The sequence below is a fragment of the Vigna angularis genome, chromosome 4, assembly GCF_016808095.1.
Source record: "Vigna angularis cultivar LongXiaoDou No.4 chromosome 4, ASM1680809v1, whole genome shotgun sequence".
Lineage (NCBI taxonomy): Eukaryota > Viridiplantae > Streptophyta > Magnoliopsida > Fabales > Fabaceae > Vigna > Vigna angularis.
The window spans coordinates 425,876-564,868 of NC_068973.1; the positions used below are offsets into that span (position 1 = coordinate 425,876).

At 32.5% G+C, this 138,993-nt stretch overlaps 23 protein-coding genes and 1 non-coding gene across 32 annotated transcripts; 9 read left to right on the forward strand and 15 right to left on the reverse strand.

Moving 5' to 3' along the window:
- The first annotated feature begins 1,727 nt into the window (after positions 1-1,727).
- Positions 1,728-3,449, forward strand: LOC108322322 (anthranilate N-methyltransferase). The gene is made up of 4 exons (XM_017554378.2): positions 1,728-2,385; positions 2,496-2,806; positions 2,882-2,946; positions 3,034-3,449. The coding sequence occupies exons 1-4, from the start codon at positions 1,952-1,954 to the stop codon at positions 3,325-3,327; spliced, it is 1,104 nt and encodes a 367-aa protein (XP_017409867.1). The 5' UTR covers positions 1,728-1,951; the 3' UTR covers positions 3,328-3,449.
- A 3,645-nt stretch (positions 3,450-7,094) lies between these two features.
- LOC108322270 (protein CURVATURE THYLAKOID 1B, chloroplastic) lies at positions 7,095-8,491 on the reverse strand. Its single transcript, XM_017554295.2, has 6 exons — positions 8,245-8,491; positions 7,930-8,054; positions 7,729-7,815; positions 7,545-7,607; positions 7,432-7,469; positions 7,095-7,335 (listed from the first exon to the last, which is right to left on the reverse strand). Exons 1-6 carry the CDS (start codon positions 8,411-8,413, stop codon positions 7,278-7,280), a joined length of 540 nt encoding a protein of 179 aa, XP_017409784.1. The 5' UTR covers positions 8,414-8,491; the 3' UTR covers positions 7,095-7,277.
- A 3,384-nt stretch (positions 8,492-11,875) lies between these two features.
- LOC108322258 (NDR1/HIN1-like protein 12) lies at positions 11,876-12,945 on the reverse strand. The gene has a single exon (XM_017554281.2). The coding sequence runs from the start codon at positions 12,683-12,685 to the stop codon at positions 12,092-12,094; it is 594 nt and encodes a 197-aa protein (XP_017409770.1). The 5' UTR covers positions 12,686-12,945; the 3' UTR covers positions 11,876-12,091.
- A 1,663-nt stretch (positions 12,946-14,608) lies between these two features.
- On the reverse strand, positions 14,609-18,902 carry LOC108322287 (two-component response regulator-like APRR5). 2 transcript variants are annotated; one of them, XM_017554312.2, is made up of 8 exons: positions 18,450-18,902; positions 17,760-17,921; positions 17,548-17,678; positions 17,275-17,385; positions 16,784-16,895; positions 16,296-16,698; positions 15,414-16,180; positions 14,609-15,099 (listed from the first exon to the last, which is right to left on the reverse strand). In XM_017554312.2, the coding sequence occupies exons 1-7, from the start codon at positions 18,628-18,630 to the stop codon at positions 15,421-15,423; spliced, it is 1,860 nt and encodes a 619-aa protein (XP_017409801.1). In that variant the 5' UTR covers positions 18,631-18,902; the 3' UTR covers positions 14,609-15,099; positions 15,414-15,420. The 2 variants fall into 2 exon arrangements, with proteins under 2 accessions (XP_017409801.1, XP_052732823.1); XM_052876863.1 differs by lacking the exon at positions 14,609-15,099 and having other exon boundaries at positions 15,581-15,938; positions 16,111-16,180; positions 18,450-18,833.
- Positions 18,903-19,014: 112 nt separating this feature from the next.
- LOC108322288 (pentatricopeptide repeat-containing protein At4g01400, mitochondrial) lies at positions 19,015-21,120 on the forward strand. The gene has a single exon (XM_017554313.2). The coding sequence runs from the start codon at positions 19,143-19,145 to the stop codon at positions 20,514-20,516; it is 1,374 nt and encodes a 457-aa protein (XP_017409802.1). The 5' UTR covers positions 19,015-19,142; the 3' UTR covers positions 20,517-21,120.
- A 489-nt stretch (positions 21,121-21,609) lies between these two features.
- On the reverse strand, positions 21,610-25,307 carry LOC108322289 (ribosome biogenesis regulatory protein homolog). 2 transcript variants are annotated; one of them, XM_052876864.1, is made up of 8 exons: positions 25,084-25,307; positions 24,861-24,952; positions 24,527-24,578; positions 24,268-24,396; positions 23,471-23,588; positions 22,329-22,512; positions 22,100-22,213; positions 21,610-22,007 (listed from the first exon to the last, which is right to left on the reverse strand). In XM_052876864.1, exons 1-8 carry the CDS (start codon positions 25,202-25,204, stop codon positions 21,846-21,848), a joined length of 972 nt encoding a protein of 323 aa, XP_052732824.1. In that variant the 5' UTR covers positions 25,205-25,307; the 3' UTR covers positions 21,610-21,845. The 2 variants fall into 2 exon arrangements, with proteins under 2 accessions (XP_052732824.1, XP_017409803.1); XM_017554314.2 differs by having other exon boundaries at positions 24,861-25,011; positions 25,092-25,306.
- A 632-nt stretch (positions 25,308-25,939) lies between these two features.
- Positions 25,940-27,641, reverse strand: LOC108322290 (RNA-binding protein CP33, chloroplastic). The gene is made up of 4 exons (XM_017554315.2): positions 27,172-27,641; positions 26,809-26,910; positions 26,399-26,707; positions 25,940-26,306 (listed from the first exon to the last, which is right to left on the reverse strand). The coding sequence occupies exons 1-4, from the start codon at positions 27,490-27,492 to the stop codon at positions 26,253-26,255; spliced, it is 786 nt and encodes a 261-aa protein (XP_017409804.1). The 5' UTR covers positions 27,493-27,641; the 3' UTR covers positions 25,940-26,252.
- Positions 27,642-27,704: 63 nt separating this feature from the next.
- LOC108322286 (conserved oligomeric Golgi complex subunit 4) lies at positions 27,705-31,525 on the forward strand. The gene is made up of 3 exons (XM_017554310.2): positions 27,705-28,502; positions 28,867-29,833; positions 30,766-31,525. Exons 1-3 carry the CDS (start codon positions 27,874-27,876, stop codon positions 31,393-31,395), a joined length of 2,226 nt encoding a protein of 741 aa, XP_017409799.1. The 5' UTR covers positions 27,705-27,873; the 3' UTR covers positions 31,396-31,525.
- Positions 31,526-35,837: 4,312 nt separating this feature from the next.
- Positions 35,838-38,896, reverse strand: LOC108322250 (pyruvate dehydrogenase E1 component subunit alpha-3, chloroplastic). Its single transcript, XM_017554274.2, has 3 exons — positions 38,304-38,896; positions 37,000-37,780; positions 35,838-36,393 (listed from the first exon to the last, which is right to left on the reverse strand). The coding sequence occupies exons 1-3, from the start codon at positions 38,517-38,519 to the stop codon at positions 36,116-36,118; spliced, it is 1,275 nt and encodes a 424-aa protein (XP_017409763.1). The 5' UTR covers positions 38,520-38,896; the 3' UTR covers positions 35,838-36,115.
- A 171-nt stretch (positions 38,897-39,067) lies between these two features.
- On the forward strand, positions 39,068-39,139 carry TRNAC-GCA (transfer RNA cysteine (anticodon GCA)). The gene has a single exon. It is a non-coding gene; the product is annotated as a tRNA-Cys (tRNA).
- A 3,924-nt stretch (positions 39,140-43,063) lies between these two features.
- Positions 43,064-44,481, reverse strand: LOC108322259 (60S acidic ribosomal protein P1-3). Its single transcript, XM_017554282.2, has 4 exons — positions 44,356-44,481; positions 44,169-44,244; positions 43,408-43,623; positions 43,064-43,320 (listed from the first exon to the last, which is right to left on the reverse strand). Exons 2-4 carry the CDS (start codon positions 44,235-44,237, stop codon positions 43,267-43,269), a joined length of 339 nt encoding a protein of 112 aa, XP_017409771.1. The 5' UTR covers positions 44,238-44,244; positions 44,356-44,481; the 3' UTR covers positions 43,064-43,266.
- Positions 44,482-46,109: 1,628 nt separating this feature from the next.
- On the forward strand, positions 46,110-46,916 carry LOC108322285 (uncharacterized). Its single transcript, XM_017554309.2, has one exon. It carries the CDS (start codon positions 46,156-46,158, stop codon positions 46,717-46,719), a length of 564 nt encoding a protein of 187 aa, XP_017409798.1. The 5' UTR covers positions 46,110-46,155; the 3' UTR covers positions 46,720-46,916.
- Positions 46,917-49,072: 2,156 nt separating this feature from the next.
- Positions 49,073-52,733, forward strand: LOC108322273 (L-gulonolactone oxidase 2). Its single transcript, XM_017554299.2, has 4 exons — positions 49,073-49,845; positions 51,032-51,287; positions 51,567-51,668; positions 51,766-52,733. The coding sequence occupies exons 1-4, from the start codon at positions 49,159-49,161 to the stop codon at positions 52,479-52,481; spliced, it is 1,761 nt and encodes a 586-aa protein (XP_017409788.1). The 5' UTR covers positions 49,073-49,158; the 3' UTR covers positions 52,482-52,733.
- Positions 52,734-62,153: 9,420 nt separating this feature from the next.
- On the forward strand, positions 62,154-65,621 carry LOC108322237 (probable L-gulonolactone oxidase 6). Its single transcript, XM_017554261.2, has 4 exons — positions 62,154-62,887; positions 63,935-64,190; positions 64,517-64,618; positions 64,706-65,621. The coding sequence occupies exons 1-4, from the start codon at positions 62,225-62,227 to the stop codon at positions 65,449-65,451; spliced, it is 1,767 nt and encodes a 588-aa protein (XP_017409750.1). The 5' UTR covers positions 62,154-62,224; the 3' UTR covers positions 65,452-65,621.
- A 3,913-nt stretch (positions 65,622-69,534) lies between these two features.
- LOC108322329 (protein LEO1 homolog) lies at positions 69,535-74,548 on the reverse strand. The gene is made up of 12 exons (XM_017554389.2): positions 74,281-74,548; positions 73,852-74,189; positions 73,280-73,424; positions 72,984-73,169; positions 72,348-72,524; positions 71,619-71,750; positions 71,364-71,543; positions 71,155-71,286; positions 70,937-71,041; positions 70,596-70,844; positions 69,879-70,037; positions 69,535-69,773 (listed from the first exon to the last, which is right to left on the reverse strand). Exons 1-11 carry the CDS (start codon positions 74,401-74,403, stop codon positions 69,903-69,905), a joined length of 1,902 nt encoding a protein of 633 aa, XP_017409878.1. The 5' UTR covers positions 74,404-74,548; the 3' UTR covers positions 69,535-69,773; positions 69,879-69,902.
- A 4,589-nt stretch (positions 74,549-79,137) lies between these two features.
- On the forward strand, positions 79,138-85,443 carry LOC108322307 (heterogeneous nuclear ribonucleoprotein Q). 3 transcript variants are annotated; one of them, XM_052875966.1, is made up of 10 exons: positions 79,138-79,302; positions 80,518-80,955; positions 81,060-81,176; positions 81,288-81,428; positions 81,517-81,693; positions 83,156-83,360; positions 83,570-83,748; positions 83,856-83,941; positions 84,373-84,492; positions 85,052-85,443. In XM_052875966.1, the coding sequence occupies exons 2-10, from the start codon at positions 80,554-80,556 to the stop codon at positions 85,056-85,058; spliced, it is 1,434 nt and encodes a 477-aa protein (XP_052731926.1). In that variant the 5' UTR covers positions 79,138-79,302; positions 80,518-80,553; the 3' UTR covers positions 85,059-85,443. The 3 variants fall into 3 exon arrangements, with proteins under 3 accessions (XP_052731926.1, XP_017409846.1, XP_052731925.1); XM_017554357.2 differs by lacking the exon at positions 85,052-85,443 and having other exon boundaries at positions 79,139-79,302; positions 84,373-84,788; XM_052875965.1 differs by lacking the exons at positions 79,138-79,302; positions 85,052-85,443 and adding an exon at positions 79,311-79,450 and having other exon boundaries at positions 84,373-84,788.
- Positions 85,444-86,052: 609 nt separating this feature from the next.
- LOC108322308 (uncharacterized) lies at positions 86,053-86,808 on the reverse strand. Its single transcript, XM_017554358.2, has one exon. It carries the CDS (start codon positions 86,735-86,737, stop codon positions 86,315-86,317), a length of 423 nt encoding a protein of 140 aa, XP_017409847.1. The 5' UTR covers positions 86,738-86,808; the 3' UTR covers positions 86,053-86,314.
- Positions 86,809-89,813: 3,005 nt separating this feature from the next.
- On the reverse strand, positions 89,814-91,656 carry LOC108322330 (3-ketoacyl-CoA synthase 1). The gene has a single exon (XM_017554390.2). It carries the CDS (start codon positions 91,448-91,450, stop codon positions 89,879-89,881), a length of 1,572 nt encoding a protein of 523 aa, XP_017409879.1. The 5' UTR covers positions 91,451-91,656; the 3' UTR covers positions 89,814-89,878.
- Positions 91,657-95,323: 3,667 nt separating this feature from the next.
- Positions 95,324-99,577, reverse strand: LOC108322331 (CBL-interacting serine/threonine-protein kinase 9). Of its 5 annotated transcripts, XM_017554393.2 has the most exons (13): positions 99,223-99,577; positions 98,356-98,427; positions 98,150-98,257; positions 97,963-98,037; positions 97,817-97,870; positions 97,603-97,728; positions 97,402-97,491; positions 97,167-97,289; positions 96,973-97,080; positions 96,571-96,687; positions 96,426-96,482; positions 96,004-96,078; positions 95,324-95,743 (listed from the first exon to the last, which is right to left on the reverse strand). In XM_017554393.2, the coding sequence occupies exons 1-13, from the start codon at positions 99,460-99,462 to the stop codon at positions 95,681-95,683; spliced, it is 1,308 nt and encodes a 435-aa protein (XP_017409882.1). In that variant the 5' UTR covers positions 99,463-99,577; the 3' UTR covers positions 95,324-95,680. The 5 variants fall into 5 exon arrangements, with proteins under 5 accessions (XP_017409882.1, XP_052732643.1, XP_017409881.1 ...); XM_052876683.1 differs by lacking the exon at positions 95,324-95,743 and having other exon boundaries at positions 95,758-96,078; positions 97,194-97,289; XM_017554392.2 differs by lacking the exon at positions 95,324-95,743 and having other exon boundaries at positions 95,758-96,078.
- A 5,929-nt stretch (positions 99,578-105,506) lies between these two features.
- LOC108322279 (uncharacterized) lies at positions 105,507-106,042 on the reverse strand. Its single transcript, XM_017554303.2, has one exon. It carries the CDS (start codon positions 105,931-105,933, stop codon positions 105,634-105,636), a length of 300 nt encoding a protein of 99 aa, XP_017409792.1. The 5' UTR covers positions 105,934-106,042; the 3' UTR covers positions 105,507-105,633.
- An 11,714-nt stretch (positions 106,043-117,756) lies between these two features.
- Positions 117,757-118,745, forward strand: LOC108322282 (uncharacterized). Its single transcript, XM_017554307.2, has one exon. It carries the CDS (start codon positions 117,757-117,759, stop codon positions 118,645-118,647), a length of 891 nt encoding a protein of 296 aa, XP_017409796.1. The 3' UTR covers positions 118,648-118,745.
- Positions 118,746-122,634: 3,889 nt separating this feature from the next.
- LOC108322239 (glucan endo-1,3-beta-glucosidase, basic isoform) lies at positions 122,635-124,336 on the reverse strand. The gene is made up of 2 exons (XM_017554263.1): positions 124,249-124,336; positions 122,635-123,602 (listed from the first exon to the last, which is right to left on the reverse strand). Exons 1-2 carry the CDS (start codon positions 124,334-124,336, stop codon positions 122,635-122,637), a joined length of 1,056 nt encoding a protein of 351 aa, XP_017409752.1.
- Positions 124,337-128,650: 4,314 nt separating this feature from the next.
- Positions 128,651-130,145, reverse strand: LOC108322241 (glucan endo-1,3-beta-glucosidase, basic isoform). The gene is made up of 2 exons (XM_017554265.1): positions 130,058-130,145; positions 128,651-129,615 (listed from the first exon to the last, which is right to left on the reverse strand). Exons 1-2 carry the CDS (start codon positions 130,143-130,145, stop codon positions 128,651-128,653), a joined length of 1,053 nt encoding a protein of 350 aa, XP_017409754.1.
- A 2,411-nt stretch (positions 130,146-132,556) lies between these two features.
- LOC108322261 (glucan endo-1,3-beta-glucosidase, basic isoform) lies at positions 132,557-135,050 on the reverse strand. The gene is made up of 2 exons (XM_017554287.2): positions 134,896-135,050; positions 132,557-133,645 (listed from the first exon to the last, which is right to left on the reverse strand). Exons 1-2 carry the CDS (start codon positions 134,984-134,986, stop codon positions 132,624-132,626), a joined length of 1,113 nt encoding a protein of 370 aa, XP_017409776.1. The 5' UTR covers positions 134,987-135,050; the 3' UTR covers positions 132,557-132,623.
- Between the last annotated feature and the right edge of the window lie 3,943 nt (positions 135,051-138,993).

The following is a 138,993-nucleotide window of genomic DNA, read 5'->3' on the forward strand; positions in this document are numbered from 1 at the left end:
TTAAAAGGTACATTTAATTCAATATTTTTCTCAGATTAAGAAATAGAATAGTTTCTTAATTCAAAAAATTCTACAAGGTTTTTTAATTAGAATTAAAATTTTAATTGTCAATCTATGTTAACATTTAATTAAACATTTATTATAAAAGTTATTAAAGCTATCTCATCAAAAACTAGCTTTTTATTGTTATTAATTAGTAAGTTTGAATCAACATTTATTACCTTTTGCAAATTTTGACAATATTTTATTAGTCTTTAACTTATATATAAAATGAAAACAGTAATTAATTCTAATTAAATATGTACCTAAAAGTCAACATAAAATATAATAAATTAAATTTCATAAACTATATAAAACATAAATTAAAATATATGTTTTAATGAATTATAAAAAAAAGGAATTAACTTTTTTAAATTGTCCAACAAAATAATTCAAGATTTAATATAATAATTATTAGCGTTTCTTTATGATTTTTGTATAAAAATGATTTTTATAAATATTTTTCATTAGGAAATCTTACATTAGATAAAAAAATTGTAATATTTTTTATAGTCTAAAGATGGAAAAAATATTTATACCATTTAAATTAAAATTAGTGAATATAATATATTTTTTTTAATTTAGTCTCATTAAGATCAATTTCAATAAAGCATTAACTTCTTTTAAAATAATTAAAATTTTAAATTTTAAAAAATATGATCATAAACTTGAATTTAATATTTCAATATAATTATTTGAAGTTTGAAAGACGTTTATAATACTTTTTAAATCTTAATAAAATATATAAATTTAAATTTAATTGTGTAGTCCAAACTACACACAGTTTAAATAAATTTATTTGAATATTTTTGTAAGTTTAAAGTTAAGTTTAAAATTGATAATCCAAATTCAAGAAAGAATTTATCGCATTTTTTACATATTTAAAATTAAAATAAATATAATCTTATTTAATTAAATTACAGTAGTAAAATTAATTAATCAATATCATTTGCAAAAAGAAATAAACTATTTTCTTTTAATTAAATTGTTTGATATCAATCACTCACAATTTTTAGGAATGAAAATATAATTTTTCAATTAACTCAAAATATTAAATTCAAAATTACTAATGTATCGTCAACTATCACAATTTTATAATAACTTAAAAGTTTACATTATATAATGGAATCTATCCAGAATGCTTTGTGGAAAAATGATGCAGTGAGAACAGGTGCTATTATGTTTTTTTCAAGGATCATTACATTCAGACTCAGACTCACTAAAATACAAGTTTTGATTAATTTTAAAATGATATTATTTTTTTATTAAAGTGATTCCATCGCTTTCTTTTATGTACTGACTCCATGTTTAAGTTAAATTATAATGAGTTATTTAAAAAAAAATCAAATGAAACTGAAAACAAAATAAATATTAACTAATATGATAATTTTTTAGCACACAACTAGCTTGTCAAAAATAATAATAATAATAATAATAATAATAAAATACTGAATACGGTAACGTCATTATCATTAACTTTAAAATATTTTCTTAAGATAAAGTAAATTGTTTATTCATTTAATGAGAGTAATTCAAATATCTTCTAGCGACTGCTTTGAACAATCTAAGTATGACCAAAGAACTTTCCGTTTCAACAATTAATATTCCATTCATTTCCGCTGAAAGATAGAATAGCGGTCTAATTAGGAAACTTAAAAGAGAATTTTTTTTGTACTCTTCTCTGTTGACTTAATGCACACTCTTTCCAACTCGAATTCATTCAAAATTCTAAGTAAAGTTTCATTCTGTGAAGAGTAAAACTTAACTAACGTAGTAACTTTTGACTAACAACAGAAATATGTTGTCGGCATGAGTTGGTGTCTATAAAAAGGTGAATCGCCAGGTGAACTGAAACCTGCATTGCAGAAATCAATATTACTATAACTGTTGTGTGTCAGGTTTTTGAACTGCCATGGCTGAAATGTTAGAATCAAGTAGAAAAGCTGTGAATGGGAGAGAGGGGTATCTTAAAAGGGAAGAAGAAGAAGAAGATGAGTTGGCGTTTTGCATGGAAAAGACGGTTGCTTTTGTGGTTCCAATGGCTTTGAAAACATTGTCTGAGCTGAGGGTGTTTGATATCTTAGCCAAAGGTGGCAAACTCTGTGCGAAGGAGATCGCAGTTGAGATAGGAAGCAAGAACCCTGAAGCTCCTGCAATGTTGGATCGTCTTCTTAGCCTTTTGGTGAGTCACTCTCTGCTATCTTGTTCTATCTCTCAACAAGAACAACACCCTCAGAAGTTCTACACCCTCTCTCCTGCTTCCAAATATTTTGTCACTGATCCTCAAGGTGCATCATTGGGATCCTCCGTCAAATTACTTCTGGATGACATCTTCTTGAAAAGCTGGTAACTTTTTCTTACCCTTATTCATGGAACATAAATCTTTTCTTAATTTTCAGTTGTTTTTGGTTTTCTTTTGAGGCAACAAATTATTGAGTTGTGGGGTGTTGACTCAGGGGCGAACTGAAAGGAGCAATCCTAGAAGGGGGTGTGGCATTCGACAGGGCCCATGGCATGCATGCCTTCGAATATCCACGTGTGGATCCCAGGTTTAACGAGGTTTTCAACAACGGTATGATAGGCCTCACCACTATAATTATGAAGAGGATTCTTGAGTTATACAACGGTTTTGAGCATGTCACCAGGCTCGTCGACGTTGGTGGAGGTTATGGAGTCAACCTCAAATTGATCAAATCCAAATACCCTCACATTCAGGCTATTAATTTTGACTTGCCTCATGTGGTGGAAAATGCCCCTCTCCATTCAGGTATGATCTCTAATTCTTCATCTACGATGAACTCTGACATACAAGTAATAAACTCACGGTGGTTCTAATCTGCAGGTGTGGAGCATGTGGGAGGAGACATGTTTGAAAGCGTTCCTTCAGGAGATGCCATTTTTATGAAGGTAATTAATATTGTCAAGCAACGATTTTTGATGTGTTTATGACACGATTGATTGACATCATAACTTGGTGTGGATAAAAAAATTCAGTGGGTACTTCATGATTGGAGTGATGAACATTGCGTGAAGCTGTTGAAGAATTGCTACAAAGGGATTCCTGATGATGGAAAGGTTATTGTGGTGGACTCAATTGTGTCGATGGTGCCGGAGACAAGTGTTACTGCTAAGGGTGCTTTGGGATCTGATCTCATAATGATGACTCAAAACCCAGGAGGGAAAGAGCGAACACGTCAACAAATCATAGAATTGGCAGAAGCATCTGGGTTTAGTGGGATCAGATTCATATGCTCTGTATGTGGCAACTGGGTTATGGAATTCTACTAGTAATGAATATTATTATGCAGAATGTGAAATTCTACCATAGAATGGGAAACTAGTGCTTATGAGATGATCTCCATGAATAATATATTATCATAAAGAAGGTCTTCATTATTCTTTTTAATAAAGACGACATGTTGCAGCTCCTATTTGATACAAAGTAGCGGCACCTTACGCTGTTTGAATTTGAAAAATATTTTTTTAACAACTTTTTTTTATAAGTGATTCATCGTTTTAAATATACAAACTAATCAAACAGTGAGTGAAAAAGTTATTAATATATCATAATCTATTTGAATTTGATGTTCAAATTACAAACTCACATGCTCACGTAGAGTGAGTAGAGAGAGAATTTTATTAAGGGTAATAAGGGAAGAGGAAAATTGAAAAGATCATGTGGAATAGAAGAAAGTTGAAAGGGTTACGTAGTATAGAAGTCTATTGAATAATGACACATGCAATGAGGTCGAAGCATTAAAACTCTTATCAACTTTTCCATCTTTTCCTTCTAAGCGAAGATGGGAAAGACTTGATTGAAGAAGACTCACATTATTAGTATTACACGAACAGTGGAAAAGATAGAAGACGAAGTTATTGAAATTTTATTTCATCTTCGATTGAAATTTTATTTCGTCTTCAATGCTTCCCTATCCTTCAATCTAATTGCAAATCATGAATCCATCAAACTCAATCTTAAATAGCTTTTAATGTGTTTTAAATAACCTCGTAAGACTCACAACATAATGAAAGAATGTCTATAAGTACTTTTATGTTTTAAGAATTTAATGTCTAATATCATGGTTTAATAATATTGGTGTATGTAGAAAGTGATGATATTTAATTTCTATTCAATTGATATATTTAATATCTTTAAAATTAAATAATGTTGTTAATCCAAAAGTATTACACTTCGGATATCACTAGAACTAAAATCTAGTATTTTTTTGGTTTTAGTTTTGATTATAACCAAAACTTAAGTGTATGTTTTTAATAATTTTTTTGTTTTTATTTTTTCTTACCTATTAAATTAGCACAAAATATCACAAAACTAATGTAGAACAGTATATCATATTTATCACATCTAAAATTATCAAAAATATTTTTCTACAATAATATATTATCCTTACAACAAATAAATGTGTTAAATACTAGTGTATATTTATATTACATATTTTACACTAAATGCACATAACTAATAATGCATATAATTAATTGCAATCACAATACCACGTGTGATTTGATTTGAATGTAACATTCAAATATCGTGTCAAAATATTATTTTCCTGTGATATATTATTAGTGTTTCCTCTTATTAAAACTCATAAAAAAATCGCAATGCAGGTAAAAGATACAAAGGCAACCCACTTCTAAATTTTTTAAGCTTATCTATTTCTTAAAAACTTGGAATAATTCAACCCTAAAACATGGGACATAGATATAACAAAAAAACACTTAAAATATGTCGGTTTTTTTTTTTGTTTAGTTATGAGTACTATTAATATTATTTCATTTTACTTAACTTTCACATAAAGAATCACATCAAATATGTAACCTTTTGGTTTGAGAACTCCTTTCATGAAAATGGTTTTATAGAAAGATCTATTTCTAACAGTAATAATACCATATTATTTATGGATTTTGGAAAGCATTATTATTATTTTTTTCCCATAAGTTGCTTGGAAAATTTTTTCCCTCTTCCAATCTTTAAATTAAATAAGGTGTGGTCAAGTTATGTTTTTAATTAGGCCAACTTATAGATATAAAAGGATTTATAAATTTGAACGTGTAGAAGTTAAAAAAAGGGCTTACTTTATGTGTTAGCTTAAAACGTTGTCAAAATTAGCTAGTGATATTAAAAATTTTGTAACATAAATTTAATTGTATATTTTTTATTTAGTAAGTTATATGATGTGACATATATAATACTAACCTATTTCTAATTGTTCCCTTTCTGCTTATGCCTTGTCTTATGCTCCATTTGCTTGAAGTGACTTAAGATTAGATCTGTCAATTTGGTCCTCCTTACATGGTTTGGCCCTAACCCACGTGGGTTGGGGCCAGAAAAATCCACAGGGCCAAAAAACTCCTCGTAGAAAAAGCCCATGGGGCCAAAATATCTTCAAAAGCCCTGTGGGTCAGGGCCAGTCCATGGGCCTTTTTTTTAGAAAAAATGTTTATTTTGAATACAAGAAAAAATATAATTAACTCCTAATTTGTTACAAAAATAGTTACTATAGAAAATAAATTAAAATTTTTATAAGAGAAGAGTTCTAAAATCAAGAAGCAAAAGCAAAATGACAATATTTATTGAGTTAGATTCTCTAAGTATATAATTAAAGGATCATTTTATAAATTTGAAATTTAAATATTTAATTTCACTTTTTTTTAAGTTATAGGTAAGAAATTAACATTTTATCTAAAATTATCCTAATTGAAATTTAAGAGAAGATTTTCTCTAATTGAAACTCTTAATTTAAAAAAAAATGAGGCTTCTTTATTTTCTTAGAAAGTTATTGAAAAAGAAATTAAATATAAATGATTTTCTTTTTCATTTTATACTCAACAAATCATGTTCATAACAAAAATAATAAATAAAAAGAAAAAACTCATAAACCTTGTACAGACTAAAGTTGTATTCGCCCATAGAATTCAATCTCGTCGTACTACTCACTCAAAATGTTTACATTTTAAATGTCATAAACATAAATATAAACATAAACATAAACATACATTTATGTTATGTGTTCTAATTGAAAGTTAAAAATAAATTATTTAATGTGTTAGTTAAATAATTGAAACACTATAACATTTGTCATTCTTTAGTACTTTAGGTCTATTTAAAATTCATTTTTTATAAATTTTTAAGAAATTAACTTTCTTTTTATAATATATCTTATGGTGATTTTGAGAAAAGATTATTAGAGAGAAAAAAACAAAATAAAACATAAGTTTAATTTACACATAAAATATTAATACTATTTTTGATCCAAAAATTTTAGATAATAAATTTTTGAATTATTTTTAATTTTAAATAATTAAAAACAGATTGAGTGATATTTTAGAAGTTGAGGAAACAAAACAGTGATTCTTTTTAAGAATTGTAAAAGCAGTGCAAATATTAAATCAAATTAATATGTTATTATCTCTCTTTGTGGTTATTTTGATATTACTAATTATATATAATTTTCTAATAATTGGTGTCTGCAGTATAAGACATAATTTTATTAAAATTGACAACAAAATAAAGCATTTTTATAATATTTCATTAAAATAAATTTGTAATACTATTTAGTTATATAAAATTAAGTGTGTGGTTTGCAATTGTTTTTAATTATTTAAAAAAGTGGTTATTTTTAATATTAAATATTCTATTATACTATAATTAATTAGTTTTATTTAATAATTTGAAATAAGAAATCAATTACATGAATATAAAATTTAGTACTTTTAATAGTTACTATTAAGAATGTTGAAGTTTAGTTTCCAAAAAAATTTAGTGGGCTAAACCCACCTTAACCCTGACCCTAACCCCCTTGAGAGGGGGCTTTGGGGGTTGAGGCTTTTTTTTGGCCCCCATTTGAGGGGCTTCTTAAGAGGGGACTTTTTCAAGAGTGGGTTAAGACTAGCCCCAGGGTCATGGATCAAATTGACACCTCTACTTAAGATTAATAGTGTTGATGCTCTCTTTTACAAGTTATTTTAGCAAGTATGCTAAACATAGAAAATGAAATGGAATAAATGATAAGGTGTCCTTAAAATTCATGCACATTAACTGAACTAAAATGTTTATCATGTTGAAGTAGATTTGATATATTAAAAATATTACATTTATTTTGAGGCTAGATTACATTACATGGGATGAAGTATGGTCAGAAGCTTATTGGGACAAATTGCATCTTCAACAAAATGCTGCAAGACAGATCTCTATTGCATCTAAGCACCAATTCCTCACTGCTTTAGCTGCTCCCAAGTATTTCATTATATGTTTCTTTTACCTTTCTTAGAAAAGCTTCCCTGTAACACCAACCAGATTATGGAAATAAAACATTCATCATCCAGTTAATTCATGCAACAAAATCATACTAAATTATCAACAGAATCTGGCTCTACCTGTCTGGCTTGAAAGCTAAGTTCTTGTAAGCAAACCACTGCAAAGAAAGACAAATTGAAGATGAACTACTATTGATGATCATTTTCAATTGAAAACAGTTCAATGAACTTACCCCAGTGTAGCCAATGCCTACAACCTCAAGAACCCCAGGAATTAAAGGAAGCCTATCAATTGCCTGTTTTACAAGTGACAATCATTGCTTATGTTACCACAGCTTGATAATTTACATCAGAAACAACTTGATAATGCATTCGATGGCAACACAGTACAAAATTCAGTATTAAAAAGTAACCTACTGAGATCATTCCCGCTGAGCCCCACAATGCAACCACACCAGCTACGGCCAGTGAACTCACTGCATATTTATCTTCGACTTTCTCCCACTACGTAGCCAACATTAATTAGTAAAGTCAGAAACACAATACCAACTTCACATGCATCACCCTTTTATAATTAGCACAAGTACGTTACTTGATCAGATAATTTGAGATCCTTACAGCTTCTTGAATAGTCTTCACAATCTCTGGCGTCTCAGCAATAGCAAGCTCAGTCGTGGCAACTTCTGCTGCCGGTGCCTCTCTTGTGGTAGCCATTCCCATAACATTTCGAGCAATCCTGCGACCTGAAAGAATCAACCTTGAAAAGTTGATAACACTGAAGAAGAAAAGCTAGAACTACCCATGATTTGGGCATGACAAAAGTGGTAGAGAGAAGCAGAAAGTTATAATCTTCACGACTCAGACTGACGTTATAAGAGAAATTGATTAAGTTGTTTATGAAATCTGAGGAAGGTTTTGAGGTAATTGACTTACAGAAAGCAGCAGTTTTCCCAGGACGAGTCTGAGACTGAACAGGCGGTGGAGGAAGAGTGGGAAGGGTGACACATTGTGGGGAAGAAGATGGCGATTGCCTTGGAGCCTTGGCGTCAGCAAGGGTGGAGGAAGAGGATAAAGAGAGGGTGGAGGAGGAGGTTGAAGCCATTGCAAGTAGTGGTATGAGGGATTCTGAGGACAACAGGGAAAGAATATAGATTATGTTGTTGAGATATTTATTTGGTGTGTTTGTAATTTTGTTGGCATAGATATGAATGTGGAAGTGCTTCTGCCACAGTTTGAAGTGCTGAACCACTCATTTGTTCTGATTATGGATAGTGTGATGACATGGCTTGAAGGTTGTAGGATAGGGCTTTTATGGTTTTTCCTTGGATAGGAGGTTCCTGGTTGCCTGCCCTTTTCCAAATCAAACTCTTTTTTTAGGATCATGCAAAAATATCTTGCATCTAAAATGTCTGCACAAGATATCTCATTCATGTCAATCTGTTATGTTATGGTGAAATAAAGAACAACCTGACATAATTGGTAGGATAAAAGGAAAGAAATGGATAATGGCCCATGGATTCTACTGGAGTATATATGCACTCCTAGTTTTTCTTTCTGTACTCCCAAAATTTTTTAAATACTTTAAATGACTTCTTTTGACTTTTACTAAAAACATAATTCTTCTCTTTCTCTTCTTATTTATTTTCTCAACAACCCTCACCCCTCACATTTATCCTAGTGTCTCTCCCCAACTTACAACCTTCTTTCTTCGAATTTCGACAAGCACAATCTTTCCTTTCTACATTTTCTCTACGCATACTCTTCTTTGCACAACACTCCTCTAAAGGTAAGTTTTATTTAATTTTACTTTTGTATTGCTTATTTATTTGGAAATAACTTGAGGGTGAATGAAATTTGACATTCTAGAGTTTAGATGGTTAATTTTGGTAAATAGTTAATTTTGGTAAATAGGTGAAACGAATTTAGAAATCCATAGTAAATGAGATCTATTAAGAAAAGCACTGAATTTTAAGAGTAAATACCATATTTCAAAACTGGATTTTAGAAAACTTTTGGAAACGACACAATAAATGATAACATTTATGAAATACAATACTAATCGCATTTATCAAAGCTAGGTATATGCTACTAAAAATGACTTTAGGACCATTCTTAGATGTAAGAACTAATCCTCTTAGTCTTTTAAGAGCTCACTTCCTTTAATAAAATTACAAAGATAGCTGAGAAAGTTAGCCATATTAATGTCACACCAACAAGCTCAAGTAATGACGACTATATTTGTTGGTTTTGTATGTGTTATCAATCAAGATTACAATGTTAAATGCATTCAAGAATTTTACTGCATTTTAGGATGTATCCAAAAGAGGTCACTTATCATCTTAAATTCGTCAACACAATTATTTCAATAAATATATTTATCACGTTTTAACAACATCATTAGTTGTTATAGTTTAGTTGTAGAACATCTCAATTATGAAATTTTGTAAATGTATCATCTAAATCGGATTTCAAAATCCGATATAGTCCTAAATTGGATTTCAAAATTCGGTACACTCCTACACCAAATTTTAAAATATAATACACTTCTAAATTAGATTTTAAAATTTGGTATATTCAAAATTCAAGACACTCATTAACCGAATTTCAAAATCTAGTACACTTTTAAACTGAATTTTAAAATTTAGTACATTCCTAGATCAAATTTCGAAATTTGAAACATTCATATACTAGATTTTAAAATCCGATATTTACTCTAAACTAAATTTTCCATTATACAAATTAAATTAAAAATGATAAATAATTATAAATAATTCTCGTTGGAAAACTTGACAAAAACAGTGTAAATGAAGAAAAAGTAAGTACATATCTCTAAGCTTCAACCAAAATAAATATGAAATAAGAATTTCGTTGAAGAAAAAGAAGGTTGTTGAAGAAGAAGAACTCGTTATAAGGAAGAAGAAGAACCGAAGAAGACAAAAACACTGTTAAATATTTCATGAAAATAACTTAAGAGTACCGAAAGAAGTAAATATAGCAGTGCCGATAGTAAATAGAAGTGGGTGTAGGAAAATATTAGGCCTACAACTCCAAACAAACTTACAAAGAAAGGAACGGCCTATTACTTTCACCCCACAATTGCTAACTATACACATAATTACTAAACTGTACAAAACAGAAAAATATTCAAACATCACCACTTTTACTACCGCTGTTGTCACTATTGCCACTATCGTTGCTACACCACTATTGTAGAGAAAGAAGAACAGAAAAAAATGCAGAAAATAACTCGTTTTGGAAAACTCTTTCCAAAACACTGTAAGAATATTTCAAAAATATTGTTTTAGAAGGTATTATTATATGCATTTTGGAAAGCTTATTCTAAAAATCTCATTCTAAAAAGCTTGTTTCAGAATGCATTTCACACTTCCTAAATTTTATTCTGAAAATTCTGAAATATATAATCTGGAAATCACTTTTACAAAATGTAAAATCATCATTTTGAAAATTTGAGTCCACGAAGAAATTATGGAGTACAGGAAGCAAAATCCAGATCATGTTTTAATATAGAACTTAAAAAAAACAAAGATAATTGATATGAGAAGAAATTTGAATGTTACATTTCCTACTTAACTTTTAAAATTTGATTCAAAATCCAACTTTTAAAATTTTGCAGGAAGAAGGCTTAGACAGAAGATGGAAGATTATGAAAAAGTTATAATCTTGGACCCTTTGAATAAAACATACATTAAAAAAGTGATTCCTTTACCTACTAAGTTGTGGTTCTTCATTCCACTATGCACTAAATCAATCACATAAAAGGGAATCCAATACCTTCACAACAAAACTTCACTCTCAAAATCAAACTCCAATGGAGGAAGCTTCATAGATGCTATGCTCACCATTCACTACCTCAGAATTTATACCATTGTTCTTTTATCACCTATATATCTTTTATTCATTTCAGATTAAATTACTTATTATATTTTTAATTATACTTTCATCTTCATCTATTATTTCTATTTATTTTCATTCCTAACTTTTGGAGGAAACCTTATTGATTTTGAAATTCTAGGACAATATTAAATATTATTTTCTTAATCATAGCTTATAAGTTCTAAAAATATTAAAACAATATTTTATTTTGAAATAAATAAATAAATAATTTTTAATTTAGAAATCAAGTTTTTTTGAAGCATTAATGTTATTAGTTATTGATTTTTATTTAAGATTATGAACTATGATAAATAGATAGGTCAATAATAACACCGCTTCTAGATTAACTGTCTCAATTATTGAATTTATGTTCATACATCTACAACAAAACTTCACTTCATATCAACAAATTTCACCAGTTTTAGAGTCTACAAATCCAAATGTTCCATTCCCATAGCCTGCAAATTTTAGCATCGTTTTCCACCTTTCTAACCAGAGACAAGTTACGGTGTAAAAATATCAATGCTATGTAACCAATTACGCTTACTTTTGGCTTTACAAAAGCATAGAACTTTGTAAATCACTTTGGCTAATGCCTTACTTTGCTGCACAAGTGCCATAACCATTGCAGCACAGTTGAAAAAGCTCCATTCACAAATAATTTGAGGAGTAAGAGAAGAAACACGCATACCTTGGTTCCTCTAAATTAATAAAAACATAACCTTGTACACTGCAACTTGGAAATTCTTTCATTTTTACCTTTTCTAACACACTGAATTTGCAAAAAACTAACCCCTTTACATAATTTTTCTGGTTTGGAAGGGAATGGAAAAAATAGAGTTGCACATTATTACACTGAATTGAAGACAGAAAAAAAAAAAAACCATCATACGTCGACATCGCAGGGTGTAACTCCGAGGAGAGGAACCGGACCCACCAAACCTTTCTTCAAACCCATCAACACATCGCACTTCACATACAGTCCATAGTGCGCAGTTTTGATGGCACCAGCTTTCCACCTCACCTTTCCTTGAAATATGAGCCTCAGACCCACCACCCCATAAGCCTCGTCCACCACCAACCCGTTTGACACCTCCACCGACACCGGAACCGCCGTTCCTCCGATCACCGGCGACACCGACACCGCGGTGTGTTTGCCCTGGTGCAGCGGCGGCAGCAGGACCTGAGGCGTTATGGCCTGGTTCCTGTACGAGACGAAGGCGGATAACCTGTCGTAGTAAATGGAGACGCGCCTGTTGGGGTTCTTTATGAGGACGGAAAATTGCATGGTGGTGGACATGAGCGGTGGGGTGGTGGCGTTGAGGCCGTAGATGGCGGCTCCGATCACCGTGAAGCGGGGCTTGTGGGGACGGTAGACCAGCCAGAGCACGAGAAGAGTAACACCTGCTAAGAGGAGGAAGATGGTGATGGCCGTGCATGCTGCGCGTCTCGGATCATTGGAATGTTTGTCCTTCGACATTTTTCCTTTGTTGCAGTGTATGACTATGGAGTTTGGCAGTGAAGAAGAGGAAAAAGATGGAGAAATGAGAGGTCAATATAGGAGAGGAATCTAAGAGCAAATTGTTTAGTGCTTTTACTTCACATTTTTTTCATATATACACGTGTCTCTGTCTCTTTTTATTTTGTTTTTTTGCTTATGATAAGCAACTCTCATTCTTGACACACTTTAATCGTGTTTTGTAAATCATTATCCAACAATTGCATATTTTTAACTAAGTCTGTACAAAAGAAAGATGCTGTAATAATGTTATATAGATCGCAAAAGTCACAAAGGAGAGTTGGAATTGGTTCACTTGGTATTGAAGTGCTTTTACATCTCTTTCAATCCATTTTTTTTTCTTTTTTCCTTGTTATCCCTTTCACTTTTCTTTTCCTATATCTTGCAAATAATATATCTCTGTCAGTGTACATTTTGATTCTGATTACTCATCACTTCTTTTGCAGACCCAGACTCCTAACTATTTATGTGTGTTTTTCTCTCTCATTACACTTGCTTTAACTGTCAAGCGAAGATGAGTGAATACAAACAATATGAATTAACTAATTAATTACTTTATAAATTAATCCCATGAGAATTGGGAATATTCTAAGTTTTTTGGTAGAAATTAGTTAGTGAAAAAAACAGTAAGCCTGTAGATCTTCATTTTATTTAATTTAACATCACAGTGATCAAATGTGACAACTACATATGGAGCGTCTGTATTCTTGTTCTGTTGACACGTGATTACACTGTGATATTATACTAAAGAAGTCTAGTAAGTTGATTTAGCAGAATGAATGAATAGCTTAAATTTTCTAATTGAGTAAAAGGAAAACTGTGTTACTCCTGTTTTTTCTTTGATGATGGATTGAAAAGATTTAATTATACTCTCCTTTTTTGGTATCCAAACCAAACAAATTTATTAAATATACTTTAAATCCCTTCAATTTCTCTTGAACTATATAACACTCAAGTACTGTAAATCTTATGTTTAATTAAATCAAGAGCCTCATTTAATCTCTTCGTAGGTAAGCTACACAATTAGCTCTCATGCTGCTTATGTCAGTGTACACTAATAGTCAAACCTATATTGAAAATCAAATGTGGAACCAACAAAGTTCACTGCTTTCTTATGCAACCTTATGTTAAAAAACAAAAAGAATAGCTTCCTTTTCATGGGGTCTGGTTTTTGCTCTGGAAAATAAATGAAGCACCAAAAGAAAACAAAAGTAGAGGAGAGGGAACCGAAAGAAGAGCTAAAGGAGATGTGCCTCGATTTGACTCCTTTCGCCGACATATGGATAAACTTGGACTTAAAAAATGAACAGTTTCTGCATGCAATGAAAGAGAGATGAGATAACAAGCACTTATGTGTTTTCTATTCAGTTATACACACGTTTGGTTCCGTTTGGACCTTACCTCGCAACATCCTACAGCAAACTCAACATAATGTGATGTGTTTCCCATATCTGGTATGCACGCGTCCCATATCTGGTATGCACGCGTCCCATACAATTTATACACATCACACATGTTAACACTATTTATGTTTTCGTTGCCCTAATTAAGACTTCAAAACTGACTTATCCAAATTATTATAGATAACATTAAAATCTATCACTAACTCTATTTAAAAAATTGATCGCTATATTTTTTTAACTAAGAATGAAGTCTAGTAGTATTAGACATTAAATTTCACATTAATTAAAAACATAAAAATAGAATCTGAAAATAATATATTAGCAGGAATTAGGAAAAGAAAAGTGAAATACATGAACAGTGGGGTCCAAGTGCTTTTCCCAATGTTCAGTGATTACAGAAATTTCAAGCAAAATACCAATGTTGACTAGCTTAACTTGATTGTGCAACCAAGACTCTAGTACTCTTAAAGGGGGCCCAAATGATCAGTGGAAATATTAAAGAAAGATTACAATCCATATAAAATATAACTCCATTTTACATCATATTTCAACCCTTTAAGATGAAAGCATACCACTGCCTATATAAGGATAACCCTATACTAGCATTCAATTGAGAAACATACACACGAGATAAAATCAAAATTTCAAACCAATCCTACTAAATAATTACAATCCTACATTCTAAAAGACAACCAAGATGACCAGTCATAAGAAAATACTAGCAACGCTAAAAGGTACATATTTCACCAGACACACTATACCTATAGTTAATCCTTGTCGAGAGAGGCAAATCAGTTCTGGAAGTCAAATTTTAATTCAGTGATGAAGGTAATTTCAATAAGCCATAAGAAAATAATTTCAGGAATCACCACCCAGATCTGATACCGGATGACTACTGTCTACTTGGCGAACAAATTGCCCTTTCACCCGAGGGCGCTGCTCTGCCAATCTCTTCCGGCTTTGATATCGTACCTATGCAAAAAAATTCAACAATAAGCAGCTGCTTATTCAACAATAACCAAATATGTTTGTCTAAGCAACATAGATAAGAAAGTAATCACAATTTAAATTGTGAGATTTTTAGTTAAAATATGATATAGGAATTTCAAAATTGACTACACCCGCTAATAACATAAATGCTAAACTAATGAAGTTTCAAATCCTAAAGTCTGGCAATTTCAGAAATACATGGCAGCAAGCAATCGCATGACGCCCCGATAATGCCTTTACCATAAATATTTCAGAAGTAGCTCTTTTCAGAAGCAGTAATAGCACGGTAGCAATACCTTTTTCTCATAGCATGTCTTTCCGCTTAAGTCGAAACTTTGTTAGAGCTGCTTCTCGTTGGCTGGTGCGATGAGAATCTGTCCCTATGTATCCATCATGACTAAGGTGACCAATATCAGTGAAACTTTCGTGGTTGTCCTTGGCTACCTTGGCTGAAGTAGTATTTCCATCACTTGTGCAGCCTATGCTTCTGTATACACCACTACAATTATGATTTGTTGTATCATGGTAAAGGGCAGTATCAGCAGTCTCACTAGCAGCAGGAGAGTCCTGTGTCTCAAAATCCAAATGGCTTTGGTGATTTACATTTTGAATTGAATTATGGGTTGCATCGTCAGAGCAGTGATGATGTTTTGAGTTGAGACTTTGAGGATTAGACTGGGAGGAAGTACTAGTGGGAAACGGAGAACTCTCTTTCTGGAACAATGATTTTGGAGTCCATATGGTATGGACATCTGATTGAGAATAAAGCATAGAAGGGAAGACATTTCCATTTCCAGTTGACTTGTGATCATAAGTAACCCCTGCAGCAGGAAAGAATCCAACTTGACTGTTCGGTAATTTTGGATCAACTTGTCCAGATTGACCAATATCTGGAGTGGTGATTTTATCCTTAATTTGATCTTTTGCACCACATTGATGAGAAGTAGTAGCGTTTTCAAATAACTTAGGAGATTTCTGAGAATCATGACTAACGTTTGTTAATTTTGCAGAGATAGTTGATGGTGTTGGACAAAGGGGCTGCAACAATTTACTACTACCATACCTGCAAATTTTTTTTATAACAAATTATTAAAAAATATCTATTTTTTGGAAGTTCAAAGCAAGAATTGGTACTTATTTCTTGACCTACAACAATAGCAGGCAAGTAGAGAACTCACCTAGAAAAGGCAGAAGCATTTGAATGGTTCAATATTTGCCTTTCCTCAAATACAGCTTTGTACGAGCCTCCAGGAAAATATCTTCTTATAGAAAGTTCCAGTTGTGTATCAAAGTCAAACTTGGAAACGTTACCACTACTGAAACTACATTTTTCATCAGTGCTCTCTGGAAGTGTCTTGAATGTACCAATCAAGTCAATGGCCCCAGTAGACGGACCTTCCAATTCATCACTGCTTCCACGAATATCAACACTAATTGCAGGATTGGCTTTGCTCAACTCTATTCTTAGAACTTCATCCTGATTTCTCATTTCACCAAAATCATATCCTTGACCTGGCCTTAAGCCTGTTGGTTTAAAAGTTTTGTTGGACCCTTCATCTTCTGATATAAATATTGATTTGGCTGCAATACATGCTAATTGTAACTGAGTAACAAAATAAGGGCCAAAGATTTGAACACAAGTACAAAATAAAGGAAACTTGCGCACCTCCAGCTTTGTCATTATGCTTATCTGATTCCCTTTCACATTTTGTAGAGTTGTCATGCTTAATTGTGCCAATATCGCTCAAATTTGAAGAACTCTTCAGCTGTGAAATATCCTGAATATTTTCCATGCATGTACTTTCAGCTTCAAAAAATGGAGGTGCACAAGTTCTCTCTACATAGGAGTTGGCAAAACATGCAGTTTCTATATAAAGTCATGAAACCAGCCTAACCTATAAAGGAAAATTTCCAAGTTGGGAGAAGAGTGGCTTCATATAAATGCAATGGAAAATGGATTCAAGGTTTATGTCTTTGTAACTTACTCATGCCAAGCAATGAAAATGTAGAAAATACTTCAGAAATTGAATTAGCACAATAAAAAATTAGTTGCTGTTTCACACATAACACTGAAATCTGAGAAACTGACATATGTAACAGTCATATTACAGCATGTTATTTCAGTGGAAGTTAAGAGACTGGAAGAGAAAAACTTACTTGAATCTCACTTGTTTTCTCGCTGCATTCATTATTTTTTGGTGTAGAAGCCACAGAACCGCTAGAATCATTGCTAGCAGCATGATTTTCTGCAGCAAAACCAAGTTCCATCTGTGGCAATGTTAAATTTTGAGGAGGCCCGCTTATATGTATAGAAAACATGAATTGAATCAAGAAAAGGAAAGTAAATATAAGTCAAAGTAGTAAGTTCACACTAGTAGACAAAAGAAATATCAAAACATTGCCAGAAAAACAATGAAGAATATGACGTACGACATGCCTTCTCCACACATGCTGCCACAAGTTTCTTAACTCATTCTTGCGAACAGGTTTTATAAGAAAATCAGCTGCACCTTTTAACATGCATCTGAACACCATGCTAACTGAATCGTGAGAAGACATCACTGCAAAACCATAAGAAGGTTAGAACAAATTTGAGACCATTAGCCATATCTAACTACTAACAGCACCGAGTCAACTCATACTTATGACGGGAATGTTTTTGCAAACGTCATGCTCCATGATTAAACTAAGAAGTGAAAATCCAGATATTGATGGCAAATCCACTTCAGTTAATATGAGATCTATGTCAGATGCTTTGTTCTTCAATGTCTCCCATGCCTTTAGGCCATCACAAGCTGTGGCAACTGCATGTAAATATTGCAATTAAGAAGTTCATAAGCATCTTGAGCTTGAGGGTAAACTCAATTTTCAAACACTACCTTGGAAGGAAATAACTCAGAGTGCCATCACAAAATACACATTTGCATGAAACAATACCCTTTATATTTAATTAAAAGAAAAAAAACAATTATTCAGTTCAAGTACGTTGTTATTAGCTGAACTGTTAACATAAATTAAACTCCTAGGTCGATTGCTATCTACTGAGTATTTTAAAAATTGATTTTCCCGCAGCAGAGTGAAGGTGAATTATGTTCTTCGCGATGCTAATTCATGCCTGGATTACGTGGCTAAGCGGGACCTCCAGGAAAAAGACCACATGAAGTCGTAGGTGAAACAAACCAGATTGAAAGCCAGTTATTGAAAAATCTACCTGTGTTCGTTTGTTTACATTAAACACGTTTAGAGAGTAAAGAGAGGTAGTTTTCATTTTCTCCAGAAACATAATTTAAACAATATTTTTTTAAGAAAAAGAAAAGACAAAAAAAAGGGACCTTTGTAACTGCATTTACGGAGAAGCGCAGCAATGATCTGTCGAGTCGAATCATCAGCTTCCACAAGCAACACCCGAAGCACCATCCGAGGCAGAAAACGTTCCCACCGAACCATGGAGCCATTGTTGCTCTGTTCCTCCTGAGTCTGCATCACACCCTTCTCACCCGCCACTTCACCCATTCTCAATCAATTTGCTTCTGCTGCATTAATCCAAAACCCTAATTGAACGCTAGAAAAGTAAGAAGAAGAGGAAGACCTCATGCTGAGTCTTAAGTTGTGCAGTGAAAATATCTTAAAAGTCTGCTAAATTGAGTGGAGGAAGACAGAGAGAGAAAGAGAATTTCAGAATTTTCAAACCGCCTTCTATACTTTGCTTCACAACCGCGAAAATCCTACAAAATATCTTCTCACCATATGCCACATACATGCATAGATACATGCGAACGTGAATCTCATCACTCTCTCAGATCTCAACTTCCACTGCATCTAAACGTGCCATGTTTCCCCTTCTGACGTGTCCCATTCTCCACCATTGGTTATTATACACGTGCCTCATTCATATTCCGAAAAATGCCACGTCGTCTATGCGCCAACACATTTTCGAGGTCTTGGTGGCCACTGTGACACGTGGAGTTAATTATGTATAATCGTTTCTGCTTCCGTCACCCATCAGAAGCGAAGAAGAAGACGAGATGCAGAGGGTCTTTGTTCGGTCCAAAACCCTAATTTCGGTTACTTCCAATTGCATCTTCTTCCCTCCATCACTACCCTTTTACTTGCAAAATCAACAAGCTTTCCACAGCAACAGCAACAGGAACACCCCTTTCGGATCACCAACTCGAGTTCAGAAGCTGATAGCTTCGCAATCAGACCCTCTTTTGGCCAAGGAAATCTTCGATGTGGCCTCTCGCCAACCCAACTTCCGCCACACTTACTCAACCTATCTCATTCTCATCCTCAAGTTGGGTCGCTCCAAACACTTCTCTCTCATCGACCATCTCCTCCGCTGCATCAAATCCGATTCCCACCCCATCACCCCCACCCTCTTCACTTACTTGATCAGAGTCTACGCGGAAGCCGATTTGCCCGACAAAGCCCTCAAAACCTTCTACAACATTCTCCACTTCAATTGCAAGCCTTTGCCCAAACACCTTAACCGCATTCTCGAGATCCTCGTTTCCCACCGTAATTACATTCGTCCCGCCTTCATTCTCTTCAAGGATGCTCACAGGTATGGGGTGGAACCCAACACCAAGTCCTACAACATTCTCATGCGCGCGTTCTGTCTCAATCGGGACATTAGCATTGCCTACTCACTGTTCAACAAAATGTTCAAACGAGATGTTGTGCCGGATATCGAGTCTTACCGGATTTTGATGCAGGCCTTGTGTCGGAAGAGTCAAGTGAATGGTGCTGTTGATCTTTTGGAGGATATGCTCAACAAAGGGTTTGTTCCGGATTCTTTGACTTACACCACTTTGTTGAATAGTTTGTGTAGGAAGAAGAAGCTCAGGGAGGCTTACAAGCTTCTCTGTAGGATGAAGGTCAAAGGGTGCAATCCTGATATTGTTCATTATAATACTGTTATACTAGGGTTCTGTAGAGAAGGGCGCGCTCACGATGCTTGCAAGGTTATTACTGACATGCGGGCCAATGGGTGCTTGCCTAATCTTGTGTCCTATCGTACTTTGGTGAGTGGCTTGTGTGACATGGGAATGCTTGATGAGGCTAGTCAGTATGTCGAGGAGATGTTCTGCAAAGGTTTTTCTCCTCATTTTTCTGTTGTTCACGCCTTGGTGAAGGGGTTTTGTAATGTTGGTAGGATTGAGGATGCTTGTGGAGTTCTTACTAAGTCTCTTGAACATGGGGAAGCTCCTCATGTGGATACTTGGATGGTCTTAATGCCTGTAATATGTGAAGTGGATGATGGTGGGAAAATCAGTGGTGCTTTGGAGGAAGTTCTTATGATTGAAATAAAAGGACATACTAGAATTGTCGATGCTGGCATTGGTTTGGAGAACTACTTGATTAGGAAGATACGAGCCAACTCCACCAGAGTATTCTAAAACTTATGTAGGACGTACAACTTCCAACCCATGGGTTCAGAGACTTCTCCATACTGTTGAGACAAATGTGGCATGGCTGCGACCACTAATGACTGCTAACACTTATGACACTTTGTTCATATGAGTATTAACCTCATTGTGTAAAAGGCTAAAAGTCATTATGATGCAGAAAAGATTTAGCTAGGCGGTCTTCAGTATAACCCAGATGCTAGAGCTTTGGTAAGTCACTTCAGTGTCATGCCTCAGAACTGTTAAGGGACGAGTTCGCACGCCTTACCCAAATGGAAACGATTCTAAATTTAGAAAAGGTTTGTGGGATTCTAGATTTCTTGGGTGAGAACCCTTGACCTATATGACCTGGAGTTAACTCCAGGAGAGGTTAGGGGTGTGTTGGGTCTGCGGGTTGGTTTTAAACTAGAAGCAGTAGCTGCTGTGAAGTTGTATCATCCGTTTATATGGCCTCTTCACATTTTTTTTCTTTAAATTTTCATCGGATAAGTATTACACCTTCATTCTTACTACATTTGTTGTTTGGTTAGTTAACACACAATTTGTTGTGAGTTGCATTGTTAGCTTCAAATAAAGAGTTAGCAAGAGTTTCAAGTTTGCCACCGGAGAGGCTGAGATATTAAGCATATATACGGACCATCCTGCGTAAAATGGTTTTCTTTTTTGTAAATCCATTTGGAACACTCGTATTTTTTTAATTCTGCAAATCAATTGAGACTTAGTTCTTGATTGTTCAGTAAAGTTACGTTGCACGTGTTTTGGATAATTAATTTGTATTTAAACAATTATACTGGCATAGTCCGAAGTACTTTACAAATTAATGTGATTTAAAATCATTTAAAATGATTCAATAAATTACATTTTCACTGAAGTTTTCTTTTGTATATTTCGTTAGTTACACTAAATATTGAATTTTGTTTTATAAAATTAAAAGGTTTAACTATACATACCGTACAAATTAGGTAAAATAATACATGTTCTATTTTATCCATAATATTTGTCATCCATTCGATAAATTAAAAAGCCTTGCCAAATAAAAGATGTAATTAATATATAGATGGTAAATAAAGAGGATAGCAACAGATAGATGAAATTAGTCTACAAAACTTGAAACCAATAAACAGTTTCCAAGAACTCTACAATACTCGTTTTAATAAAATCCAAACTATTCCCCTTTTCGCCTTGCCTTCCTTGAAATTTCCCTTTCTAAGAGACTCTTTTTCAGGTTACAAATCGTAATATGAAATTAGACTACAAAACTTGAAACTAGTAAATAGAGCTTCCGATAACTCTTCAAAACTTGTTTTAATAAAATCTAAATTATTTTCCTTTCCCTTTTCCTTTCTTGAAATCTCCCTTTTTCTTGAAAATTCCCTTTTTAAAGGACTTTTTCTCAGGTTTCAATTTGTTGTCAGCTGGTGAAGCCTTCCCTTTCTCGCTCCTTCGTTTCTTCTCTTTCTTCACATTGTGCATTGTGACGGCCTAGAATTCAGAGAGCACATTTTTGACAAAATAAAAAAGTTAACAAAACTGGGCAAATTTGAAATCCATGTCACTAAATGATTTTACTGTACCTTTTCAACATTTAGTATGTTATGAGAATTCTTGGAGATGATTTTGTTCAATATTTTTTCAGTTTGCTCCCTCTCTAGTGATCCTATCCCGGTTCCTTCCACCACTGGCAGGAACTAAATGAAAACAAAACAATGGAAGTTGATAAGTCAATTTAGTTAAAAATGGGTGCTTCTATAACAATTTACATGGCTAAGAGAAACAGTTATCTGTGAGTTTACAGTGCACAACCTTTCGATATTTTCCTTTATGTTTTGCAGGCTTTTCACCCGGCAATTTCTTGTCAAATTTCCCACCACTGGCTGTTGCAGTTGCTGCGATTCCTGCTACATTACCTAGTTCATCCTTTGTAACTTTCTTGGGCGCTGCCTGAGTTCCTGTTATAGGCAAAGCTGTAGCTGCCAACTGAACATGGCTGCATCATAATGTGTTCAGACATCATTACAATAACGAACATATGATGAGTAGCAGGGAGAAAAACAATAAAGAGTATATTAAAGAAAACAAGAAACACCAGGTCAACACCCTACAACAATCTTAGTCAAAAGATAGGACTTTGGGGGGACAACAATAGCCTCTAGATTACTCAATTGCTTCCAAAGTTCGGGAAATTACCACATGCAAGAAAGTCAGACTTTAAATAAAGTTGAGATGCCACCAATAGAAAAGGTAAGATTTTCCATCTAGAATATCATATACCCACAACAGTAAAAGTAATTCCACCATTGCAGCATGTAAGGCCGTCATCTCCAACCCAGTATCAATTCCTATGATTCCTAAATGGGATCCACTTCTACATATTAATCACTTTCACTTGTTTTTATCATTGCACCCATATTCTCTAATTCAGTAGCTCTGAAAAAAATTTAAATAGATCCCACTGATAATCTCATTTTACCAATAGAAATACCCAAACACATTATAAAATGAAAAGTAAAAATAAAATTAAAATTTCACACTTTCTTAAAATAAAAACATGGTCCACTTGAAAAATTAAGTACAACGTAGGGGCTTATGAGGTAATGGTAAGGGAAAAGAAGGAGTTAAGCACCTCCCAATGCAGATGCCTTAACAAATAAAAGAAAAATATCACTAACTGAAACTGCATATATCATTTGGCTTATGCAAAGTTTAGCATAAGAAAACTCAGTAAAGACTTCCTGAATGAGAAAAGAAAGTAGGCGATAGCCCAACTCTCCAAGGTGAGATATAACTGACTCCAATGGCCAAAATAAAACGCAAAGGTCCATGATCCATGAAATAAAGTGTGCACACAACTATAAGTCAATAATGTATACTATAATGAACATTAACAAATAGAATTCCCTGCTACAAAATCTTCAAGGTAAATTGGAAAACATTATGTTACAAACCTTGGTAAAGCACCAAATTTAGCAGCTTCTTTCAAGTTCTGTAGTCGATTTTTATCCTGCTTTTCAATTCTTTTCTTCTTATTTTCTTTTCTTTTTGCAAAAGGATCCTCTGCTGGATCTACAAAATGTTACAATACCATTACTAATATGACATAAATATAGCTTTGATCAGTGTACTAAAAACAAAGCCAAAAAATGTTAATTACAAGTTTATATTCATGAAAAGATATGTTGACGTCAAAAGAATAATAACATTAAGCATAAATGGTGTAAACGAATATCTATATGGTTTGAAATATAGACATATAAACACTATCTAACTTCCACATTATCACATACAATAAATTTCATAACCAAAAATAACAACGTGCCCCAAAATGGTAGGAAAATAAAATCCTCAAGATTTGAAATCTTGACCGAAGGGTATTCAATTAAACAGATTCCGGGTTTAATGCTCTGGTAACCCACAATGCCAACCATATGTCCGACTAGGCATTGAGCATGCCCTGATATATATAAATATTTCCATTGTACAATCTGGGTCTTCTAAAGAGCCAATGCTGTCCTGATTCATAATTTTTCTCATTAGAACTGTTTTTTAGTACACAGACCTTATAAAGGTCTGCCATGAAGTATCCTATGTTAAAATTTTATCATATGCTGAACACATTGTAGTGGTTCTGTTGGTTCCCGAAAGTGACAACTTAAAGTAGAGTGTCGGCAGTCTACACCTAATTCCTGACCATTAAGAGAAACATGGTAGCAGTTCATGTGGAAGAGGATGTTCGATCATTTACCATCAGTTTCTTTTGCCTCAATGATAGGTACAGCGTCTTCATCATTTGCACGATCATACCCAAATCTCCGTTTCCAGGTTCCACATTGTTCATCATACACAATCTTGTCTTTTTTCCGATTCTGTATGCCTGAAAAAATAACACAGGATGATATACATCAGTTCAACTAATAAAAGTAGGGAGCACTAAGCCCAACACGGACTGCATGAACAGCATTAAGATTATTTGAGAGTCACAAGTGCATTATGAATAGACAAACCTTTCTTTTTGGCAAAAACTTCCCATTTAGTAGGAGGCTTAGGTTTTGGAAGCTGAAAGCATCACAAAAATTGATGAGCAAGTGATTTAACTAATTAGACATGAAGCAAAAAATACTACAAGCAAAGAACGACGATAGAATCACAGAACCAATACAATTGCATAGCTAATTGCAATGCAAACACATATAGGAAGAGGCTTTTATTTAGTCGTTTGAAAGTTGCAATACAATAGAATAAGGATCAGGAATACGAGCATTAAAGTGAAAAGTCACAATTAATAGATTGCATAACCTTTGAAATTAAAGAATAATAAATATTTGAGTGTGGGATTACATGTTTTTCTCTTGGCAATTTAGTTAGTGGCGTAGGCAAGGTGACAAGGGGACCATCTACATCTTCGGTTGATGGTAAGGTGAAGAGAGCATCTGCGATCGCTTGAATCAAGTGAGTGCCTTTCAGCAAACACTGCTTGACGATTTCCTCCCTTTGTTCAATTAAAGTAAGCAAGGACAGTGTCAAAAACCAAAAACCCTAAAGAAGAGGAAGAAGACGGTACCTGGGTACCTGGAAAGAGGTGGTTGAGAGGGGAAAGTGTGATTGGAGTCGAAAGCCATGAGGTGCCCGAGGTCCACATCGAACTTGTGCTGTTTCTCACCCTCAATCTCCATCTCCGTCATTTTCAGTTTCAACAAATGAAACCAATATCAAACCTCTGCGCCGTCGAAGGTGGTTAACGGCTTAAGGGTTTGTTTATGTTGTGCTCTGATGTTTTGCAGCGCGAGAATGAAAGAAGAAGTGAAATCGAGGCCCAAGACAAAGGCCCAATAAAAACAACAATCAAAGTTTAAAAAAAGGCTTTTCATTCCTACAGCCCCACAATTACTAACTGCACCGCATAATTGTAGAAAAAGATTAAAACACTCCCCAAAATTGAACCACACCACCTCCCGCGCCGCTTCCACCATTGTTACTGCTGCAGACAAAGAAAACGAGAAAGAAAGAAGAGAGAAAACACGGGAAAAAAAAATCATTTTGCAAAGTTTTTTCCTAAAGGGCATTTAATGTGTTTCGGAAAGTTCTTTCCAAAACACATATAGTGTTAGGAAAACTCTTTCCAAAAAGACATTATAGGCATTTTTAAAAAAATTGTTCTAAAAATTTTATTCTGAAAAGTTTATTTCAAACTTTTAGTTTAGAAAATTTTGTTCTAAAAATATTACTTCAGAAATTCCCAAAACTTATGCTGAAAATTTGATTATATTTTCTGAAGAATCATTTAATATTACTTTGAACTGCACGGCAGTGGTAAAGAGTTGCCTCAGTGATATTTCTCATTTTGATTTTTGCTTGCTCTACAAGTGAGCATAATCCTGCACCTAATTAGTCGCTGCTAATTTAAAGAATTACAGATATGTGAAAATAAACTGAAGTTTCCTATCAGGTCTGCCATTCTATTTCTTGATCTTAAGTTGAATACTTTTTCACTCAAAAAATCATGTTTTGAACTATCAAATATACAGAGATATTGCTGATTGGAATTTTGAATACAAGGAATAAATCCAGATTTTGATGGACTTTTCACAGTAGATCTACCCCCACTTGCTGACATATTCTAGCTCTCAAGTTCTCCCATCAATCTCAGTTATGGATACCAGACCAGAGCTTCCTCCCAAACAATCAAAATTGCAACTATCACTACGCAAAATCTGAATATCCTGTCAGATCTTATTCCTCTCTCTTTAAACGCTCTCTAATCACTAGTGTTCGACCACAAAGCACCTGCAAGAAAGACCAGACCAGGTATCAGACATTAGCTCATGAATAAGAAGCACAACAATGAAAAGCGGCAGAGATAGAATGCATATATATACCGTTCCATTGAGAGATAGTGCAGCATTTCGTTCTCTCTCTGAAAGATAGGAGACAAACGCATAAACCCTTTGTTTTCCTTGTCTCGTATCTTGCAACACCCTTACACTGGTCACATTACCAAATCTACCAAAAAGCTGCCTCAGGTCTTCAGGCATGGTAAACTTGGAAAGATTCCCAACATACAACTTATGAGGACCTTCATAGTATATAGTTCTCATGGGTAACGAATTCATCGTGTCAAGATTCCTCCTCCTCTTGGGATTCATCTCAGCTGAAAATCTAACCAGCACTTCGCGCCCACCAACATCCTTCAGTTGTGAAAAAGGAACCAAAAACACATTTTCAGAACAAACGAACAGCCAGAACACATTAACGAAATAATGCATCATCGAGTTTCACACTCACGAACCGATGCATCCAATGCCTCAATTGCCTTTTTTGCGGAGTCAATAGATGCCATTGTGACATAAGCACTCCCTCTACTCTCACCAGTCTCCTCACTGCGGCAAACCTGCAAAAGTGCAGTCACCCATCAACACAGTACCTTGTCATCATTACCACCATTGCTGATTCAGATCATAACTATGAAAGGGGGAAACATTTGTGCTGCTGAACTAGCTAGTCAATAATGAAAACGAAGATGATAAATAGAGCAAAGAAGATTTCAAGCTCTGTTTTTTAAAAAAAAAAATTGAATAATTTAGTGAGAAGAGAAGAGAGGGTATAGTAAAATGAATGTTAAATAAGGAAAAGGTGAAAGAAGCCATAAAACCTGAGCAGAGAGTACGGTTCCATGAGGGTTGAACATATGAAGTAGATGTTGTACGTCACAGCTTCTTGGAAGGTTGCAGATGTAGACTTCGGTTGGTCTTGGTTGCTTGAACGTTTCTTCCTCCGCGTTTTGTCCTCCGTGAACGACCCTTCCTTTATCCACCGTGGCCGCCGAGGCGGTGAAGGAGAAAGTCGTAGCCTTGGAAAAGGAAACGAATGGTTTGCGGGAAGATCTGAATTGGGTGTGGAGATGGTGGTTGAATAAGGGTGTGGGTAAGGAGGAAGATGTGAAGGAGAGCAAGAAAATGGTATTAGGAGCCATGTTTAGCCTCAGTGTGTGCTATGCTGTGCTGTGTTTTCTTTTACACCCAATCCATTTAACCCCAAATACACTTTTTTTTCTTTTCTAAAACATTACTTTTATTAAAATAACATTGAAAAAATTACTAATAAATAAAGAATAGTTTATAAATGATGAATTTTAAAGGAAAAAATTATAAAATAAATATTTTTACAACAAGCATAAAGTTAAATATTTCGTGAGAAAATAAGTTCTTACAAAAACCATGGGTACCATAATTAAGAAAAGAGTGTAATAATAATTAAGAGTTAGATAATAAACTCCCTTTGTTGTTGTAGTTACTTCAGATCTGATCTGAAGGGGAATGTGATTGTAGGTTGGGCAATTCATGGTGTGAGAAAGATGGGGACTACGCCTGAGGTCAACGGGAATAATGTACCGGACGAAGAAACACTCGGCGGCTCAATTCATTTCGGCACGGCGGAGGCCGTCGAATACGTCCGTTCGCTCACCGACGTCGGCGCCATGACGCGCCTCCTCCATGAGTGCATCGCTCACCAGAGAGCCGTCGACGTCGAACTCGACGAGCTTCTCTCGCAGCGCACTGACCTCGACCGTCACCTCCTCCAGCTCCAGCGCTCCTCCGATGTCCTTGACATCGTCAACTCCGACGCAGACTACATGCTCTCTAACGTGGCTTCCACCTCCGACCTCGCTGACCAGGTCAGCAGCAAGGTCCGCGAGCTTGACCTGGCGCAGTCGCGCGTCCGCAACGCGCTCCTCCGCATCGACGCCATTGTGGAGCGCGCCAACTCCCTCGAAGGCGTCCACCGTGCCCTCGAGGCAGAGGACTATGAGTCTGCCTCCCGCTACGTCCAGACCTTCCTCCAAATTGACGCGCAGTACAAAGATTCCGGCTCCGATCAGCTTCAGAGGGATCGCTTGTTGGCAGCGAAGAAGCAGTTGGAGGGAATTGTAAGGAAGAAGCTCTCTGCCGCAGTGGATCAGCGCGACCACCCCGCCATTCTCAGGTTCAGTCACGGATCTATAAATTTTAAGTTGCGGGAACAACAGTATAGTAGATTGACTTTTTTTCCCACTATATCTTAAATTATGGGAGTAATGCATATACATATATATTACAGATATGAGCAAACTGTATATGCACAATTTTTTCGCTGTAATCCTGTCATCCAATTGCAAATTGTTATATTTGATGAGTTTGTCCACTTTCTCATTTGTTAATTTAATACTCATTCATACCATGACTTTTCTGTTTGTATAATAATGTGTACATATAGTTTTTGCAATGAGTGCATAGAAATTGAACTTGATATTATGTTAAGAAAAAAAACTTGTGCCACAATGCCTGAACCCTGATCCATCATTGCTCAGGTTCATTCGACTCTTCACCCCGTTGGGTGTGGAGGAGGAGGGATTGCAGTTGTATGTTGGGTACTTGAAGAAAGTGATTGCAATGAGATCAAGAATGGAGTTTGAGCAATTGGTGGAGACAATGGATCAGCGTAATGTCAATTTTGTTGGTTGTTTGACCAATTTGTTCAAGGACATTGTGTTGGCGATTGAGGAGAATAGTGAGATCTTGAGTGGTCTTTGTGGGGAGGATGGTATTGTATATGCCATCTGTGAGCTTCAGGAGGAGTGTGATTCTCGCGGTTCTGTGATTTTGAACAAGTATATGGAGTATAGGAAGTTGGCTAAGTTGTCCTCTGAGATAAATGCTCACAACACCAATTTGCTTGCTGTTGGAGGAGGTCCTGAGGGTCCTGACCCACGAGAGGTTGAGTTATATTTGGAGGAGATTCTCTCCCTTATGCAGCTTGGTGAAGATTACACTGAATTCATGATTTCAAAGATCAAAGGGCTTACTTCTGTTGACCCTGAGTTGCTTCCCCGTGCCACCAGAGCTTTTCGGAGTGGCAGTTTCAGCAAGGTTGCACAAGATTTAACTGGGTTTTATGTGATTTTGGAGGGATTTTTCATGTTGGAGAACGTCAGGAAAGCAATAAGGATTGATGAACACGTGCCTGACAGCCTTACCACTTCTATGGTGGATGATGTATTTTATGTATTGCAGAGTTGCCTGCGGAGGGCAATATCCACTTCCAATATCAGTTCTGTTGTTGCCGTTTTGAGTGGTGCCAGCAGTTTACTCGGTAATGAATATAATGAAGCCTTGCAGCAAAAAATAAGAGAGCCAAACCTTGGTGCAAAGTTGTTCTTTGGTGGCGTTGGTGTGCAAAAGACAGGGACAGAAATTGCAACAGCTTTGAATAATATGGATGTTAGCAGTGAGTATGTTCTGAAGCTAAAACATGAAATTGAAGAACAGTGTGCTGAGGTGAGTGTTGTATATTTTTAGTGCCTTACAATTGTATATCACTAATGAAATTCATTAAATTTTGAATTATGAGCAGTAAGTGTAGTTGGCACACCCTTGCCTTATGCATTGTTTGCCTGGGGTCCCATTATGAGGTAATTTTAGGTTCCTAGGTTAGGGATTATTCTTAAAATGTGTTTGTGCAGGATGTAGTTCTGAATTCCTATAACATGATTTAGAGTTTTATGTGATATTTACAAATCTTGGATAAAGTTATAAAGACGGTATAGGATAAACCAATTTCAAGATTGACATTTTTGCAACTTCAAAACCACAGATTGAGGATGTTTCTGTCCTTAGTGTTGATGAATACACAGTCTAATTTGTAGTAATCCTCTCAGTAACATAAATATTGAGACGATTGATTAAAAGAATGCACTTGAAGCATGATTTAGAAATTCAGAAATTGTAGCAGTGATTTTGCCCAATGAACTATGTACATCGGTTTCCCCTGAATGTTGTGATGAATACATGTTCAAATTTATAGCAACCCTTCTGTTAACATTAATACGGAGATGATTGATTAGAAAAGTGCAATCAAAGTATTGTTTAGAAATTCAAAAAAATTTGTATTGATGATTCACTTTATGAACTATTTTCCATTTTAAACTAGATGTTTCATCAGACGTGCGAGTTTGCTAATTGAATATTTCATATTTGTCTTTAGCTTTGTCAACTGTTCCTCCATTTTTAAACGAAAAGAATGTAGCTGGACCAGACTTACAGACTATTTATTTTTAAGAACTGTTTCTCAATTTATACAGCGCTATGTCAATTTGTCCTTTGTTGGTTTATAATGTATAGGACTTTCTTTATTTTATGTATATTTGCTTTGCCTATATAGCATACAAGTTTAAAGTTGCAGAACTAACGGACTGAATAACTTCATGCAGGTGTTTCCTGCACTAGCTGATCGAGAAAAGGTAAAATCTTGTTTGACTGAGTTGGCAGATAGCAGCAATGCTTTCAAGCAAGCTTTAACTGCTGGCATAGAACAACTTGTGTCAACCATTACACCTCGAATAAGACCAATATTAGACAGCGTTGGAACAATTAGCTATGAGCTTTCGGAGGCTGAGTATGCAAATAATGAGGTGAATGATCCATGGGTTCAGAGACTTCTCCATGCTGTTGAGACGAATGTGGCATGGTTGCAGCCACTTATGACAGCTAACAATTATGACACGTTTGTTCATTTGATTATTGACTTCATTGTGAAAAGGCTAGAAGTTATTATGATGCAAAAAAGATTTAGTCAGCTAGGCGGTCTTCAACTTGACCGAGATGCTAGAGCTTTGGTAAGTCACTTCAGTGTCATGACACAGAGAACTGTCAGAGACAAGTTTGCACGTCTTACTCAAATGGCAACAATTCTAAATTTAGAAAAGGTTTCTGAGATTCTAGATTTCTGGGGTGAGAACTCTGGACCTATGACCTGGAGATTAACTCCAGCAGAAGTTAGGCGTGTATTGGGTCTGCGGATTGATTTTAAACCAGAAGCAATAGCTGCTGTGAAGTTGTAATATCGGTTTATATGGTCTCTTCACATTCTTTTCTTTTTTTTCTACTTTAATTTTTCATCTGATAAGTATTACAGATTCATTCTTACTACTTTTGGAGTTTGGTAAGTTAACTTACAGTTTCGTTATACGACTCACATTGTTAGCTTCAATGGCAAAATAATAGGCACAGAGTATTCAGATTTGCCGCCCGAGAGGCCAAGATATTACTCGTATAGTGTAAAATGGTCTTTGTTCCTGAATATCCACTTTCCAATTTTGAATTTTTGAATATTTTTCTGTAAATCAATTTGAGACATAGTTCATGCGTGTTTAGTAAAGTTCATTAAATATTTAACTTCCAAATAACTTTTTCTTGCGTTTCGTTGCGGAATATACGAATGTTGCATTTATCTGAATAATTAATTGTTATTTAAATAATGATGCTGACAAAGTCCAAAGTATCATTTTACGCACTTCTGTAATCACATCATATATGCTACATATGTTAGACACCCCTGCAGATATCACAAATTAATACTCTAGTTTGGAATGTCATTACTTGTCAATCTATATTTTTATTTTTATTTTGAATTTATTATCCAAGTTTCCGATAAGGATAGTTTTCTAGCTTCTTTTTTTCCTGTCATATATATATATGAGTTAATTAATAATACTATGGTTAAATAATCACTACAAAACAGAGTCCACGACATAAACTACTTAAATATTAGTCATAGAATCCGTTCACATTATTCATGAAAGTTTTCAGCTAACCTTCAAAGTCAATGCAGCTAGCTCACCAGCTGGCATGAGTAAACAATCATAAGTGAAAAACAATGCTATCAACACTCACTTCAGTAGCTATAACCTAACACAAGAAACCAGATAAATGGTGGAAGAGGCAAACACTCAACTGAAGAAGTTTAATTTACAAATTGTAAAAAAATAAGTTTAATTTACAAATCTTATACTACTGAAAAACACATAATTCGTGTGTATCTTTGTTAACAATTATATCTTGTGTCTATATAACTCCTGGTAAATTATCTCATTGCATTAGGAAAGAACTTTAATAGTGAGAATCTTATTTTTTTAAAAATATAGTTAAATATGTTTTTAATCTTAAATTTTTTATACGATATTGAAATTTGTAACATCCCAAAAATACAGTCCAGAACTATATAATAGAATAATCACATTAATTAATAATTCAGATCAGTCTTTACACTAAGAAACGTACGATTATGGCCGAACGGCCTTACATAAAAGAGTTACACAATTTACTACACAGCTTAAGGAAATTTTAACCGAACGGTTTACAAAACTTATACCGAACGGTCAAAGTAATCAAAAGGGAAGGTGATCGAACGACCACCTTACTATACTAAAACTAAACTACTGACCGAACGTCCTATTGTTCGGCCTTCACTTCTACCTCTATCAAATTTTCTTCTTCCAGCACTTCTTCCAGCAGCTCGTCTCCTTCTGCTCACATCCACAAGGATGATCATTGCAATGACAAGGACGGACGTACAAAACAAGACAACACAGAAAAATACAGGGTAAGCTTATGTAATTTAATTCAAGTATAAACATACATTTTTCACATTCAAAACACATAAGATACATTTCAAGATATGTTTCAATCAAGTCCTATTACTAGACTGACTGTTTGGACTGTATGAAATCTATGTAGCTACGACGTTCGTGCACCCGAGTGATGTCGTAACTGGAATACTCTCATCAGCTGCCACCCGAGGTTAGTCCTATCTGTCCAAAGTACTCCTAAGGACTAGGACCTCCTGCCGTTCCCACACATGACCTACCCTCCTCTACGTGAGGACGAGTACTCACGGAACATCAGGATGAATCGCCAGCTAAGCATTACCACATTCATACTTTACAAATTTCAATATCGTCCATGAGTCGTTCCTCCCCGGAACGCTCGTTCACAATTCACAACATTTCAATCATATCATATCCTCTTCATCTTTCATTATCCATAATTTTAATTTCATCTTTGTCAGCAATTCGAAGAACATCAAATACCGAACGTTCAGTCCTCACTCAGAACGAGGATGAACACTAGGAAAGAGACAGAGAAGTCTTCCGTTTCAGAATAGAATAAAACCGAGAGGGTTACTGTCAGATTGAGAAAGAAACCGATTACCATTAGACATATCCCAAGAATGAACGTTACTTACAACATGAATCAGTTAAATGAACTGACTCTCTTGAGCTCAAATCAACACTTCAAAGAAGAGGTCAAGTACTAAGGCTTTAGGCAGGAACCAAATGAAGGTAGACACGTCAAGACGTTTACAGAACCATACTTAGAATAAGTCACATACGGAAATCAAATGTCAGTCAATGACCGAACATGATATAGGGAAATTCTACTGAGGTTGGACGGACGTCATTTTCATCAGAATAGATCATACTATATACGAGTACGAGCGCTTGGTATAAGACCGAGCACTACCCATTACGAGCGCTTGGTGTAAGACCGAGCACTACTAATTGATAATAGAAAGCTCGATAAATATAATAAGATATTATTGGAATAGTGTTTAAGAATAACTAATATATACAAATATATATATATATATATATATATATATATATATATATATATATGTTTACAACATTTGGTTTATCACCAAATACTCATATGCAACTACGCTTGTCCGAACGCTCAAGCACAGTATTATCACAAGAAGACGCTCGTCCTCAACTAGGATTCTTTCCAAATGAAGGAATTCAATTTTAAACAAGTTTACTAGAAGCACTGAACGGTCAAGGACCGTTCAATGACGAACGTACATTATCATAGAAAATTTCATATTCCGAATTCATTTATATTCAAACTCATTTCTCAACATATAACTTCATAATCGCATACATTCATATCATAGCACATTTCATATTCCTCATACATCAGAAACATAATAATCACCCTATATCATATAGACAAATATCACAACCATCATGCTTCACTACAACTCAACGAACATTCATGCAGCACAGAAAATAGACAAATTAAATTAAATAAGCTTCCCTTACCTTGGAGTGTGAACGAACGTTCTACAGACTGAAACTCAGTTCACCGAAATACGATTCCTTCTACCCTCAACGCTCAACGACTCTTCGAACCAAAATCAAACAATAGACCAAAATCGTTCAGAACAACACTCGGAACATCATGCAACCAGAACTTGGTTTGCATGTTCACAAAAACGAACAGCTAGGGACAAGAAACTTACCGGTTTCAGAACCCAGAATTGTTCAGTTTAAATTGAAGCTTGGGACGTCGGGAGTGCTCCTACGGGACCTGAACGGTGATCTGAAAAGAGGAAGGGTGAATTTCGGTAGAGAGAAGGGAGGACTTCTAGAGAGAAGGAGGAGAAAATGAGAATATCGGAGTATGGGAAGAAGGTTGCATGCAGAAGAGAGTGGGACGGAAGTTTTCAGAAAAAATCAGTTTTCTTCCCACGTCAAAACGAGCGTCTGCTCTTCTGCTGACACCTGCATCCCACTATCTGATTTCTGGATTTCTGATCCTCGTTGTTTGACACCTGGCGTCCGTGCAGAGGGATTTTGGGTGCGTTTTTAATGAGGTCTGACAAAATTCATCTTTATTTCAAATTTTAATATAATATCATCTCAAACTTTATAATTGAATAAATACAATTTTTCTAAGTTAACAATGTGAAATTTTTTTAATGTGTTAGACTGTATTTAACATTAACATTTGAACTAGTTACATAATACTATGTTTATACATAAAAAGAAGTTCACATTATTAGGTTAAAAGGATTTTACATTGAAAAAAATGTATCAAAATTTAGAACAACAATGAATTTAAATTTTACTTTGAAGTTTAAATTTGAAGTTAAAAAAATATTAAGATGTCACTAGAAAGTCACAAAAAGGTGACAATAATGAAGGAATGCATATTTATCCGTTCTAGCATTAGCCACACTTTTGAAATGCTTTACAAAGTTTAAAGTGTATAGGTTGCATAAAAACTAAAAGAAAAACACACAAGAAAGGTGATTGGCACTGCTAGCCTCTCTTTAAAGAATCATGACGAAGTTTATATGTGAAGAATTTGTTGTAATTCAAATTTTAAAATCCTAAATACAAATTGAAAATTTTTTAAAATTGAGATCGTAGTTAAGTTTAAAGGATATAAAATCACAAGTATTTTAGTAAATTTAAATTTTAGTGAACCATATTACTTATTTAGGTAATTTCATGTCATAAAATTTAAAAATAATTTACTACAGTGCAAAAATCTCTAATAAAAATTCAATCCAATATCCAACATTAGAGTAAATTAGATTATATCAACCATCAACCAAACTCAATCATATGAAACTGAGTTCAGGATAAATCATGAGTATACCAAGAGGAGGACACCGCGTGGATATGGAATTCATGCTCCACTAGAAGATACTCATTGAAAAAATTATAGGAATCCATTAGAATAGTAGATGGCTGGTATAATTGCAACAACTGACAAATAAAAAATGATTGGAAAATGTCATTGTTGACACTAGTTCTGAGAATACTAACAAATATAAGGAAAGAAAAAACAAAACTTCAACCAAAAGAATAATCCTCTATATTTTATGGAGGGCATTTTGCCGGTAATGTTTGATTTCTAGAAACTATTAGAATAAGAACATGAATCTAAAACTGAAAACTCCAAGCAGATACATGTCAGACTTGAAAAACATTAGACATGAGCAGTGCCTTCAGTGAATTTTGGGTCCTCGCATCTGTACTTGCCATCAGGTCCAATTCCAAAACCTTTGGGATCAGCAAAGACATTCTCCAGAAGCTGGCTGCGTTGTGGAAGAGGGCTCTCATCTGCAAACTCAACTGCATCCTCAAGAACCTCATCAATCTTCTTCTCTATGGCCTTCAACTCTTGTTCATTGGCTAATTTGTTCTCGAACATGTATTTCTTCAACGCAGAGATGGGATCCCTATCAGCATAATGTGCCTTCTCAGCTGACAAAGCACATACAGATGATGGTGAACAATTACCGTGAACTTGGCAGACACAACACAAATAGAAGACAGAAAACTACGGAAAGATGTGACTCATTTTGATCATGGCATGAATATCCTGACTTGTTGAAATTAGTAAAACGGTAATATTATTACCCTCAAGAATGAAAACAACAATAAAACCTTATCCCACTAGTTAGGTTGGTTACATGGATCACGTGACACTATTGCTGTAACAAAAACATAGTTAACCCTATTTCAAATTCAATCTATCAAGTGTTTCATCTTTACACCATTAACACATTTAGAGTGCACAACGAAAAGTTCAATTTCTTTAACATAGAAGTTTCACAGTGATCCAAATCCATGATCTTAATCTTAATATCAATTGCATGCCCCACATCTAACATCAAGAGAAAATTGCTCCTAAAACTAAACTACAGAGATAATGTACAGAAACCATACGGCAGAATAAATGTACAAGTAGTATGCAATACCACTGAAGATACCAACAAAAGTGCAAAGGAAATGCTACATAACTCACTAAAAAATTAACAGCATATTTGAAGTAAATTCTAAGAGAAGAAAGCATAACATAAACCTCACCAGGGTCACGAAGTTCATCAGGATCGGCCAATGAATGTCCTCTAAATCTATAGGTCTCACATTCTACTAAAGTTGGTCCCTCTCCTCGTCTGGCTCTTTCAATAGCTTCCTTTGCCACCTCCCTGACCTTCAAAACGTCCATCCCATCAACATGAACCCCAGGCATTCCAAATGCCGGCCCTTTCTTCCATATTTGAGGATCTGAAGTTGACCTGAGATGTGACATCCCAATAGCCCACAGATTATTTTCCACCACAAACACAATAGGCAATTTCCATAAAGCTGCCATGTTTAGGCATTCGTAGAACTGTCCATTGTTACATGTTCCATCTCCAAAAAATGCCAATGTCACGTGATCACAATCTGCCTCTTTCAGAACCTCCCTTCTATACTTGCTGGAAAATGCTGCCCCAGTGGCAATAGGGATTCCTTCAGCAATGAAAGCAAACCCCCCAATCACATTATGTTCCTTTGAGAACATATGCATAGATCCACCTTGACCACGGGAGCATCCCGTGGCCTTCCCAAAGAGCTCACTCATTACAGCACGTGCCGGGACCCCCTTACTCAATGAATGAACATGGTCCCGGTACGTACTCACCACCGAGTCTTCTTTCTTGAGAAGCTTGATGAAGCCAGTTGACACAGCTTCTTGGCCATTGTACAAGTGAACAAAGCCAAACATTTTGCCTCTATAATACATCTGGGCACACATGTCTTCAAAGAACCTGCCTAATATCATGTCTTCGTAGAGCAACAAGCCCTCCTCTTTCGTAATAAGCTGCACACACAAATACAAACAAGAAAAATAATCTCAAACACTCGTTTCCAAATAACAAAAAACATATTTTCCAGAATCTGAAGCTAATAGGATATAGCTGGCAAAAAAAGATCTCTTCTTTCCTTACAGTTAATACAAAACCTATACCATCAAATTGGGAAATATCTACAATATTTTAAATAAAATATTGAACCACGAAACTTATAAAACAAGAGTTTAATCTCTACGTACCATAAGTGTAACACTCTTTATACATGTCATCAAATCAAAACTCTTCCATAACTTTCAAGGTAAGTATTGTAACAATTTCCAATTGATAGACAGAGCAAAAACTCTCTATACGGTTCGTGATTACACTATTTACACAAACAAATTGGGTAGGTTGAAATAAGTGGCAAGATGATTTTTTTATTTAATTTTCAGAAACCCATTATGCAGGATGCAGAACAAATTAAAATCTCTTCTACCCAAAGGAGTGGATTATTGATATTTGATACGAAAAACAAAACGGTAAAAGGGTTACCAGATTTGTGGCTGATTTGAGGTTCTTGTTCTTGACAGCATCGGAGACAGAGACAACAGTGGAATTAGAGCGAGCATTGAGCTTAATGGGGGCGATGAAACGAAGCTTCTGAGTGGATCCAAGGAAGGGAGTGGACGTGTTGAAAGACATGGGGCTGCCATTGGATCTGTGATGGAGAGGAAGAGGGTGCGCAAACTTGGGAGCGGAGAGAGACATTGTTAATATTATGGTATGGCGAGATGCGAATGAGAAAAAGAAAGAGGTTAATGTGTTTGAGGAAATGCAAAAGAGAGAAGAGAAAAATGCATGAAAGCCGAAATAATCAAAACACAAATTCAGAACACATTACACATTCAATCACACATCACGGAGAGGAGACAAAGAAGCCACCAAAACGCAACCAACTTTTCCTACTAATACTTATTCTTCTTCTTTTCTCTTATTCAAATTATCGTTCAACTAATTCAATTGACACATCATTTTTTTCTCAGTTTGCTCCTACAAAATCGCCCCTAATAAACCATTCATTATCAACGTTATGTGTATGGTGGAGACAAGAATTTTCTCTTCAACACATAACCAAGGTTCAATTTTCACCTGAGTTTGAATATTTTCTCACCTAGGCAAATAAATCGTAATCATGAGGTCATAATTAAAAGGCTTTCAAAATTATATCTCATGTTAAGCAATAACCTAATATTGAATTATGGTGAACTTTAAAGTTAAAATATCATAATAATAAGTTTCTCCCAGTATAACAAGAAGGGTCCATAGCTCAGTGGTAGAGCATTTGACTGCAGATCAAGAGGTCACCGGTTCGAATCCAGTTGGGCCCTATATGTTTTTCTTTTGTTTTTAACTTTACTATATATATAAAATTAATGTCCGATGTCAGAAATAAGATAAAATAGGGAAATCAAATCAAATCAAATTGCAATGTGTCCAAAGAAAAAATATACAAATAATTATCTTCTATGTATCATTTATAATTTTGTAAATAATTATAAAATCTTAATTGAAATTTTAATCAATAAAATGGTTAAATAATATGAAAAAAATAATAATAATTAAACCACACAAAAAAGTGAAAAGAGGGCTATTAGTGTAAAAAAAGTTACTCATTTAGAAAGATTGGAAGTGGGTAGGTCACTTAGAAACATCTAAACATATTGATAGCATACTTTTAGCATATAATAGGTTTCTGAAAAAGAAAATTTGGAGTCTAAATCGTATTATCTTTTTTTTTAGCTCAGTGAAGGACCCTTGTAAAGTGCAAATTTTAAATGAAACATTAAACATCAAATTAGTTCCTTAATCTTAGAAGATATTTCCCTAATCAGAAAACATTGTTGAAGTTGTATATATTGGACCTATTTAAAGCATACTCAAAATATATGATCACTTAGCTATCTCATGTCTGATTTTTAATTTCGACAAAGTTGTAATCTTTTGAGAAAATAAGCATAGTACAAATATTTAGTAGTAAAACAATATGGGCTAAGGAAAATTTTGTAATTTAAAAATTGGACAAAATATTAAATGTAACTTATTTATACACATTTCCGTATAAAAAAACACTAAAGTTCAAAAGACACTGATATAAGATTGTTTATACCAATTAACTTAAGTATAAATTTATTTTAACTTTAAAAATTTGTTTATCTCAACTTACTCTCTATAAATATTTATTATAATGTTTATCCAAATAAAATTAAACCAATATATTTTATAAAATTTAAACTTATGAAACTTAAATAAAATTAAATTAAATTTTTCTTATTTTACATACAAGACATTATCGCTAAGTGTCATCAATCTTGCACTCATAGATACACATACTGGTATAAATTATTACATAAAATTAATGATAACTTGAATGATCATGAGCAAAATAAAGACTTCCATATGTCTAATTATTTTTAAAATTAGTTATTAAGAAATAAAGAAATTAGTATATATTTTTTTAATAACTATTTTACATCCTTTTTGTTTGGTAATTGTTTATGAACGAATGGATAGAATATTTATTTAAAGTATTTTTTCTTATATTTTTTTTTTATATTTCAATCAAAGTGTATGCGGTTAAACATACTTTGAAGTTTAAGTTAATTTAGGTTTGATTAGTCACATAATCAATGTTGTAATAAATGTATCATAAAAGTTTCAATAATCATACCTTTGATTTGTATTTATAGGTTTTTTCATGAACTTTTGATTAGGGTCAGTCTAATCACAATCCAATTATGTTAAATCTGATTACTTATATGTTTAGATTAGTTGATTCTGATCAGTTTCCTCTCAGCTCGATGTCCTAAGCGGTCAATATGAATTCAAGGAACTTTCCTGCCCAAACGTCGAACACACACTTCATTGGATTAAGGTGCATGTTGTATCTTTGAATATGATAAAAAAAAAATTATACCAGTTCCTTTACATGGTCATTGATCATTGGGATTTTACCATTATGTCGTCAATGTACACCTCCATACCTTTTCTACTTATCTGGTCTTCGAAGACCTTGTCCATGACACGTTGGTAAGTGACCCCTGCATTCTTCAGACAAAACGACATCACCTCATAGTAGTAATTGGCCCGCTCGATGATGAACGTCGTTTTCTCTTTGTTCGGATTGAATATTGGGATTTGGTTGTATCCCGAATAAACGTCCAAAAAGTTTAACACTCAGTGACCTAAGACTCCATCCACTAGTTGATTGATACTAGGTAAATAGTATGCGTCCTTAGGACATGCTTTGTTCAAGTTAGTGAAATCGACGTACACCTGTTATTGATCGTTTGATTTCTTCACAAGGACCACATTGGAAAGCCATATAGTGTACTTTACCTCCTGGATGAATCTAACCTCATGCAACTTCTCGACCTCGGCCTATGCAACTTCTTGATTCATGAAGATCCGAATGGGCTCGTCTAGGCACATAGAACCCATATTGACATTCCCAATTTATTGAGCAAAATAATATATATAATCCCTGCAACAAAGGCAAAAGGTCAGTTGTGTTAAACATCACAACAAAGTAGTGATGGTCCTTGCTCGCGATAAAGCTACTGGCTTGGATTGTGGAGTCCAATCCTCTTGAGGTTGCTTAGCTAGTCTTTGGAGAGTCGTAATCAATGGCACAAGATTGTTACCACCCTTCTCTTGTTGAATGATGTCATTCTCATCTCTTAATACTCTTATTTCCTCTTCATATTTCCTCTGCGTCTCATCTATCTGCCTTTGCATCCTCATCACAATCTCCATCGGGTCTTTCTCTTGCGTTTGGTTGCTTGTCATAATTCTTGTAGTCATCATGTAGACTTAAAAATTTTTACTTGATCCTACCATAAGGTTTCAGACATACCTATAGGATCAATGTTCACAAGTGATCTTCACTTTAATACTTAAGTTAATTTATATTCAATCAATCAAATAATTAATATTAAAACAAATGTTGTAAAAACTTTAATAATCATATCTTTAACTTATATCATTCGAAGATGTGGAGTAATTTGATCTCTAGTCACGATTAAAATATCCAACCATTAAGTTATAAAAAGAATTGAGTGAAAACTGTCTTGAACCTACGTCACCATTAAAACCAACAAACCTTGATGTTTTTTTTACAACAAGAAAACACTGCTATCGACTTCAAAATCTTTTTCTTGCTTATAAAGTACTGAAAGTTATTTTGAATAAATATATATTGTGATAATGACAAATATTAAAAAAAAACTATATACAAATATTATCAAACATTGAGTCTAAAAAGTATTTCAACAAAAGATTTGTTTTAAAATAATCATTTTACGTTCAAAAAACAACTCAAACCAAATAGATTTACTTGTGTCGCATGGTTTGAATTACATTTATTGTTTTCTTTACCGAAGAAGAACCAACATTACACATTTAATATACCTTAATTCTAGTAGGAGAGTGGTTTTAATATTCCTAATTATCGTAAACAGAAAATTACGTACTTATAATTATCAGAAGATTATAAATATAAACCAGTTTATTTAAATAAATAAATTACCAAAGAAAATATGTTTCGCGATATAAAAATATCTGCTTATATTAATAAAATACAAATTAACAACATGAAATTACTTTAATAAATCCATCAATTTCTTTAATATAAGAAGACATTTTTATATCACGAAACATATTTCCTTTGGTAATTTATTTATTTAAATAAACTGGTTTATATTTATAATCAATTTCTTTAATGTACTTCCATCGTAATTAATATTCCCAATAACTAATATAAGAGTGAGATAATCAGAAAAGAAAAAACAGCTACGAAAACTTCCTTAATTAAGGTAAACATGGGACTTATGAATTTCATTGTAGAATCAAGCATCTTACTTCCATCCTCATTTGATCATCCTTTAAAATTTGAAAGCTGTGAAAATTTTTTCATTTCCAATAAACCTAGACATTCTTGTTCGCTCCCGATTTTAGCGATTGTATCTTTCTAAACTTTGGTGCAAACATAAAAAACCCAAAAGCTGAATCTCATGCTAAAGCCTTTGTAACAGGCAATCAAGTAGTTTAATAAAAAAAAATTCTTCCGCAGATCTTCACTAAAACAGATCCAATACACGATCCAAGACAAAGATCGTTGGTTTAATATGGTGCTGTTTGGGACATCAGAACTACATTTTAGTTCAACAAACTTGAACCAAAACAACAGAAAACAAATCCAATATGGAAAATATGGGGTCAGAGACAAAAACAAAGTGGGACAAGACAACAGTGGAGGCAGAAAAAAAAACGTCACGGTAAACATTTCTCCGATCAGAATTCTCAAATGAACATAAAACTCCATTCCTTAGTTCGTAGTACTACAAAATCAAGTCGTATACATAAATAATTAGCACAAAAAAGAAAACCAAAAATATATGTAACATCAACTACCAGTTAAAGAACCACAAAAATTGACACGATGATAGTGAAAAAGTCCCTAATCGAACAAGCCGAATCCCATATCATCGTCACTCTCTTCTTCAGGTTCTTCCTGTAAAAATGTAAAAGATACAAATTAGACGATAAAAAAAAGGAGATCAAACAAAAATTGCGGCATGAACCGGTTCAAGAGAGTTACCTTCTTTTTCTCCTCAGCGGCAGGGGCGGCCGCAGCTGCACCTCCACCTGCGGCAGCAACTGGGGCAGCTGCAACAGCGGCTGGTGCCCCACCGCCTGCAGCATTTGCAATCAAATCGCCAAGATTTTTCTTCTCGGCAAGTTTAGCAAACAAGGTAGGCCAGTAAGATTCGACTTGAACCTTGGCAGTTTTCAACAAAGTGGTGATTTTGTCGGCCTATTTACGATTTAAGGAACAACATCACATCCAAGCAAATTCATTTGCTATTAAACGAAAAAACCCACTATTTATCTCTAAACAAAAGTACGAAATAGATTAAACCCAGTTATCCAAATAATCACCATTATTAAATTAAAACAAAATAACGTTAACATGTTCCCCTTAACCCCTTTCCTCCTTCAAAAAACTTTTGTTCACGATTGCCCAAGTACTTAAATTGATTCGATATCCAAGCCAACAAGAGAGAAAAATTATTCTGCAACATAACATATTCCATCGCCACTTCCCTCCGTGTTTAAATTGTTTCTACATGAATTCCTACTGTAAAACACGGCTTAAATTAAATCTACAGTACTCAACAAAAGTACGTTAACAGAATCATGATAGGAACCCTAAACCTTCTTCCGAAAAATAACTTCTGTTTTGTTTTAATCCCAATTACTCAATCCATCAATAAAAAATAAGTACAATAAGTAAAATAAATAGCTTCATATTTACTAACAATTCATCAACGGTAAACCTATGAGAACACAAAAGGATACAGTGACGGCGATTCCTTCATCGTGAAGGATGATAGATGCGTATGAGCAAGCAGTTTCGCCGACAGACATTTTCACACTGCAACACAGACAATTGTACAAAAGAAAACAAATCAAAACAACATAGTCACATATGACAAAGGCGAAACATTGAAACAAAATCGTCAAAAGTAAAACTGCAAACTTGTACCTTCAAAGATAACAGATCAGAAACAACAAGTTTGCTTCCCTGCTGCAGCCGCTATTGAAATACGATTGCAGATTCTAGGTTTAAAAGTTCATAAACCAGTTCATGGGCCTATTGATTTCTAGCCCATTTATTAACCATTGGCCCAATTTCATTTTCTTCGTTACGTTATTGCTCCCTCCACCACCATTCCTTGTTGTCTCCACCTCCCCAATTATTTATCTTATTTTTAAAACTATCCTTTTATTTTAACTTTTTAAACTTTTACCTTTTGAGATTTTTAACATATTTTAAAACCCTAATTTACCTCTTACTTTCACTCTCACGGGGTGCACCTCACCCACTCATCTTCGTTCAAGATTTTATTCTTCCTTTTCTTTCTTTTTCTTTCAACCTTCTCTTCCTCATTTCCCTTTTTCTTTGCTTTCTTCCATCATTGGTGTCAATTCCTGTGTGGAGAAGCATAGAGGAGAAGCGTAGATCTAGTAGTGGATTTGGTTTTTCACCTCCATTGCAGGTTAGTTTAAATTTGTATATCTGTTTATCATCTGCTCAGAGCCGCGAAGGCCAAAATGGATGTGGGATATTCGGTTGACCTTAAACGGATGTTGACATCCGCTAAAGGATGACATCCGTTTAAAGTTTAAATCTTTATTTTAGGATTTATTTGATTACGCACCTGGATGAAGCACCACTGCAACCTTTGAGCACCACCACACCACCAAGAAGAGATTGTGTGTTTGCCACTGCAAGTACGATACCAGGTATATGTCAGTGGATAAAAATTTAAAATATTAATCCTAAAAATAAAATTTTACTGAAAGACAAAACAGTAATGGAGAGGTAGAAGAAGTAAGGGGTGGTGGTGTAGGGAGCAACACCCTTCATTTTTTTATTCTTTTCTGTTTTGGCTCATTTTTTGGTGCAACGTATGATGTCTAATCTAAGGATTATAATTTGTGGTAGTCATATATACACCATCTCAAATTATAAATTTACATCTCACTATCATTGTTACATATTACTTTTGAATTAATAAACGTACATATAATTAATGAACTTTTGTCACAATAGAGGGCTTCTTATCATTATTAATTTTACCTTACCTTATATAAAAAAAATCACTACTATATTGTAGTAAATAAAATAATATAAATAAGATTATATTTTTTATCTACGCCTTATAAATTTATTTACATAATCTATATGTTTATTAATATTTTTGGAAAAGAATAGCACGTCATCTAAATATACTATCTATATAAAAATTAATGTAAGAAGCTTAATTTACAATCCTCAGTTCAGTGTGCATGTGTTCACCAAAAAAAAACAAAGATAAAACAGTGGGAGAGGCACTCTTTCCATGAAGCCATCATGGTGTCCATTGACGATCATCTGCTAAACCTGGACGCCATGCCTCTTATCCTCCTTCCTACCATTCTCCATCATAGTCTTCCACCTCCTTTTCAGACATTGTTCCCTCTTTAAACGCTTTCGTTTTCACTCATTCTTTACATTACTAATTATCAATTTTCTTTCCAAACATCACTGCTTAAATGCCTTTCTTCTTAATTTATATTCTTAATCCAGTGTTACTGTACTGATGATTAACTAAAATTACAATAATGATCCAATCTTGCTTTGCTCATGATACAAACTAAGTGGGTCCGCGCATGTTAGAAAGATACCCCGAAAGGTTCGGAAAGAAAGAAGAAAAGAATTAGATGCTTTATGTGTCGGGTAGTTAATAGTTATCTTCCCATAAAAACATAATCAAGAAAAACCTCGTCAGTTAATCCATCAATGGGGAACTGTGCGTTCAGAGGAATCACCAAAGCTGAAGGTGCTTGGGAAAAGGATAAGATGGTGAAGGTCATCACCCCAAACGGAGGCATCATGGAGCTCTACACCCCCATAACCGCCGACTGCATAACCAACGAGTTTTCCGGCCACGGAATATTCCAAAGCCGCCGCGAATTGTTCTCGGAGCCGCTCCACCGTGATGATGAGCTTCATGCCGGGGAGCTCTACTACCTTCTCCCTCTCGACCCTTCTTGCAGGTTGTCATCCACCAAGAACATCGCCAGACAACTTTCCAACAACGCCGCCGCCAGTGCGACCTTAACGCCATACAGAATGTGTACCTATGATAACAACAGCAGTAGGATGTGGTCGGAAACCGGTGAAGTGTTTCCGAGGAAAGGAGTGTGGAAGGTGAAATTGGCAATAAGCCCGGAACAGCTAGCGGAGATATTGTCGCAGGAGTCACAGACGGAGGCGTTCGTGGAGAGCTTGAGGACCGTGGCAAAGTGCGGCAATGGGGTGCTGTCGGCGCCGAATTCTGATCACTCAACTGCCTGTGACTGAAAATCAAGGTTTAGAGATGCTTAAAAGTGTGCTCTTTTGTTGTTTATTTGATTTTCACAATTAATTAATAGGGTTAATCTTCAGTCTTTCACATGTTTCTTTTTTATTAAGATCATGATTACACACTATTATTCAGATTAATGAGCATGTAATATAAAGTTTAAGTCTGATGGCCATATATAGAATAATTTTGAAGATCATGGTTTTTAGGATTTTTAAAATAATTACTGTAAATCTAAAAGACTATTAGAGGCATATCGATAGAAGGAAAATATTTGAAAGATGAAATTATATACCAATACATTGGTTTTAGGCTTATCAACAAAAGGATATTTATTATGTTTATACATGGAAAAATAATGAGAAAAAGGATATTTCAAAGCGATTTCGATGGGATTGTGAAACCTAAAGAAGAAAGGAGTTAGAGAGGGAGAAGAGAGTTTGAACTCGTACGTGGTTGCTTGTGTTAACCTTGATTTATATCACATTGTCTCTATTTAAAAAATAAAGGAACTTAATTGAGTCCAAAAAATAATATGTGGACCAAATTAATAATTAAACCTTCTATTATACTTATATATGTGGTCACTTTCACACGACATTATTCAATTTAAAAGAATGGACCATATTTAATCAATTTAACATGTAATGGAATTTGATTAAACATTTGTGGTGGAACGTTTGAGCTGGAGATCGAGTTTTATGATGAAAAGGCTAAGATGGTGTTGGATCCGTGGTGGAAGGATTGAGTTGGAGTTAGAAATCCATGGTGAAAGGATCGAACTAAAGTTTGAGATTTGTGGTGAAAATATCAAGTTGGAATTGGAGATCTGTAGTCGAAAGATTAAGCTGGAGCTGGAGATCTGTAATGAAAAAGTTGAACTGAAGCGACAAATTTGGGTTTTTGCACGAAAGTAGGCAAATATGCCCTATTTATTACTAAAATGGGCAAATTTTGACCCAAAGTGAAGTCGTGGGGGGCCAAAACGACTTCAATTGAAGAAGTCGTGCCCCCCCTGCACGACTTCACACTGTTCATATGTACAGTGTTGAAGTCGTACACCCCAAAAACGACTTTTGGGTCCTGTAATCGATTACATTGATTTGGTAATCGATTACAGAGTGTTGAAATCGTGACCCCTGCAGGACTTGAAATGAGTAGGCAGAAAACGTACTGGTAATCGATTACGACATTTCGATAATCGATTACCAGGTTTGTTGTGTTGCAAGAAGCGTTCGGTCTTGATGATGTTTATTCTCAGTTAGTGATCGTTCATAGGGAACGTTCGTTCTCGATGATGTTTATCCTCAGGAAGTACTCGTCAAAGGTAGTGTTCGGACTTGATGAGGCTTGATCTTTGAGCGTTCACCCAAACAGTAGTCGATTCAATATGATGTTCGGTTTTAGCGTTCGGCCTAATAGTATTTAATCCAAGATGGTGTTCGGTTTTGGCGTTCGGCCTAATAGTGTTGAATTCAATATGGTGCTCAGTTTTAGCGTTCGGCCTAATAGCGTTGAATCTAATATAGTGCTCGGTTATAGCGTTCGGCAAATAGTGTTCGACCGAATAGTGTTCGGCCAAGTAGTGATCGCCCAAATAGTGTGTTGAGTCTCTGCGGATACTGAGGTTCGAGTGTGATGGTAATCGATTACACAAGTCTGGTAATCGATTACCAGTGCGATTTTGGCATACTGATTTGAAGTCGTGCAGGGGGTCACGATTTCAACACTCTGTAATCGATTATCATTACATTGTAATCGATTACGGTCATCAAAAGTCGTTTTTGGGGTGCACGACTTCACCACTGTAGATATGAATAGTGTGAAGTCGTGCAGGGGGCACGACTTCTTCAATTGAAGTCGTTTGGGCCCTACGACTTTTCCATTTTCGTAATTTTGGTTGAATTTGTCCATTTTGATAATATTAAAGGCAAATATGCTGGTGCAAAAACCACAAATTTGTGGTGGAAAAGTTGAGGTGGAGCTGCAAATTCATGATGGAAAGATCGAACTAGAACTAGATATACGGTGGAAAGACCAAACTGAAGCTAAAGATCCATAATAGAAAGCCAGGCTGAAGTTGGAAATGTATAATAGAAGGACTTATAGTTGTGAATTTGTGTTCGTGTAGTGGTGTTGATACAGTGGTAGATCATCTCTTCTCATGTTTTACTACAATCTCCTTTCTCAACATTTTCACCTTGTGATTGGGACCACACATGTCACGTAAAAATTAATCTAAAGCGACACGTAGCGAGTACGAACCCAGATGTTTGAACATGCATAGGTTCCTTCTCAGCTCATGATTATAAACGCATGTTACCCTCAAACGTCAACCTTCCTCTGCTCTGTACTCGACTTTATTTATAGCAACCACAAACATAAAGAGTTCTGAAAAACATAACAAAAACTCGCTCTCACAAAAGCAACTCTGCTGCATGATGTGCTTGAAGAGGATGTCGCAGTTATCCTTCAAACCAACTGCTTTTCTTCTGTTCATCCTAGGTTTCTACGTCGCATTCTCTACTCCGGAGGATCCCATCAACTGCTCCTCACACAACACAAACTGCACCGTCACTAACTCCTATGGTACATTCCCTGATCGAAGCATCTGTGAAGCACAAAAGGTGTTTTACCCCACACAGGAAGAAGATCTTCTCAGAGTGGTTGCATCAGCCTCTCGAAACGGAAAGAAGATGAAAGTTGCGACCCGTTTCTCCCACAGCATCCCCAAGTGGGTGTGCCCTGAAGGTCAGAATGGGTGGCTAATAAGCACCAAATATCTGAACCGGGTAATGGAAATTGACGCCGAGCAAAGGACGGCGAGGGTGCAGAGTGGCGTGACGTTGAAGCAGCTGGTGGAGGAGGCAGCGAAGGCGGGCTTGGCCTTGCCATACACGCCGTACTGGTGGGGTTTGACGATGGGGGGCATTTTGGGGACAGGAGCTCATGGAAGCAGTTTGTGGGGGAAAGGAAGTGCGGTTCATGAACAGGTGATGGAGATTAGAATTGTTACGCCTGCACCTCCTGAACATGGATATGCCAAGCTTCATATTCTTACAGAAGAAGATCAGCATCTCAATGCAGCAAAAGTCTCACTCGGCTTGCTTGGGGTCATTTCACAGGTACGTATGATACCATGCATGCACCATTTCCTCCTTCAACTTCCTTTTCCTCTTTATCTTTTTGTTTCTTTTAATCTAATCAACTTTTACTTTCAAGTTTTGAACCTTCTGATCATCACATTCTTTTTACTCAATCACTTTTTAATGTGTGTTTCTCACGGTGATGTGATTCATATATAATGTTTTGTTTTTAAGTTAATATACATTACCAAGAACATACTATCTTTTATTACGGATTATCTGTCACTGTGTAGCACCTTCCTAGAATACAGCCAAAACATGTGAACAAGAAATTGGTACGTTAACGTGTCAGAAAAACTAGGGGATTTACACAATAAATAAAAGAAAATAGTAAAAAATTGTTCTACTGTGAAAAAGATTCGTACAAGGCATACACGAGACTAATTAGTCTAACAACAAATAAAATATAGGTAATCAAGTCATAATTAGTTTACGTGATAATTGTATGGATCCAAGCCTTGTAACGAAACAGAGTTTGTTCAAATGAGAAATAATGAATTACTTCTTGTTTGAAGCCATCAATTATGATGACATCATCAGCATTGATGAAATAATAAACAGAGACTTATCACTTTTGTGAATATTTGCGATATTATGTTGGACAAATGCTGCATTGCAATCTGTAATCTGTAATAATATACAAAGGAGAAGAAGCATTACTATTATTAGAAAAATAAATGAGTACCATACAAAGGAGAAATAGAAGCATTACTTTAATTAAGATTTTTTTTGTTTGACAATATTAAATATTGTCTGTTTAATTTAATTTATCCTCCTGTCTATTCAATAAACTTTTTATTTTATTTATTAACTTTTAATTGAATAAATTATACTTCTATCTTTGTGTAAAATTCTGCTGTTTTAATTCCTCAAAAAAATATTCTATCCTCGCAAACCGTCTTCTTTATAAGTTGCTATTTAAATGATTTGGAGAACCAAAAGTAATACATTTTAAAATTAAGGAAACTAAAAATAGATTTTTTTGTGTGGAGAATTTAAAATTGAACTTTACATATTTTAAAAAACAATTTTATCTATAATTAAATGGTGTATATTTGGATGTACACGGAAATTTCTTTTCAACGTACGTCTTAATTGTGACACTACATTTTTGTTGGGAAAATGATTATGATACAAAATGCTGATTTGTATATGAATTTTGCAGATTACTTTCAAACTTGAACCTCTGTTCAAGCGATCCATTACATATGTTACCGAAAACGATTCAAATTTGGAGAATCAAGTCATAACATTTGGACAAGAACATGAGTTTGCAGATATAATTTGGTACCCAAATCAACACAAGGCTGTATACCGTGTTGATGATCGTGTTCCAATTCATACATCAGGCAATGCTGTTTACGATTTCATCCCTTTCCGTTCCACTCCTGCAACTCAATTACAACTCCTCAGAACCACAGGCGAGTTTTTCTTAATTCACTACACAATGCATGTAAACTACTACTCAGTGTTACATACTAACATCGTGCTTGATTCAGTATTTGGAAAGCATAAATGTGAAAACTTAGTTGATAGATATTGATTTTGGACTTTCACCCAAAAGCGATGAATCTCCTTTTTAGGTTGATATGATTAACTTATTGATTGCTTTTGTGAGTCCATGCAATAGTTTTATACTAACATCTCTTAAAATTTTCTGATGAAAATAATAGTTTCCCTTTTATGTTTTTTGACTACAGAGGAAGCTGTGGAGTTTACTGGTGATGCAGAGGGGAAATGCTTAGTTGCAAAGACTGCAACCAATGCCCTTATAGCCACTGCTTATGGACTAACTAACAACGGTGCTGAATTCATCTAATCTATTTCATTCAAATGAGCACTAAGAATTGTCTGTATAATATGAATAAAATCACATAACTCTACAATTGGAAGTTGCAGGTTTAGTCTTCTCCGGATTCCCTGCAGTTGGATTTCATAACCAGATTCAGGCTTCTGGGTCATGCCTGGGCAGTGATAGGAATACAAAGACAGCAACATTATGTCCCTGGGACTCTAGAATCAAAGGAGAGTTCTTTCACCAAACAGCATTTAGCATTGGGTTGTCTGTGGTAAATAACTTTATTGAAGATTTGAAAAAGCTGGTTGAATTGGAACCAAAGGCATTTTGTGGCATAGAGATGTACAACGGGATTCTGATGCGTTATGTGAAGGGTTCAAGTGCATACCTAGGGAAACAGGAAGATGGCGTAGACTTTGATATCACATACTACCGTAGCAAAGACCCAATGGCTCCTAGGCTGTACGAAGACATTATTGAAGAGGTTGAGCAGATAGGGATTTTCAAATATGGAGGTTTACCCCATTGGGGTAAGAACAGGAATGTGGCATTTGAAGGAGTGATGAACAAGTACAAAAATGCAGACAAGTTTCTGAAGGTGAAAGATGAGTATGATCCAGAAAGGCTATTCTCCAGCGAGTGGACAGACCAAGTTCTTGGTCTGAAAGAAGGGTTGATGGTATCAAAGGATGGGTGTGCATTAGAAGGTCTATGCATATGCTCCAATCACAATCATTGTGCACCAACCAAAGGCTACTTTTGCAGACCAGGCAAAGTCTACAAGGAAGCAAAAGTTTGTGCTGGTTCAGGCTCTTAAGATGCAACAAGTTTCAAATGACTTTCAACAAACAACATATCTGCATAGTTGAAGAGAAATAAATAAAAGAAGATATATAATAATAAACGTGGAGTGGCTAATCTCTCAGCACACCACATTACGTAAAGAAACCTTATATGATTATCAACTGAATAGTTGGCCATCAACCTTGAACAGTTCAAAACAGATCATTTGCTTACTTGTCACTATGACATGTTGTTATATATTATATATGCACAACCAAAAAAACAATTATTATCGACGGCCAAAATCCTTCGGAAACGGCCAAAAGCCTTCGGTAATGCGATTTTTCCGACGGACAAATGACCGTCGGTAATATCGTTGTCGGTAACATTTACCGACGGCTTTTGGCCGTCGGTATTTACCGAAGGCCAAAAGCCTTCGGTAAATACGTCGATCTGGTTCATCTTCTTCCTCTTTCCCCTTCTCCTGTATCCTTCGTTTTTCAGTTTTTTTTACCCAAATTTCTTCATTCCTAAACCAAAACAACAATTTTATTCATTCCAAAACCAAAATCAGAGGCTACACTTCGGTTCTTTAATTGTTTTAGAAACCCTAAAATTGAAAAAATCCCAAATGGCAGTGAAGCTTGCACGGTGGTGTTCTCCCATGGCAACGGTGGTGCTCTCCAGCGACGGCAGTGGCGCTTCACCCACGGCAGCGGCGCTTCTCCCACGGCAGCGGCGCTTCTCCCACGGCAGCGGCGCTTCTCCCACGGCAGCAGTGGCGTCCTCCCACGGCAGCGGCGCTTCTCCCACGGCAGCAGCGCTTCTCCCACGGCAGCGGCACTTCTCCCACGGTAGCGGCGCTTCTGCCACAACAGCGGTGGCGTCCTCCCACGGCAGCGGTCGCGTCCTCCCAAAGGCAGCGGTGGCGTTCTCCCAGCGGCACCGGTGACAGTGTGGGAAGATGGTTGCACAGCTGAGAAAAATGGGGGCAGAGAAGGTGAGAAAAGGTGAGAAATATAGCAGAGAAAGCGATTTGTGAGTGATAAAAATGTATAAACTTTGCGCAGAGAGAGTGAAAAAATGGGCGGGAATTTTGCCACTCTTTTTACCGAAGGCTTTACCGAAGGCTTTTGGCCGTCGATAATTACCGACGGCTTTACCAAAGGATTTTGGCCGTCGGTAATTACCGAAGGCCCATATCCGTCGGTAAAATATATTTTTTTTCATCCGTCGATAAAAAGCCGTCGGTAATTCCATGTTTTATTGTAGTGATGGGGAATTAAAGAAGAGCAAGTAGATTAATATTTAAGCGACATTAAGATAAATAATCAGAACTTTTGAGGGATGAAAACATTAAGAAGTGTACCACTTTGAGTTCTCTTCTAATTTCATATATGAATGCCGATAATTATACACAGCAGAAATATTTGAAGTCTTATTAATGACTTACTATAGTAGATATTTGTAGAACTGACATTAATCAAACTCAGTACAAGTCTATAAATATTATAGTAAGTCTCATGTACTCCTAAATCTAACATATGGTAAGTGAGTATTTTTTTTTTCAGTTTTTCTCCACTCATAATATATAATATTACATGCACATAACAACTTAATTACCATTTTCAAACAAAATAATTTCATTAACTTTATCTCACAAACATTATCCAAAAAAATCCTTCTGTATCATATTATGTTTAAACAAAAAAATTCTATCATTTAAGGATTTCTACATACCCTATAAAAAAAATTCTACAACTTGATTTCTACATACAAATTATTATTATTTTTTAATTTTTATCATATAAGCAATAAATCATATTTTTTAATTAGTATTAATTTCACTGTATAATCAACATAAAGTACTAAACCATAATTTTTTTAATTAGTATTATTAACAAAATTCACTATATCAACCTTTTAAAAAAAACTCTAAACCTTTAAATGGCATCGTAGCAATTCTCTTCGGTTTTTTCATTGAAACGGAATTTATGGCATAATTTAATTCAAATTTCTATTTACCAACTTTAATATAAGAATGTAGTATTTCTTGTAGAAATATATAGCATCATTTGTATTCATTTCCTAAATGCAAGTGTGTGATTTCCATTAATATACAGTGCGAACTTGCGTTGGAGATAACACCAAAAATATTAAAGGATATAATTATTTTTGTTGAACAGACCAAATTGTCAAAAATGACAGCAATTCAATTAATAATATTGCTAAATGCACTATTGAATTCCACGATATCTAATCCAAGTCATGGGACTTCTTCTAATAATTAAATATTATACATGTTCACATCTATATCGTGTGATTTACGAAAATAACTCTTGTATACTAAATAAACTTTGCTTTCCGCATAAAAACTTCATTTCATTTAAGCATGGTTAGCTCTAATAAAAGATGGAGTGGCAATTGATGAATGAAAAAAATGCACATAGTATTGTATATTTATTTTTTATATAGACATTAAATATTTGAAATCATTAAATAACAATAGAATAAAGATAATATTAAACTTTTTAAATTTGTTAGGAGAATGAAGATAAACATGTACATATATACCTTTTATTTCTTCATAATTATTTATATTTTTAATTGTTAAAGACATATCAATTTATTTGGAATTTGTATAACTACTTATTTTGATAAAATAATGTGTTTTGATATTAAACTTTTTACAATATTATCATTACTTTTATTTTTATTATTATAAAAAATGGTTAATTAATAAATATTAGGATTGACACAAGTACAAAAACGGACATACACTACAAAAATAATATATTTTAGCAGAGGTTATTTTTCGGCGGTTTTGAAAATTCCCAAAACTTTCCGACGATTTATAACTAAAATCGCCGCTAAAGTTTTTTTTTAATTTTTAAAATAAGTTTTAATCCCTAAATATCTATTCACCCTCTCCGTGCCTTCATCATTTCTCTTATTTTCCTAATTTTTCTCCAAACCCTATTTCCTCGCACATAGTCATTTTCCCCAACCCCTTCCCTGCACCATCTTCGTATTGTTCTTCTCTTACTTGGGCTGAGCATTGTGTTCGTCGTCGAGGCATCGTGGTGTTCTGGCGTGTTCTCCCTGGGAAATTAAACTATAGATTCGTTCATGCGGCTTAGAATCCTGGCGAGAAATCTTTCTGATTCGTTTGTCTCCTATATCTTATTCTCGAAATTTTAATTTTGCTTTCTTCCTTCTTCCATCTATTGTTGTTTACTACTTTCATATTTGTTTGGTCTCTTTAAAAGTGTGTGTTATTTACTTGTATAATTTTACCTACCTCAACCGCATGTCTTTCCTGCCTTGGCTTTCCCTTGGAACCCCACCCTCCCTCGCGCACTTCTCTTAGAGATTGGTAGACCATTAAATCCAACGATTCCTTGCTTGGACTCATGTGTAGACAGTTGGAATGGCAGTGGCGAGGGATACGAAGGAAGGAGAGGAATCCGATGGTCTGAGAGGCGTTCTACTTTTTCGAGGAACAGATCCTCTAAGACACGAAAAGCGCCATAGAAGAAAACGGAGGTGATGCCAAAGTTGTTCTGATTTAGGGTTTATCTTCTCGCATAATCCAAAGTTGCGCTCACCACCACTGGTTTAAATTCTACACCTTCTCGAAAAGCCCTTGAAGCATTGGCGACGTCTTCGTCGTGGTCTCTCTTGCTCACACTAGAGTAACTCTTTGTTCTCTATCGCTCGTACCGCGTTGTGTGTCAAAAGAGATTGGATTTGGTCGTTGACTTCTGAACGCGGTGAGAAATCGAAGGTTGGAGTGAGTTTTAATTAATGTCGGTTTTTGTTTGTTGTTATATTGACCCAACTTTGCTCTTTGTTCTTTAAAGTTTAAAATTTGCAATTTCAGAAACCCTAGGTTGGTTTGTTCGAATCAGTTCGAGGTCCAATCGCCCTCTGCACCAGGTAATTATGAATTGGTTAGAATTGGGTTAGTTTTAATTGGATGTATAATATTACGAGAGCACATGTTGTTAATCCCATCAATATTTTTCAAATGGAGCGCCCCTTTGGACTCGTGACATTGAGGAGGAGATAGTTCCTCTCTGCAGGTAAGTTCAACTTCTTCTCCAGTTCTGGAATTTACACACCAGCTAATTACATGAAAAGTGATAAAAAAAATGTATTTGATACAGAGAGCTTTATTTATTTGTGTTCCTCTAAAAATCAGGTTTTGTGCTTCGCCCTGGATAACAACTCTTTAAATATTTTGACAATAGATGTAAGCTTTATAGTGATGTAACTCCTTAGTATTTCGTTCAACATAGTAAAAACTGAAATAAAATATTATAATACTCACATTTTGAATTCCCACCTGATCCATGTATGGCCGTTTACAGGATATGTGATGGATGCACAAGGAAGTCGTTGCCATGCAAAACTTTGACCAGCTTTGCATCCTAATCTGGGGCTACAAATATCATAATTAGCTCCTAATCTGGGGTCTACAAATTCTTTGACCAGCTTTGCATCCATAAGTGGTTTGGCCTGATCAAAGCACAACTTGGTTAGTATCTGTCTTTCTAAAGTTATTAGCATATGCAACATATACTTTTGTAATCCGGTCTTCCCTAATTAAGAATCTTAGTTGAAAGTAGTGCAGAAGATTGTTGAGAAGGTGAAGAAGCCAAGGATTTGAGTAGAGAAAGTGAAATATTGGAGGAAAAGGAGGTTGCTAAAAAGCCTGCCAAGATAAAAGAGAGTAAGCTTTCTTAAGAGCATGGTGACAGTAATTTCTGGTCCATGAAACATTTCCCATAACTAAAATATTGATGGAAGCTGTTCTGGACTTTTTTTAATTCAAGTAAAATTGTCTTGCTATTTGGGAAACTTAGAAACTAGGCATGTTGCTATATAGTAGAACAATGGTTGAAAATTATGAGAACTTGTCACATACAGGGGCTTTTTCTTATCTCTAGATTTTACTTCATTGCTGAAATTGTTGGAAACTGTAACTGAATGACGTTGTATAGGTGGCAAGTCTTCTGTCCTACTCGATGTCAAGCCTTGGGATGATGAGAGCGACATGAAGAAGCTGGGAGAGGTTGTCCGCAGTATTGAGATGCCTGGTTTATTGTGGAGCACTTATGTTCAAAGTTTCATAAACTTTTCTCTCATTCATTCTCAAAATTAACTATCCTTTTGCTACTTTCTTTACTTTTTTCCTATAAATTTGTCAAACTCTGCATAACCAGAAGAAGGTCAGAACATAGAACTTCACCAATTTTCTGGTTTAATATGTACTGCATTTGGATTTGCCTTCGAAGTTTTCATTTTCCAACAAAGTGTTGTCATGCCTTTTATACTTTGAGAATGTGTATTCAGAATTTTCAAACATGTCAAGTTCTAACTTATATTTTAGTGTAACTGTTACTCAGACACAAGACTATTCAACTTTTATATAAACTTTATGCTGATTTTACTATTTTTGAGCTCACAAGAAATTTGTTTTGTGTGGTTTTCCATGTGCTAATACAAGTTCAATTTGCTATAGCGCAAGTTGATGCTGGTCTTTCCTTGATTATGAATTGCAAGTTAGGAAGTATGTTGAGAAGATTGGTTTGTGTTTACATGACAAAGAAAAGAGGATTCTACAGTGCAAAGAGAAGCATTGGGCGGATGCAAACAATCTTTTATTATTATTATTGCTGTTTTGTTATTATTATTATTATTATTATTTTTGGTTGAATGTAGGGTATCCTTTAGCGAAGAGTCAACAACTAATTCTTTGAGGTACTAAGATTTATTTAAGAGCCGACAACCGGCATCTCCCATCAGTAGTATTCCTTACATCCATTTATTATTTTTATGTTATCTATGATAAAAATTATGCTTATCTGTTCTTATTCAAATTACATTAGGAAAGACGTATGATTTTGGGATTTTGATCATCAACAAGAATATCCTATTCAAATTACATTATACTTATTTATTTTTGTTTGACCATTCTAATATCTGACATGAGTAAAACTTGTAGCAAATCTTGACTGAATATCCTATTCATTTAGTTCTTTTGTTGGACCAGATTTGCTGAGATTTCGTCCAGTGATGATTCTGGTGAAAACAGCCCTGACATTTCTGATCACAAAGAGAAAGTGGAAGAAGTTGATACTGTTGTAAATGATCATAATAGCTCAAATATCCTTATTGAGTCAGGTATACCCTTAAAATTGTGGGTGAAAAATCTTATGTGTTTTTTCAAGCAATTATATAAACCTCGTCCCTGTATTTTGCATATCATTTCTAAGGCTATACCAAACTAGCCCAGATGCTTTAATAGTTGGTTGGTTGGATAGTTGTGTTCAACTTTAGTTTTCCTTTTGATCACCTGGCCACCTGGAATTGATAAGTTGCTTGCTCTTATATATTTTTATATTATCATTGAGTTTGTATTTTATATTCCTTAATTCACATATACAGAAAGAAACTGTAGTTTTTGACCTTGATAAGGAGGATGATGCACCGGGACATCCACTCAACCAGGAAAATAATGAGTATGTGTCTCAATCTACTTCAGTCAGTGCATCTACTAAAGTTAAGTCCAGTAATCGTGGTTCCCTTGTCCAGGCTACTATATCCACATTATTCAAGAAAGTGAATGAAAAGGTAAGCTTTTGAAACTACTAGCTTCGAAGAACAATGTTAAATTTTTTGTTCATCCCTTATTCATTTTATAAGTATATAACATTTGAATGCGTGCATTAGTCCCCCAGTTAATAAAATGGAAGAAAGTTAGGGCGTGGAAAAGGATAAAATGGAAGAACATTAGAAATTTTAGTCATTTCTTCTGGGTTGTACTGTTACCTGTGTTTTTTTTTATATACCAGTGCACACATTTTCTCTGCATTGTTTGGCATGTTTTACGTGATTCATCCTAGGTCTTTTTTGATTAATATATCCTAGGCATTGTTTGGCATGGTTTTAGTCATTTGATTAATGTTCCCAGGTGTGAACCTTTGTCAACATATCCTCACATCTATGATCTGATCCATGCAACAAACATCGAATCACTTATAAAGGATGCCTCTGCCAAAAACAGGTATTTTCATTCTAAAGTGCTAATTTGAATTCATAGACTTGGCTTTCTTCTACATTTTTTGGGGTCATGATGATGTGATTGAATTTTTGTTTATGAATTTTAAATTTCAATTGATGCTTTCAAATATCTGTTAACATGAATAATTGGATAAAGCGTTAGCAAAAACTTGCTACTACCTTAATTGACGTGTAGCTTGTTAGTTTCATCATAGTTTTGTACCAAAGTCAAGAATGCATGTGTATACAGTCATGGTTTTACTACTTAATAAACAAAAGATTATAGTCAAATGTAGTTCTAAGTTGCAGATACTAACAAAAAAAGTGAGAACATTTGTCATATTGTATCATCCTTGCAAACACAACTGTTCACATAAGTTATGAACTCACTCTGATTGCTTCATGATTTCATTGCAGATGTAACCTTATTGATGGTGGAATTGGATCGAATTTTACTCCCAGAAGGAACTGTGGTGGTGAGGGATACCCCTGAAGTAATTGAAAGAGTAACTCGTGTTGCACATGAAATAAAGTGGAAGCCCTCTATATAATAAAGAACTCAAATCACACGACAGGGAAAACATTCTAAATGCAACCAAGACCCTTGGAGGCTCTAATGCTCATCCCACTAACATAGTTGCGTAGTTTAGGTAAAATTTCATTCTCACCGTTTCGGTGGATGAGGATTTTAAGGTTACATACTCATTTTGTTTCCAACTACTATTGCATTTTTTAAGATATATAGTTTTATGTACAAATAATGTATTAAATCTTATTATACAAATTTAATGTATGAAATGAATTTTTTGTTTGTTCAATTGAATCTGTTTGTTATGAGAGTATAATGATTATAGATTGATTGAATGTCATAATATAGAAAAATAGATTGAATGAATATAAATATATAGATTTTTTTTTAAAAATGATTTTTCGGCGGTTCTGGAAAACCCCAGGTAAATATCGGTGTTTCGTGAAAACCCCTGCAAGTACAGGCGGTTTTGAAAACCTCAATAATTATCGACGATTTTTGTGAAAACCCCTACTAGTACCGGCGGTTTTGAAAACCGTCGGTAATTGTGACGCTGTTTTTTCCGGTGGTTTTTTTAACCGCGGGAAACAGATTTAGGGGGGGTTAAAACCCCTGATAACGTAAAAAATAACCCCTGGTAAAATTAGACATTTTTATAGTGATACATGAAACACACAAATTTTATATTCATTAGATATGAAAATGTGTTTTTAAATTATATGTAAATATATTTAAAAAATATATGAAATGATCATATTATATTTTTGAGAAGTATCTTGTTAGTGAAGTAATTGAATTTAGTATCCTTACAAAAAAGTCAATTCTCATAAAAACTACAACTCGTATATCGAATGGTGAAGCTCCAACGCCTCCAACGCAACAACCGTTTGGTACTACGATCTTATTTTCTTATTAGCAAAATAAAACCACATTTAAAAGACATTGGGCCACAATTGGGTCAATCCTAATCAAAGGTCCATTTCGAAATCTATAAATACAGAGGTAGGAGGTGGTATTTATTTAACATTTAAGACTTCATTGTTATAACCGATTGGTAACCTAAGACTAAATTGAACGTCGAAGTACCTTTAGCATGAATTCACCACTCAAATCTAGACTGTGGAGAGAGGAAGACGATAAACTCAAAAGAGAGTAAAATGACTAAGTAAAAATTACATGAAACACACAAATTTTATATCCATTAAATATGAAAATGTATGTCTCGATCTTATGTTCTGAAACAAGAAGTATAAGTTTAGATGTTTCAAAGTCTCAACATGTGAAACAAGATATATAAAGATAAATTTATAAGAAATGTTTGAATAATTTCAAATGTTTGAATAATTTCAAATGATTGAGAGCAATTCCTTTAAACAGATTTGTATATATATTTGTACATATTGAATAACATTGATAAAGTTTTTTCTTATGTAACTAATCAAAAGACAATAAATTTGTAAATGAAAAATGGTTGTTGAATAAGTATAATAAAACTTTTTCCAAGTGATTTAAAGACAAATTTGTTATATGTGGTGCCAAGAAATTAAAATAATTAGCACGGGAACCTCATAATTTGATGATACACTTGAGGAGGAGTCCAAACATTTTACTAGTTCCATAGATAACAATTTTTTTATGTCAATTTTTTTTATATAACCAACATTAAAAAATTATTCATAAAAATGCCAATTAAACGTAGATGGTACCATATAAATTGAATTTCTTGGTTAATTTGGAATCATTAAAATATCTTTAGAAGTTGATTACCTCCAAATTAAAATACTTACTCCAAATCTGAAATAAAGTTTGCAACAACACTATAGTGCGTATTATTATGAGGGGAAATTTACATTGTTTGATCTAACAAGAAATGTGGTATATAAAGATAATAATTTTATCTCGACTTTTATCAAACAAAACAATTAATTACTTAAAAAGATTTTTTAATTATGAGTAAACTAATCACACTAAACCTATAAACCTGAATTTAAATTACAAGTAGACTGAGTTTACTTGTATTACTCAATATGGGATGCAGACTGAGATAACGTGCGGTACATTGAAATTTGAAAAACAGTATCAAATTGTAAAGTTGTAGGTAATAGTCAAGCATTGACCTTAGCAAATGGTTGTATAAATAGTCAGCACAAACAGGGTGAGTAGATGAAAACATCAAAAAGATGAAGGAACAAGTTTTAAGGTTTGTGTTCTTACTGATATGTGTCGGTGGAGTGATTGCAACTCCTCCAGAAGATCCGATCCGGTGTGCTTCAAAAAACACAAACTGCACCATCACCAACACCTATGGCATCTTCCCCGACAGAACCACTTGCCGCGCGGCCGAGGTTGTCTACCCCACCTCGGAGGAGGAGCTGGTATCCGCGGTGGCCTCAGCTTCTAAAAACAAAAGAAAAGTGAAAGCCGCAACGCGCTTTTCCCACAGCATAACCAAGCTGGCTTGTCCTGATGGCGAAAACGGGTTGCTGATAAGCACTAAGAATCTGAACAAGATACTGAACGTCGACCCGAAGGGAAGGACAATGACAGTGCAGAGTGGCGTGTCGTTGAGACAGATCATCACGGCGGCCGGAGAGAATGGTTTGGCCTTGCCTTATGCGCCGTACTGGTGGGGTTTAACCATTGGTGGAATGATGGGAACAGGTGCTCATGGAAGCACGTTGTGGGGCAAAGGAAGCGCCGTTCATGAGTATGTGGTAGAGTTGAGAATCGTTACTCCTGCTGGACGTGAAGATGGCTATGCTAAGGTTCGAACCCTTAACCAATCTCACCCCTCTCTCGATGCAGCCAGAGTTTCCCTCGGGGTTCTTGGAGTTCTTTCTCAGGTATACATATGTCATTCTTTCGTAAGGTTATAATACTAATCAAAATAATTCATTAATTTTATATATTTAAAGATAGAAGGATAATGATTCACACACCTAAATCTTTTACGTTCACCTAAATTTGTTACATTCACTTGACACTATCTTTACTTATTTTTTACTATTTTCTTTCTTAAAAAAATATAAAACTTTACACTTTTACGAACATTTTACTCTTGTATCATGTGTTAAATGAATGTAAAAGTGTGTTATGGTACCATTTCTCAATATCAAATAACTCATTTATCCAAAATATAGTGTTAAAGGAGTGAGAAGAGATAAGGTAAATTTAGAATATATATAAAAATTGTTTTTGTGTTGAAAGTTTCAGATTAATTAAAGATAAAGTTAATTTAAAGTATATAAGCGCCTACATAACTCATAAGCTGATTTTGTGGTTTTACGAAAAAAAATATTCTTGATCTTATTTGCTATTGAGGAATTGATCTTCTGTGAGTGATTTATAATGTCAAAAAATCTATTTTAATTTTATTTACTTTTTTTATGGAAAACATCTCTTTCAATTTACATTGACTCTGGTTCTTGTCATTTTAAAATGGCAACAAGATTGATGTGTAATTTTAATTTGAATTAGTCAATAATTTCGGCAAAATTTCAAATCTTAAAAGATCTAACTAATAGTATACTTTTTAATAACCAATTGTATGCCAAGTCAAATCTTTCTAATTATGCACCAATATTTTTTCACCTCTATAAAAGTCATAAAGCCTTTCCTATCTTGAATCAATGCAGCTAAGATAAAACCAAGAATTTCACCCTCCTCCTTCAAAATATGATAATTATTTACATTTTACTGTATATTCTATTTCATCTCAGTACTGAATATACTTCCCTTAAGAACATACTATTGAATTAAAAAAAAAAAAACTTAAAAATCTAATGATTGAAAAATATAACTAAATCAAATTTTACCTTTTTCAAATATATATGAATGGTATAACTATGCTTCCACAATCACCAGTTTGATTTACAGTTTTATATATACAGGTTACCCTAAAATTGGAGCCTCTCTTCAAGCGATCCGTTACATATATCACCAAAGATGATACAGATTTAGGAGATGAACTTGTTACTTTTGGAAGAAAACATGAGTTTGGTGATGTAATATGGTACCCAAGTCAGAAAAAGGCTGTCTATAGAATTGATGACCGTGTATCTGTTAATGAATCTGGAAATGGCTTATACAATTTCTTTCCATTTCGTTCCACAGCCTCAGCAGCATTAGCTGTTGTTAGATCAACAGGTTCCAGATAGATATATCTGTTCATAATTTTTCTATTCTTCCATGATCTATATCAGTGCATGCATTTTATATTTCTTTCATCTTGAACGTACTTTTGGAAAGATCAATCCAAACACAGTTATATATTATTTAACTTCAAGTGTGTTCTTCTTTAATCAAGTGCATGCATGTTTACAAGAATAAAAAAATAAAGAAAAGGACAATCATTAATAGATATCGTTATTTAACTTCAATAGTCTTCTTCTTAACAAATCCGATCACTTGTTTTTCGAGATTGGCAAATTTTCTGCTTATAATAGTTGTTTCTTCACATCTTCATTTAACAGAGGAACTTCAAGAAGCAACACGCGATGATAATGGGAAGTGTGTCGGTGCGAAGTTGATAACTGCACTACTGTCAGGCATTGCTTATGGGTTGACTAACAATGGTACTGATTTGAGTAAAAAATAAATAAATTTCAGATTAAAATAAAAGAATATAAATCTATTTTAAACATATGATTATGATGATGCAGGTATCTTTGTTGGGTATCCTGTTGTTGGATTTAGCAACAGGATGCAAGCATCAGGAACATGTTTAGATAGTTTGAACGATGGATTGATTACGGCATGTCCATGGGATTCAAGAATAAAAGGGGAGTTCTTTCATCAAACTGCGTTTAGCATTTCCCTGTCTGTAGTAAAAAACTTCGTGGAAGATGTGCAGAAACTTGTTGAGTTGGAGCCAAAGTCATTGTGTGGGTTAGAAACAGCGAATGGAATCCTTATGCGCTATGTTACAGTTTCCAGCGCTTACCTTGGAAAATCAGAAGACGCTGTGGATTTCGACATCACCTACTATCGCAGTAAAGATCCAATGGCTCCTAGGCTTTTCCAAGATATACTTGAAGAAATAGAACAGATTGGATTGTTCAAATACGGAGGATTACCCCACTGGGGCAAAAATAGAAACTTAGCGTTTCTTGGAATAATCAAAAAGTATAATAATGCAGAGAAATTTTTGAAGGTTAAAGAAGAGTATGACCCAGATGGGATCTTCTCGAGCGAGTGGACAGATCAAATGCTTGGACTTAGAGAAGGAGTGACAGTATTTAAGGATGGGTGTGCAATGGAAGGGATGTGCATTTGCTCAGAAGATAGACACTGTGCACCAAAGAAGGATTACTTATGCAGACCAGGGAAAATTTATAAGGAAGCTAGGGTTTGCACTCGTGTTTCTAAGAAAACCAAAAAAGCAGAAGATTTTAAGGACGAGTTATAAAGCACTGTAGTTTTGCTTCAGCAGTTATCAGTTCCCATGAAACAATCTTATTACTTCCTCCATCTCAATAAAACTTATGTCTGTCATTTAATTTGTTAGCAGTTATTGTTTATTCCGATTACGCTATAATGTTATCACAGTCCGCAGATCAATGAATTGATGACTCAATCTACACAGGTTCTTTTAGGCTGTGTTCTTTTTAATTGATTTAAGGGAGATGATTTGGGGGAGATGATTTGAGTGGATTTGAGTGGATTTGAGGGTAATTTTTTTGTTGTTTTTTTGAGTGGATTTGAGGTTAATTGTGAGTGGATTTGGAAGGAAAGTTTTTGAGAATTAGTATAGGATTTGATTGATGTGATTGATTTTAAAAATTAGTTTAATTGGTAGAAAATATAGATTACCAAATTGCCCTTCTTATAAAAGTATTATAAAATATTATTTTGTAATGTTATATTTAATTGTAAAAAAGTTTATAAAGAGAAAAAAAATTATTAATAATTGTTAAAAATATTGTTTAAAAATTATAAAAATTATAATGTAGTAAAATAAATATATTTTAAAATGTTTAGGGAAATTGTAACATAATTTAAGATTTGAAAGTCACATACAAACCAAAATAACAACCATTACAGTCATGGAATATATTATCGGAAATAAAATGAACTTAATCATCTAAATGGTGAAGAATGGAGTTCACATTTTGATTTAGGTTAGCAAATTGACGGTTCATGTCTAGGGAAAGGTTTGCCAAGTTATCTTCAATACGTTGTACCCGCACCTGCATTTGTTCCATACCCTGCATCCTATGTCTCAAGTCTTGTACTCCTTCCCACATTTGATTTATCATGTTAGCATTTGATAGAGGTGGAGGAGGCTGCACAGGGTTTTGATGAGGGTGTGGTTGGTCTTCTTCTTCATCATCATCCAGATCGTGTTGCCAAATAATTAAAACATACTGCAATAATGTAAAATACTTACCTGTTCAACACGTATATGGACACTTGAACTTGAAGATGCTTTCACCAATGAACCACACAGGAACCTCTTTCCTATAAAAGCAAGTGAAAAAAAATTGGGTCAATAACTCATACTACACTAATCACAACTCATTAGTATATGCTATCACAACACAACTCATTAGTATATGCTTGGATTTTTAACAGAGAAAACCAAAATCGCAATTCATTAGAGATAACCAAAACTCCAATTCATTTGAAATAATGTTCAATACTTACCTCTTGAACACGTTAAACACCTATATGAACTTTGACCAAGATCTAAGCAACCACACAGGGAACTATTTCCTACGAAAGCAAGAAAAAAAAGGGGTTAATAACTCATACTTCTCCAATCCAACTCATGATACTTTGCTTTCATTTTCAACAGACAAAACCAAAACAACAATTAATTTTATATTCTCATACAATAGAAAATGATGTTCTTCGTTGACCTCCACCAGATTTGGTATCTTTGGATTACCAAATCTGCACCACCTTCACGCTTCTTGCTCCACCACGATAAACACCGCAATTCCTAGTGAACACCTGCATCACAAAGCCACTGTCAGACCATGATAGATCACCCACTACAATCCACTCCTCATATAATCAGTCCATAGTGTGCTTCTCCATCATTGTTTCAACAGAACTCTATCTTCCCTCTCCACCTTCTTATCTGTCACATGGTCTCGGCCACCCTCACGTCCTCCATAACTCCCTGCCAATCAATATAAACCCTAAACATAACTCTTCTTAACCACTGAAATCCACCATGCACCAACGTCTCTCTCCCACTTCGCGCAACAACCACCAACACTCTTCCATCCATTACAGCACCTCTGCAGCCCTCCACTGACCAACATACGTTTACCTTTACTTTCTTCTTTCTGCAAATTGGTTAACATATAAGCATATGTCCCCTCAACCCTTTCATGATGCACACTGCCTCACAAAATTGTGACATGCATCTTCCGAATCATCACCCATCCACAACCACCTCTCTGCACCCAGAAAAACAAGCCCCTCAACACCCAGCTATTCAAGCCCCTAAACGTGCACAACCACCTCTTGAAGCCCCTCAACACCCACCTCATGAAGCCCCTCAACGTGCAGAACAACCTCTCTGCACCCAGCTCTTGAAGCCCCTCAACACCCACATCTTGAAGCCCCTCAAGTGCACCAGCCAGCAGCAAGGAAAGAGCCACCAGGGAAGCTCTGTAATCGGTTACCACTTCACGTAACCGATTACAGAAATGCATGCATTTCTTCAGCTTTCTGTAACCGCAACACCCAGCCTTGTAACCGGTTACGCGACATTGTTCACCATCTTCTCCAACACGCCCTGGACTTTCTTCATCTTCAACAACCACGTCCTCCATTCCACCAACACGCAGATCGTGCTTCTTCGTCCTCTTACACAACCTGCAAATCAAAACAAAATTAAACCCTATGATAAACCACCAAGGTATGTTACTCACCTAGCACTTGCTGTTCTTCTTCTCTGGAAAACCTTCTTCTCTTCTCTTAGCTTACACCGCACAACTATCTCTTTGCACACAGCTTACAACACTGCCAACCGATTTATCATTCTTACCACTCAATAAATAACATCACCTACCAAACCAACCGCGTTTGAATTCTCACGGCTCAATGCCAATTCTGCAATGTAACTGTTTGATGCAGGAATCTTTACTGTTTAATGGCTGTTTCAACCTTATCAGCAGCTCAGGAATCTTTCAGGCCACGCCCCCAGCTTTCTCGTGCATGCACAGTGCAAAAGTAAATGCTGTATTGGATTTGTTTGATATGTAATCGGTTACCCTTAACTATAATCGATTATGTGGTGCACAGCTTTTCATCAGCAGGATTCATATTGGAATTTAATATAATGGCAAGGGCACACTGGACATTTCCGTTTAATTCATCGCAAATCTTCTCACTTTCGCGGGTGATAAAAATGGGACGTATCCTTCAAATCCGTCCGCGCAAATCGTCGCTGATCACCTCAAACGAACAAGACTCGTTGCTTAATTCATCGCTCGCTAATTCGCATGAACAGGAAATTCCGTTCATGCGAACACAGCCTTATGCAAACTATACACGTCTTTGTGTTTGATCTACCGTAAATGTATTTTCAACCAACCTTAATTTTGATTGTTTTAACCGAGTAAAATGGAGAAATTTGATAAACACTAGCACAAAAAAACGTCAATAATTACGATGTTAAAAATAACTTTAGTTCATTTTAACATAAAAAAAAAGTCCTTGTCAATATCGGCTAGAAAAATCATGCAATCTTTGATGAAAAGAAAATAATGTCAACCAAGATTATTTAAGTAGTTACAAAGTAAAAAAAATTAATTATTAAACATATTTAATATTAAAATAAATATTATATTTGATAGTAATTGAAATACTTCATAAAGTCTACAAGATTAAAATTCAATAAAAATAAAAAGAGACATTGGAAATTTAGTGCACTTAAATTTTCTTAAAAGTAATGAAATTTATGATTCATACACGTAGACAGGATTCAATCTCATGCAAAGGAAATCACTCATTCCTTGATGGCCCGAGTGGCGGATTGGATTGTCGTTCTTTCGGAAGGGTTAAAATTTCATTGGATTTTGTATCGATGATGTATAGGAACAGATACCAAGGATTTTAAAATTACATTCCAACCTAATCATTTCTATTCGTGGGATAATCCCCTTACATAACTAAATCTGCCCACCCCAAAACACTTACATCAACATCAACAAAAGAGTCATTAAACATCCAAAACCAAAACCATTTACTTCTGAAATAAAAATCACACTATATAATTAAACATAATAGTAACTAAACTTCATGAATTTATCATTTATTAAAATCACGTTGGTATTTGAATATATACATATGGAAGAACTCTTGTTTTCTAGTCTCCTTCTAGAACCTGAGTGTGTATGTTCTTTAATGTATTTTTTATCAAAAGAAGATATAAAGTCGCAAACTAATGTCAGCGTTCTATGAGAAAGTAAGAAGGGAAGGTGCCTCCCGTTTCCATTACCTTCCCTAGGGCGAAAGGTTTGCGAACGGAAAATACAGAGAACAAACTTATTTACACTGATCTTTTTTAAAACCATTATCAAGAGAATCAACATATATTGCGTTACCTGAGAGACTGAGACTAAGTACTACATCAATATATCAGCCTCTGCTTTATGTATACAAGGATGAAATATTAAATTTATAGCTATATAAGGAAAAATATTGAGTCATCTCAGCCTCTGATGCATCCGAAAGCTGCAGTTCTTACGCACACCCTTCGCTGGAACATCACTGCAAATTAAAATAATTATAAATTCAATAATCTTACATAGATGATCCGTAGTTAAAACTCTTACCCTGTATTGTAATTAAATTCTAGAGACTAAGAATACTCACCGCGAAAATCTGGCATAAGGAAGTTCATTCCTCATCACTATCATACACAACTGCCATCCGTCGATGGGTGGTTGTTTTCCTTGGAGGAGACTCCTCATCTGATTCAAATCCCTTCCTCTTGGCACTGCCTCTAAACTCCTTACTCTTTTGCTTTGGTTCCTGCAAGAAAACATCCAACTAGTTTTAAAACCACGGCATAGCAATCGAATATCCTTATTTCCACCTATATTAATGAGTCATGAAATAAAAGTACAACAATGAAGGAACACGAAAACAAAAAATATGGGAATAAGGATAATCAAAACGTTGTTGAAACATGTTAGGTGTTTTTGAAAATGTCGTGGGATTTCATCCACAGTTGTGACAACTAACAATAAGAGACAAGTCCATAAGGATATAATATCTGACAAACAATGCTTCATCATCTTATGAACTTTCACCCTACCCACAAGATGTACAAGCACACAGAGGACACACGTACAGCAGTCTTATAAACAAAAATATAAATATCTTCACAGTACAAACCAGTGCATAGAATGGAAACATTATAAATGAGGAAGATTTAAAAACAACTAAACTGCGTGAACAAATCACCTGTAATATACCTTCTTATCAACAGTTAAGGAGGGCATGATAAGAAGCAATCTGAAACTAAATATCTATGGACCTACAGCAAAAAATTTAAATATGTATTATTTTTAATAAAATAGGCAGTACCTCCTCTTCCTCCTCATCTGAGGCATCATTAACTTGTTCTGCCTCTTCATAGTGATCTTCCTCTTCTTCGTCCTCATACTCTGGCTCAGTATCCTCATTCCTCTTGCGTGAAGGAGGCCTCACATCTTCCTCTTCTTCGGTTTCATACTCAGACTCTTCTCTCTCATCATCCTGGTAACCCACTGGATTTCGAGAGGATTTAGCAGGTGGGAAAGAAGACTTGCGAGGGATGTCTCTAGGTCCCTGTGACTAAATTCCAGAAAAATAAAAAAACCCTCATCAATGACAAATGCCAAAACAATCAATATACAAACAAATTTCCAGAGACTGAGAAACAATACCTTTTTAGCATTCATAATTCGTTTCTCTGCTCGGGCTTCCACTTCCAAATCATCCTCAAAGCGGCGCTGAGTACGACGAGAATCATAGTAATCTGCTTCATCCTCCTGAAGGAAAGAACGACGGGTAAATAATGGAACTGTCATAGTTTTATGTACCTAGATATGCTAAAAGAAAATTGCAGGAGATACGTGACCAAAACAAAAACAGACTTTTATACCTCATCCAATGCATCCTCTAAAAACCCAGGAGAAAGTTGCCGCCTCCTATCCACAGCAGGAGTATACTTCCGGCTCACCTTCTCACGCTTTCGGTTAAGCAGCACATTAGCCCGGATATTTTGACTTTCAGCCTACAAAAGATATAGAGAAATTAGATGATGGTACCCAAGAGACACTTAGCACGTAATTATTGAATTATTAATTATACCTTCTCTTTTTCCTCTTTTTCCCTCTCAGGATCAATGTCAGTAATGCAGTTTTTAACCTTGTAAACCTTCTTATGCCTTGAGTCAACAAGGGCAGTCAACAGCCGATGAGAATTTGAAGACAAGGAAGATGGCATAAACCTCATTTTCCTCAATAACCTTCCTTGTGATTGAAGGATTCCCTGAAGCATGTAAACACAGACAATTAGGGGAAAATGGTAATTCATCAAGACATTCACAGGAATAACAAAATTCACCTTTCCGTGTCTAAGGAATAGATGTGCTTGATCATGCTGTGCATCTTGCACTGATATGTCAAGAACTTCATTCCCAATTAAAAGCTGCAGGCTGCCATCGGACCATCTCACAAAGCGGGCATTGCTTTCATACTACAGTAATAGAAAATCCATGATACATTTCTTGCAAACAACTATATACTGCAACCTGATCATGAATGACAAATCATCATAACACTAACCCACCTGGTTTTCTACAAAGTTAAAGGGTAAACATAATAGAACATATTTTATTCCTATTTAGTACTACTGACTTTATTGAAGTACTTCCTCGTCCTCATGATCAGCTTCAAATTTGATACTCCATATCCTTAAAATATCATAAACTTCCTTAACAGATTATCAATCTATACAGTTCAAAAAAATCATGTCCATTCATGCACATCAAAACTAAATCAGATTCTGTCAACCAAAGGGCAGATTTTGTCGACAGAAGGCATCGTAGACTCCAGAACATTAAAAGAATACATTTTGCCATTCTATCCTGAATCCATCCCAATATTAACCTCAAAATTCAAAAACATATATTTTATAATATAATTAGGCTAGTAAAAGGTAGTAGAAACAAATACAAATGATGTAAAAGCAGTTAAGTTACACACAAGAACGTCATAATCGTCTTTATCCCATTTAAATTAGACAGAAATTATAATCGATAGCATGCATAAGAAACGGTATACAATTACTTACAGATGCTGTGCCATCAGGATTTCTAGCAGTCCTCCAACGTACAATATTATTCTCCAACCGTATGCGCTTTCTGGCTCCAGATTCATCAGTTACAAAAGTATCCTCTTCCACATATGTTTTAGGATCAAATGGTTTTGGGTCAACACCCATAATATTGGAAACTTTAATCATGTTCATCTGCCGAGAGAGAGAGAGAGAGATTAAAATACAAGTGTCTGAATAATGAAACTCAACTTGTCTTACCAGGATGCACATCATTATAAAAGGCAATGCATGTGCATCTATACATAAAACCTGGGACATATTAGGTATTAAAACGTATTCATCATGACCTTGTTATCATATAACCTGATTTATACAATTCCCATCTAATTTGCAACATGTCACCATCTTTGGCATGGGGAAGTTATCAAGAAACTGTCTTAAAAGATGCACTTCCTTAAACACTTCCAATTCAGGAGTCACTCACGCACACTACACATGCCAACTTCTTTATCACAACAATGTGAACGACATAAGAGTGACAATTACTCATGTTTTGCAGCCACCAAGTTAAAAGCTAATTTAAAATTAAAATATGAAATAAAAATAAAGGGTTCTCGCTCGAATAAATAAACTTATTAATTAGAAGCAGACCTTGTCTGGAAGAGCTGGAGGAGGTCGTAATGGAACTTCCAATTCTAAAGGGGGGCCAAGTGGCTTCTCTTTTGTTTTTATCTCAAAGTTTTCCTCCTCTGATTCATACTGATGATCTTCATCAGCAAGTATATCTTCTGGTCTCAGGTTCTTTCCGTAACTTCCTTCCTCCTCCACAGGATATCTCTGGGGCAGGAAACCAATAATACCATCAATTCTTAAAATTAGGGCAATTCACAGATAAAGGGAAAAATTCATTGTTGACACCAATATCCACTATTGGCACCTTCACTAACATTTGAATCTTGTTCAATGTCCTGCTGAACAGCATACCCCATTTCCTCTTCTTCATCATCATCAAAATCACCAAATACATCACGAATTTCAGGGGCCGAATGCAAGTCACGAGTCTCATCTTCTTTTTCGTCTCTGGGCGACACACTACATTTAAAAAAAAAAAAAGACAAACTATCAGTCTTAATGTCATGCAGCAGTTATAAAACACTCGGCAAGATTAGTTCTTTGACGTTTGATCTTTTAAGTTCATTTAATTATTTCTGTAAAACAAGTTCATCCTTTCAGTTAGAAAATGTTAAATGTAGTTAGCAGAGAGGATGAACTTGTCCACCGGTACAAGGTTAGAGGATCAAATTAGGGGGTGCGCTAGAATCCAAAAATTGAAAAACTAAAATAATTAAGCCCAAAAAAGTCTTGGGTCATCAGTAATTCCCTGTGTTCTATCCTATGCCCTAATCAATGACATGTTTCAATATGCATGACAACACTGATAAAGGAAAACATAAACCCGTCCACAAATACCAAAATATTTCAGCCACATTTGTCCACATTTTTCCGTGCAACATTATACCTGGGGCTTCTAGCTTCGTCGACTTCTTCCTCGTCATCTTCGTGGTGATCGTAATGATTCTCCTCCGACCTTTCAGATCCGCTCTCAACGACGTCATCGCGGCGCTTACTCGTGACGCCACGCTGGCTATAGCCGTCATCTTTGGCGTCACTATCCGAATCTCTTCCCTCACTCTCCTCTCTCTCTCCAACTTTCACCTCCTGCGAGCTCTGCTCCCTCTCGCCCTCGCTTTCGCGATCGTGTTCTCCTTCTCCGTCTCCCTCGCTCTCGATTTCTACCTCCCCCTGGCCCTCCACCTCGCCCTCTCCCTCTTGCTCTCCCATTCCCTCTCCCTCGTCCTGAAAAAACAAAACGCCAAAACATGGAAAAACGGTTAGGGTAGGGATCCAAACGCGTTGCAAGGAGAAGGAGTGTGAAATTGGGGCGTACGGAGGGGTAATTGAGTTGGGGGTTCGATTCGTGCTCGGAATCGACGTCGAGCTCTTCCTCCTCCTCGGATTGGTCGCCGAAGAGGTTCTGCATCATTTGGTGGCGCTTCTCCTCACCTCCCATGGCTTCCGAGAGAACAAACCCTAGCGCGAGTGATTTTCGATCGAACCCCTTCAACTGGAAACATGCGTTTGTTTGTTCTTGTGCTTTGCTCGTGAAACGCACCGTATCAGTCGCGTTTATTGGCAATGGCTGGTCTCATCCCAAAAACTAGCTCCTACTACATTATTTTTAACACTGAATTTTGTTTTTATTATAATAAGTAAGATAATAAGTTAAAAATAAATATTATATTTATAACTATATATAGTATATAAAGATATACACTTTTTTTTCAATATTATCCTTTTGATAATTATTTTTAAAATTTAAATAATCATTCATAATAAAAAATATTTTTCAATTTTATAATTTTAATAACTAAATTCCAACATGTGAAGCTTAAAAAACATGATATAGAAACATGTAACCTTGATCACTTAATCACTAATTTTGAGTCATTCTTGTCTTTCCCTACTGATGCAAACAAACATTCTAGACAGTATAAAACATATTTAATATGAAGTATCAGAAAGTTGTGAATAAAGAACAAATGAAAGTTATATGATGTGTTTCGCTTTTCATTATAATGTGTCTTTTATCTATATTATTGATTAAATGTGAGATGTCAAACTTTTAATGTTATGTTATTTATGAAAGGTAGGTGATTCTTCCTTAAGACTTAAATGTATGTCTTTATGTTTAGTCCTTATGTTCTTTAAACGATACCTGACGTGAAATATCTTCGTAAAACATATTTTTGCTTGATAAATTTTTATATTTATTGTTTTACAATATTCATTTAAACACTTTTTCACTCATTACTTCATGAATGTGTATATATCTTACGCATAATGTATTGACAAGTGTATGTAGGTTATTTTATTGATGAGACATTTCTTCTCAAAAACACGTCATCTCGTTTTAGCTTATCTCTCTTTAAGTCAACACCTTTGTAATATGTATGTTATCTAGATCTTTTAAGCTCGTTGTTTTACCATGTATTTTTGTAAATATTTTTCATATAGATAAGATGATTTCCACTTGTAATAATATTTGTTAAAACTCCTGTGATGTGACTTTTTATATTAGCATTTAAACACTTTTTAACACAACTTTTTTAGGCTTTATGTTACTGGTTAAACCAGGCATTTAGATAATTCTATGTTGTTTGTTACCCAATGTTCACACGCGCTCTCTCATGATCACTCAAGGATGTGCTTATGTTTTCTGTGTGATATACTTGTGTTCTTATTTTTCTTAGACGCTTGTCTACCCAATATTATTTTGTTTAATGTTGTTTGTTAAACTTCAAAATCATAAATGTTTTAAATGATATAGTTTCTCTATACGACATTGTCTCAACATCCTTCATTATGTCAAGAATACCAACTCGGTTATTTGAATAGGTCATTGGTTCCCTAAAACTCATTGTTGAAATTTTTGGTTTCTTGGGTGACATTGAATAGTGTTGGTAGTTTTTGTTTGTTGTCCATTTTGGTATGCTAATGTTTTTCACATAATGTGGATTGAGTAAAATGTTATTTTCTATGTAAGGGGATTACACTTATGTGTCCCCAAATTTTAAATTGTTTACATATCAGTTGTTAATTTTGGTATCAGTCTCTCATACCTTTTAAGCTTTTTAAATGTGTTAGCAGTCCACATGTTGCTAAAGTATGTTTTAATTTTACGGGGTTGCATACAATATTGTTTTGGGATGTCTCATGAGAAATATGAAGTTGTGGTCCACTAGAATTGAATCTTTGAAAATGATGTATCATTTAAATACATTCACAGAGAAACAAGTTATTGGTCATGTGATTCCGTAAAATGAGGTTACTTTGAAGTCATAAGTTCACTTAAGGAATTTGAATACATTGAAGTTAGATAGTTATTTTATTTTATTGAAAATATGCTGCATCGGTTGTATGATGACAAATGTGCTATTAATATGGTTAAGGTGACCAAGTATTATGACAGAGTTCACTTGTTTATGGTTGATGGATGAGTTGAATTGTAGAGAATGAATCAAATGAAGTTATTAACCTATGTTATGGACCTTTAGAGAGTGGAGATAATAGTCATGTTGAGGACTTTGTAGAAGTTGACAAAGACGACAATGAAAATGATCATCACAATAAAAAGTCGATGATATAAATTATGGTTAGTAATGAATATGAAGTGAAAAGTAAAGATAATAAAGTGGAGGTTCAGGATAAGGATGAAGTGAAAGTGGAAGTTACAGGTGACGATGAAATAAAGTATAATATTTTAAAGTCGTTATATACCTTAATAATTTTTTTAGAAGCCTAATTTGATTTAGACTTATAATAAGAGTTTAATTTCATGCTTTGTGATGCTAAAACTAAAAGGATTATGTAATGTTAGATCCAATTACATTAGGATATAAATTGGTAAAATATCAATTTAGTAAATATTTGTGAAAAGTTATAAAGGAGGAACGAAAAATTGAATAATAAAAAAAAAATTTAAAGATGAGTGATGAAAGGAAATAAAACATTAAAAGATAATAAAAGTCAAATAAAACATTAAAAGATAATAAAAGTCAAATAAAAAGATAAATACACTGAAATGAGGAATGAGAAGTATCAATGATCATGGTGATCAAATTTTTACCTTTGAATAGAATAAAAATAAAATTTTAATTACATCACCAAGACTATTTTATGGAACATGCTTTAGTGATATATTCTTTTCAATATTGTACACATTTTTGAATCATTTACTAAATATTTTTTTTATAACATAGTTAGGCAACCGCTTAAACATTGAAATCACAATTGAGAGATAATATATAAATGATTTTGATATTACGTGAAATTAAGTCTAATTTGTTATATAAAAAAAGAAAGTTTGATTTCATCCATAAATTATAGGTATGTAAAATATTTAACAACTGTTTTATAATAAGCTATATAATATCAAATAGGATCATTATAGACTATTATCAGAACAATATATAGATATACTACAAATATGCATAAAAAGCATACATATATATAAGATGATAAACACATTAATTTTTTTTTTCATGTAACGTTTACCTCAATTTTCTCTCTCTTCAAAGCAATTATCTCTCCTATATGAGATAGAAACTAATATAAAATATAAAAAAATTATGTTTTAAATTTTTTTATTTTTTACTTATTTTTTTTCATATTCCAATATTATACTAAACCCAAAACATTGTAAAGACACTTTCAAAAAATATATATATATATATATATATATATATATATATATATATATATATATATATATATATCTTTAAAAGTTTTATCTTGTTATGAAAAAATTATTCTTTTTTTTAAAAAATCAATTTATTAAATATGACTAATTTAAAAATTTTAAACTATCATAACTTTTGTCTGAAAAATGTCTGTTTAGTTTAACTGCAAGATCGTAAAATATTATAATTAGGAAAAATAAATAAATAAAGTTAAATAAATATTTTAAATAAAAAGATAAAAAATTTAATACTTATTTAAAAAGATATTATTAGGTATGTTGAGATATTTTTATATATTGTTATAAGATGTTATCAAATATTACTATATATTATTAGATATTTTTAAATATTATAAGATGTTTTTAAATAATAATTAATTATTTGAAAAGGATTTGTTATAAGATATATAATTTTTTACCAATTTAAAATTTTATTTTATCAAATAAATTTTGCAAGACTATAATAACTTTTGTCTGAAAAATGTTTTTCTAGTTTCAACTGTAAGATTGTAAAACATTATTATAATTAGGAAAAACAAATAAATAAAGCCAAATAAATATTTTAAATAAAAGATAAAAAAGTTTAATAATTATCTAAAAATATATTATTAAGTATTATGAGATATTTTTATATATTGATAGATATTATAAGATGTTATTAAATATTATTATATATTATAATATATTTTTAGATATTATTACATATTTCAAATAATAATTAATTATTTGAAAAAGATTTATTATAAAATATATAATATTTTATTAATTTAAAATTTTATTTTATCAAATAAATTTGACAAGACTATAATAACTTTAGTCTGACAAATGTTTTTTTAGTTTTAACTGTAAGATCGTAAAATATTATTATAATTAGGAAAAATAAACAAATAAAGTTAAATAAATATTTTAAATAAAAGATAAAATTTTTAATAATTATTGAAAAATATATTATTAGGTATTATGAAATATTTTATATATTGTAAGATATTATAAGATTTATTAAACGTTATTATATATTATAAGATATTTTAAAAATTATTAGATATTTTTAAATAATAATTAATTATTTGAGAAATATTTATTATAAGATATATAATGTTTTATTAATTTAAAATTATATTTTATCAAATAAATTTTATAAGAGGTAAAATAGTTATAGAAAATGTACAACTGAAATATATTTCATGAATATAATAATATATCTAAATTATTTCTTTAACTATTTTTGACCCATTTATTTTTGTAAGAATTTAACATGGTGAACTTTAATTTTTATTTGACTTTTAAATAAAGTAAGGTGATTTAGAAAAAAATCTAAATTAACTCATTTTTAAAATTTTGTATTACATATATAATAAGGAAACTTAAATTTAAAGTGGAATATATAAAAAGGTGGTAATTGATTAATGGAACACGTGGGAATTGGTAATTGGTGGAGAGCGCGGGTGCAAAAGAATAAAATGAGAACGACCATGTTATATCATTGTCTATTTGGGGCATCTGGAAAAAGAGGGTTTGGCAGATAAACACATACACACATCTCAGTCTTTGTCTCTCTCTCTCTCTTTCTCTGTGTACAGGAAGAAGGGTGAGAACGAAACGAAGAAGAAGAATCACAGAACCGAAACCCACTCAGAAGCTAATCCGAAAACCTTTCATTTGTTAGCACTGGTACGCTATCCAAAATCCCTCCTTTTTCAATTTCCATCATAAATATGCCTCTTTTTCTTCGCCCCACTTCTTCTTTCGATCCAATTCTAACCCTTCCCAAATCGTCATTTTCGGCCCCTAATCTATCAAGAAACCATCTTTCCCTTTGGTATGTCACATTTTTCTGCTCTGTACTCCTCTTCATCTCCTCTCCCACTCACATCGGAGGGTTTAACCCTAACCTAACCTAACCTCGCAGGGTTTTCTATCTCACCGATATTTGAGTGTCTGCTCCTTTGTCTTGTTTAATTTTAATAACGGGTTCAATTTGTCGCCATTCTTCTGTTCCAGCATTGGACAAATAAGATTTTGTATAGTCTGCATACAGATTTCAACGAAAATATTTGAACTTCCCTATTGTCCATTTTCATAGTGTAGAACTAGAACTGAAATAGGTCAAGAGCCTAATGAACAATTAGGCCTGAATTTTCTCCCAGTTAGGAGGGAAAGGAAATGAAGGGAAAGTTCTCAGTACTCGCCCTTGATTGTGTCATTGATTTACAAGAGGAATGGATAGAGCTGGCCAGTGGGAACCTATGTCACTCAGATCCCCAAGGACCAGGTCTACTATGACCTTCTGCTGGACAACGCCCATATCCACACCTACGCATGCAGGAAAACTTGCTGTTGCCCCTTGTTGTTAATTGCAATCACCAGTGAGTAGGAGGGCTAAGACGAGGTTCCCAGTGCTGAGAAGATAAACATGGATAAGAGAGAGAGTTTCTACATCTTGCATATAAATCAGAGAGAGTCAGAATTTGCAAAAGTTGATCGGGATTATTGAGTAAATTAATTTTGTTTTTTCTAATGCCTCAAATTGGGGGAATTAGGGTTTTAGAGGGTTTTAAAAATTCTCCAAACTCTTTTCTTTCCCCTATTTTAAAAATCACCCAACCATTATAAACCTTCCTCAAATGCCTTCCCTTCCCTCCCAAATTTCTTTCTCAAACACGACCCTTAGGATCTCAATTCAGTTACCCACTGCCCAAATGAAAGCAATATAGGGATTTTTGTGGGTGGTCTATGTGGTTCTGTCTGGCATTATGCCTCTGTACGCCTCCTCTCTAACTGTCCTAGAAAAAAAATTTCCCCTCTGAAAAGACAATTACCTAAAGCTGGTGTCCTGTAAATCCTAAAGTTCTGTACAGATTTTGTGATTAATATGTGAACCTGCAGGTATTCAGCTGTTCATGACAAAAGCCTGAATCAATCATGTCAGAAGGTGCAGAAATTGACGAGCGAGTGGACCTTGATGAAGAAAATTTCATGGAAGAGATCGATGATGATGTTGAAGAACAAATAGATGACGACGGAGTGGATGGAGGTGAAGATGAAAACGCTGAAGGTAGTGTTGAGGAACATGAATACGAGGACTCAACAGCAGACGTTGGTGAGAAGGACCAATTACCTGAAGCAGAAAAAAGTGACATTGCCACTGAATTTGGTGATGATGATCAAAAACCGTCATTCATCGATGAAGATGAGAAAGAGAAGCATAACGAACTTCTTGCCCTTCCACCTCATGGTTCCGAAGTCTTTATTGGTGGACTTCCTCGGGATGTATGTGAAGATGATTTAAGGGATTTGTGCGAGCCGATGGGTGACATTCTTGAGGTGAGCCTTGATAAATTGATGTAATGATATGGTAAAGTTGTCCTTTCTGCAGATGGGAAACATTGGGATTATTAGTAAGATTTTTATTTATTGTTACTATTCAGGTACGATTAATGAAAGACAGGGACACTGGTGAAAACAAGGGTTATGCCTTTGTTGCTTTTAAAACAAAAGAGGTAGCACAAAAGGCAATCGAGGAGATACATAGCAGGGAATTTAAGGTATTACTGTTCTCCCTAAAAGTATCTTGTTGTCTATATTTTATTTTCAAGTCAGATTTCAGTTATGAATCCAATGTTAGTAAATGCTGTTAAAAAATTTCATCATTTCAGGGTAAAACTTTGAGGTGTTCACTTTCTGAAACCAAACACAGATTATTCATTGGTAATGTTCCAAAAACATGGACGGAAGATGACTTTAGGAAAGTCATTGAAGGAGTTGGTCCAGGAGTTGAAAACATCGAGCTCATAAAGGTTCAGTCTCCAGTGGCTGTGCTACTAGCTTACACTAAACTTTTGTCAGGCCTAATATTTTATTCCGTCTCCATTTTGTTTTTATCAGGACCCTCAAAATCCAAGTAGGAATCGTGGATTTGCTTTTGTTTTGTATTACAATAATGCATGTGCTGATTATTCTCGGCAAAAGATGTCAAATGCAAGCTTTAAGCTGGATGGCAATACACCCACTGTCACATGGGCAGATCCAAAGAACTCTCCTGATCATTCTGCTTCTTCACAGGTAATTTCCAGAATTAAGGTGGAATGCAAATGAGAAGTTTCTTATAGCTTTCTCTATCATTGCATCAATGGTTTGATTGGATTGGACATGTATCCCTTCTTCCCTTCTCTTGCTATCGTATCCTCCTTTTCCTTCTCACACTGAAGAACCCAATTCTATGGTATTTTCAAGTTTCTTTATGCTTTTAACATGGATCTCAGCATATAGGAAGACCTGTTTGCCGTTGGTGAAATTTATTGTGATTTAGGTTCAGACATTGTCCGAGCTGCATTTTTTATCTGTTAATTTGACCAAGTTGTATAATTTCCTAAAAAAGGAGAAAAAAAAGTAAAGTGAAAAACTGGCTCTCATAACATTCTTTTTTGGTTATAAAAAGGTGGATGCGAAGATGAGTTTACTTTACGTTGAGGTTAGGCTTATCACAATTTAGAAGTCTCGCTGAGGGACAATTACAGCTGTAGATTTGTTGGAGAGGATAAGTTAAATATATGGAGGTAGTAAGGATATCGGGAGGGTCATTCAGGAATATGAATTTGGAGAGAATTTACAAGTGCTCAGTTGTAAGAATCACTTGTGAAGGGAAACACTTGGCAAAGAATAGTTCTTCCGTCAATTTCATTCAATATAGGTCATCTAAACTTTTACTCATTTCTTCAGAGATTCCTATTCTATAAATTTTCCATGCAGGACTGTCAGAATCTTCAAATGCATCTGCATATTTTATACGGTGTTGATTTGCAACTGCCTTAGGTGTTAAATTTTGACTTCAGCTTATACCTTTTCTTATTAAGTCTCTGTCTCAGTTTGGAATTTAGATTATTGTTCCCGCAATATGGTGGACCAATTTCCAATATGCTTTAATACGTACTGTAGTGGCTTAAGAATAAGATTAAGTTTACCTACACTCTTGTTGAAGACTTCTGAGTTATGCTTCTTCGTCATTGCTGTTTCTCATTCTCATGGCTTGTGTTATTAATCCCTAGGTTGTAATGTCTATTGTTCAGGTTGCTAGGAGTTATTACCACATGTTTAGTTGGTTAGTTTGGTTGTTAGTTATGAAGCTAGCTTTCTGGCACATATAAGCTCATCCTTGTTTCTGTAAGCATAACATTTACCCTTTCAATCACTTTGGATTTCTTCTCGTATCCTTTCTATCCCAAATTTTTCTGGTCCCTTGCCATGTTTCTCAATCTTTCCTTGGCATGAAATGTACAGATATCAGAAACATTTAAGTGTCTTTACTTTCTAGGTTCTGAATCATTGTTTTGGTAATATTAATGACTGACACTTACAGAAAGATGGTTTTGTTTAAAAAAGGGATTGATGTTGATCGTCTAAAGCATCATAAATGTTGATATGCGGTGTTTATATTGATGTGTTTTTTAGGTTGTATGAGCCTACGGGGAACTGATGAGTTAATTGAAGTTTTGCTTCCAAACCATTTTTGTTTTGGCATTTTCAGGTTAAAGCTCTGTACGTCAAGAACATACCAGAGAATGTTACCACCGAACAACTGAAGGAACTATTCCGTCGCCATGGAGAAGTAACAAAAGTGGTCATGCCACCTGGCAAAGCTGGAGGAAAACGCGATTTTGGCTTCATTCATTATGCAGAGAGGTCAAGTGCATTGAAAGCTGTAAAAGATACTGAGAAATATGAAATTGATGGTATTTGTTTTATACTATTGTAATAAGCCAAATTTGTCCCTTCATGTTTGTCTATTTTTACTTTCTTTAATTGAATTTCTATGCAAAAGAAGAGAGTAAGGAGTATCTCACTTATCTATGCATAAAAATCATTAACAAGTGTCAGCTATCACTTGTCAGTAAAAGAAGTACTTTAAATATACTCAGTGTTTAATGAATTTGAACTGCAGGACAAGTTCTTGAAGTTGTTCTTGCTAAGCCTCAAGCTGATAAAAAACCAGACGGAGGGTACGGCTACAATCCTGGACTGCATCCAAGCCATCTTCCTCATCCTGCGTATGGTAACTTTTCTGGAAATCCTTATGGCTCTTTAGGGGCTGGATATGGTGTTGGTGGTGGTTATCAACAGGTATTTACTGAGTTACAATGTATATTTATACCTTATGTCTTTGTTTCGTGTTTTATCCTTTGTTCTAATCCGCTTGGATCTTTGTGGGTTCTTATGCATGTGAGCAGCCAATGATATATGGTAGGGGTCCAATGCCAGCAGGAATGCAAATGGTTCCAATGGTGTTACCAGACGGTCGAATTGGCTATGTCCTGTAAGTTTCTGCAAATTCATTTTAGATAAATTTTATTATATGAAAATACTAATAAGAACATTTTTTAAATTTAAATCATACTATAAATGAATATAATATGTTATTTAGTATTGTCAATATAATTTAAAATTGCATTGGCAATTATGCAAAATAGTAATTTAACACAGTAATGGGGAAAAGTTGTAACCCAATACTTTTAAGTATTGTATAAAAATTATATTAATGTATCATCATTACTAATGTTCTGTACATAATTTTGCTGTTAATTTTATTTATATTTCGTGTGTAATTTTCAATCATTGTGTCCATGTTTTTTAATCGGAATCATAAGTTTATATTCTATGTTATGGAGTAATGTTTATTTAGTTTTATTAAACTGAATTGTGAAAATTGGAAAAATAAGTGATGTTGATAATGGTGATATGGTGCAGTCAACAACCTGGTGTACAAGCGCCACCCAGCCGACCACGCAGAACTGATCGGAGTAATGGTCCAAGTGGGCAGCCAGGGCGAGGAGGTAGTGGCAATGATGAAGGCAATCGTAGTAGAAGGTATCGACCCTATTAGGGATATAAGACAGATTAATGCAATCTGTCTTTTGGTGGTGAGGGGATTTTGGGAACCATTTGGTATACATTTTTACACAATCTCTATCCCTATCCCATGAAAGGGGAAAAAAAGAAGAAAAATATGAAGAGAAAGTTAGGATTAGGACCAGTGATATTCTATTTAACTTTTTAATGATGGTGCCTACTGCTGTTAGACGAGTCACAGCGGAGTAATTGTCATATTTTCTGCTTGTAATGCTTGGAATTTTTTATTGACAGCCAGTAGAAAATTGTGTTAATTTGGCTTCAGGAAAACTTTACCTGTTAGTGGCAGTTTTGTGAGCTTTAAATGGATTAGTACTTTTAGCAGTGTTAATCAATACCTCGCTGCCATTTATAAATGGAATAATTAAACAAACCCAACTATTTCATGGAAAAGCATATACGAGAAAATTGGACCACTCAAGAACTAGGCGTTTGGCTTGTTTTCACGAATGTTTATTGATGGCTGCCGAATTTCTTACATGTAATAATTTCTTACATGTTTATTCTTTTGCTGAAGGGCTTAATCTGCCGTCAACATTTGAGATCGTTGATCCCCAGAAATGAACAAACATCGTCGATACATGCTTTTGGTTTTACTTCTGTTCAGATACATGCTTTTGGTTTTCTGTTCATTTTATGTTATTACCTCGTTCTATTCATTAACGATTACAAGGTAGCTTGCAAAGCTGGTATTACTAAATGCTACAACCTGTTTCATTCACACAAGAAATGGATTGATGACGAGAAAATTTTCAGACAAGGCACCACCCCACTTGCTTAGGTTAACCAGCTTTCATTTTGTTGACTAGGGAGAGGATATCTCAATCTTAAGAGGCATATTGTATTACTTCTGAACACATCAAATGAAGGATTTAAAAAGGAGTCAATTTCAGTATTTTACGGTAAACAGATCAAAGGTCTTTTTTAGAAATATAATATAGGGCTTTACAACTATTAGAGAGAGGTTATTGTTTTACAGATGAAGTTTTTTACAAGCGATCTTTCTTTCCTTTGTTGTGCTCCTGTCCATATATATATATACACACACACACACAAGTTATGGTAATGGTAACCCAATAATCAATCCTGGTTCACAGGAAATACAGTACAAGACAATCACAGAATAATCTGTCCATAAGATTTGAAAACGAAATGAAGTTTCCATTCCCCAAAACGCTCATATCTTGCGGAAAAAGTTAACCAGTCAACTCAAAAATAAAAGATTGGCTTAGTGCCCCACCAGAACAATGCCATTTAATGGAGTTTCATATTTTTCTCTCAATTAGAATTCAGAACACAGGAAGTCAAGAATATAATTGAAAAAAGGTACAGTGCTGCGTGAAGGAATCCGCAAGTGTCGCCTCCAGAAGACAAAACAGTTTTTCATGTATGTATTAAAGGATTATGCTTATGATATCATTAAGTAATACTGTTGAGTATCAAACATTCATTACAAGAGAATTTTTCAAGTTTATTAACCCAACTTCTTTGCAAGTGGAAAAAAGCCAGACAAGCATGAAGAATCAAATCCAAACCTAATCATCTTTAGCCTTTATCATAAAAATTAAAAATTCCAAAATAATATTCTTCCTAAGTTGCTAATTCATAGCTACTCCATCCATTTAGTATAATACTGAAAACCAAAGTTCCACTCTTCAAGCAAAAGCACGCATACCACGTTCAGGTGACCCAAAATTAAGCAACAATTTAAAAGCAAACTATGTTAAATTATTATCAGAGGAAAAAAATATATATCTTGATGTAAATAATAACAGTGAAATCAAATTGTATCAGAAAGCTCACGAAGACGTTTATCCAAGTCCTCCAATTTAGCAGCCCAATTTGCATTTATGGAGAGTGGACGAATGTTGGTGTAATTAGCAGCAGATTGTTCGGTGAGAGAGGCCACAGAGGATTCGTCCCTCCGATGCTCTTTCTTATTCTTCCTGTTCTTCTTCTTCCGAGCACTCGCTCTCTGCAGTGCCCAAAGTACATCTGACCCACTGATCTCTCCTTCTTGTTCTGCTAGTTTCGGAATTGGAGTCGAATTGGAACGGATAACGCCCAGAAGGGTGTGCCCCAATTTCCCACCTTTTTGGTTGGCGGTGGCGGAGACGCCGTGGCTCCGCCTCCATGAGGTGGCGGAGACGGAGGGAACGAGAACCTTCTCAAAGGGAGTGGCGTGGTTTGGACAAAACCACATGTTTTTCTCTATTCTCGTTACCTACACAGACTTCTTCGTTTTGAATTATATTATTTTATAAAAATAAAGTTTGCAAATAAAAACTATTTTAATGTTGCTTTCTTTTCAAGTGAACTTCATCTACACTTATAGTCACGAGATTTTAAAGAAACAAGTGTCCAAAGATTTGAATATTAGACATGTTCATGATGTTAAGAAAATATCAAAATTCATAAAAATAAAAAAATCGTTTTAAATTTTAAAAATTGAAACATAAATAATAAATAAAATCTCCATTTTATATTTGAAAAAATTACAGTAAAATTTGTATCTTGTTTTCGTAAGAGAGAGATCTTTCAATTACTTTCATGCTCTTTGTGGTCTATAGAATGCCAATTGTCCTTATTTCTTTAGTTCGTAACATGAACCCGTGTTATTTATTTTGTCCTTATACATGTAATGCTTTTGCATTTTAGTCTATATTTGAAAATGATTTATTTTATATCCTAGAGATTTTTAATCTGATTTTGTTTTAGTTCTGAACAATAGGAACTAAACCACGTTAAAAAATTGTATTGTGATTAAAATGAGCATTTTATAAAAAATAAAACATAGAAATTATGAAGTATATATAGAAAGTAAATACACAATTAAATCTAAAAAAAGGAAAAAACAAAATAAGTAGATAAAGTTATTATTGACTATATATTAATATCCGAGATTAACTACGAGTAAACGATGTTATTTATAACAAAATATACAGTTGCTCATGACTATAAAATAAAAATTATTTAGTAGAATCCAAAGACTTCCACTTTAGTTATCTAACAGATAATTTTTTTTTACAGGCACTAAGAAAATTGAAAATTTCTTTTGCATTTAGTGTTTACATTATTGCTCACTTTTATACATTGGATTATTTTATCATACATTTATTAATTTTGTTTATAGGAAAAATTCCTTAATAGACGTCTTTGATAAAATTATTGTAACTTGAATGTTTTGACTTATCTTGTATTAGTCTTTCCTATTTGTCTTTATATTGATATTTTTTTGTCATTATACTTAAAATGTTTTGTGAATGATCACATTTTTTTAACTTTCTCTATTGTTTTAACAAAATGAAGAGTACATCTTTAATCACATTTAAAACATTTAATTTTAACTTTTTTAAAATCATAATTGAATTTAAATAAACTATTTTAATAAGATTGTATCAATTTGAGATCAATTGAGCTTTAACTAAAATAATTTATTAAAATTAGTTTTTAAAGTCTTGGTACATGCTAGATGATCTAAACAGGGCTTTCATTAGACTATTAGGGTTTTCATTAGACTATTTAAGTAAATAATTTAGTCTATTGAACTTCTTGATGATCCATTTTGATGATGCAATATACTGTATAGACACTTCTTCAATGTTCTAATTTATATTTTGTTCAATTGAAGTATAAGCATGTTCATAAATCATCTATAGTTAATACAATGATATATAATAGGATTATTGGTGTTGTTGGCAAATTGATTGAGAGATTTTTCAGTGACTATGAAGGATTATAAACTTAATGAAGAAAATAGAGTGTCTTGAAGATTGAAAAGTTGAGTTGATTGATGCTAAGTTTAGTGGAATAAAAGTCTAATTTTTGAACTAGAAGACATCTAAATGCGTAAATTATAAAGACACATATTATGTGAAACTACTAGATGTCTAATGTTTGGATCATGCCTTTGTAGATATGAACCATTGACTCATCTGATCATTGACTCGTTTGACTCGTTTCATTAGTGTATCTAAGAGTTGTATTATATACTTGTTTGTTGTATAAATCACTACGAGAATGTGGTGTGGATCATTGGGTCATCTGATATAAAATTGAATCATATGATGTTTTGAAGGCTCATTAAGTTGTCTATCGAATTGGATTTATGTAACAAAACGTGTTACATAGCAATATATTTTCAACTAACCACAATACCTTTATAAGAACCAAACTTTTAGTTACTAAATCACCTTTAAATTTATCTTATAGTTAGAAAAAATATAAAGAACTTCACTCATATATATCCTTTGTTCTAATAACATCTTTAACCCAACAAAATTACTCAAAATCTAGACAATTAAAGTAAAGTATTTAAATATATCAAATTTTAGTACATAATAAAAGAAATTGAGATGATTACTTTTCTCACGTAACTTACTAGAGTTGATGACAAAAATATAAGAAGACAAGAATATAAAATCGAAGAGCAAAATCTTTTTATAGAAATTATGAACTTATTCTCTTAAAAATCCGATCCTATAAAACTGACGAAAGATGAAGAAGAAATTTTAAAGAGAAAAAAAATGAAAGATTGTAAGAAAGAAAGAATAAGATTAGAAAAGAAGAAGAAAAAAAGAGAGTCAGAGTATTGAAATACATAAAATTAAACTCAAAACAAAAGCGGAAAGTGGAGATATGTATTAATGGTTTTGAGATTAGTTTAACGTCTTTATTAAATTATGTTTATTTATGCTATTGGTGATCATATAAAAGTGCAAAAACTCTTTGAAATTACGAGCTATTCTTAAAAGTTTTCATACCCAAAAATATTTTGGCACATTATAATATAGTATTATCAGTATTACCAATTTATTAGTATGTTGTTGGTTTGGAAGAAAGTAAGCTGTAAGGTCCGACTTAAATTGAATATCCAACGTGCTATATTTTTGTGCATAGGGCTGATTAACCCTTTTTATTATATTTCCACTAAATTTAAAAATTTTAAAGAAAAAAACAATAAACATTAAAATAACACGTGTCAAAGGTGGGTTCTACTGTACTGGAGCCTACAATTTGATCCAGTGGGTGACCAAATTAGTCATTTTATTTACCTCAGTTGCTGATTCCGTCAAGTTTTCCACTATTTCTTACTCTTTGATTTATCATTTGACCAATCATATAAAAAGGCACGCTTTTTGGTATGGAATTCCCACAATGTTGTTTTGTACGATGTGGTAGTGCAGTGTGTAGAGATGTGTATTTTTGGGAATGTTCTATATTTAAAGTTGCAGGAAGAAAAGATGAAGCTAATTAAGAAATTGAAGGCAGGAGTGTAGTAATATTATTGTAATTATAGTTGATTAACCAATTAATTACCATTGTATTGATGGATATATATTAATTAAGAAGTGGAAGAAAGATTAACGGGATAGTCGTGGACGGAATCGTCCCAGGGGTTGCCACGCCATTCAGTTAAGTTCGGCATGTCCCGCATCGCCTTCCAGACGGCGCTGTTGCACTTGAAACCCGACCCGAATGCGATCTGCCAGACCCGGTCCCCCTTGCCGACCCGACCCTTGGCCTCCGTGTAGGCAAGCTCGTACCAGAGGGAGCTGCTGGAGGTGTTGCCGAAGCGGTGGAGCGTCATTCTCGAGGGCTCCATGTGCCACTCGCTCAGCTGGAGATTCTTCTGCAACTCATCCAACACCGCCCTTCCGCCGGCGTGGATGCAGAAGTGCTCGAAGGCCAGCTTGAAGTTCGGAATGTACGGCTTCACCCTCGACATCTTCAACAGCTTTCTCCGAACCAGTGACAGGAAAAACATCAACTGCTCCGAGTAAGGCAGAACCATCGGACCCAAGGTTGTGATGTTTGTCTTCAGAGCATCCCCTGCCACAGCCATTAGCTCCCGCGCCAAACACACCCCCACTTTTCCGGTATCGTCCTCTTTCTGATAGACGCAGTTGTAGTTCTTGTCGTCGGCGCCCTTGTGGGTTCTGACAGTGTGGAGCAGCTGGTACTTAGATCGCGACCGATCAGAAGACTTGTTGGAGAGGAGGACGGCGGCGCCGCCCATTCGGAAAATGCAGTTGCAGAGGAGCATGGAGCGATCGTTGCCGAAGTACCAGTTGAGGGTTATGTTCTCCATGCTGAGCACCAGGGCGTAGGAATTGGGGTTGGCTTTGAGAAGGTCCTTGGCCAGGTCAACGGAAATAAGTCCGGCACTGCATCCCATGCCGCCGAGGTTGTAGCTCTTGATGTTGCTCCTCAGCTTGTAGTGGTTCACAATCATGGCGGAGAGAGAAGGGGTGGGGTTGAACAAACTACAATTCACCACCAGGATGTCAATGTCCTTAGGCTCCACGCCGGTTTTCGCGAAAAGCGCGTCCAACGCGCCGAACATCACCGCTTCGGCCTCCAAGCGCGCCTCGCTCATGCAGAGATTGGGCGGGCGGGAAGTGATTCCTCTGGGAAGGTAAGTCTCGTCGCCAAGACCCGCTCTTGTCGAAATCTTCCTTTGGAATTGAAGAGACTCTTCCTCGAACCCCCCACTCTCTTCTGTCATCTTCAGGAAGGATTCCACCGAGATTTTCCGCTCCTTCTCCGGCTTGTAGCAAGCGAAGTCCACCAGATACACCGCGCCCGAGCGCTTCCAGCGGCAGAGAGCGGCGAGGGAAAGGAGCGCAGCGGAAGCCGCCACCACGGTCTCGGCGTCTAGCTGGTGGGAGCAGAGTTTAGAGAGTTTGAGACCGGTGAGGGAGAAGCAGAGAGGAAGGGTGACTGCCAACATCACAATGCTGGCTGCGTTGCATGAGTAACCGTATCCCAATCCCAACTTCACGTACTTTAACTTCACCGACTGAAGGAAGTCCGGGAGTCTGCGGCGGATTCTGATGACGACGGAAGAGGAGTCCTTGAAGTCCATCTCCGCCGTCAATCTCTCCCTGTCCATGTCTATGCTATCGCCACCCATAGTTTTTATCGTGTTGTGTTTTATTGTGGAATTTTGATGTGGAAGCGGTGGGTTTTGGTTGGCTTATAAAGCAGAGACTAGAAGGGTGTGGCGTTAGGAGGAAGCTGAACCATTATTACACTTTGGGAAAAAACCAAAAACCAAATCCTCAAACAGTCATCAACAAACATGTTAAGCCAATGTCATAATAGTAGCATCACTTGGTAATTAATCTTATGGACTGGTAGTTCTGAAAATTGTTAGATATATAGCTCAACAACTTTCTCAAACCAAACTCTCTTTTAAAACCAATATATCTTGTGTGCTGCTCATTTTAACTTTAACCTGAGTTTTCCTAATAAATATTTCTACTAATAGCAAGCAGTATATTCTAACGTAATTTGACTTTCTGAGATATTCTATAAACAAACCGGGCTGTCATCACGTGTGTGTCTCTTCTGCCCTTTTTCCATTTGTTTTTATAAAATAAAACGTTTGGAGTATGCTTGTGAAACAAATTTTGGGGTCTCAACACGCAAATGTGTAGCAAGACAAGAGAGAAAAGAAAGAAAAACGAAATTGGTCTCTATTTTTGGGTGCAGATATTGTTGTTTTGGATAGTTCAGGAGATGGTGAGATTTGGAAAAGATTGATGGAAGGCTGGTAGTCGTTGGTGGCTGGTCATCATGGAACAATTAATGGTTTTGTGCTAACTTGTCAAAACCTCAACCCCATCTTAAAACTTCAAAATAAACATAACTTTACTCAAATAAATTCAAACCATGATCTGCCATTATCCACTTAAGTTTTTTCTGTATCTATCTCAGTTAAAAGCAAGGTTTTGGAGCTTGGTTTTCAGGTAGATAATTTCTTTGTTGTGCACGTTTTTCTTTTCCTTAAATACTATAAGTTTCACATAACATACTATAATTTCTTTGTTGTGCAGGTAGATAATTTTCAGGTAGATAATTTCAAAGAAAGGTAAGGAACAGTGACAGAAATCGAAAGTAGCCAAAGCCAGAAGTGGGAGTTATAAGTTTGGTGATGGACGGTGGATTTCAGAAACTGTTTCACTTTTTGTGTTGAAATGAGCCATTATCTGTATCTAAGTTGGTGGAGAAGTTGTTTAGGCCAACAAAGGAAAATCGAAATGACGTAATTAATCAGCCCATAACTGTGAAATTTTGTGATGCAATAGTAGTAGAAGACAACAACAGTGCATTCATACAGTAGAGAGTGTTGTTCGTTAGTTTCTATGTTGCTGGTTTTAATCAGTTTAATTTTACCTTCTTTGTATGTTCTGTGGTTGAAATTTCTGACACACCATCAATGTCTTTTGGTAAATAATTGACCCCAACATTATGGCTAGGAATGATTTAGTGGTCATTGGATACTGAAGATCCTTTTGTTTTTACACTTCGTGTTTCAAACAGATCCTTCCTTATCCATTGGAAAACTATGACCATATCAAAACGTGGATTACATGCTACAGCCATACATAAACGGTGCATGTAGTTCACCGACCTTGTTTTTATTGTTTTTATTTGGTCGACAAGAAAGCATATACTTTGGAGTTGCTGGTCAACTGATTTTAAAATAGGTGAAATTGCAAGCACAAATGTAATAAATTTTGATCATGTTATAAAATCTAAAATTAAAAAAGATATTATAAAAGAAAGGTTTTAATTTGATGAGTGTATGATTTGTACATGGACGAAAAGAACTTATGCTTGAAAGTGGGGGGTTAGTTGGAGGAGTATGACCCTCTTGAATGGAGCAACTTGATAATGGTCCCAATAACATAAATGCAATACTACAAAAAAGGCATAGAAACATATGGCACTGGATTTGTTTACTGAGTTTCAAGTGAGATTAGAACTTTTGGGTCACAATGTCCATAGCTCCTTTGTCCATGAATCATCTTCCTCCAACTACAAACGAATTCAATCAATGTGTTTGAAAATAATGGCAATCATAATCATGAGCCACACGGCTTCACTTCTTCAATTCATTTAAGTGCAACAATATTTTTTTAATCACTTTCTGGTTAGCAAGTGAAAGTGAATCCACTTGTCATTATTTGGAGTAAAAATAGTTCATCCATTTTTATATAATATAATATAATATAATATAACATAATTAATATAATATAATATGAAGAGATTGATTAGTTTCACCAAAAGTTAACATTAATTATAATTAAGAAGTGATACTATAACAAGTGAAAATAAAAGTAAAGAGATATACAATTATGGAAAGAAATAAATTATCTAAATTATTCAAACTTTATCCAACCATATTATAATGAAAATGATAAAAAAATACTTTATAGGATTATGAATATTCTTATTTTTGACTCTGATAGGAATAGATTAAATAAATCAAGATTCCTTTAATTCAAATTAAAAAAGAAAACAACTAACTTTTTTTCAATCCAATCAACTCAAATGTGTGATTGTTGCAAGATGCATCATTTGTCCTTTAATATAAATTAAGTAAGCTAAGTGACAATTAAATGATGATGTTTGAGATGTTGTGCTCTTAAATAGAAAGATTTATTTATGTGTTGATTATGAAATATAACTTTTAACTTAATAATAAATGTCTAATTTAACAATGATGTTAAAGTCAGGATAAAAAATGTCATTCCCAATTAAAATAATTGTTAAGAGAAAAGTTATTATAAATTACATATTATGTTGTTAGTATGATTTTTAATTATTGATTTAGTAATAAAATGATTTATAACTTTTAACACAATGATAAAAAATAGTTTGTATATATGAAAAAAAAACAAAAAATTTTAGAAAAAATATAAGTACCAACAATATAAATAATTATATTTTAAGTAGTAGTGCTCGCTTAGTTAATGTTAAACATCAACCATGTTAGCTTAAACAACTTTAAGTCAATATCATCTATTTTTAATAAGTAAGAATATTAATACTGGTGACATTAAATTCTTTTAAAAGAAATTATTTTCTTATAGAAAAATATTAACGGTGATTTATTATATTCTATAGTTTTAAACATTTTATAATATGTTAATGTCAACTTGACACTAAATTTATTTATTTTTAATATTTATATTTATTTAAATTAATATTAATTAAATCAGCACTAATTTTATTTATTTTAATATGAATATATAATAAAATAATAGAATATTTTTAATTCAAAATTTTATTTTTAAAAACTAAGAAAATGTTGTAATCCGTTTTGATTTGACTTTAAATCAGTCGCAACGCAAAATTTTTGGCTAAACACGACGTTCCAGTTAAATTGATAACAATAGAGGAATTTTAGTCATTTTTTGGATTTTGATTCGATTTAATATTTAAACGTCATATTTCTATCATACAAAGATATTTGTATTTTAGTAATTTAAGAGTAACTACAAATAAAATCTATAGAGAATCAAGATATAAGATGCTGTTGAATTATTTTAAAATATTTTTAATTTCTGTTATTGTTGATTCGGATTAATCTAGGACCTAATAGCAGATATTTTCATACGGGAGCAATTTGAGAATGTGGAATACCATGGTTGAATTTATAATTTATATAAAATTGCATGTATTCAAAATTAATTATATGCAAAATTTAGTTTACCAATCAGTCATGAAAATGATGTTAATAAATGCCCACCCAAACACAAAAAATTCTAGCCAATCCTGTTTTTGTTGTACCCGACAATAGGTGGAACCGAAAAGTGGCTACGCCAAACTTAACCAAAGTTTAAGGTTTTTTCTATCAATTTTACTAAGAAACAAGATATTTTTTTTTTATAGAAATGCTAACATAAAAAAATTATGAATATGTCAGTAATTATGATTTTTAACAAATATTAATTAATATTAAAAAACATTACTAAAAATGTCAAGAAGATATTGGAGACTTTTATGGTTAGAATTATGTGCAGTAGTTTAATACAACAGATAGCTCAAATCTAAGTGCAAGTATTACACACACTCCAAGGCCTACTTGTCTAATTTTCCCCTATTTACATTCTACTCTACACTAAGAAACAACATCATTTAACCATATGCACACTATTTTTCTCTCATATCCAACATCCAACCAGACACTTCCAAAGACTTTGCAAATCACCGGGTCTTCCATGAACCACAGGATGATAATGGCACTAGAAACAGAACATAACAAATCATTGAAACAGTTACCCTATTCAAGAGCTTGCTGTGGATAAAATGTTACATGATCAAAACGTCTCTTTCAAGATACTTTAAAGCTTCATTTTTTTTCTTCTGTATGCCAGAAAATATCTTGCAACCCTGATGAGAAGATTTTGTAGAACTGCATGTAAACCAGAGAGGGATGTCATCATAATGTATTAGAAGAAAAAATGAAAACAGACAGAAAAAAAAAATGTAGTCTTTAGTAGCTTTCGTTTGTTAATGGAACTAAAAGTATAGGTTCAAGCAGAGAAAAGGGACAGGAAAAAGGCTTCAGCTTCGGTAAGAAACCCAAATAATAAGTTGAATTTGGATTCCAGATTTTGAAAAATTGGGTCTTGAATTCTGGATCTGAAGCAAAGAGTAGGAACTTTCACATGCCTTATGAAACTCAAGTGTATCACCCCCTGTCTTTCGAAGTTCCACCATGTGCACTGAGGGAGCCACTTCAAAAACCTGACGCCAAAGAAAACCAGTGTTAACAATCAATTTCGGTCAGAGAATCTTGGAAAGAAGCCAACGAAAATGTATTGCTTCATATGTTCTTCTGACACAGTAATTGTGATCAAAAGACTAAAATTTATGTTCGAGATCATATTAAATGCTATAGTTAGAGGTGTATCATACTAATTCAATGAGAATATAACTCATCAAAACGAAAGAAGTTATTGGGGGAGACAATTTTTTGTACTGACTTGCCATCATTTCATCAGGGACAAGAAAAAGGGACAGATAATTTGTCGTGTGACCACAAATAAGAAAGAGAAAAAAGAAGACTTTATCATAAACAAATGTTTCAGTACCTCAGTAGCCATTGAAAGGTGACCCTTCCTTCCGTTCTGGTCACCTTGCAGCTTCATCTGCAGTATTTAGGTATGCGTAAGAAACAATACTCCACAGACCAATGTCCATTCCGTAGCAAAATTTAAGAGAATCAATCACCTTTACCTTATAATTTTGGATTTGTACATTAAATCCCAGCGGCTTGGCTGCTTCTTCAATTTTGTGCATAATTTCAATCGCAGGGCACTGTGAAGTAAAACAGGTTTCTTGCTTTACTTCATCCTACAGTGTCGAGATACATAAAACAGAGAAACAACAAGCATCAAGCAGAAGGAATAAATATAAATATAATCATTTGATATAATGAGCAAGCTACTACATTGAATTTAGATCTGATTAAGAAATACAACAGAAATTGATTCAAAGACCATAGTCCACAAATGATCACAGGTTGTTAGTTAAATTTCATGGATATTGACAGCTTATGATTTTAAAACAACATTAAAAAAAAACTATGAGATGTGCATGAAAACGTCAACATGATCAAAGAACAAATCATTCACCTACCGTTTGCATCTCGAACAAACTGTCAAGATTGAAACTTTGTGACCTAGAAATGAGCTCAAAAGCATTCATGTAGACGGGTTTCACTTTTCTTTCTGTCACTAGATTTTTCTACAAACCAAAGTGAATGAATAAACAACAGAATTCCCACCGTGGATGAAAGAAGTTGACTACAAACGTTGACCAAAAATCAGTACGTTAGACTCGTTGAAAGCGAAGGTTACATCATCCATGCTTAGGTCCTCTTCCTCAGTAAAAGATGTTGGCTTGTATCCTTTCTTGAACCACTCGTCTTTTAAGAGCTCAGGAATTTTTATCCTCTGCAAAAACGCAAAGACAATAACTTGAAGGGTAAATTACAGAAGCAATCAGCCACAAACAAAATCAACAGTAATGATCCAATATGAAATGAGGCAAACATTCAAAGCTAACCGTTTGAGGATTTGGGTCTAGAATGCGTTTCAGCAGTGTCTTTGCCTGTGGTGGAAACCATGATGGACAAGTGAATTCTGCCTTGATAATCTGAAATGTAGTAGTATTATAGATTAGGACTTGTATAAAGAACGATAAATTCTCATGCCATAGGTAATAAAATATTGATAGTAATAATAATAATAATCTAAAATGACTTACTTTCTTGAACAGAGCCATATGAGTTGGCGCATCAAAAGGCATGAACCCAGCCATAAGTACAAAGAGAATGACTCCGCAAGACCAAATATCAGATGTAGAACCAACATAGCCTTTATTATGAATCACCTGATGCAAATGGCACATGACATACCATTTAATGAAAGTTTCAAGGACTAAAGACCAATGTAGTTTACAATGTGTATGAAGTAGATACCTCAGGAGCAACATAATTTGGGGTTCCACATGCAGTGCGGAGCAGTTCATCCTCCTGCATTACGTAAGAATTTGAAGAAAGTCAGGCCTAAGGTCACATATGCAAATGAATCCTGCATCAATCCAATAAGGAAAAAATTATCTTACTTTCTGCGTGTATGTACTCAACCCAAAATCTGAAACTTTAAGAACACTATTCGAGTCCAGAAGAAGATTCTCAGGCTGCAAAATACAATGAAGATGGCCATAAAGAAATTGAATCTTTATCAATTTTATCAATCTATATTTAAAAGTAATGGTGCTGGGAGAGAGAAGATTAGGGAAGTTGAAAGACCTTCAAATCTCTGTGATACACGCCTCTACTATGGCAGTAGTCAACAGCATTAATAAGTTGTTGGAAATAATTTCTAGCTTCATCTTCTTCAAGTTTCCCCTTTGCAGCCTGGAAATCGAAGAAGCATTCCAAGAATTGTATGTACTCAGATGCAAGAATATTAACAAAACAAAATGAAAAGAGAAATAACAAAACATAAGACTTACTATTTTGTCAAATAGCTCTCCTCCATCAAGTAACTCCATAACAATGTAAATCTTTGTTTTGCTCGCCATCACCTATCCTTTAATAAAGGACATATATTGACTGAATAAAGTGAATGCATGCAGTGGATTCAAAGAATGAGATAACATTAGTTACATTATATCCACCATTTGCAACTGATACGTAATCTAGGTAATTATACCATATATGCCTATCTATATATCTTTTGACATCAGATCAAAGTTTCAAGCATGATAAAACTCCAATCAGAAAGTTAGTTTCATAAAAAGAGTTTTGCAGAACAGTCAAAAACGTTGATTAAAAGAAATAAAGAAAGTGGTGCAGTGGTTCAAAAGAGACCAAATCTCCCTCAGGACCATGCAATGTTTTTTATGAATTAACGTTGAACAGTTTTTCACTCAACCAGATCAGTTCTGGAAGTTCTCAGTGAGCTTAACAATTTAGAATCCGATTTTCAAACCATCAATTATTTCACAGGCTTGTCTAAATCGGTGATGAACTTGTGTCAGCATGGTTGTAATGATGATTCCATCTAACTTTGAAATTACAGAAAAAGTTTGAAGCTTTGTGCTATATCGGCAGTATCACATCACGTGTAGAGTATATATGTTTCATAGGATAGTGGGATACTTTTTGTTCTTTTTGTATTCATGCACATGCTATTTAGAGTGACCATATCCTAGTATTTTTTAAGTACCTTACTAGAATTTCTTATATTATATTATTTATCAGAAACATTAGAAACACGTTCTTTTACGAAAAAGATAAGATTAAAAAATATAAGATTAATTTTGAATGAAAATAGATGTTGAAAGAGATAATATATGAAGAAGTGGTATGGTAGGAACCTCAAATATTTTAGTAACATTTGGGTGATTGATGAGTCTCATGGTGGATATTTCTCGCTGCAGCTGTTCCATCATGTTGTGGCGGAGGACATGTTTGCGGTCGAGGATTTTGATGGCAACGTTGTTGCCGTTGTTGACATCTCTGGCGAACTTCACCTTCGCAAAGCTTCCTTCTCCAATGGTTTTTCCCAACTCGTATTTCCCAACCACGACACCACCTTTTGCTACCTTGAAACTCATTTTTCCTTCTTCCTATGTTGGTTTCTTATCCGTTTCCTCATCTGGTATATATGTGTGTACATGAAGCTCCTACATGTTTAATCACTTGCTTGAAACTTGAAATGATTGTGGTAGGTTTTCTCTTAATGGTGAGAAGCTGAGAGTACCAATGGGGAGCAAGGAAAGGAGATATGTATGGGAAAAAGCGAAAAGTGCAACAGGTCCCACACGACAGCCTGTGTCACTCATTCATTCGATCTGGTTTTTCCCTTAATGCCCTAATTCCACGTTTGAAATTCTGTTGGCGGGTTTCGTTTAACAAATTAAATTAAATTAGAAATAAAAATATTTCACGTAGCTTTTAAGTTATTTGGCATAATTATGAGAAGAAAAATTAAAAATGATGTTTGGTGAAAATTATGATGTCGGCACACACCATTAAGTAACTAATAATAAAATGACTAAATTAATTTATGGTATGTTATAAGTTTAAAAAGATAACACATTTTATACTAAAATATTTAGATTATGGGCAGTCTCACGTCAATACGAGAAGATTTTGATTTGTCAGAATTTAAGGAAGAAAAGAATGAAGTTCATAAATGTCTCATGATTGGCACAATGTTTGAGTAATCATATGATACATTTGATAAGTAAATTTTAATGATTTACTAAAAAGTTTACTAAAAGGTTAAAGAATGTTTGATGATGTTTGGTGGCATTAGAAAGGAAGAATAATTGAAGTTAGTACAATAAGTATGGAACATTAACTTATATATTGATAATGAAATTATGTTTTTGTTGACGCATTAAATAAATTGATATAAGATTGAATTAGTTGAGTTATCAACTCATAATATTGCTTGATTTTTGGAAGATTGTTCTTTAATTAACTTTTGGAAGGAATCTTGGTGCTAGATTTGTCTATTGATGTTTTCGATATCCTTAGTTCTATCTACAATAACACTTTTGTCTATGTGAAATGATAAGTTGAATATTACTAGTGTTATTTCAAATTTTTTTTTACAAAAGAAAGTTTTTTGTATTACAAGTTGGTAATCTCCAGTGTGAACTTGTATCGAAGTCGAGTTTTGATGGTATTTTCTTTTTTAAAGAAGCTTTGTTGAAAATAAGACTTTTTTTTTATTCTTTAAATTTGAGTTTTTCTTCTCTTTTGGGTCTAAAGTCATTATAGACTCCATATGGATGGTATCTTAAAGAAGAAAATGATTTATGAAAATTTTTAATTGTGTTTTTATGTTATTTCTGGGTAAGGATGTAGAAAATGCTCATAGTCTTTCTCTTACCCTATTGATACATATTATATTATATATGAAGCATTTGGAAAATGAGAAACTTTAACTAGTTTGATAAATTTTGTTTTTGGTTGTGTTTTCCCGTGTTAAATTTAAAGTTACTTTCTTTTTTTAAGTGTGGCTTCAACAAATATTGTGGTTGACTCTACTCTTTTGGATGAGGTTTTTGCTATTATTATTTTTTGGAAAATGTGGACAAATTAGGTTGGAGGATTCTTTGGTTAGAATGCAACTTCTTAAAAGTCTTGATTGTTTTTATAATTACAAGAAAAAAGTATTTTATTTTGTACTCTAATGTGACATTTTTAAACATGTATTATGTATATAAAAATTTATTTAAATTTAAAATATAATAATTAAAAAAGTAAAAAAATATTAAAAAGGTGTATTTTTAATATATATAATTATATAGATTACTAGGGAAGTATACGATTTAAGTATAGAAGTTAAGAGACAATGTTACAAGTTACCCTACAATTTAATAACTGAAAAGTAATTTATATATATATGAAAAAACACTAACAAATATGATAATAAAAAAGATGTAATAAATATATATAAAATTATAGTATATATGTTTGTCATTTGCATCTAAGCTTTCAGAAAAATATCTCTGATAAAAAAAAGTGTAGTGAATAGTCTTCCTGACAAGTTGCAAATATCTCTGTCCTTTCTGAGAACTTTTTGTAGTTATCCATGCACAGAAACCCATAAAATATTTAACATTGCCGTAGATAGTGTTCATGTTGTTGGAAGGTTTTTGAGAAACCATTACTTTTCACCTTTGTTACTGTAAGGATATGTACCTCTTTGATTCTTTTATATAAAAATAAATTACATATATATATATATATATATATATATATATATATATATATATATATATATTCTGAAATAATGTATGAAACCGTAGTTAAGTTTAAAACTGCAAAACACCATGTTAACAAAATTTAAATTTGAAAGTAAACTCTAAAAAAATTAAATTCTTTTATGTATCTTTTTAATGTTTTTTTTAACAATTTTAAGATATTTCTAATCTTTTAGAAGACTTCACATTTAAGACAAGAATAAATTATGAAAATTAAAGAATTAAACAAATTTGAAGATTCTTAACAATATAATAATATGTTATAATACGTAATAATATTTATAATTTAATAGCATAATAATATCAATATAATAACGATACAAAATTATTATATAAAAATTTAAATAATTGAATAATGACATAGTTAAATTAATAATAGTATTAGAGATATTTTGATATTTTCTTTCATCTTTTTTATGATTTTCTATGTATTTTTTTAAAATTCAAATATATTTTTCTCTTATAAAATAACTAGTTCTTTTTATGTTCTTTTCTGCTTGTGTTTTAAGGAATATTTTTGCTTCTATTTTATTTTTTTATTTATGTCTTTTTAGTTTTTCAAGATTTAACACATGATTAGTATATTTATCCGAATGAAAATTCATTTCTATTATAACTTTAATTTTCGAAAGTCTTAATTATTATAGCTAGATTCATATGATGATGATATTATTACAGATGAAGAACAAGTTTGGTTTTATAGATGGACTTGTGCCTCGACCAAAAATTAATCTTAGATAGGACCAAATTGTTGTAACGTTTCCATGCATGAAGTATGGAGTGACCATAAGCAAGTTGAGGGATAAATCTATATCTATGAAACCAAACTTGTTTTCTTATGTAATGACATCGTCATTATGCAAACCTAACTATAATAATTAGGACATTTTTGAGAATTAAAGAAATCTTTTATTGAAAGTATGAAAACTTAATTATTTTATAATAGAGAAATATAGTTAAATATAAAAAAAACAAGCAATAAAAAATCATAAGAGAAAACCTAATAAAAAACTTAATAGAAAATAGTAAAATATCAAATATATCTTTAACAAATAAATTAAATAATTAAATATGAAAAACAATATTTCATTCAAAATTACAATACATTAATGTCAAATTGAAGATAATAAAAATTTTGGAAATTAAATTTTGTTTTGACAATTTTAACAATATAATAATATATTATAATAAATAATAAAATTTAACATTAATACAATAACATAATAATACTAGTATAATTGTATAATTATACTAGTATAATTGTATAATTGTATTGCCGATGGCTATTGATAAAACTATCATGGCCAATATTAACATTTTTATGTCATGTCCAAAAAATAACTTGCTAGTGATTTGGAAAAGGAAAATGTTTTTTTAACAATTTTTTTTATAACATTTTTACAACTGTTTATATGATAGCTTGTAATTGGTTCGTTTCAAATATACATACCAATAAAATAGTAACATATAGTCTATTGTCAAAAAAAAGTTGTTAACATATCATAGTCATTTGAAAAACATCCAACTTTATGAAGTTTGACCGCTTATAGTGGTAATTTTAAAGTTAGTGCTATATATTATCTTGGACTTTTAATTTTAAACTTCGATATATATAGAGAGAAACTTTTAACAAAAAAAACTACTAACTACTCAAAATTGATAATTGACATTTTTATTTTTATCTTTTCATTCCTATTTTTATTGTTATGTTTTTATTAGATTCATCTATTTAAATTTTCTTAAAATTCTTTAAGAAATTAATTGAGTCTTTGTGTTGGTTTTTAGATGTTTTCATATTAAAGACAGAGCGTGTTCTATATATAAAAACCATTATAAAACTACTTTGAAATCAATTTATTCTATTTTCTTTTTAAGTTATTAAATTTTCCAAAGCAACTATCTAATAGAAATCTAATCTGAATCGCAAATTGAAGTGTTTGCAGAAACCCAGTGACAAGCACGATGCAAAGAAGAAGAAAGCATGAAAGCGAAAAGCACATATATTGGGATTAAGATATCATTACAAAACCATTAGATTTATTGTATAGAGACATAAGTCTACATTATTTATAGGTTTGTAGAACAAGAAAATACGTAGTAGATCATGGTTGTTGCCGACCTTAATTATATGAAATACAGATAACTAATACAGACGGCGACCTTTGAAGCCATCCATGATAATGCCTCCATTACCATTACCGCCGAAAGCACCAGGATTATAAATCTGTTGTTCTTTGTAGTGCTCTGGGTTATGCCTGCTACGACGATCATTATTTTTTGGCTCTTTGCCTGCTTTCTCACCGTGCATCATTTTCTTCACACGCTGCATAAAGTCTACCATTATGATCTTCTCTCAAATTATTTTCTTGATAATTGCCTTAACGTTACCAACCAACTAGGGCAAATATATAGATGCAACCAGAGGAATCCAATTCCTTTCTCGTTTATTCAAAGTTATGGCGATTTCACATTTTACCACAACCTCTTCCTGTCCCTAGAATTTGTTCCTTGCAAAGGAGAATATGTCCATTTCGAATTATACTCTTTGCAAAATTTGTGTTTAGACTGTTTCTTTACCGTCATGTAAAAGTAATGATATCTTAAAAGAAGATATCAACTAAAAAGTCAGTTTTGTAGTGAATTTGCAGAAGAGAAGTTTCCTGCACTTACAAAGGTTCATTCTACACCATCAAAATTTCAAAAGTGCTCCACCGACGTTCGAAAGTCGGTTAACAAATTTACTTAATGGGTGTTCAAACATCGGTTAAGAAATGTACTTATTTGGTGTTCGAACAACGGTTAAAAAATTTATTTAATTGAAGATTAACTTTTTTAGTAATAAAAATAATTAAAATAATAATATGATAATAATAATATTAATAATAATACAATAAATAAAATATATAAAAAAATTATAAAAAATTTAACCAACTTTGAGGATTTTTTTATAATTCTTTTAGTTTATTTTTTATTTAATAATCATAATAAATAATAATACATATTAAAAAGTTACGAAATAAAATTTAATATTTTAAATTAAAATACTATTTATTTAACAAAAATTATAAAAGAATATTACAAAATTAAAAAATAATTAAAACACGGAATACGATTAACATTTCCAAATACGGTTCACATATTTTTTTTAAGTTTTTTGTTTCTAAATTAATTAAATATTTATTATATTAAAAAAAAATTAGTTATGAAATTTAAATAAATAATTTTTAAATTTAGTTTTTCAATTTAAAATATTAAACTTTTAATATGTTTGATATATTTTTTATTATTATTACTAATAAATAAAAACAAAAGAAACTTTAAGTGGTGTTCGAAAGCTGATTAAGTAAATTTTTAATGGTAAATCAAATGTCGGTTAAGTAAATTTTTTAACTACTATCGAATGCCGACAAAGATATTTTTGATATTTTGAAGATGTAGGATGAACTTTTGAGGTGCCAAAGAACTTATCTTTGTTGTATATATGACTTGGTTTCACCAAGTCACTGAAAGAATAAATCTCTTTAGACTTAAATTCTTTTTGGACCAAAAAATTATAAGTTTGCTAAATTTTCAATGTCACCGTATTATGTTATCCTTTGATTTCTTTATAACGAAAGTCTACCGAAAGTCTTAAAAGTCCATTTCTATACTAGTATATGTTGTGTCAAAATAATGTAAAAAAAATTGGTATGAAAATATCTTTTTTCTTCACATAATGCCCCATAACATCATAAACAAATATTCGAGTAACTAACTAGAATAAATAAACAATTTGAAATCCGAAAATTTTAATTGCATTATAACTTATGTTATTTTTATTATTCAAACATATTAGGGTTTAAATAACCTTCCAAAATAATTAGGGTCTGATGTGCAGAGAATTAGAAGATAAGATTAGGGCTTAGATAACAGTCGAAAACCATTACATTTATTACATATACCATTAGAGCTGCAGCTCTGCATTATTTTTGGGTATATGTATTTCCCAGTTTGTATGAAATAAAGAAACTAATAATAAGGACGACGGTAGAAGTTCCTCGTTTGGGCGTCAAAGCCACCCTGGATAGTTCCACCGTTGCCGTTACCATTGAAAGTACCACTGTTATTCAGAACCTGTTCATCGTAGTGGTTTGAGTGGTTAAACCTGTTACGATTTCCAGCATATTGGCCACTGTTGATGGTTGCGCCGCCGAAATCCTGGCGACCGGAGGAGTGATTGTTGAATGAGTTGGAAGAACCATTGTTGGAGGCTTTGGCTGCTTCCTCAGCCTGAATCATTTCCATGATTCTCTGCATCAAGTCTGCCATTTTGATCTTCTCTCTGTAACTCACCTTTCTCTCTCAACTTATCTTCTTATTCAATTGCCTTACTGACTAGGCCACATATATATACAGATGCAACCAAATTAAAGAATCCAATTCTTTCCTTCCTCCTTCAAAGTAAATTTGTCCTCAGATGAATATGAATTGAAGAGTAGATTTTTTTATGATAAGAGTTTCAGAAAATACTCTTAATTTGAAGAATATATCCATTATGGAGTGTTGGAAAGGGTGATTGTTCTCCATGTATAATTGCTAAAGAGAATATATCCATAAGCAATTTATGTTAAGGACGTTTGTCTCAGCCAGTTAACGTTTGACAACGACAATAATAGTATGGCGGAGTGGTGAAAGGTATTTTAGTCTTTTCCTGATATTATGGGTCTGCAGTTAATGATTATGGTGTATAGGAAGCAATAGCCCAAAAATTGGGGACTAAGGCTACGCAACTAATCTTTGGATCCTCCCTTTGGACCAGCCCGATGGCTAAATTAAACAGGATTCCCTAATCAGAATTGAAGTTCGATCATTTCTTCTTGTAATATATTTTGGATTACGGAAGATATTTTTAAATTTAGAACTATGTTTTGTATATTTTGGAATACAATATTCGAAATGCATTCTAAAAAAATATTTTCAATTGTATATATCTAAAGCTTTGTTCAGTTGAATGAATTTTGGGAGAGTGATTGAATGAATTTGAGAAGATTTGAAGATAAATTTTTTATTGTTTATTTGAGTGGATTTTGGAGGTGAGTGAGAATGAATTTGGAGGTAAAGTTTTTTAGAATTAGTGTAAAATTTGATTGATGTGACAGATTAAAAAAAAATTATTTCCAAATCCACTCTCACTTACCTCCAAAATCTCTACTCAAATAAACAACCAAAAAATTACCTTCAAATCCTCTCAAATACATTCAATTACTCTCCCCCAAATCCATTCAAGTGAACAAAGGTAAAAGAAATTTCAAATTTAAAAATATTTTCGATATATATATATATATATATATATATATATATATATATATATATATATATATATATATATATATATATATATATATATATATATATATATATATATATATATATATATATATATATATATATACACACACACCGTTTTAATGTATTTTTTTAAGTTACATTTTTTATATTTTGAAAAGTATTTTTAGTTTATAATTATTTTCCAAAATATACAATTCAGAATATATTTTTTAAAATACATTCCAAATTATATGTTTTGAAATATAGTTTTGAATTCAGAATTACCTTTTAAAATAGGCACTTCCATGGATACAACAGAAGCTCCAAAATACGAATTTAAAGCTTACAATCTATTAATAATATGACAGATTAATTATTTAGAGAAGCATTAGTGTAACCACTGGCACTAATATTGAAAATTTATTCGGTATTTCACTTGAAATTATAATCTTATTCTTAATGGTTTCCATACGCATGTTCTTTTGAGTTACACTCAAATTTATATATTAATCAAATAACTAAATGTACAATTAACTTTTTATAAAAATTAAAATTACATATTAATAAAATTATAGAGGCTGAAAATAAATTTAAATCTAATCAAATTGTTACTATGATATATCACAATATAAAAGTGTAGATTAAAAAACTTAAATTTTTTGCTTAAGGTTAAAGTAAATTCAATAGATAAACGCTAGTTATATATGAAACTTATTACTCAAACGTTCAACTCCATCTCCACTTTTTTTTTTGTTTTAAGTGGATTTTAAGAAAGAGAAATAAAAATAAAAATAAAATAAAATAAAAGAAAACAAATAAAAGGAATAAAAAAGATGATGAAAAAGCTCATAGAGATGTGAATAAAAAGACCAATAATAAGAGATCTAAAAAGAAAATAGAAATAAAAGAGAGAAAAATTTCATATGTAATAAATAACGTGATAAAAAAGAAAGAAAGAAAAATAGAAATAAATATATCAAAAGTCGAAAGAAACAGAACACGTATTAGCACAAAGCACACCGTGTGTGGATTATTCGTCGTAGCAGCACTAGATAATGAATATGTTCTCCACGACTTTCGGTTTATATGTTTTTTATTATTAGAAATATACGTTGGAATATTTTAGGTAGTTAATTGTTAGATTAAAAATAAGTTATAGAAAATAATAAAATTTTAATTTTTTGTACTTCTTATCTTCCATATATTTAATACCATGGAATAACTTTTAGATTATGGTGCTCCATTAAAATTGAATATATACTCCAAAGTAATAAGTACATAAATATAAAGTACTTAAAGATTAAATGAGAAACGAATAAAACTTTGAATTATATACTTCATATATTTTATACGAACGAATAACTTTAGACCCTAATGTTCCATAAGAAATGGATTTGTATCCAAAACTTTTATCCAAAGATATGAATATGTTGCCAATTTATGTTAGAAAATTATTGATATAGATTTGTGTGGTCTACCAAAAGCATTGGATTCGCTTTCTTGCATCTGTACATTTCTGGCTTAGATCTTCATAACAATAACGTATAGTACAAACATATACATATATATATATATATATATATATATATATATATATATATTACATTTTACTCATTCAAATAATTTAAAACAAAATTTAATGGAAAAGTAATAATATGGTAATATATATTGATATTTGACACATATTTGTTATAAGTGAACTTTAAGCCTAACTCAACCTATCGGTTTGTAGGGTGAGATTTTCATTCAATTATAAATTATGAATTGGTCTTATCTCTAATCGATGTAGGACTTTCAACAATATTATCGTATTTCATTTATTTAATATTTCATTAGTGAATAAGACTCAAACAAAATTAAAAGTTTTCATATTAGATATTAGGAAAAATATATATACCTTTTAAAATTATACATACAAATCTTTTAATCTATTTTAGTATAGTTGTTGAATAGTTGGATTAAAAGTTATCTGAGTTAGTTTTAAATGATATATTTAATGCATAACTAAATTATGAAGATCAGTTTTGTATGAATATTTTAGAAATAAGGAATTTTAATTTTGCATGAAAATAGAAATGATTTAGGAATAAAATCAAATTAATATTAAAAATAAAACAGGTCACTTTTTTTTTCCTCCATGGTAGGTTTTTAAAAGCTTTTATGTGAAAATAAAAAAATACAACAAATTTTAAAAGCCATTAACAATATCATTATCAATTGGACCGTGAATGGGTATGATCAAATGTAGTGTTGATAGTTTAATATTTTGTTTGAAATTGTGTAATATCCCAAAAATTCAGTAATAAAACCATATAATAGAATTGATTACAGTTAATAATAAATCAGTTCAGTCTTAAGCTAAACAATGGACGACTACGGTCGAACGTTCTTACACAAGTTACAAACTTGATTTGTTCCAGATAAAACGAAACATGATCGAACGGTTCACAAACAAACTAAATACCGAACGGTCACATAGAACAAAAGAGAGGAGGTGACCGAACGATCACCTCACAACAAAAAAATATTAAAAACTAGCGGAACGTTCCTACGGCTCGGTCTTCACTTCCACTTCTATCAAATTTTCTTCTTCCAGCGCATCCTCCAACAGCGCGTCTCCATCTGCTCACATCCACACGGATGATCATTGCAATGACAAGACGGACGTACAAGGACGAGACAACACAATAAAACACAGGGTAAGCTTATGTAATTTAATTCAAGTAATTACATACATTGCTCATATTCAAACACATCAAATACATTCCAATATACAATTCAATCAAGGCTTACTACTAGACTGACTGTTCGGACTGTATGAATTTTGTGTAGCTACGACGTTCGTGCACCCGGGTGATGTAGTAACTGGAATTCTCTCATCAGCTGCCACCCGAAGTTAGTCCGTTCCGTCCAAAGTACCTCTAAGGACTAAGACCTCCTGTCGTTCCCACACATGACCTACTCTCCTCTACATGAGGACGAGTACTCACGGAACATCAGGATGAACCGCCAGCTAAGCATTTCCACATTCATACTTTACCAATTCCAATATTCATCCAAGAGTCTTTCCTCCCCGGAACGCTCGTTCAAAATTCACAACCTTTAATTTACCTCATATACTCTTCATCATTTATAATTCTTCATTTTAGTGTCATTTTTATCATCATTTCCAAGAACATGAAATACCGAACGTTCAGCCCTCTTCAGAACAAGGACGAACGATAGGAACGAGACAGGGAAATCTCTCGTCCTAGAATAGAGTACTACCGAATGGGGTTTACTGTTAGATTTAGACATGAATAGGGTACAACTATACAATATATGACGAACGTCGTTTACAACATGAATTAGTTAAATGAACGGACTCTCGTGAACTCCAACCCAAACTTCAAATAATACATAGATACGGGGACTCTAGATCCGAGACAATAAAGGTAGACACATTAAGACGTCAAAGAACTATAATTAGAATAGTTCACATACAGAAATCTCATGTTAGTAAATGACCGAACAAGGCAAAGGAAAATTCTTCTGAAGTTGGACGAACGTTATTTCATCAAGATAGATTAACTATAAAAGAGTACGAGCGCTTGGTATAAGACCGAGCACCACTCATTTCAAGATGCTTGGTGTGAGACCGAGCACCACTTAAACTTAAAATAAAAGATAAATAAATAAGATATTATCTGAAAGGTGTTTAAGAATAAATACATATACAAGTACATATATATATATATATATATATATATATATATATACAAATTTTATGTTTACTACTGAACACTCAGATGCAACTACGCTTGGCCGAACGCTCAAGCACAGTATTACAATAAGAAGGCGCTCGTCCTCAACTAGAATTCTTTCCAAAGGAAAGAATTCAAGGTCCAACAAGTTTACTAGAAAACACCGAACGGTCAAGGACCGTTCGATGACGAACGTACATCATCATAGGGAATTTCATATTTTAAATCTCCTTTATCTCCAACTCATTCTTCAATACATCATTCCATAACTTTATGAATTCATATCAATATCAATTTGCTTTTTCATATAATCTATATCATACTAATAAATCATACTTAACATAACGTCCATATCAACATTCATACAATTCAAACAAGTCATCCATCATACATCATACACATTTCAGTCCATTAACGATCGTTCATTCAGCACAATAAACATACAGATTAAATTAAATAAGCTTCCTTTACCTCTAGTGTGAACGTACGTCCTTCAGACTAAAACTCAGTTCGCGGAAATAAGATTTCTTCTACCCTTAACGCTCAACCAAACTCTTCAAACTAAAACAAGTTACAGAAAACCAAGATTGGTTCAGACAAGGTGACCGCATGCAACCAGAGCTTGGTTTGCATGTTCATACGAACGAACAGCTAGGGACGAGAAACTTACCAGTTTCAGAATCTGGAACTGTTCGGCTTAAGTAGAAGCTTGGGACACCGAAAATGCTCCTACGGTGCCTGATTGATGATCGGAGAAGAGAAATGGTGAGTTTTCTTAGAGAGAAGATAGATTTTCTAGTGAGAAGGAGGAGAAATGGGAAGTTCAGAGTTTTGGGAAGAAGATTGCATGCAGAAGAGAGTGGGACGGAAGTTTTCAGAAAATCATTTTCTTCCCACGTCAAAACGAGCGTCCGCTCTTCTGCTGACACCTGCATCCCACTATCTGATTTCTGATCCTCGTCTCTTGACACCTGGCGTCCGCGCAGAGGGTTTTTGGATGCGTTATAAATGATCTGACAGAAGGGGTTTTGGGTGCGTATTTACGAGGTCTGACAAATTGACTCTATTTTGATAATTATACGGAATAACTTCTTGATCATATACAAACTGTATTAATGATATCAAGATAAGATGGTTATGAAGTTTGATTAATCAATCAATTATCAAAGACAATTAATTCTCGTGCTAAACAACTTAAAAGTAAAATATAAATATTAATAATTAGACCGTTAGTTAATTAAATATCTATTCTAAAATTTATAAATATATAAATTTGAGTAAATAAGCTAGGTAAATACATGTTATGTCATTAATATCTGAATTAAATGAGCTAATTAGAATGTCTTTTACGTAAACTCTCAAGAATGATTTTTTTACATATACTTTCCCAATAGTTTTGGACCAACATCTTGGAAAAAACTTGAAATAAAAGATAAGTTTAAACTCTAAGAAGATTTTCTCTTAAAATTGAACCGTTTACCAGGACCCTCCTGAAACAGTAAGAAAGGCTTTCCATGCATTTGTGATGAAGGAATAACTTTAAAACATGGGAGTGTGTCCCATCCGAAATGGATATATGCGCCGAAACTCTTTTCCGACCAAGTTGCTATTTCAACGTTAGAATATTATTAATGAAGAATTTGGTGCTGTAGCAAAAGCATTGGATTCGGTTTTCTTGCATCTATATAATGCTGGTTTAGTTGTCGATAACGTTAAATAGGAGGAGAAGGAGAAAAAGAAGAAGGTAGAGAGCAATTGAGAAGCAAAATGTCAAACTACTACGATCGTATGGCGGCTGAAATGGCAGCGAAATGGTCGAACAACGGTACTTCAAACTCATTCAACAACCATGGCAGTGGGAACCAAAATTTCTCGAATGCAAAGATCAACAGCGGCGCATATTCAGGCGATCGGAACAGGTATAACAATTCAAAACACTACGGTGAACGTGTTATTAATAACAGTGGAACTTTCAATGGTAATGGTAATGGAGGCTTTATAGAGGGTGGCTTTAACTCCTCCACGAGTAACTACTACTATTAGTTTTATGCCTTTCGTATATAAGCTGCACAATCTTATGGTCTAATGTGTTATGCTCTGTTGCCAATAAATGTAATGCTTTTCCAGTTATATATCACTAAACTTGTAAAGCTCGTGCTCAATAATAAAGACCTTTGCAGTTATTTCTCCATTTTCTTTTCTTTTTTTCTGTTATAGATGTCCAAGATAAAATTAAAAAAATAACATCTCAAGCCAACTATAGATCAATACCATTCTTTATCCAAACCCTTAAGATAATCATTTAATAGATATTTTACCTTTATATACTGTTCTTCTTTTTTATTTCTATTCAATGTGGGACTTACACTTGTAAAAATATATATACTTTTTTACTCTTATATCAATTCTGAGTTTTAATTGGCTGTTTATTTATTGACTAAGTACTTAATATGATTTTTTTTAATAAACTTAATCCATCAGTTCATGGTACAAATTTGAGTTAAGATATCACACATTTATTAATCTGATTCAAATATACATTTATTAATCTGATTCAAATATGAGGTTCTTGATTATGAAATTAAAATAATTAATAATAACTTGCATATGGTTCCAATTGCTAGAGTAATTAATATAACTATTTAAGGAGACTAAATTTCTAAAAAGTTTGTCATTTAAGTTTTCTTTTAGTATTTTTTTTTCTTTTTTAACTTCAATTTGAACCTTTATCTAAACCTGTATATAAAAATAATATATATTTAGTGTACACTTCTCCTTTTTCTTATTTTACTGTTAATTATATAATTATTTATTAAGTATAATTATAAAAATGTCATCAATTTTAATTTCACTTTCTTTTTTATTCATTCATTCACCGGATTTTTATTTATTCATCTTTTTTATTTATTACAATATTCACTTATAGGTATTTTTACTATTCCTATTATATTTGTTTTTATAAGTTATATTATTTGTTTCTTTTTTTTTAATTTTATTTTTCAGTATTGTTCACGTAAATCGAAAATATGAAAAATATTCATAGATAAAGAGAAACAGAAATTCAAAACTGTAATAGAAAATGAAATTGAAATGAAACTTTAGTGTAATTTAAGAAGAATTTAAAAATCATACATCATCATATTAAAGGACATTAAAATACATGCCAAATAATATCCAAACAAGAGGACTGTAAACACCAGAACATGAATGAGAGGTTAAAAGTTCATTATGAAATAACTATCATTGTAAGATCCATAACCAGAAGACGAAAGACAATTATGACAAAAATAGAAAAAAGAATGAACCATTGCATTTGTTATACTTTCAAATTTGAATTAAAGTTTTAATAAAAATTATTTATATTTTATTTGATAATGCTTCCTTAACTCACCTTTTTCATCATCTTTATAATCTAGTTACTTTTATTAATGAAAAACTTTCAACCTATATTTTCTATTTTATTTTATGTGCTTATAATTTTGCGCTTCCAAAAATTTGTAATTTTTTCTAATAATTTCATTAATTATTCATTATGTATAAATATTTTAACATCTCATTTTATGGTTTAGAAATCAAATTAACTGAACTTAAAAAATTACAATAATAAAATATTTAAAAAATATGTAAGTACAGTCACGGCAATACCTGTGTTTATGCTAGTAATTTTAAAGCAATTTAAAATTATCATTTCATCACTTTAAAATTATTAATAATTTAAAATTATCGCGAGAGCAACACATCATTTTAAAGAATATTACCTAAATATTGATTAGAACACTCCAAATGCTTTATATATATAAATATATAAAATCCAAATACGACAATAAAAATATAATATAATATTGAAACATAATGCTCCAACTCATTTCTAAATATATAACTATAACAAATTATTATATTTAATGTACACAAATATTATTTTCTTATTTTTCCTTCGTAATATTTTTAAGTTATAATGTAATATTCACAATAAAGATGTCAATTTAAAAAATAGTTAAAAGAATAAATCAAAACAGTGAAGAAAAAACAGGAAAGAAAGCAAAATTTTAGAAAAAGTTCATATAAATTAAAACGAAGTAACTGCTCGTAGTTTAAATATAAGTTTTTAAAGTGTTTGATTTTATATAATTAAGCTTTGTATACAATACATAGATAATATATTTAAGTATTTTATTGGGTACGAAAAGTTTTATATTAGGTATGATAATATAATATTTATTGTGCATTAATATCATTCTAATCAGCTCAACAATATTTTTTAGAGGGAAATATTCAGATATAGAAATTTGAGATTTTCATCTCAAATCACATTTTAAATATGTATATGTTATTATAATCTTCATTTAAGGGCTTGTTAAAGATTACTTCTAGCAAAACATAATAGTAATAATAATAATAATAATAATAAAATCACCAACACTTACCTTAACATTCTATCGCCTTAATAAAAAAATTGAATAAAATAAATATATTGTAGCGAAATCATTTTAGAAACCATACATAGATAATAAACAATGACAAAACTATTTTTTCCTTCTCCGCATGTGTTTTAGCAACCACAAAATGCAAATACATATTTTAATTAAAATGAAAATGGAAGAAACTTTACGATTACTTGTTGTGATCTTGGCTTTGGATTTATTAGTTCTTCGTTTTACTATTTATCTTTTTTTATTTGAGAACAACAATATTAAATTTTAATATTATTTTTTTTTCTAACCTTTTTGTTTTACTTTGTGTGAGTTTATTTATAGACCAACAAAGTGTATTGATGGTCTTTTTGAGATAGTGAAAACTTTTCATTTTTGTTTTTTTATTTTTTGAAAATGAATTGTGTCAATTTATCAGTTTTGATTAAGAAAAATGAATGACGCAACATAAGAGTAAAATACACGAAGCAACATAAGATAATTGAGAGTGATACAGAGAAAATTTTATTGAATAAATTTGTAGATGATTAGTCTTCTATCAACTTTGATTGAAGAAATTGGAAAAATGAGAATTAAAAGGTCAACAAATTTGAAACATAGTAAAATTACAAAAGAAAAATGCAATATCATTGACTGATTGAGAAAGATAGTTGATGTTACGTAACAACAAGGATGGAAAGAAGAGAAAAATAGAGAACAGTGTCTTAATATAAAAAACGTGAATAATACTATTTTTTGTGTTTTTTAATGGGTTGTAAGATTTGATAAATAATAAAACAACTACTTACCAAACATTGACTAAATAACCTAACAAAAATATTTTTATTAAATTTTGAAAATGCTTTAATTCACTTTTAATTTAAATATTGGACTGTTTTTTTCATAAATTAAATAAATATAATTAAATCAATTTTATTTAAATTATGAAAATGTTTTTTATTTTTTTAATTTCAAGAAAAAACACAAAAACAAAATCTTTGAATTAACATGAGTAAAATATATATATATATATATATATATATATATATATATATATATATATATATATATATATATATATATAATATAAATGATTTAATTTACATTATTGTGTAACCATGTGAGAAAAAAAAAACAGAATTAGAAATTCACATACACCTTCCATCTATTCTCTCTCTTAAATCTGTGCTCACAAAACCAATCGCTCTTCCCTCTCCATAAACCTTAAATCAGTCAAATACGATGTTAATGTAAAATCTTAACAACTTTTACTTGCGTTAGTTAATTTATTTTAATTTATTATTTATCACGTTCAATAGTGTTTAAATATATTTTTTTCATGTACAATGATTAATTCCAAATTCGATAAATTTGAAATTGGACTATTTTTTTTTCTTAGGGATAAATGACTTTTGATTTGGACCAATCCGTTGAACCCAGCTCAATAGGCTGAAACCTCCCTAACCACGCAAGCTAAGAACGAAGAATCATAAGGGAACCTGAAACCACGAAAGGGAAATTGTCCTTATCATAACGTCTAATTTTTGTTTCTTTCTATATAAAAAAAAGAAGAAGATGAAATAACAATGATGCTGAAGAAATATCAGTGGATCCAAATAGAAATCTGAGTAAAGAGGATATATTCTCTGACCAAATAATATTGTGCAATAATAAAAGGTTATATATTATAAAAGGTTTGTGCTAATTTTCTTATTTGGAAATTGGATTTGAACAGAGGATTGATACCCTCCCCATTATTAATTCGTTGGTTTCACTCATTCTATTCTCTTTATTCATTTTCAACGACGTACAGAGCCCAATAACCCAACTCTTCCCTTCATTCGCATCATATTCTCCATTGTTATTTCCTATTATTAGAGCATCCTTCTTTTCTTTTATAATAATATAAATATAGTGACCTAGTCCTCACAATAAAAAAAATAAAATTAAAATTTTAAACTCAAGTTATTGTTGCATTTCATGCTTCTTTTTGGTTCAAATTTAAAAGATGTTATTATATTATTTATGATTACATATGATATTATACATATATATATATATATATATATATATATATATATAGAAGTTTTAACAGGAAATAATATTTTTTCGATGATCAACGCACAGATAAAGTTATAACATTTTCTTGAAAGACTAATATATAAAATTGAAATTAATATTTTAAACTATATAAGTAATTTTAAAATGTAAAATATATGTGACTGATTCTTCATGGGCTTAACTAAAATTAGATGAAGATAACTTAGAATTATAAATTTGTTTCTTCATCTTCTGCTGGAAATGAAAATTCGAGGGAGTCATACTTATCTCTGACTCATCCTATTTTCATATACATATATAGTACATAGATACTCATTTGATATCTTTATTCATAAATATTTTATATAATGTATTTTCATAATTGAAAAATATATATATACACATACATACACACACACATATATATATATATATATATATATATATATATATATATATATATATATATATATATATATATATATATATATATATATATATATATATATATATATATATGCCTCATATAATTATGTAGCTATAAAAAATACTGAGACTCATTCCCAGTGGTTATGGCTCTGCTATAACCTTCTTTGTCGAAATTTAGTTACATTCTCGTACTCATACATACAATGGGAACAGCTCACAGTAGTCACACTAACCTTGGAAGCGAATGCACGTCTTATGATGCCGGTGCCACTGGTAGCATAGCACGTTGGGGGAAATCATTTGAAGTTTCCATGGGCCACAACAAAGAAAACGACAACACAGAAGTGTGGGGTGTGAAATACAAAACATGTCACAAAAAGAACACATGTGGTTTTAATCTGAAGGCAAGCCGTGACAGGAACGGTGTGGAGAGCATACATTTCGGATTAGGTGACTTTGGCGACAACAAAACCGAATTCGCGGTGAAAATCACGAGGGTTGGTCGTGATGGTCTCCGAGGAGGGATAAGCGGAATCGATTCTTGTAATGCTCCGGTGTCCTTCACGAGGGCGAAACAAGATCACACAATAGAGACAACCTTGGTCGCATACGGTTGTTCCTTCAGAGAGGGTCTTTTTGTTTTGGAGATGAAGAAAAAGGTTAACAGTGAGCATGCTTATATGGTGAACATGGCACACTATTATATCACGAAAGATGTTGGTCTTTCTGTCGAGGCCAAAATTCATCGCAGTAAAAGTTGTTTCAGTGTTGAAGTGGAAGGTCCTTTCAAGCACCCCAGTGATGAGTTGCGTAAGGTCCTTGTCAAAACGCGGAGAACCGGGATTTTGTCGCGTAGTGCTTGTTCTCATTGTAACGTTGCAAAGGTTAAAAGTAGCAGTGATGGTGGCAAGAGTGGAGAATCCAATTCATCTTTGAAAGCACAACCAAGTTCACAGAAGGGGCATGAAATTGCTAATAATCATGCTTTCTCTAGCAGTATCAAGGAACAGTACAACAAAGGCCTTATCAATTCAACTGGGTACACCACAGGTTCTCTAAATAATTCTATAATCTTCATAGATTGTAATTTTTGAACTATTTTACTTTATGTATTTAAACATCACTTTATTCAAATAACAGATGTACAAGTAAATTGATTATTGGATTTGATACAAATCTTGGAACAGGGATTATGTTTGTAAACGGAGGCTAATTATATATCTTTATAAAGTACAACTTTTCTTTCTGATGAAACACACAAAAAGCTAGTTACCTTTACTCTTTGTATAAGGGTAATTCTTCATACCACTATTCTTAATAGTTCTTAATATATAAATTTTAGATAAATATCTGATAATCAAGAAGTTAACATTTAATAAGTGTACGAGGTTTCCACGAGTTTCACGATATGATGATAAGTATTTTTGAGTGGTAACATCAAATTCCGAATCTTTGAGTGGCAAGCTAATGAGGTGTCTCTTTCTCTTTCACACAAATCAAATGGTCTAACTTAAAGTATGGACATACAAAATATGGTATACGATTCGTTATGCTTGCAAATTCCATTTTCCTACAAATTTTATAACTAATATCATATGCGAGTTGCCTACTTTGAGTCAGTGCAAAGCTTCTTATATAAAGAAATTGCAATCACAATATGTAGATTATCAAAATTGATTTTCTACTACCAGTATCATATATTCCTATGGCTGAAAAGTATATATATATCTAGTAGTATATAATTTAATTTTTTTTTCGAGGTTTGAGTTACTCAAATAGAGATTTTGGTTTCGATTTATTTTTTAAAAATAATTTTATTTTCCCTTTTAATAAACATTTGAGAAAACATATGATTGTGAAGGTATATGGAGAGTTAATCTGGTTCGTAGTAATGTTATTCCAAGTGGTGTCTTTCATAAAAGTAAAATTAAGGTTTAATGTCTCGGTAGGTCCCTATTTTCGTCGTGAATTTCAAATAGGTCCCTTTTCTTTTCGGCGTCTCAATTGGGTCCCCATTTTTGTAAAATTGTAACAATTAAAGGCCTACCGTCAAATTGGACAAACGGCCGTTTAATTGTTTATTACGTGGCATGGTCAGTGTTTTCAGTAATCATAGGTGGAATTAAAAAAGAGTTTTGTATTAAAAACTATGAGGTTAAATCAGCTTTAGAGAAAGGGCACAGTGGGAATTCCCACTTCATCTTCCCCTCTCCTTCTCACACACAACCTGAGTTCTGAAGCAGAGAGGATGAACCCGAACATGTTTCGCTTGAGGAAGCCATGGGTCCTGCGCCTAACAGTGCGCGATTTGTGATTGTTGGGTTCTTCTTTGCAGGTCTGGTTTTTATGCAGGTTCGATTGTAGAGCGGGAAGGTGCGGTGGTGTGTGATGGCTGCCATGGAGGTTGGGCAACGGCGAGGAAGCTCGCGAGGTGAGGGAGGTTAGTGGTGGTCGCGGCATGGTTGGTGAAGATCGCGAGGTGATGATCCGAGATGAAGGTGCGATTGGGTTCCGAGAATGGAGAAGATGAAGATGGTTGTGCCAAGCTTTCGTCAATGGAGGAGAGGCACGATGAAGGTTGCGGTGGCTGGTGCGTGTTCGATGATTTGCGTGTGAGAAGAGTGGTGTCGCGGCGGCTGGCGTGGTTGATGGTGGTGGAGAAGAGGACGGTGACTTTGTGCGACGGCGACGAGATGTTGGTGATGCGAAGACGAACTCGCAGATGGCGGTCGTGGTGGCTTCGAACCCTTGCGCGAAGGAGAAGGAAGGTGGCGGCGGTCTTGGTTGAGGCACCGTGGTGGTCCGTTGATGCGCCGGCGAGAAAGGAAGGAGATGATGTTCTGGCCGTGGCGACGACTTGCGGCATTGGCGGGAGCGGCGGAAGCGGAACGGCAGTGGCGGCTAGGGTTAGGGTTTCAGTGGGTGGAAGATGATAGGGCTGACGTGGCGAGGTTGAAGAGAAGGTGTTTGATAGAAAGTCAGTGTGAGATGGGAATCATAATCAGTTTTCCCACTATGCCCTCTCACTAAAGCTGATTTAACCTCATACTTTTTAATTGAAACTCTTTTTTAATTCCACCTGTGATTACTGAAAACACCGTGCCACGTAACAAACAATTAAACGGCGGTTTGTTCAATTTGACGGCAGACCCCTAATTGTTATAATTTTACAAAAATGAGGACCCAATTGAGATGCCGAAAAGAAAAGGAACCTATTTGAGATTCACGCCGAAAATAGGGACCTACCGAGACATTAAACCTAAAATTAAATAATAAATATATTATAATTGAAAAAAATACATTTAAGAATAAGTGAATATTTTACTTTTAATCAACTCAATATTTTAATTAATATAAAAAAATAATTCAATACCTTTAAAAAATGTAAAAGAAATATTATATTTATTGAAAAAATTAAAAATACAAAAGAACATGTTTTTTTTTAAAAAAAAAACTATAAAGGAAATACATTGAATGTGAATGATTTTTTTCACTGGAAAATTGAGTTCAATATTTAGTAAAAAAATAAATTACTTTTAATCATAGAAAAATTGTAAGTTTTTTAAAGTATTTGCAAAATATAAGATTAAACATTGTAAAAACAAATGAAAATGGAAGACGTATAAAGAAAACCCTGAAAAAAGCTTGAAAACAATCAATTAGTATTTAATAAATAAGCTTGAAAAGACAAAAGCATTGATATACTATTATGAACTGATGATAAGCTTTATTATTTTAAATTCGTTTGATGTAATGAATGTTGATCATTTCCTTGATGATAATTTACCCTGAAAATTGTTTAATTAAATGACAATTTGCTTTGATATTATAAAACTTTTAAACAAAATGTTTTATCTCAACGAAGTTGATCAAATTATCATACTAAACAATGGTAAAGTTCCTCTTATACTAATCAAACGAAATAATAGAATGAACTTATCGAATAATAACTTAAAAGAAAACTGATTAAAAGATTTATCAATAAATTGATTAGACCATAACAAAGTATATTAATCAAACGATATAAGATGAGTCCATGATACTATTTAAAATTATAAAATGATGTATATGACACTTCTACCAAACATCTATTAAACATCATCAAAGAAACTTTTTAGACTAAGTGTTAATGGTTTTAATTGTTCATTTTCTTTATGATTTACTTAATTTTAGATTTGAATGAAACAAATCAAGCATATATGTATCCAAATGGTCTAGTAATCAAATGATAGAAGCTAATTATAGTAATAAGACGATACAATGTTGAACATGAGACTATAAAATAGAATGAATTTATTAGACAACTCATATATTGTGCTTTCATATGAAATATGTAATAAATAATAAATAATAATAAAATAATTTATAATAATAAAAAATCATAATAGAAAATAATTGATAATAATAAATATAAATATAAATAATAATCAAATAATTCATAATAAATCATAGCCAATAATAAATATAAATAATAAAAAATATTAAAATAATTAATAATATATAATAATAAATGATAATAAATAAGAACAAATAATAATAATTATAAATAGTAATAAATAATATGATTAAAAATAATAGTAAATAATATAAATCTATAAATTTAATTAAATGATAACTAAGTTTAGAGACCAAAATGATTAGTTATAATTAGAGATCATTTTATAAACTAAAATTTATCATTATCTAAAATAATCTCAAAATTTTAAGTGAATTTGGCCTAGCAAGATTCAAACCTTTTGTCTTATGCACCACGGCTACAAACTTTTCATTAAAAAATACACACAACAATAATCATATATATATATATATATATATATATATATATATATATTTTAAAGATTCTTTGACACACCTAACTATTTTACATTCATTTGACATTATTTTTATTTATTTTTTATTCTCTTCTTTCTTGAAACAATACAAAAATTTATACTTTTTTAACCATTTTACTCTTGTAACCTATGTCAAATGAATGTAAAAATGTGTCATGATATCATCACTCATGTATAAATCATACAAAATTTATCATATATTATTAAACAATAAAAAATAAAATTATAAATTAATTTATTTTATTATTTCTATGTGGATTTGACACAAGGAATTGGAAACTTGTTTTCCTTGTTGGGATGGAAGACCCCCCAATGTTTCTCTATTTCGGGAGTCTTTTGATTCTCATCAAACATACTAAATACATAGATCTCTGTGGGTTTCGAAGGTCTTCTAGGGCTACCTGTTTTAGCACGACGAAACAAACCCTCTAAGTAGGTCTTTGCATTGTCATCACTGGCGCCAAACCCTCCATCCGACGGCCACCCACTCTCCGACACAATAACCTCAACATAACCAATTTTAGTGTTATCAATTGCAGCATGCACTGAATCCAACACAGCATCAAACAGATTCTGGTATTTGTATTCACCATCTGTTACGACAACATCCGGTGAGGTGAAAAGAGCATAGGAAAGTGCTACGTCATCAGGGCTACTAGAGTAACCATAATAAGGGTAGACATTTGCTAGCAAAGGTGCATTTGCATATACCAAGTAGCCGATTATGGGTTCGATGTATGACTTCACTTCAGCTTTAAAGGAGGATTGTGATGGAGGGTAAGTGTTTCCTAACATGGTCATGTCAATGACGGTTGTGACCTTAATTTGATCTTGAAGGCCTTTAGCCCTAATAGCTTGGTATATGTTTTGGATTGCAGGTAGAACGTATTTGGCAACCTTATAGGTATCTCCGACGGCCGGATTCACTTCGTTGCCGACTGCCACGTACTTGATTTTGACATTGGGGAAGAAATCTAAGACATTGTTTTGCACCCATGTAATAGCCTCGTTAGGGAAGGTGGCGAGCTGTTGAAGGTCGATGTTTGGAATTCCAAGAATGAGCTCGATGTTTGAATTATTCAGTGCATGTAGAACATCTCGTTTAGGATCAAAGAGTCTCATTTTTTGGATACAGTTGTCTTGATAAAGGCTGACAACTTCATTTGCCGGAGGTAAATCGTCGCCGAATGTACCATAACACATGCCAACTTGAGCATCTGCTAGCCAAAACATGAAAATTGTAATCTATATGAAATTAAAATGTTTGAAGCATATGTTATAAATAAATAATGCATATTAAGGAATGTATGGAATGAATCCTTCAAACATATGTCCACATGTTTCAAACTTTACAACAACGGTTGAACATCATTTTTATATTAGCTTGTATTCTTTTTCTGTAAATCTATTTTTCTTTTCACAATGTTACGATACATGTAAAAAATCAGAACTTGCTATTATTCTTGGTTAAACACTTCATATTATCATAAAAATTACGTTGTATGAAAATTGTACAATAAAAATTATAAAAAAATTCAATGAAACAATAATTTAAATTAAAGCATAAAAAAATATTTTTAATAAAAATAAATAAAGAAATAAAATTCATCATTGTTCATTAATTAGATCAATTCATTCAAACAAAAGGAGTTTGTCTACGAGTATTTAGCTTGTTAACTTCAAGTTAATTTATTAACAAGTTTTACTACACTACGTTATAACTATGATGAGGACATATATGATATTTTTGTTAAAGATCTATGCTTTGTAGAATACTATATGTTGTGAGCATTATTATTATTAGAAAAATTTAAAAAGTGATATGCTTGAGAAAATACTGTAATAGTGGAAATAAATGAGAACCTATAGTGCGAAGGTTAATTGTGAATAGCTGGAGAAGAAGCACGAGAGTGGAGAATGAGAACATCTTGGTAGTGAAGAGAGAATACATGTTATACGAAATATAACACAGAAGAAATTGATGATCACACTTGGTTCCTACAATCCTCTTATATAGCTCACCATCAATGTCTTACAAGTAATTTCAATTATAAAAATCTATATGAATAAATATCGTACGTGCTTTCTATGTATATCCACATAATTAATACTCAATATCCTTATCTTATAATATCTCCATAAAAAAAGAAAAAAGAAAAAAAGATGTAGCTGTGTTTGTCTTTAATTTAATAATATTGTGTGCTAGCACATTATCTATATTACATGATCACATTTTGAGTAAAAATAACAAAATATAGTATTTATCTTATCCTTTACGAAAGTTTGACTGAAATTTTTATTAATTATTTTTCCTTTTTTAACTAAATTTGCAGTATATATATATATATATATATATATATATATATATATATATATATATATATATATTATCACATTTTTAGTCAAAATAAAAAAAAAATAGTATTTATATCTTATTCATTATGAAAGTTTGACTAAAATTTATATTAATTAATTTTTCCTTTTTTTAAACAAATTTGCATGTTATTTCATCCATATAAGTGAACATAGCCACTCATCTATTTTACTTCAAAAATATAATTAATAACTTTATAAATATCGAGTGTACGTACTCTGAAAAGGTATATGTTTCCCTTCTAAAAATTCCCAATAACACATAATCCATATTTTGTACTAAAAATTAGTAAAATATAATTAAGATGATAAACTGTGCAATTACTTTCTGCATTCCCATAATATTAAAAAATCTTAATATCATTAGTGTGTTACGAGTTAGTTTGTGGTTTATTTAGTTTTTAAAGAAAATCTAAAACTTTTTATTACTTTTTTTTTTCTTAATTTTATAAAAGTTGTTCATGTATCAAGTCAATATTGTGTCATATGACAATATCAATGTTACGTGTTAAAAAATATTAGTGTCATATGTCAAGTCGTATCAACGTAACTTATCGACGTGAGTGTTATATGTCATTGTCTTGTATTCAATTTTATCTCAATTTTCGTTCCTTTTATTCAATTTAGTCTTATTTTTTTGTTAATCTTGTTCAATACAATCTTATTTTTTTTATTATTTTGTTTTCTTCCGTCCTCGTTTTCAATTTTAGAAGAAAAAAAATCTTCATTATTTTTAAAATTAGATGAAAAATTCTTCATTATTATTAAAATTAAAAAAAGAAATTATTACTTTTAGAATTAGAAGGATAATTATTGATTATTTTTAAAATTAAAAGAAATTTTTTCATTATTTTTAAAATTAAAAGAAAAGTTCTTCATTGTTTTTCAAATTATAAAGAAAATTATTTACTTTTTTTAAAATTAGAAGAAAATATTTTTAAAATTAGAAGAAAATATTTTTAAAATTAGAAGAAAATATTTTTAAAATTAGAAGAACAATCCTTCATTATTTTTAAAATTAGAAGGAACATTCTTCATTATTTTTAAAATTAGAAGGAAAATTTTTCATCATTTTTAAAATTATAAATAAAAATTATTCTCTATTTTTAAAATTAAGAGGGAAATTCTTCATTATTTTTAAAATTAAAATTAAAATTATTTATTATTTTCAAAGTTAGATGGAAAATTTTTAATTATTTTGAGAATTAGAAGAAAAATTCTTCATTATTTGTAAAATTAGAAGAAAAATTCTTCATTATTTTTAAAATTAGAGGAAAATTTCTTCATCATTTTTAAAATTAGAAGGAAACTTTTCATTATTTTTATTAAAATTAGAAGGAAATTTTAATTCATTTCTATAATTAGAAGGAAAAATCTAATTTATTTGTAAACTTAGAATGAAAATTATTTCATATTTTAAAAATTAGAAGAAGAATTCTACATTATTTTTAAACCAATTGTAACCCTATTTTTTACATGTAGAAAAATCAAATATAAATATAGCAATTATATTTCAATGATATAGTTAGAGTTGGTTTAAAAATAATAAAAATATTAGTTAAAAATATGAATTTTGATAAAAATTAAATTTAATCTTAATTTAGAAAAAGGGAAAATTAGAATAAAATTAAACAAAATTAACAAAAATTGAAACTAAATTAAAAAAATAATGATAACTGAGACTGAATTAAATACAATAGATTGACATGTGACATTAATGTTGACATACTAACTCAACACGTGATACTGACAATGTCTTGACATTATCACATGAAACAATATTGACTTGACACATAAAAAACCTTTTTAAATTAAAAAAAATTAAGAAATTAAGAAATTTTTTAAAAAAATAAAAAAACTATAAAATAACACATGGCACACACATTTTATTTATCATTAATTATTTAGACGATATCATGAAAAAATGGAATTGAACATAACCTATAAAAATTGATAGTACAAATATGAAAAAAAAATCTCGCATTATACAAAAATCAATAAATAAATAAATATATATATATATATATATATATATATATATATATATATATATATATATATATATATATATATATATATATATATATATATATATATATATATATATATATATATATATATATTAAGGTTAATAAGGAAAAGACTCAAAGAGTCTTCACTGTTGCACCATATCATATCATGACTGTTATTACAGTCAGTGTCGTCGCACTGCTACACAGGAAGAAGAAAGAAAATGTAGGAAAAAGAAACGCTCATTTCGTGTCAAGTTTTTCGGGAACATGTTTTATACATTAAAAGGTTAATATGTAAAAAAATAATGATAAAAGGACACATATTTATATATTTTTTATCATATATTATAAAAATAAAATAATTAAAAAAATTATATATTTTAGAAAAGAAAAAAATTAATAATATAAAATATTTATGTATATCAAATTATCTATACATATATATATATATATATATATATATATATATATATATATATATATATATTTAATATTACGTGTAGATGTTCCCGAAAACTATGAGTTTTGGAAAGTTTTTTCTAGAAATCCCATTCCCAAAAGATTATTTTTCATTTTATACGTTCTGGAAAAACTCTCTGTTCCGAAAATCACATTCTAGAAACTTCACTCCAAAATTTCTGTTCCAGAAATATTATTCCAAAATTTTTTAAAAGCTTATATTAAATATTTTCAAAACGTATGTAATTTGAAAATCACATTTCACAAGATAAAAATGATAATTTCGAAACTCTTAGAATTGTGAGAATTGCAGAATAAAATCCAGCAAAATAGATTAATCAGATTTATTTAGGCCTCACCCGTTATTGGTCACAAAATGGAAATAAGTTGGGTTGGTCAACGAAGACAAGGTTGTTTCTTTTTGCACCCCCCATAAATTTCTTGTTTCACCCTTCATTGTTCTGAATTTCATTTCTACCCTTCTTTATTTAATTTGAAGTTGTCTCCTTCGTGGAGTCGCGCCCCGCCAACTTTCTTTATTTTATATTATATTTTATATTTTAAATAAGATAATAAAAGCTCATCTTTTAAAATAATTTTTTATTTATTTTAATTTACAAAAATAATTCATTCCACCTTGGTGTTGTAACATCAATCTAAATGGAAGTATACTCACAAATAAAAACAAAAATATAAATGAAAAGCTCACAGCACATACAACATTCCACATTAGTATTACAAAACCAATATGACCATAGGAATACTAAAAAATAAGAGAAATATAAATAAAAGACCCTAAGAAATTTAACAGGAGGCAAACCCTTCTCGTGTAATGTTTCTGATAAAAAATTGTAAATTTTCTTATACAAATTTTCTAGCAAAGATTACCAACCTTCTTTGCAAATGTTCTGAATAAAATAGTAAACAATATATATTCTATATATTTAACTCTCTTATATACCTAAAAATCCAATTAAATTATGATGGTAACTCTAAAAACAACTATTTACTTTTACACGTATTTTTATGTTTTTCTCTTCATATTACTTTATATGAAATTTTGATGAATACTCACTGGAGAATTGATATATTTTTCTTTCACAAAAAGTCTCATATTCTGAAACAAACATCTTACACCACTCTTGTTATTAGTGATCTACGACGAAACCAATGTAACAATAATCTTTTCTTGTTATCAATCCTTATTCTTTGTACATTAGATTTATTGTCGACGACTTTCGTATCATTGTCACTAACAACTCGTTAATACTCAGAGAAATCTATTACTAACACCTCAATCAAACCAAATCCAATCACGCATGCATTATATTATGTATTGGCAAAATCATTACACAAAAAGAATGATCTAGACAACTTTTTGATTTTCTCGTGCCGACAAACATTGCACAATACTTCCTATATTATATTTCTTTGGATTTTACACAACTAACTGGATACTTCTTGTCTTTGTTAGGAAAGAAGATCCCCCAATGTTTCTCTAGCTCGGGAGTCTTTTGATTCTCATCAAACATACTAAATAGATACATTTCTGTGGGTTTCGAAGGCCTTCTAGGGCTACCTGTTTTAGAACGATGAAACAAACCCACTAAGTAGGTCTTTGCATTGTCAATACTGGCGCCAAGCGCTCCATCGGACGGCCACCCGGTCTCGGACACAACAACATCCACAAAACCAACTCCAGTGCTATCAATTGCAGCATGCACCGCATCCAACACGGCATCAAACAAATTCTGGTATCCGTATTGACCATCTGACACGACAACATTTGGTGACGTGAAAAGAGCATAGGGAAGTGATATGTCATTAGGGTTACTAGAGTAACTAAAATAAGGGTAAACATTGGCTAGCAAAGGTGCATTTGCAGATACCAAGAAGCCGAGTATGGGGTCAATGTATGATCTCGCATCAGCTCTGAAGGAGCCTTGTGATGGAGGGTAAGAGCTTCCTAGAATGCTTGTGGCAATGACTGTTGTGACTTTAATCTGATCCTGAAGGCCTTTGTTCGTAATAGCTTTGTATATGTTTTGGATTGCAGGTAGAACGTGTGGGGCAAACTCACCGACGGGATCCACTTCGTTGCCGGCTGCAACATACGTGATTTTGACACTTGGAAAGAAATTCAAGACATTGTTTTGCACCCAAGTAATAGCATTGTCAGGGCTGGTTGCAAGAGATTGAAGGTCGACGTTTGGCACCCCAAGAATGAGCTCGATGTTTGAATCTTTAAGTGCATTTAGAGTATCTCGATTAGGATCAAAGATTCTCATCTTTCGGATACAGTTATCTTGGTAAAGGCCCACAACTTCATTTGCCGGGGGTAGATTGTCGCCCAGTGTGCCATAACATACGCCAACATTTTGAGCATCTGCTACCAAAAACATGAAGATTGTTATAAAATTTAAGCTGCTGCATGCTCATATGGGAAAAGAATAAGTTATATTTCGTTTTGTATATATTACTTTATATATCAATTGAGCAAAATAACATGTTTGAACACTTCATATATATTTCTTATTGTAAAAATTACGTTGTACAAACTTTACACACAACAGATATTATAAAGATATATTCAATGTAAAAGTAATTTACATTGAGAAATAAATAATAATAATTTTTTATAAAAGCAAATAAGGAAATAAATTTGATTGATATTCATTAGATCAATTCATTTAAATAAAATGGCATTTCTCAAAAAAGTATATACAACTTTTAAAAAAAATAGAATTATTAAAATGTTTAATAATTATTTGAAAAAATAAGATATAATTACATAGTATACTTTTGCTTAAAAGAAAATAAATGAGAACCTGTAGTGTGAAGGTTAATTGTGAATATCTGGAGAAGAAGCACGAGAGTGGACAATGAGAACATCTTGGTAGTGAAGAGAGAAGACATTTTATACGAAATATAACACACAAGAAATTGATGATCACACTTGGTTCCTGCAATCCTCTTATATTAGAGTGAGAGAGATGAAAGAGAAAGGGTTGAGAGAAATGAGAGAGGTGAGTAAAGGTTTTGGGGGTTTATTATTATTTTTAGTTTTGACAATGAAAATTATTCAAATACTCTTGACCTTAAAATTTAGAATCCATAATATATGAGGGCATTTTTGTCTACTAAAATTCGGTACATATTGTTAAAATGTATCAACTGAAAAAAGAGCGTAGGCAAGTTAACAAACCCCTATGTATAAATATAAATATAAATATATATATATATATATATATATATATATATATATATATATATATATATATATATATATATATTACATTATTATTAATTAAAAATAATAAAATATAGTATTTATCTTGTTTATTATAATGTATTTTAAATATGTGAAAGTTTCTCAAATAGTAAAATTTAAAATTTTTAGAAATATAAATATCAATTGTACTCAATGTTGTTTTTTTTACGTGTTATTTAAGTACACACGTGTATTGTGATAAGTGGCACCAATCCTTCCATTATATGGCCATCCACTCTCACATATACAATTTTTCAGTTTCAATGTATATATTTTAAGAAAAATATTTTTTATCAATTTGTTTTTGATAATTGTTTTACAACATTTATACGATACGATGACTTGTGATTAGTTTCAAATATTATTTTAAAAATAAATTTAAACCTATTAATAAAAGAATGACACATAATCTATATATTATTAAAAAGTTATTAACATATCATATCACAGTTCATATTTTAATTTTGCGCTTATGATTTTACTCATTCTTTCCTTTTCGATCTAAGTGCGAGAATATATAGTGTAACCGAGTTATGTATTTGCAAACTAAATCCTTCTAGTGAAATATCTAATGAGAATGAAATCAAGTTATAATCGATTTTCAGGATAACGTTAAAACTAATGTTTCAGAATAACGTCACCAAGTTATGTCTGAAAATGTAATCAACCTAAGCTCAGTTTTCAGAATAACTTTTAAAACTAATGTGAAGTTTGCGAATAACATACCATGCTCAGTAATGTAACCGAGTGATGATCGATTTTCAGAATAATTTTAAAACTAATATAGAGTTTTAGAATAAAATATAGATAACAAAAAACAGGTGGATGAGAGTGTCTCATATATTACACAGTTTTAGAATAAAATTCTATTTGAGCAAAGCAGATGTAGCAGAGAGGATTATGCAGCAAGGTCTCATACTTGTAATGGATAATAGAAAGGCTATTTGTGTTTCTGATAAGGTGACATTTCTTAATATTTCTCTGGTTGCTGGACATAGAACTTATGATGCTCACTTTTACAAGAAACAGTGTTAAACAACTTTTGGTTAAGCAGAACATGAATATACAGAGAAATATATAATATCAATAGTAAAATATTATGTGGTAGTTGGACATTGACCTTAAGATGCTGACTTCTACAAGAAATAACAAATCTTGTTAACAATGCAGAATCAAATCACTGCACATATTTAACAGAACTGAATAAACTAGGAGAAAAAGACTGGCATAAGTGTGCATTATACTGAAAGATGTTTTACTTTTGTACCCGGCGGATGTGTACCAGAATATGTTTGGAGGTGACTATAAAGTCAAGTTTTTAATATGAAAATACGACGGGAATTGAAGTTATTTTCTTGTTGGTATAATAAATATATAAATATAAATAATTTGACTATATACATACTTTAGTTTACTTTTTATACATGTTGATCACCTCAAATACATGTTTTTATATACGACATGTTCAACTTGGGCAACAAGTACTGTATTATATTGCATATAAATGATATTATTTATGAGGTGTCCCACGAAATAAATCAATAATATATACATTAATTCCAAGTGGGTTTTCTAAATGATGCCCTTTAGGGGCGGCTACACTGTGGACTTAAATGATTGGAACATTCACGCGTAATAGGAACAATAAGTACAAAAGATGTATCATGAAACTAAAAGATATCCTTGAAGATAATGCTATATCTTGTAGGATTGTAGCTATGATAAGAGAAACTACAGAAGGAGTTTGGAATTTGGAAAGCAGCCATTGACCGTGATTAAGATTGTTCTCCTTTTCAGAATGCCCCAGTTCAATATACGCGTAATGAATTGATATCCACCAATCTAAAGTGGGTAAAAAAATGAGAAGATACAACATCTATTTATATTTGTAAAATAAAAAGTTACACTTATATAATCAATTATCAATTATATTTGAAGATATTACTACCTTTTACAAAGATTAAAACAGCTTATACTACATATATATATATATATATATATATATATATAGTATTCAGTTTTTGAATGATAATAAAAAAGTTGATAAGTCCAACAATTATAACAAAAGGTAAATTTTCTCTTATTTTATGGGTGGAATACAAAGTATAGGTTCCAATCTTACATTACATGTCACTCTTAAGGGGATTTGTTGCATTGAAATCATCCATAACAATCTTCCCATCCCTTTTGCCACCAAATCCAAAGGGGTACTTCTTCTGTTTGTTGGGACTAAACAGACCAAAATGTTTCTCTATCTCTGGACTCTTTCCATTCTCATCGAACATGCCAAAGATATAAATCTCTGTGGGTTTTGAAGGCCTTCTAGGGCTTCCTCTACCAGCACGACGAACCAAATTATCCAAGTACACACGTGCATTGTCGTACGAGGCACCAAAATCTCCATCCGAGGGCCACCCGCTCTCAGACACAACAACCTCAACATAACCAATCCTAGTATTATCAATGGCTGCATGCACTGAATCCAACATAGCATCAAACAAATTCTGGTACCCATATTGGCCATCCCAAACCAGAACATTGGGTGCAGTGAAAAGAGCATAAGGAAGTGATATGTCACGAGGATTACCATAGTAAGAAAAATAAGGGTACACATTGACCAGTAAAGGTGCACCTGCATATAGCAGGTACCCTATTATAGGGTCTAAGTATGATCTAACATCACCCCTGAAGGAACCTTGTGATGGGGGGTAGGAGTTTCCTATTAGGGTCATGTCAATGGCTGTTGAAACCTTGATTTGATCATGAAGACCTTGAGCCCTTATAGCTTGGTATACATTTTGTACAGCAGGTAGAACAAACTGTGCATACCAAGAGGACCCTCCAACAGGACTCACTTCGTTTCCAACTGCTATGTACTTGATTCTGACACTTGGCCAAAAGTTCAGCACGTTCCTTTGCACCCATTGACGAGCATTATCAGCATTTGTGGCAAGACCCTGAAGATCAGAGTTTGGCACTCCAAGAATGAGTTCAATGCCTGAATCTCTTAGGGCTTGTAGAGCAGCTTGATTGGGATCGTAAAGTCTCATTCTTCTTATGTTGTTCGATCTGTAAAGACTTATAACTTCATTAGCTGCTGGTAGATTGTTGCCCATCATGCCGTAACACACACCGATTTGAGCATCTGCTAACCAAACAAAAATCGTATCTATCAAATTCAAATTCTGCAAAAATGACAGCTTTAAAGACCTTTTGAAAAATGATAATTCGAGAAGAAGAAACTATTATAATGTCCCCTCACATTGAAAATGATGTTTTTTGTATATATAAAATATGTTGTAATATTAAGGAAGATAAAATAAGTTAGCTTCAACAAGCTGGTCCTCTGCTCATCTAAGTGGCCAAAATAACAAGATTAGCTTGGGATCAAAATAACTTCTCAAAACTTTGTATCTACTTCTCTATTTCTTCAACCAGGTAAACTAAAAATATTAATTTTTTTAATGTTTATGTATTATATTAATTTACGTAGCAAACACTTATTATTAATGGACATAAAAAGATACTAAATAGATATATGGGATTTTAATCCAATGAACTAGATAAGTTGAAAAACACCTAACACCTAGCTACCACGTCTGGTAATGGCAAGCGAAGTTGACTTGTCTATCTGTTTTATTTTATTGATGAAGACTTTATAAAGTATTTAAACTTAAAATTTTTAATATAATATATATATATATATATAAATTTTTTAATGTTATTATAAATTAGCTTTACATTTTATTATTATTGTTGATTTATTTTAAATTTAAATATTTTTTTGTCTTTAAATTATTATAAAAAAATTATGTTCTATCTCTATATTGAATAATAAAATATTTAATTATTATATTTCATAAAAGTTATGTAAAATATTCTTTTTTCAAATGGTATGTAAAGTATTTTTTATATAACAAAAGAAGTTTTACGGTTGATTATAATATAACTTGTTTGTGAAAAAGATATATGATTTTTATAGATGAAATATCTTATAATTTAGTTTAAAAAATATATATTTTTTATAATAATTTGGTAACAAAGAAAATATTTAGCTTGTTTATTTTATAAATTCAATCTCTTTAATTGGAAACAAAATATGTTTAAAGAATAAGTTATGAATATATATAATAAGTTTTTAACTATATTTATAAATTAATTTTATGAAATAATAGTTTGGTTTTTCATTTTAATTTTTCTATTAATTTTCAAACTGCTCAGTGTACTGTTAATTGGTGAACTGATACATCATAACTTATTTTTAAGAGACTGATAACTAGAACAAAATCAGATATAAAAAAATCTGACAAACTATAGTATGTATATATATTATATATCAATCTCTGAGCAAACTTAATAATGAATGAACAGAAAGTAACAATGAGAGAAACAGACCTGCTGTGATAAGGTTTACTGTGAATAGTTCAAAAAGAAGAAGCACAGCAGCAAATGAGAACCTCTGGTTTCTGGGAAAGTGAGAGGCCATGGTGGAAAATGTAAGAACCACATATATGATTAAACTTCATTACTGCAGTTCTATAAATAGAGTGTTTACACAGCTAGCAACTTGACCATGTCTTAGAAGAAACTTCAATTATTAATATAATCTTGATGTCTATGTTTACCCACCTATTATATTTCCACCATGAAAAGTCTTGGTCTTGCCAATTTTCTCTTCCAATCTACATCTCAAATAAATCTCGTACGTATGTAAAAAGACAGTCTTAAAAATTATCCATACACTTTTCTCATCCCTCTTTATCATATTATTTATTTTACTTTAATTGTTTTTTCGTTTTATTTCTATATTTTTTCTACTTTTTGTAAAAATAGTCACAATAATAGAATTATTAACGAAAAAAAAAATATTTAGGCAAATTGATAGAATAGTCAAGCCATCGCAGTTCATGCACCCGGAAGGTGATCATGATATATATGCTTTAAAGCTTTATCCTATCAACAACTTGGTATAGTAAGGACCCACGTTACCAACTCCGAAATAATTCAATCTATTGTGTGTGTGTTTCTCAAAAAATATATTTTTTTGTTGATGGCAACTACGTACTATTGTATTATATAAACCCAAAATAATACGTGTATGTGCCACAAAATAAATAAATAAAATATTTATTGTATTAACTAACTAGCTTCTCAGCGCAGCCATTAAGTGCAATTGGCTTTTCTAAATTATGCTAGGGCTGCTGAATGAACTTGAAGTGTTGTTGTTTTTTTTCATCTAGCAAAAAGAATATATTTAATATAGAAATATTCGGAGTATTCTAACCCATTACAACCATATAGACATTGTAATTAGGAAAAAAAAAAATTACATCAATCTTTCCTTAATTTTAACCCCTTTTAATGTTAACGTTTTCAACAATATACCTCCAACAAAACATCCTACATTATAGTTATATTCCACAAAAGAAAAATATGGCATGTATTTGATTTTGCCTATTCTTCACTTGTCGGCCTCATGACTAAAAGATTGAGTGAACTTGAAAAATTAACTTGAAGTATTAGCCTAAAACTTTTGTCATGTGCAAGTTTTAAAGTGTTCAACATGATATAAACACAAATTACATATATTCTATAATATAATGTAGTGATTTATTCGAATTAAGAAATTTAATGGAGCTTTTGATTTTTCTCCATTTTTTTTCTTGCTCTTTATGATAGTGTACGACTTTTTGATAAAATTGTCTCCTTATCTTTTTTTTCTTAAAGTAGGGTTGAGTAAGTGAATTTGTTGGGTGAGGTAACTTGTACAAATTAATTTAATAAATTGAGTTGATATTTGTATGTCGTTAATTAACCCATGTTAACTTACCAATACTCAGACCATTGGTAAGATGAGACGAGTCAAGTCTTTGACCCTTTTTTTATTATATAAATGAAATTGAATTATTAAAATTAAATAAGGAGGTTGTGATATAAAGAATTGTAATTGGTTTTATATTGCGTTGTTTGATGTGTGTGTATATATATATATATATATATATATATGATATGATAAAGTAATTTAAGAATAAAAATTCTTTTAATTTATCTAATTATAAATATTAATTTTGAGAGCTTTTAGATTATTTAAAAAACATACTATCCTTATATACAAAATCATTTACTTTTTATAACCTCCCTGTCAATCAAATCATATTTTCCTTAATAAAAGTATACTTAATAGAATGAAAAAAAAAAATTTAAGCGCAAATCATATTTTTTTTTAAGGTATAGGTAAATTTTTAAGGATGGTAAATAAACTTGTACTTGAGAGTATTTTTTAACATGTATTTGTGGATACTATTTAAACGTGACTTTGAGAAGAGTACCGATATTCCTAACATAAAAATTATCATTCACGTCATTGAATTGACGAATGACATATAGACAACAGACATAAAAAATCTGTGGTATTAATTTTGTAGATAAATGGATAATATTTGTGTTTGACGTCTAAAAAGTAGACGTATAAAAAATGTTTTTTATATCTGATTTTGATAGATTAGGAGTAAATTTACGTTCAATGTTTACGCATTTAATATTATTATTTCTTTATAACTCTTTCTATAATTCAATATTTGAATATTTTTATTAACTTTTTCTTTATAATTAGATATGTTCATTAATAATAAGTAGGACAATAAAATCAAACAATTATAAAAAAATATAGGTAGAAAAAATAAAACATAAATCTAATTATATTTTAATAATATAATTAGAGTTAATTTAAAAATATTTAATAAAATGTCAATTTTAATAACAATACCAAAATAATATTTATATAAAAAATAAATTTGATTTCAATTTAAAAAGAGAAAAAATTACTTCATTTAAATTTGTCACAGCTAAATACATGTTTATGGATCAAATACAGAACTCTTCATGTCACATTTTCATATACTGATGACTGATACTTTGTGTTGTCAAATTGGATGGATAACAAAGATATGCACAAATCTGGTTTTTGCCGATAATAGAGTTATAACATGTACTGTTCAAGGAAATAATTTTTCAGATTGATATTACAATATAGTCAATTTATATTGTTTACTTATATTACAAATTGATATTACAATATATTGTTTGATATTACATGTATTGACTCTTTTAACTCTAGAAGATATTTTAAATTTATATATCTAATACTATCTCTCTTTTTTCATTTTATATATATTACTCTTTGTATATATACGGGACAACTTAATTACTTTATTTAAATATATTTATTATTGCTAATGAAAAAATATATGTAATACTTATAAAAGTTTGTGAGTTCTGAAAAGTTGAAATAAATAAGTGAATCACTTATTTACATTGATATTAATTAAATCCAAATTTGAGGTAAAATATTTAAATAAATCTATTTATTTATATATCTCTTTAAATAAATCAAATGTCATAACGACAAGTTGGTAAACATTTGATAAGTATTAGGTTAGTATATCATATCATCGTCTAGTTAGTCTCAATCCAAACAGTTAACTATAGTTTAGATGATTATCCATCAAATCAACTTTGAATCACGAGTTCATATGAATGACCAAACCACCATAAGATGAGAGATTGAGCCCAAATAGTTATGCATAAGACTGTGTGATCAACCACCAACTTGGTGAACAAGCTCTTGAACTCGAATGGTCACCTAACAAATCGTCCAACCTTGCATTTGACCGATCGGATTGAACATATCTAAGAAAGATTAATCCTAAAACCAAATAATTTAAATTTAAAATTAAAATATGATTACTCACATTTGGACCGTAATTAAGTCAACTTAAATCAAAAGTCCATCATCAAACTTATAAATAAATTTTTAAAGTAAAAAGATATGTATTAATTATAATATTCAATATTATTTATTTAAGTTAAGCTAACTTTAACATTAGAGTATCTTTTGAACGAGCACAATAGAGATTTTAACAGTTGACCTTAGCTCCATTGAAAAAGTTTTCTTGTGAAAAAAGGAAGCATGTGTGAATAATTGGCAAGGACTTATACTTGTCATTTTGTATATAAGCCTTTTTATGTTTTTTCTTCATGCTCATTATGTTTGGTTTGCAATCTTTGCTTTCTCCCCTCTTCCATTTCATGGTTTTGCGGTACCTTTACTTTTATGGTTTTAATTTCCAAAGCTCATATTAATAGATGTTTTCTGCATTATTTTGACTGCATTATATCAATTGTTAATGTTGAGTTTAATCTTTTTTATATTCTTGGACATTCGTAAGTAATTTTGCAGGGATAAAGTTATAATGTCATTTTGGAGATGATTGTGATTTGTTTGATATATTTTGAAAATTATGTTAAAGATTTTAAATAGTTTATATATATAAAAATTTATTAACTTTGATGTTTTGATGAATGAGGTTATTCATTAACATTTATTGTGTAGAAAAGCTAAATATAAGTAAAAAATGTTTTTGTTTTTTTAATTAATTAATATACAAAGAAGAATCATGTCTTTATACACAAAATATTTAGTCTGTAATTGTT

Excerpts from the sequence above, each read along its gene's own strand:
- LOC108322259 (XM_017554282.2), bottom strand. The coding sequence starts at position 44,237 with ATGTCTGTCGGCGAAACTGCTTGCTCATACGCATCTATCATCCTTCAC. Across the intron at positions 43,624-44,168 it reads ATGAAGGAATCGCCGTCACT|GCCGACAAAATCACCACTTT; the intron begins GTATCCTTTTGT and ends AATCGTAAATAG. Across the intron at positions 43,321-43,407 it reads CCGCTGAGGAGAAAAAGAAG|GAAGAACCTGAAGAAGAGAG; the intron begins GTAACTCTCTTG and ends ACATTTTTACAG.
- LOC108322239 (XM_017554263.1), bottom strand. The coding sequence starts at position 124,336 with ATGTATTCTCTCTTCACTACCAAGATGTTCTCATTCTCCACTCTCGTG. Across the intron at positions 123,603-124,248 it reads AATTAACCTTCGCACTATAG|ATGCTCAAGTTGGCATGTGT; the intron begins GTTCTCATTTAT and ends TTTGGCTAGCAG.
- LOC108322288 (XM_017554313.2), top strand. The coding sequence starts at position 19,143 with ATGCAGAGGGTCTTTGTTCGGTCCAAAACCCTAATTTCGGTTACTTCC.
- LOC108322261 (XM_017554287.2), bottom strand. The coding sequence starts at position 134,986 with ATGGCCTCTCACTTTCCCAGAAACCAGAGGTTCTCATTTGCTGCTGTG. Across the intron at positions 133,646-134,895 it reads AGTAAACCTTATCACAGCAG|ATGCTCAAATCGGTGTGTGT; the intron begins GTCTGTTTCTCT and ends TTTGGTTAGCAG.
- LOC108322286 (XM_017554310.2), top strand. The coding sequence starts at position 27,874 with ATGGGGACTACGCCTGAGGTCAACGGGAATAATGTACCGGACGAAGAA. Across the intron at positions 28,503-28,866 it reads GACCACCCCGCCATTCTCAG|GTTCATTCGACTCTTCACCC; the intron begins GTTCAGTCACGG and ends ATCATTGCTCAG. Across the intron at positions 29,834-30,765 it reads TTGAAGAACAGTGTGCTGAG|GTGTTTCCTGCACTAGCTGA; the intron begins GTGAGTGTTGTA and ends AACTTCATGCAG.
- LOC108322282 (XM_017554307.2), top strand. The coding sequence starts at position 117,757 with ATGGGAACAGCTCACAGTAGTCACACTAACCTTGGAAGCGAATGCACG.
- LOC108322331 (XM_017554392.2), bottom strand. The coding sequence starts at position 99,462 with ATGAGTTTCAAGGTAGCAAAAGGTGGTGTCGTGGTTGGGAAATACGAG. Across the intron at positions 96,483-96,570 it reads TACAAATCCAAAATTATAAG|ATGAAGCTGCAAGGTGACCA; the intron begins GTAAAGGTGATT and ends TAAATACTGCAG. Across the intron at positions 96,079-96,425 it reads ACCTTTCAATGGCTACTGAG|GTTTTTGAAGTGGCTCCCTC; the intron begins GTACTGAAACAT and ends CTTTGGCGTCAG.
- LOC108322250 (XM_017554274.2), bottom strand. The coding sequence starts at position 38,519 with ATGTCTCTCTCCGCTCCCAAGTTTGCGCACCCTCTTCCTCTCCATCAC. Across the intron at positions 37,781-38,303 it reads TCAAATCAGCCACAAATCTG|CTTATTACGAAAGAGGAGGG; the intron begins GTAACCCTTTTA and ends TTGTGTGTGCAG. Across the intron at positions 36,394-36,999 it reads TGATGAACTTCGTGACCCTG|CTGAGAAGGCACATTATGCT; the intron begins GTGAGGTTTATG and ends GTGCTTTGTCAG.
- LOC108322258 (XM_017554281.2), bottom strand. The coding sequence starts at position 12,685 with ATGTCGAAGGACAAACATTCCAATGATCCGAGACGCGCAGCATGCACG.
- LOC108322329 (XM_017554389.2), bottom strand. The coding sequence starts at position 74,403 with ATGGGAGGTGAGGAGAAGCGCCACCAAATGATGCAGAACCTCTTCGGC. Across the intron at positions 74,190-74,280 it reads CCCAACTCAATTACCCCTCC|GACGAGGGAGAGGGAATGGG; the intron begins GTACGCCCCAAT and ends TTGTTTTTTCAG. Across the intron at positions 73,425-73,851 it reads GACGAAGCTAGAAGCCCCAG|TGTGTCGCCCAGAGACGAAA; the intron begins GTATAATGTTGC and ends TTTTAAATGTAG.
- LOC108322322 (XM_017554378.2), top strand. The coding sequence starts at position 1,952 with ATGGCTGAAATGTTAGAATCAAGTAGAAAAGCTGTGAATGGGAGAGAG. Across the intron at positions 2,386-2,495 it reads GACATCTTCTTGAAAAGCTG|GGGCGAACTGAAAGGAGCAA; the intron begins GTAACTTTTTCT and ends GTGTTGACTCAG. Across the intron at positions 2,807-2,881 it reads AAATGCCCCTCTCCATTCAG|GTGTGGAGCATGTGGGAGGA; the intron begins GTATGATCTCTA and ends TCTAATCTGCAG.
- LOC108322270 (XM_017554295.2), bottom strand. The coding sequence starts at position 8,413 with ATGGCTTCAACCTCCTCCTCCACCCTCTCTTTATCCTCTTCCTCCACC. Across the intron at positions 7,816-7,929 it reads TGAAGACTATTCAAGAAGCT|TGGGAGAAAGTCGAAGATAA; the intron begins GTAAGGATCTCA and ends TTGGCTACGTAG. Across the intron at positions 7,470-7,544 it reads TAGGCATTGGCTACACTGGG|TGGTTTGCTTACAAGAACTT; the intron begins GTAAGTTCATTG and ends CTTTCTTTGCAG.
- LOC108322287 (XM_017554312.2), bottom strand. The coding sequence starts at position 18,630 with ATGGGTGAAGTGGCGGGTGAGAAGGGTGTGATGCAGACTCAGGAGGAA. Across the intron at positions 17,679-17,759 it reads CAAAAACATTCCCGTCATAA|TGATGTCTTCTCACGATTCA; the intron begins GTATGAGTTGAC and ends ATGGTTTTGCAG. Across the intron at positions 17,386-17,547 it reads ATGTGTGGAGAAGGCATGTC|ATGGAACTTGGTTTTGCTGC; the intron begins GTACGTCATATT and ends ACATTGCCACAG.
- LOC108322237 (XM_017554261.2), top strand. The coding sequence starts at position 62,225 with ATGAAGGAACAAGTTTTAAGGTTTGTGTTCTTACTGATATGTGTCGGT. Across the intron at positions 62,888-63,934 it reads TTCTTGGAGTTCTTTCTCAG|GTTACCCTAAAATTGGAGCC; the intron begins GTATACATATGT and ends TTATATATACAG. Across the intron at positions 64,191-64,516 it reads AGCTGTTGTTAGATCAACAG|AGGAACTTCAAGAAGCAACA; the intron begins GTTCCAGATAGA and ends TTCATTTAACAG.
- LOC108322289 (XM_017554314.2), bottom strand. The coding sequence starts at position 25,204 with ATGACGGAGATGGAGATTGAGGGTGAGAAACAGCACAAGTTCGATGTG. Across the intron at positions 22,214-22,328 it reads ATAAAGGAAAATATCGAAAG|TTCCTGCCAGTGGTGGAAGG; the intron begins GTTGTGCACTGT and ends GTTTTCATTTAG. Across the intron at positions 22,008-22,099 it reads ACATACTAAATGTTGAAAAG|GCCGTCACAATGCACAATGT; the intron begins GTACAGTAAAAT and ends TCTGAATTCTAG.
- LOC108322308 (XM_017554358.2), bottom strand. The coding sequence starts at position 86,737 with ATGTGGTTTTGTCCAAACCACGCCACTCCCTTTGAGAAGGTTCTCGTT.
- LOC108322241 (XM_017554265.1), bottom strand. The coding sequence starts at position 130,145 with ATGTCTTCTCTCTTCACTACCAAGATGTTCTCATTGTCCACTCTCGTG. Across the intron at positions 129,616-130,057 it reads AATTAACCTTCACACTACAG|ATGCTCAAAATGTTGGCGTA; the intron begins GTTCTCATTTAT and ends TTTTGGTAGCAG.
- LOC108322330 (XM_017554390.2), bottom strand. The coding sequence starts at position 91,450 with ATGGGTGGCGATAGCATAGACATGGACAGGGAGAGATTGACGGCGGAG.
- LOC108322290 (XM_017554315.2), bottom strand. The coding sequence starts at position 27,492 with ATGGCTCCTAATACCATTTTCTTGCTCTCCTTCACATCTTCCTCCTTA. Across the intron at positions 26,708-26,808 it reads TTGAGGCATTGGATGCATCG|GATGTTGGTGGGCGCGAAGT; the intron begins GTTCGTGAGTGT and ends TCACAACTGAAG. Across the intron at positions 26,307-26,398 it reads CACTATCTCTCAATGGAACG|GTGCTTTGTGGTCGAACACT; the intron begins GTATATATATGC and ends TCTTTCTTGCAG.
- LOC108322279 (XM_017554303.2), bottom strand. The coding sequence starts at position 105,933 with ATGGCAGACTTGATGCAGAGAATCATGGAAATGATTCAGGCTGAGGAA.
- LOC108322273 (XM_017554299.2), top strand. The coding sequence starts at position 49,159 with ATGATGTGCTTGAAGAGGATGTCGCAGTTATCCTTCAAACCAACTGCT. Across the intron at positions 49,846-51,031 it reads TGCTTGGGGTCATTTCACAG|ATTACTTTCAAACTTGAACC; the intron begins GTACGTATGATA and ends TGAATTTTGCAG. Across the intron at positions 51,288-51,566 it reads ACAACTCCTCAGAACCACAG|AGGAAGCTGTGGAGTTTACT; the intron begins GCGAGTTTTTCT and ends TTTTGACTACAG.
- LOC108322307 (XM_017554357.2), top strand. The coding sequence starts at position 80,554 with ATGTCAGAAGGTGCAGAAATTGACGAGCGAGTGGACCTTGATGAAGAA. Across the intron at positions 80,956-81,059 it reads CGATGGGTGACATTCTTGAG|GTACGATTAATGAAAGACAG; the intron begins GTGAGCCTTGAT and ends GTTACTATTCAG. Across the intron at positions 81,694-83,155 it reads ATCATTCTGCTTCTTCACAG|GTTAAAGCTCTGTACGTCAA; the intron begins GTAATTTCCAGA and ends TGGCATTTTCAG.
- LOC108322285 (XM_017554309.2), top strand. The coding sequence starts at position 46,156 with ATGGGGAACTGTGCGTTCAGAGGAATCACCAAAGCTGAAGGTGCTTGG.